Source organism: Primulina eburnea, chromosome 2 (genome assembly GCF_022965805.1).
Source record: "Primulina eburnea isolate SZY01 chromosome 2, ASM2296580v1, whole genome shotgun sequence".
Taxonomy (NCBI): Eukaryota; Viridiplantae; Streptophyta; class Magnoliopsida; order Lamiales; family Gesneriaceae; genus Primulina; species Primulina eburnea.
This window is the reverse complement of record NC_133102.1, coordinates 10405041-10549219: the sequence shown is the minus strand read 5'-3', so window position 1 is coordinate 10549219 and position 144179 is coordinate 10405041. Positions and strand designations below refer to the sequence as shown.

At 36.7% G+C, this 144179-nt stretch overlaps 6 protein-coding genes and 4 non-coding genes across 20 annotated transcripts; 5 read left to right on the top strand and 5 right to left on the bottom strand.

Annotated features, from left to right (window-relative positions):
* The first annotated feature begins 43922 nt into the window (after nt 1–43922).
* On the top strand, nt 43923–45360 carry LOC140824105 (uncharacterized). The gene is made up of 4 exons (XM_073185704.1): nt 43923–44285; nt 44437–44559; nt 44788–44883; nt 44995–45360. The coding sequence occupies exons 1-4, from the start codon at nt 43923–43925 to the stop codon at nt 45358–45360; spliced, it is 948 nt and encodes a 315-aa protein (XP_073041805.1).
* Nucleotides 45361–46056: 696 nt separating this feature from the next.
* LOC140824104 (uncharacterized) lies at nt 46057–46581 on the top strand. The gene is made up of 2 exons (XM_073185703.1): nt 46057–46236; nt 46288–46581. The coding sequence occupies exons 1-2, from the start codon at nt 46057–46059 to the stop codon at nt 46579–46581; spliced, it is 474 nt and encodes a 157-aa protein (XP_073041804.1).
* Nucleotides 46582–47270: 689 nt separating this feature from the next.
* LOC140822953 (uncharacterized) lies at nt 47271–56855 on the bottom strand. 5 transcript variants are annotated; one of them, XR_012116076.1, is made up of 3 exons: nt 56538–56812; nt 48128–48192; nt 47271–47556 (listed from the first exon to the last, which is right to left on the bottom strand). XR_012116076.1 is itself a non-coding variant. In XM_073183979.1 (3 exons), the coding sequence occupies exons 1-2, from the start codon at nt 54058–54060 to the stop codon at nt 48158–48160; spliced, it is 1041 nt and encodes a 346-aa protein (XP_073040080.1). In that variant the 5' UTR covers nt 54061–54075; the 3' UTR covers nt 47271–47556; nt 48128–48157. The 5 variants fall into 5 exon arrangements, 2 of the variants coding, with proteins under 2 accessions (XP_073040080.1, XP_073040079.1); XM_073183979.1 differs by lacking the exon at nt 56538–56812 and adding an exon at nt 53055–54075; XR_012116078.1 differs by lacking the exons at nt 47271–47556; nt 48128–48192 and adding exons at nt 54749–55014; nt 55586–55650 and having other exon boundaries at nt 56538–56848.
* An 8495-nt stretch (nt 56856–65350) lies between these two features.
* LOC140824933 (small nucleolar RNA U31b) lies at nt 65351–65438 on the top strand. Its single transcript, XR_012116546.1, has one exon. It is a non-coding gene; the product is annotated as a small nucleolar RNA U31b (small nucleolar RNA).
* An 80-nt stretch (nt 65439–65518) lies between these two features.
* Nucleotides 65519–65597, top strand: LOC140824922 (small nucleolar RNA Z195/SNORD33/SNORD32 family). Its single transcript, XR_012116536.1, has one exon. It is a non-coding gene; the product is annotated as a small nucleolar RNA Z195/SNORD33/SNORD32 family (small nucleolar RNA).
* Nucleotides 65598–75183: 9586 nt separating this feature from the next.
* Nucleotides 75184–75262, bottom strand: LOC140824921 (small nucleolar RNA Z195/SNORD33/SNORD32 family). Its single transcript, XR_012116535.1, has one exon. It is a non-coding gene; the product is annotated as a small nucleolar RNA Z195/SNORD33/SNORD32 family (small nucleolar RNA).
* Nucleotides 75263–75352: 90 nt separating this feature from the next.
* Nucleotides 75353–75440, bottom strand: LOC140824932 (small nucleolar RNA U31b). Its single transcript, XR_012116545.1, has one exon. It is a non-coding gene; the product is annotated as a small nucleolar RNA U31b (small nucleolar RNA).
* Nucleotides 75441–79943: 4503 nt separating this feature from the next.
* LOC140822952 (3-isopropylmalate dehydrogenase, chloroplastic) lies at nt 79944–92833 on the bottom strand. 7 transcript variants are annotated; one of them, XM_073183972.1, is made up of 5 exons: nt 92630–92833; nt 89730–89766; nt 89242–89371; nt 89038–89149; nt 79944–80239 (listed from the first exon to the last, which is right to left on the bottom strand). In XM_073183972.1, exons 3-5 carry the CDS (start codon nt 89346–89348, stop codon nt 80219–80221), a joined length of 240 nt encoding a protein of 79 aa, XP_073040073.1. In that variant the 5' UTR covers nt 89349–89371; nt 89730–89766; nt 92630–92833; the 3' UTR covers nt 79944–80218. The 7 variants fall into 7 exon arrangements, with proteins under 7 accessions (XP_073040073.1, XP_073040077.1, XP_073040075.1 ...); XM_073183976.1 differs by having other exon boundaries at nt 89702–89775; nt 92639–92833; XM_073183974.1 differs by having other exon boundaries at nt 89715–89775; nt 92639–92833.
* On the bottom strand, nt 90426–92316 carry LOC140824103 (uncharacterized). The gene is made up of 2 exons (XM_073185702.1): nt 90700–92316; nt 90426–90554 (listed from the first exon to the last, which is right to left on the bottom strand). The coding sequence occupies exons 1-2, from the start codon at nt 92314–92316 to the stop codon at nt 90426–90428; spliced, it is 1746 nt and encodes a 581-aa protein (XP_073041803.1).
* A 771-nt stretch (nt 92834–93604) lies between the features above and the next one.
* On the top strand, nt 93605–111175 carry LOC140822951 (snRNA-activating protein complex subunit-like). Its single transcript, XM_073183969.1, has 12 exons — nt 93605–93642; nt 104639–104797; nt 104921–104973; nt 106121–106187; nt 106282–106337; nt 106478–106670; nt 106743–106831; nt 106935–107022; nt 108604–108699; nt 110229–110354; nt 110448–110714; nt 110830–111175. Exons 2-12 carry the CDS (start codon nt 104660–104662, stop codon nt 111109–111111), a joined length of 1455 nt encoding a protein of 484 aa, XP_073040070.1. The 5' UTR covers nt 93605–93642; nt 104639–104659; the 3' UTR covers nt 111112–111175.
* Nucleotides 111176–144179: the final 33004 nt, after the last annotated feature.

Here is a 144179-nt window from a genome sequence, read left to right as displayed (position 1 = left end):
AACGTGGGAGTTGGAAAGCAAAATGCGAGATACATATCCGCATTTATTTGATATTGATCCATCTGTTCCATTGTACTCTATGTATTCGGATCCCTATTATGATTTTAGTTTTGATATGTACTATAACTGGTGACATATATATGTTTACCTATGTTATGTATATAGAGATGTTTAAGATTTCGAGGACGAAATCTTTTAAGGGGAGGAGAAATGTAAGGACCGTGTATTGTATTATCGTAAATCTCATATGATTATCGATAATTAATAAAATTGTCATGGATTATGTATTTGATGTATATCGTGACAATGATTTGAGAAATGAATATGATATATGAATTGAGGTTGTACGAATTGATTTGAGAGGCCGGACGCCAATTTGGTACAAACATGAATATTTGTACAGAACGTGTGGCGTCCGGGCGGGAGAAAATGACCGCCCGAGCGCCAAGGAATGAAAACTTGACATTCGGGCAGAACACCCCGCGCCCGAGCGGTAATTTTTGACCGCTCGAGCGCGGTGTAAGTTGAAGCCGGGGGCAGAATGTCTCGCGCTCGGGCGCGAGACATTCTACCGCCCGAGCGCGAGAGCGGTGGAGTGATAAGAATGAGCTTTCTTTCTCATTTTCTTTATTTCCTTCGCTACACTTCGAGAATAACCGAGAGAAATCGATTTTCTTTCTTACAAATCGACTTTGAAACGCTGTCCAAACGCGAAACAAATTATATATTTGTGATCGTCGCGTCGAGAGCTTCTGACTGAGGTAATTTTCTTCTGGTTTCAGCAGCTTTAAATATCAAAGTGCTGGAATAGCATGTATTTGAAGTTGAATTTCTGATATGTAGTAGAATAACCGACAATAAACTCGTATTCGAAGTCGGAATTGAATTATGATATGATTATGATTTGATATGAATTTTTGAAGTTTCAAATGATATTGGAAACTCATATTTGTGATTTTGGAATATGTTATTAATTGGAATGAGTATGCTATTGATGTAGATAAAGTGTTATATCAATATCTTCAGGCTACATCAATTGGAACGAAGAACTGAGGTATGTTGCGACCGGGTAACATACGACAGGTATCTGTATTATATGATATATGATTGGATTGATTTGATTGGATTGGATTGGAATACGTGTCTATGTGCCTATTTGATGATTTGATGTGGCATACATGACATTGAGATTTGAGTATCGATGTACCAATAAATGTTTTGTTAACACACATCATTTTATGCATACATCGATACATGACATGCACGTTGAGCTATGATCCTTGGATACCCTGATATGATTTGATTGGATTCCGGGGTTTGTGAACACAATCGCTATGCCGGTATTATATGACCCGTAAAGCATAGACAATTGTGGCCCCATATGATTGGATATGAGATGTGGGATTGATGGCGCTTCGTCGACGCTATCATACGTGTATTCCCATATCGGCCGGTGTGCCAGCTCGAGCATTGATTTGATTTGATAGCGATTCGATTGATTCTGACATGTGCTCAGTGGATGGGCATTTGACCTGATACCTCCACGACATACATGCATTGCATACCATATATCATTGTTTAGATATCTGTGGTATATATGATTGGTTGTTCCATACGGAGCTTTGCTCACCCCCAAGGGGGGCTGTTGTTGTCTTTGTGTGTGGACAATGGCAGGTACTCCAGGACATCAGGAGACCAGAGAGGGTACTTCTGGAGGGAGCCACAGCTTGGGCTGAGGTTTTATGTATATGTCTTGTTCCCAATATATATGTATATGTATCTATATACCGGGCATGTCCCGAGGATATGAGTTGTTTGTATATGATTGGTTTTGATTTCAGTGTGGGCATGTTTTATGATTTGAGATTAAATACTATTTTTAGTATTATAAATCTAGAAGAGATGTTTTGGGCTCGTCGTAAAAGAAATTTTAAACCCGTTTTCCGCTGTGATTACTTAACCCTAATCAAATTGTGTTATAATAACGATTAGGAGCTAAGGGCCCCACAGATATTCACGATATGTATTAAAATACTGGATATTCGAATAAGCAACGTAAATTCTCCAAGTGTTGATATTTCTATGGAATATGCATTTGGATGAGAAGTACCTAATTTGAGTTTGCAAATACTTGTTTTGGTACAGGAGATACATAATATGTAATAGAATACTGGATATTCGAATATGCAACGTAAGTTTACCAAATGTTGGCTTTCAATGGAAGATTCGTTTGGACGACATATTTATCTCATTTAATATATTTTTTGTAAAAAAAAAAAAACAAATTCTCAAATAAGCATGAAAATTTTAAAGTACTTAGTTTTACTTGAGAAGTATATAATTTCATATTACAAATACTTGATTTGGTACATTAAATACTCATAATATGTAATAGAATATTAGATATTCGAATATACAACGTAAGTTCACTAAGTGTTGGTGTTTTTTATGGAAGATGCATTTGGATGACATATTCATCTTATTTAATATTTTTTTTAAAAAACAAATTTCCAAATAAGCATGAATATTTAGAAGTACTTAATTTTATTTGAGAAGTACCTAATTTGATATTGCAAATACTTGATTTGGTACACGAGATACTCATAATATGTAATAGATTACTGGATATTTGAATATGCAACGTAAGTTCATCAAGTATTGATATTTCCAGTGAAGATGTATTTGGATTACATATTCATCTTATTTAATATTTTTTTGGTAAAAAAAAATCTCAAATGACTATGAAAATTTTAAAGTACTTAGTTTTACTTGAGAAGTACCTAATTTGAGTTTGCAAATACTTGATTTCATAAATGAGATACTCACAATATACATTAAAATACTGGATATTCAAGTAGACAATCTTTCCATGGAAAATTAATTAGGATACTTATTCATGTCATTTAAATAAATAAATGTAGTTCATTATTCACCATGAACTAATTTGGAGATGCATTATGAACATAGTTCGTAAATGAGCTTGAAGTTTGCACTTGAAGCATATCTATCGATTATTGGATTAATGATTTATAAAATACTCATCAATATTAATTTACAATATTTTTTTATATTTATTGAATGATTTATTTGATAATTATACTTATTTGACATAATTCTTATTGCTAATTATTCATTATACTTATTAGTATTTTTTTTCTTTATACTTATGAGTATTATTTATAATATCATTAATATTCATTCACAATGCTTGTTGGTATTCATTAAATGACAAGGCAATACTTCATTTTAAATCATCCTCATTAGTATTCATTCATAATATTTATTGGTAATTATTCATTATAAGTATCAATATTCTTTCATTATACTTATTATCAAATTTGAGTTTTTAAAGGGAAAAATCAATTATCAGTGGAATCTAATTATGTAATATTTGTAACAATTTTAGTATCACATGTTTGTTTTACGGATCTCATCATCAAAAGTCGCTCAATATTGACTTCAAATTATATATTTTGACATCATCAAATAATCAAATTTGAGTGTTTAAATGGTAAAATCAAGTATTTGTGGACTCGTATTATATATTATTTGTAATAATTTAGGTATCACATTTTTACTTCACGAATGACATCATCAAAGATCACTCAATATTAGCTTCAAACTATATAATTTGACATCCTCAAATAGTTGGATATAAATATTTAGGGATTAAAATCAAGTATTTGGGAACTCACATTAGATACTCTTTGTACCAATTTAGCTATCATATTTTAACTTCACCAATTTAGATAATCTTCATACAAATGCATCTTTCATGGAAAAGATCAACACTTGGTGAGTTTACGTTACCTATTCGAATATCCGGTATTTTAATACATATTGTGAGTATCTCATTTAAGATATCAAGTATTTGCAAAATCAAATTAGATACTTCTCAAATAAAACTAAGTATTTTAAAATTTCAATATTTAGTTAGGAATTTGTTTTGTTTTGTTTTTTTGTTTTTTTTTACAAACAAAATAATAAATGAGATAAATATATCATCCAAATACATTTTTCATAGAAAGATAAATACTTGGTGAGCTTACGTTGCATATTCGAATATTCAGTATTCTATTACATATTATGAGCATCTCATGTACCAAATCAAATATTTGCAATATCAAATTAGGTACTTCTAAAAAAAAAATAAGTACTTTAAAATTTCCATGCTAAGTTGGAAATTTTTTATTTTTTTTACAAAAAAATTATTAAATGAGATGAGTATGTCATCCACATGCTTATTCCATGGAAATACCAATACTTGGTGAACTTACGTTGCCTATTCAAATATCCAGTATTTTAATGCATATTGTGAGTATCTTATTTACGAAATCAAGGATTTGCAAACTCAAATTAGATACTTCTCAAGGAAAACTAAGTACTTAAAATTTTCATGTTTAGTTGAGAATTTGTTTTTTTTAAAAAAAATCATATTAAATGAGATGAATATGTCATCTAAATATATCTTCCATAAAAATACCAACACTTTGTGAATTTACGTTGCTTATTCGAATATCCAGTTGTTTGGGCTAAAAATAATTAATTATGAAAGCCCAATTTAATCACAAGTCCAATTAAATTATATAGGCTCGTTAAATGTGGAGGATTGATTTTTGTCGATTCAAAACCGGTCACTGAGCGCGGAGAAGGAAGAAGAACGTGGGAGGATAAGTAGAAATCGTGGCATGAGTGGGAAAGATCATGGGCTCATGGGGGAGTGGAAAGAAACGGCACAACACTGGGAAGAAAAAGAGATCGGCAAACAACTCTACACACAACTCTTCTACACAGACAAATCTGCAAAAAGCTCTCTGCTAAAAATTCAATCTTCAAGCGATATTTTTTAAGCGTTCTAGCATATTTCTAGCATTCTCTTGTTTTAGATTTCAACAACTTTATATTTGCATTTTTATGTCTTGTAAATTCCTACGGTTTATTGAAAATATAAACAATGTCAGGCGTTTATTCCTCAAATTCCAATAGTTTTCTTCATTTTGGCGTTATAGTTGTTTTAGGAAATTAGAACCGACGGTCAAATTTAGAATACACTTTCGTTTGTTTTTAGAAGTTAGATTTTTATCATTTTCACACAAATCGGTGCATTTTCGCACCTGTCACGCCCACATAATCAAATATTGTGCAAACACCAGTATTTTAATATATATTGTGAGTATCTCATTTACGAAATCAAGTGTTTGTAAACTCAAATTAGTCTCATTTATGGAGTAAAATTAAGTATTGGTAGACTCAAATTAGATATTTTTTGTACTAATTTAGGTATCACATTTTAACTTCACAAATAACACATAAAAAATCACTCAATATTACTTGAAACTACATTTTTTTTATATCCCAAAATAATCAAAATATAGTCTTAAAAGGGTAAAATCAAGTATATGTGAAATCAAATTAGGTACTATTTGTACCAATTTAGATAACATGTTTTTTATTCACAAATCTCATCATCAAAGAACGCTCAATATTATCTTCAAACTATATATTTCGACATACTCAATCAAATTTGAGTATTTAAAAGTTAAAATCAAGTATTTGTGGACTCGAATTATGTATTATTTGTATTAAATTAGGTATCACATTTTTTACTTCACGAATATCATCATCGGTGTCACTTAATATTAGCTTCAAATTATATTTTGACATCCTCAAATAATTGGAGATGAGTATTTAAGGGATAAAATCATATATTTATAAACTCTAATTAGATAGTCTTTGTACCAATTTAAGTATCACATTTTAACTTCACAAATGACACTATCTAAAGTCACTTAATATTACTTGAAACTCAAGTATTTTCTTACACATTTGAAGTATTCAAATAGCAAATCAAATATTTGGAACCCCAAAATAGGTATGTTATCGATCAAAATAAGTACTTTTTCTAATTCAACAATGAGTGAGAAACTGCGTTTTTTCAAAAATTAGATGACATGAATTAGTCATCTTAATTCATTTTCAATGAAAAGACTAACAATTATTGAATTTACTGTAATAGCTCGAAGATCCAATATTTTCTTACACATTTGGAGTATTCAAAGAGTCAAATCAAGTATTTGGAACTCCAAAATAGGTATTTTGTAGGTCAAAATAAATACCTTAATCTTATTTCATGATTCAATGACCTATGTTTTTTTTTAAATGACATGAATAAGTTACCTAATTCTTGTGATAGCTCGAAGATCCAATATTTTTTTACACATTTGGAGTATTCAAAGAGTCAAATCAAGTATTTGGAACTCCAAAATAGGTATTTTGTAGGTCAAAATAATACCTTAATCTTATTTCATGATGAGTGATGACCTATGTTTTTTTTAAAATGACATGAATAAGTTACCTTAATTCATTTTTCATGAAAGGACCAACACTGAATTTATGGTGAATGCTCGAAAATATAATATTTTCTTATATATTTGGAGTATTCAAAAAGCGAAATCAAGTATTTGAAAGCCCATAATAGATAGTTTGTATGTCAAAATAAGTATTTACTTTTATTCTATGATAATTGAGAAACAATATTTTTCTAAAATTATATTTTAAATGGAGAAGACACATGCAATTTTTATGGATAAAATAATATATTTATTTAAATAATAAAGGGTAAAAATGTAAATTTTGGTTTGTAAGGAATTAAAACTAAAAGTATAGTATTGTCAGGTACTGATTCCTAAAAAATTGTGGCTATGTACTGAATCTTAATTGAAACGTTCACAGATGCATTTTTCTGAAATTTATCGTTAATATATTGTTCACATATCGTGTTTATCTTCAAATTCAATGATGTGTTTATGTTGAGGATCGAAGTTGAGTTTAGAGGGGGGGGGGGGGGGTGAATAAACTCTACTCGTTTTTCGTTCTGATGAGGTACTAAAATCCTGTTAAGGATAGTAGTTGATCTTGTGCGAATACTTTCACCTGATTACAGTAGAACATGCGGAAACAATCTGATGAAGTAGTTGAAACAACAATAAAGCAGTAAACAACAGTTGTTTATGGAAGTTCGAAGATAAACTCTTTTACGTCTCCCCTTCTTCTGTTTCCAGAAGGTATAACTAAAAGACTTTGGATATTACAGTACAACACTTGTACACACCCACTTCAGAAGGACTTACACCTCAGCCTACTGAAACTCTTAGTTTCTCAACTCACAAAAAATGCGAAACACAAAGTTCTGAAAAGACTCTTTTCAGATTACAGACTCTTCTGATAAAATATTAATGCAGTAAAGATCGTGAAGAGTATAAGAATTAGTAGCACAAGATGATCTACAAAAGATCAGATATAAGCTATGAAGCGTGTGCTACTTTTCTTTGTGTTGAACTTTTTAAAATGCTCAAGGAAAACTGATATTCGTCTGATAAGAAAAGCTTTGTTCCTTGAAGAATGATAATGAGTGAAGTGTGTTGTCGAATAAGGATTTGATCCAAGTATATATAGTCGACTGAGTTCAACGTTCACAATCAGAGAAGTCTTCAGATAACTGATACAGTCAGCTTTATTACCGAAATAGGTTCCTGCAGAAAAGTTATAAAACAATCAGTCTTGTTTTATACTTAATTGGGTAATATGCATTAAATGACTCCGTATAGTATTTAATGCTGCAATTAATACTAGTACTAGGAACTCTTTAACGGTAACAATTAAGATAGCAACGTTAGAAAACATTCTCTACTGGTTTGTATTGTTATCCCTTTTCTACTGGTTTAGTTTTACTAGAGCAGCAGCTACTGATAAGCTATTCTGTTGTTCTGGTCTGCTGGTCTACTGGTTTTAGTTATCATCGCCACAATAAAATTCATATCTAACAATTTCCCCCTTTGTGGTGATGCCAAAACCTAAACAGTAGAAAGGCGTTAAGTAAAACAGATAATCATTTAAACAGAAGGATAATGTCAATAAAGTATATAACAAAAAATTTCAATCGGTTCCAATATCCCTGTAAATGATTTCTTCATTCTGAGGTTCTTGATCTCTTCTGTTCGAAGGTTCAGCCTCATCTTCTGTTTGCCTAGCTCCTGCTTGATCTCCTCTATCTTCCCCTCTTTTTGGCATCAGTGGCAACCACATAGGTAAAGAGATCATTCAGTCTGCCGGAAATATTTTGAATGCCATCTGTTAACATCTCCAGATACGGGGTCTGAGAAGAGATGCGATTATCTAAGGCAGTGATAGATTGTTTTTGAGAGTCAATCTTGGCATCCAAGAGTTCCACAGAAGTAGACAATGATCGAAAAAGATCATCATGACCAGTGAGGCGATCGAGTATATCGTTTTGAGCAAGAATCATGTTGTTGTGGTTTCGCGCTATAGCTTGTCTGAAAACGGAGGCTTCAGCATACATCTTGTCTGATGTCTCCTTAGTGAGATAGATGTATTTCCCCATTCGCTCTCGGAAAGATTGAGCGCCAGCGAATTCTGAGATGTTTTCATAGGACATTCGTTTTACTAAAGCAGATATGTTGTTGAGGTCGTTTTGTACACACTGAATCTGATGTTCGAGGTTGAATGCATCTGATTCCGTGGAAGGAGTTCGTTCAAGAATACGTTGTTTGATCTCAGAAAGACGAGAAGTCGTCTCAGTCAAAACAGGGAGGGAGACAGGCAACACAGTAGAAACAATAGCAGCATCAACCAAGGCAGTAGAAGGAGCCGGGTCTGCTGTGCTTTCTGCTGGAAGTGCAGAAGCAGTAGGTTCATCAGCAACCAGAGGAAGAGTAGTATCTTCAGTAGGAATAGCCAAGTCAGAGGCCAAAACTTCTTCCAAAGGTACAGTAGCAGCCTGTGAATCTGATGGTTCTTCAGCAGAAGGTGCAGAAGGCTGATCCAGAAAAGTGTTCATTTCTGCTTGATGGGCAGCAGAAAACATTTCTAAATTCGGCAGTAAGGAAGTAGCATCTGGTTCTGCTACTGGTTGCCCTTGGTTAGGAGAGACAGAGGGTGGCAATGAAGTATCCGGTGCTGCTTCCAGAGAAGCAGAGACTGAAGGGACAATCGATTCAATGACTTCCTCAACTGAAGCCAATTCATGCACAGACAATAGTGATGAGGACTGAATGGGCCTAGTCGGAGATGCAGGAGTACTAAGAACAGCAGCCTTTGGGGAGGCGGTAGTCCTTTCCTCAACTGTCTGATTCTGCTGAAAGATCGGGACAAGGCCAACATGATAAACAGTAGGCTCTCCAAAACCTTGTTCTTGAACAAGAAGTTGCTCATTCATCTGCTTTAATCTGTCAGATAGAATTAAAATAACATTTTGATCCTGAACAGCAGTAGGAACGGCAGGATCAAAATTCGATTGAAGGACTTTCAAAACTGACTCTAATTTCTGACATTTTAGCTGATCGAGGATGAAGTTCCTTCTGCGCAAGGCCTCGATGACATTCTCTGTTTTTGCCAGCTGAAAAATCTTCTTTTCTGCATTCATCATTTTGGCATAACTCCCTTTTGTTTTGAAGTAAGCAAAAGAGTGGAATAGTCGGGCAGTATGCCATTCATCAAAGAATTTTATGTCATCGTTTGCAGAGGTCTCAATCTCGGCTAGATGAAGATCAACGCCGGTGGTGACAATGGTCTTGTGACCAAAAGTAGGTGGTTCTTCAACCATTTCCCTTTGCCTTTGTCAGTAGATGAAATGGGCGCAATAGGTCGGAAAGCAGAAGACCCGCTTGCTGGTTCCCGAATAACGATTCCAGATGATGGCTTAAAAACAGTAGCAGAAGAAGGTGCTGAGATGGACGCAGTAGCGAGTGCAGTCGAAGAAACAGTCGATCGAGCAGAATGAACCGCTTCTGGAAAGACCTGTCGAATAGGTACTTTCTCAATCTCAGACAGTGCTGCTGTCTTTTTCATCTTGAGAATGGAGCGCGGTTTCCTCTGGACTGGGGTGGATACTGTTGGTCGAACAGCAGCAGCAGATTCTTCTGATGCTGTTTTATCGGAATCCGTCGAAATAATCAATCGTTTCTTTGAAATTTTCTTCTGAGGTTTGGGAGCCTCAGAAGCAATGTCCCCAATTTCCTTTTTCATCGCAACAAACTCCTGCCACTGTTGGCTTAGGCCTTAGAGCCAATACATTTGCTGTTAGAGTAGGTGCCCGTCGAGCCAAGTGTTGGCCGAGTGTTCACAATGAAACTCTATGTATAAGCAATCTTTATTTTAATAATATTTGAATTTATTATTTTGGCAAATCTTTATCTGTATACCCATGCTAGTTACATAGATAAAGCCCTTGAATATACAAATAGTAGAAAGAATATGAGATGCTCATATGATGAGTATCATGAAACTCATATTTGTAATACTGTATATTCTAAAAGGTTCCTAGTCGATTCAGCCGCCACTAAGAAGGATATAGGCCGCTCGAGTTAGAGACTAGTATCTGCGATGTGAGTACCATGTTTCATTGGTAGGGGACATTGTGATGTCCGAACATGCAGATAGGTGCTCCTTGTAGAGTGCACTGAACAACCCTCCATAAAAGGACTTTCCAAGTGGTTCTCACTTATCGAGTGGAAAAGTCCTGGTTTATGGTTGTACAGAATTAGTCCTTATGACCCGGGACAACATTGAGACTCTATGTGCTAGAATTACACTTTGACTTGTTTACCGACTCTCATGGGGTCATCAGGTGGCAAGGTTGGGTGTTCTGTCGAAACACATAGGAGTCGATGCATTGTAGTCGGGGATTCACCGCTTACCTTCGGGTATGGATATCCTATGTGTTATCATGTGTATGTAGGTTGAAATCTCTGATCAGAGTATGGTTGTAATTATGAAAGGGGTTTCATAGATTACACCATTGATGCAACTACAACATGACACATAGTATCGATTCATTGACAACTCTCGATAAACCAATAGTTGTCGAATCGGTCGGGATATATGAGTTGAAGGGACCGTACTGTACGCTAACCATAATTGAATGGTTCTTGCAGGCACTATCATTTGATACCTAGGGAATCATGTAAGCGATGCTGCTAGGCGTTTAACATGATTGGTTGGGTACTATCAGACTTGAGTTCTGACGTTCTTATTATCAAGGTGTTGATAAGTAAGAATGGAGTGATTGGGGTATGCTCGTATAAGGACATGTTTAGTCCGAATCACTTGGAGATGTGAACCCACGGCTAGTCGTATCAATGAACCATTGAGGGCCACACAAGTGCTAGCTTTCTAGATCCCGTTGAGAAGTAAAAATAGTTCAATGTGTTGAACGACTTATAAATGAGTTTATAAGTGTAAAGAAAAATAGAAGTATGACTTCTATGAGAGAAATATAAATTTTAATTTATGGAAGTGTTCCTAAGATTAAAATTTGGCCAAGTGAATAATCTATTTGAAAATTGTGATTTTCATAAACATTATTATGGACTAAATTAAATTAATTCAAGTGTTGAACTAATTAGACACTAGTGGACCTAGTAGAGTCCAGATAATTAAATTAATTCAAGTGTTGAATTAATTAAATAATATTGAAACTTGTAGAGCTCAATTAAAATAATTATTTAACTAGTGGGACTTGGGTAAATTCAAGTAATGTTTAATTAGTCTCAAATATGTTTGAGATAATTAAATTTAGTCCAAAGTTTTTAATTTGATTAAAAACTATATTATATACATGCTAGGGTTTGCATGCTTGGGAGGTGAAAGGGCGTGGATTACTTTTGATTAAAATATTGCATGGCATGCAACTTTTCTCCCAACTTTTCCCACACCCAAGACTAGACTTCACTCTCTCATTCCTCACCTCTCACTTTCACCTCTCACTTGGCCGAAACTACACAAGATATTCTCTCAAATTTTTCTTCTTATTTTGTTCTTCAATTGTTGGAGAATAAAACTCACTTCTCAAAGAAAAATCCTTATATTTTTCTAGTGCAAAATATGAGGGGATCTACCTAGTTGGTGGTGGGCCTAATTTGAAGGAAAGATTCAAGGACTTGGAGGAGGAGCTTGTAGATCTTCATGCCTTGAAGAGCTTTGTTGTTTGACAACAAAGTTGGAGCCACAATCAATCTTTTAAAGATTGATAGGTAAATCTCTTAAACATCCTATGTATGGTGTTGTTTGTAAATATTGCACAAAAGCAAGGGGTGGCCGAAATTTATGCTTGAAAATAAAAATTTTTGACTTCCGTTGCGCTTCCGGCCACCGTAACCGGTCCGCTTTCAAGTGGTATCCGAGCTAAGGTTACGGTTTTTGTGTAATATTTACGTAATATTATGTTGAGATCAATTTATAACCGCTTGAGAAATATTTTTGCAAGGAAAAATCATGGAGGCCGAATATTTGAAAAACAAAAAAAAAAACATTTTTCGGGCAGCATGTTGCTGCCCGAGGGCTGCCCGAGCTGCCCTTGTTTTTTCGGGCAGCAAAGGGCAGCCCGAGGGGCTGCCCGAAAATTGTAGGTTTTTAAATAAAAAATTTTTTTTTTTGTGTTGCCGGAATCGGGCGACGGAGCTCCGGCGACGGCGATGACGGCTAGGGTTTCCAAAAGTGTTTTGGACAATCTTAGTGTCATGGGCCTTGAGATGTTGGGCCATTGGATGGCCAACATAATTTGTGAAATTTAAATGGGCCAAAATATTTTTGGTGAAAAATGGTTTTTGGGCCCTTAAGTTTAAATTTACAATTGTTGCATATATTTTCTCATAAAATAAATAATTGAAGTTGGACTTTAATTATTTATAGTAAATTGTGATTTACAAGAAATTGGATTATAAATAAATTAATTTGACAGTAGAGACAAAGGTGTTTGTATACTTTGTTAATTTAATTTATAATTGTGGCGGTTAGTGATTGGATCAAGATATATAATATTGGATCAATTAATTATAGTGATAATTAATTGATGGTGTATGATATATGATATTGTGCATGAAGGATGATCAAAAGCCCAAGCCCAATTTGCTAGGTGTATGCTAGGATATTTGTGTTGTATGATTGTAATAATTATCAATTTAAAGTGGGCTTGGTTTATGGCCCGTTCCCACCCCATGAGATGTATCCCTATGTGCCATGGATATTTAATTGTAAATATTAGAATAGTGGAAGATCAAGATTGGAAGATGGTGGCCTTGGTGATTATGAAGATCGAAGACATGTAATATTGGAAGCAAATGTAATAGTTGCATTGCATCCCGTGCATTTACCCTAGGATTGGACCTAGGCCCGTGTTTAGCTCACACGGGCCATTAGAACTTGGGGCGATTGATCATCCTTGTATTGTTTTCTATTTATAATATATGCATGATATGTTATAAATAATGAGTATGTGCGTTATTATTATTATAATAACAAAGTTGCATGAATTCGGACAAACATACGATCAAACATGGCGAGCTTTTAAAATAAAATTAATGATGAGACCTTTCAAAATTAAAAAACCCTCATTTTGAATAAGATTCAAAATTAATATCAAGCCCGAAAAGGGGAATTATAAATTTGTTTATAATTTCCTTGTCTTCCATCGACAATGGATGCATGATGAACGCTACCCGTACTCGGGGCTCGGCTCATATTATTGGGGGAGCTCTGGGTGCCGGAAAGCTGTGACATCCATTGACATAGTGATGTGAACTACGTGGAACTCCCATGATTTCGGCTCATACTATTGGGGGAACTCATGGCGACCGTCCATTAAGGTTCAACATCGATGGGTAAGGCTTGACACGTAAAGATGAACGACGTCATATTATTGGGTCCTAATCAAACGTGAGACAAAAGTTTACGAAGAGGGCTGCATTGTGATGCAATTGGAAACTAGCTTTTAGGAATTGTGATTGGCTTATATTATTCGGGATCATAATTTGCTAATTGGACCTTACGTACCTACTGAGGAAAGGAGTTTCCCGTTTTCACTAGAGGGTAGTGAAAATGTCAAAACAGTGGGAGCAAATATTTATGAAGTAAAAGTCCAAACTTCATATCTTACTAAATATTTAAAATAGTCATCAACATTTATTTGTTTTTACTTTTCAGTACAAATCGACAATGTCTTCGATGCGCAATTCGATATCTGTAATACTCGACAAACACATATTAACTGGACCTAATTACCTCACTTGGCTAAGAAATTTGAAAATAGTCTTGAATTCGGAAAGGGTAACATATACACTAACTCAGTCGCCCCCTGTTGAGGCTCCGACTGACTGCACTCCTGAGGAATTGCAGGCTTACAAGGAATGGTGTGACCATGACTTGATAGCCAGGTGTTATATGCTGACTTCTATGAATGATGAGCTGCAGAGGCGTTTTGAGGGTGCAAAGAATGCTGCTGACATTCATTTACGCCTCAAGGAGCTCTTTGGAGAGCAAACACGTCCTCTTAGGCATGCTACCGTCAAGGAGCTGATCACTTTGCGCATGCGAGATGGGGCCTCGGTCCATGAGCATGGCCTAAAGGTGATCGGGCTCGTGGACAAGCTCGTTGGCATGGATATGATATTGCCTTCGGAGTTGACCACCGACGTGTTGCTCTTATCGCTGCCTAGCTCATTTGATCCTTTTGTGGTGAACTTCAACATGAACAAGATGGAACCGACCCTTGAGGAGTTGGTGAACATGCTTGTTACGTTTGAATCCACCATCAAGAAAGAGAAGTTGGTTCTTTATGTGGGTTCTTCATCTGGTACGAAGATTGATCCACATGGGAATGGAAAGAAGCGTTCTTTCCAACGTCCCAAGAAGAACGTGCCCTTGTTGAGGCAATCTCCGAATCCCGATGTGGCAGCCACACCAGTTAGGGCTGACAAGACTAGTGATGTATGTCATCACTACAAGAAGCCTGGACATTGGAAGCGTAATTGCAAGGAATATCTGGCCCAGAAGTGTTCTGGAAACGGTATGTTCTAAATTTAAGTAAACATTTCAATTAACTCTACTTCTTGGGTATTAGATACCGGTTGTGACTCACATCTCTGTAATGAGTTACAGGTGATGGGAAGAAGTAGGAAGCTTAAGGAAGGTGTGACCTTCTTGAGGATAGGGCAATGGAGCAAGAGTTGCTGCCAAGGCTATTGAGGATGTTTACTTATTATTGAACAATAGTTTAAGTTAATTTTATAAGATGTTTTGTTTGTACCTAATTTTGTAAAAAAAACATTGTTTCCATTTCTATTGTGATAAAAATGGATATTCTTGTTTATTTAGCAAAGGTGTTTGCAACATTTACAAGAATGAATGTTTAATTGGTACTTGAGAACTTGAAAACGATCTCTATAACTTAAAATTAAAAGATATTCCATTAAATGTCCATTCAAAGGCAGACACCATATGAGATGTGGATGGGTAAGCCTCCCAAAATATTCTTATCTTAGAATATGGGGAGCCCTGCTTATGTGAAGCAGGTAGTAGGAGATAAATTGGATTGTTGATCCATTTTATGTTACTTTGTGGGATATCCAAGGAATTAAGTTGGATATTATTTCTATCATCCCCAAGAAACAAATGTGTTTGTTTCTAGGAATGCAACCTTTTTGGCAAAAGGATTTTCTATTGGATAGAAAAGGGGAGATGATAGAACTCGAAGAGGTTCGAGAGACACCCACAATTGAAGAACCCACACCCGAAGAGCCAAGAGAGGAGATACAAGCTCCTAGCAGATACGAGAAAGTCTCGAGACCACCTATGAGGTATGGTCAGCTTCTTGAAGAGGGCCATGATGAGCCTAACCATGGATGTGATCCAAGGACCTTCAAGGAAGCGTTATCTGATGCCGATTCATCCAAGTGGCTTGAAGCAATGGAATCTGAGTTGAATTCCATGCATTCGAACCAAGTGTAGGATCTTGTGGATCCACCTGAGAGAACTGTTCCCACAGGGACTTGGGGCGGATGGGAAGGTATTGACCTTCAAGACGCGATTGGTGGCAAAAGGATATACTCAAAGACAAGGAGTTGACTTTGAGGAAACCTTTTCCCAGTCGCAATGTTCAAGTCCATAAGGATTTTGCTAGCCATAGCTGCATGGTATGACTATGAGATATGGCAGATGGATGTTAAGACAGTCTTTCTTAATGGGGATTTTAAGAAAGTGATTTACATGTCTCAACCTGAAGGGTTTACATCTGTCGGAAGTGATCATATGGTATGCAAACTTCAGAGATTTATTTATGGTCTAAAGAAGGCATCAAGGAGTTGGAACCTTAGATTCGATAGTACAATCAAAGAGTTTGATTTACTAGGAATCTTGAGGAACCGTGTATGTATAAGAAGGTCAGTGGGAGTGTTGTGACATTCCTGGTGCTTTGTCTTGATGACATTCTACTCATTGGGAATGATGTAGGAATGTTGCAATCAACTAAGATATGGTTAGCGAGTAAGTTCTCGATGAAGGACTTGGGTGAAGCATCTTTTGTATTGGGAATACAGATCTATTGAGATAGATCGAAAAGATGGCTTGGTCTCACCCAGTCCACATACATTGATACCATCGTGAAGCGGTTCTCGATGGATGAGTCCATGAGAGGACATCTACCAATGTGTCATGGCATGTCCCTATCCAAGTCTGTCTCCCAAGACTGATGCAGAGATAGTGGCGATGACACGCATTCCGTATGCTTCGGCAATTGGTAACATCATGTATGAAATGATATCTACACGTCCTGACGTGGCGTTTGCACTATGTGTAGTGAAAGGATATCAATTGAACCCTGGTCTTCCACACTGGAAAGCTGTGAAAGACATCCTCAAGTAGTTGAGAAGGACCAATAAATTGTTCTTGGTCTATGGGGTGGAGAACTGAAATTGGAAGGCTATACCGACTCTAGCTTCCAAAGCGATATTGATGACTCGAAGTCAACCTCTAGGTTTGTATTCATGCTCAATGGTGCTGCTGTCTCTTGGAAGAGTTCCAAGCAAGACAATACTGCGGATTCCAGCACAGAGGCCGAATACATTGCTGCATCGGATGCAGCAAGGGAGGCTGTTTGGATAAGGAATTTCGTCCAAGAGTTGGGCGTCATTCCTAATGGAGTTGCTCCTGTCCCGGTGTTGTGTGACAACACGGGAGCTTTAGCTCAAGCAAAGGAGCCAAGGTCTCATCAGAAATCCAAACTAGTATTGAGAAAGTACCACATCCTCGGAGAGATTGTGGAAAGAAGAGAAGTGTCTATTGACAAAGTCGGCTCCGCAGATTATGTTGTTGATCCACTAATTAGGCCTTTACCTGGACCATTATTCGACAAGCATCGCGAATCAATGGGTTTTAAGCATATGGGTAGTTGGCTCTAGTGCAAGTGGGAGATTGTTAGAGTAGGTGCCCGTCGAGCCAAGTGTTGGCCGAGTGTTCACAATGAAACTCTATGTATAAGCAATCTTTATTTTAATAATATTTGAATTTATTATTTTGGCAAATCTTTATCTGTATACCCATGCTAGTTGCATAGATAAAGCCCTTGAATATACAAATAGTAGAAAGAATATGAGATGCTCATATGATGAGTATCATGAAACTCATATTTGTAATACTGTATATTCTAAAAGGTTCCTAGTCGATTCAGCCGCCACTAAGAAGGATATAGGCCGCTCGAGTTAGAGACTAGTATCTGCGATGTGAGTACCATGTTTTATTGGTAGGGGACATTGTGATGTCCGAACATGCAGATAGGTGCTCCTTGTAGAGTGCACTGAACAACCCTCCATAAAAGAACTTTCCAAGTGGTTCTCACTTATCGAGTGGAAAAGTCCTGGTTTATGGTTGTACAGAATTAGTCCTTATGACCCGGGACAACATTGAGACTTTATGTGCTAGAATTACACTTTGACTTGTTTACCGACTCTCATGGGGTCATCAGGTGGCAAGGTTGGGTGTTCTGTCGAAACACATAGGAGTCGATGCATTGTAGTCGGGGATTCACCGCTTACCTTCGGGTATGGATATCCTATGTGTTATCATGTGTATGTAGGTTGAAATCTCTGATCAGAGTATGGTTGTAATTATGAAAGGGGTTTCATAGATTACACCATTGATGCAACTACAACATGACACATAGTATCGATTCATTGACAACTCTCGATAAACCAATAGTTGTCGAATCGGTCGGGATATATGAGTTGAAGGGACCGTACTGTACGCTAACCATAATTGAATGGTTCTTGCAGGCACTATCATTTGATACCTAGGAATCATGTAAGCGATGCTGCTAGGCGTTTAACATGATTGGTTGGGTACTATCAGACTTGAGTTCTGACGTTCTTGTTATCAAGGTGTTGATAAGTAAGAATGGAGCGATTGGGGTATGCTCGTATAAGGACATGTTTAGTCCGAATCACATGGAGATGTGAACCCACGGCTAGTCGTATCAATGAACCATTGAGGGCCACACAAGTGCTAGCTTTCTAGATCCCGTTGAGAAGGAAAAATAGTTCAATGTGTTGAACGACTTATAAATGAGTTTATAAGTGTAAAGAAAAATAGAAGTATGACTTCTATGAGAGAAATATAAATTTTAATTTATGGAAGTGTTCGTAAGATTAAAATTTGGCCAAGTGAATAATGTATTTGAAAATTGTGATTTTCATAAACATTATTATGGACTAAATTAAATTAATTCAAGTGTTGAATTAATTAGACACTAGTGGACCTAGTAGAGTCCAGATAATTAAATTAATTCAAGTGTTGAATTAATTAAATAATATTGAGTCTTGTAGAGCTCAATTAAAATAATTATTTAACTAGTGGGACTTGGGTAAATTCAAGTAATGTTTAATTAGTCTCAAATATGTTTGAGATAATTAAATTTAGTCCAAAGTTTTAAATTTGATTAAAAACTATATTATATACATGATAGGGTTTGCATGCTTGGGAGGTGAAAGGGCGTGGATTACTTTTGATTAAAATATTGCATGGCATGCAACTTTTCTCCCAACTTTTCCCACACCCAAGACTAGACTTCACTCCCTCATTCCTCAACTCTCACTTGGCCGAAACTACACAAGATATTCTCTCAAATTTTTCTTCTTATTTTGTTCTTCAATTGTTGGAGAATAAAACTCACTTCTCAAAGAAAAATCCTTATATTTTTCTAGTGCAAAATATGAGGGGATCTACCTAGTTGGTGGTGGGCCTAATTTGAAGGAAAGATTCAAGGACTTGGAGGAGGAGCTTGTAGATCTTCATGCCTTGAAGAGCTTTGTTGTTTGACAACAAAGTTGGAGCCACAATCAATCTTTTAAAGATTGATAGGTAAATATCTTAAACATCCTATGTATGGTGTTGTTTGTAAATATTGCACAAAAGCAAGGGGTGGCCAAAATTTATGCTTGAAAATAAAAATTTTTGACTTCCGTTGCGCTTCCGGCCACCGTAACCGGTCCGCTTTCATTTGCTGCATCAATCATGGTAACAGAAGTAGCATCGAGATCACTGGTAGATGCGAAACCAGCATCCTTGAGCAAAACACTGATCTGAACCGCGAAACCAGAACTCTTCCGAATAACCATATCCTTCATAATTCTGAAAATAAAATGACTCCACTCCACCTTAATCCCCTTGGTGATGGCAGTCATGACCTGAACTTTCTCCTTCGTCAACTTGTCGAAGGTGCCAGCCTTGATTAAAATAGCTTTAGCCACAATATCGGCCATAATCTGATATTCTATTTTGAGCAATTTCTTGTGGCAGGAAGGAGACACTTCTTCTCCAGATGCGGAGAATGAGCTGAGAGCAACAGACATATCTGTCTTGGAAATATCAGAGAGTTCAGAAATACCCGAAAGTAGGAAGGAGGAAGGTTGCTCCTAGGTGAGGCGGCATCAATGGAGATAGAAGCATCTCCTTGGGTATGAACAATCCTTCCTTCATGCACTGTTGCTTTGGCGTAAAATTACAGGAGAGCATTTTTGTAGATAACTGCTGGTGCTTCCAGGAATTTCCGGAGTCCTGAATTCTCAATATCCTGAAACATTTTCAAGAGATTCTCATCCTTGATGGTGAGAACGGAAGCAAAGTTAACCTGATAAGCGTTGAGAGTATATGCTCCAGCCATTTCTGTATGCAGATGAGATCAGAAAAATTTGCAGTAGTTAGTTATGATATAGAGAAAGCAGTAGCTGAATAACGATAGTTATGAAACAGTAAAGGTTAAAATGTGAAATATGAAATAGATATACAGCCGTCAAATAAACATAAAGACACGTGTCAGTATGTTCTTGGTTGAGTGTTTGAAAAGTTTTGCAGAAACTGTCAGAAAGACGAATGATTTTTGAAAATTTTGAAAAAGAGCGGGCTGTCCAGACGGTTACTAAAAGAAATCAGAAAAGGATTTGTCATTTTATGATAACTTCTGCTGGAAGTTTCAGAGTGCTGAAATATGCGAGCACTTTGTCAAAATCAGCAGACTTGTAGTTTTATCGAAAAGACAAATATCCTATCTGTTTTCTGAAAATGTGTCAAACTCTTAGTCTGACTAAGATACTGTTCCCCCTCGGTAAATGCAATTAATAAGTAATCATAATTGCGACAAGTGACTCTTGGCCATCTCTCAATCTGAGCCGTTGAAAATGAACAGTCGCAATCGTGTGATTCACAAGAGTTTTTGTTCCCTCTATAAATACCTGCAAAGCTTGAACGAAGGTAAGCAAGAAAAATGAAAACTCAAGTAAAAAAAGAGTTAGAGTTAGATTTAGGAGTCGAAGCAAAACTGTTCAAAAAGAAGTTTGAGGGTATCATAAATGTCGTAATGATCCTTGAAATACACTCCTTGAGTTGTAGTTTCCACAGTCAAGCAGATCTGTTGCTTCGATTGAGTTTGAAATATAGCATCAATTTCTTCCAGACGCATGCTAATTCAATAAAAGAGTACTGGTGGATTGATGATGCTGAAATTCCCTATGATGCCCTGCAAGGCATCTAAAAAATACATTAGTGCTGACAAGACCTAAGCTTGCTAGATTCCTTCTAGGCCTTTCTCTTTCGAAGAAGACCATCTTTTTCCTGTTGAAGTACTTCGCAAGCAAATGTCAGAAAGCTCCTATTTCAGAAGACAAGCACTACATGTAACGCTACTGGTTAAATAGCAAAGAAGATCTACTGGTTTTCATTATGCATTGTGTAATGTACTGAAATGATTTCTAATAAAATTCCAGTTTTGCTTATCTGACTTTTCTTCTGCTGTTCTGCACATAACTTACTGTTAGTTCAATGCGATAACAAACAAGTAATAATAGAAATTTAACTAAGAAACTAGAAAATAGTCAAGATAAATCTATTAAACCAAGAGAATTACGAAAGTAATAAAACTTATTTTCTGGTAAGGGTTTTCGTGAAGATATCTGCTGTTTGTTGATCAGTAGAAACATATTCCAGACGAATATTCTTCTTCTGCACATGATCTCTAATAAAGTGATGACTGATGTCTACGTGCTTCGTTCTGGAATGAAGTACTAGAGTTTGTGTGATTGCAATTGCACTGGTATTGTCACAGAATATAGGTGATTCGGAGGCTTGAATCCCATAGTCTCTTAACTGTTGTTGAATCCACAGTATCTGAGAGCAGCAGCTTCCAGCAGCCAGATATTCTGCTTCTGCAGTAGATGTGGCTATGGAAGTTTGTTTCTTGCTAAACCAGGATATCAGCCTATCACAAAGAAATTGACAAAAACCACTTGTGATTTTTCGGTCTAGTTTGCAACCTGCATAATCAGCATCTGAATATCCAATAAGATTTAACGATGAATCATTGGGATACCATAAGCCGACGTTTTGAGTTCCTTTCAAATACTTCAAAATACGCTTAGCAGCAATATAATGAGATTGTTTGGGGTTAGATTGAAATCGAGCACAAATGCAAACAGCAAACATGATATCTGGTCTACTGACAGTTAAATATAATAAAGAACCAATAAGACCTCGATACTGAGTTACCTCTACTGAAATACCACTTTCATCTTTATCAAGCTTAATAGATGAGCTCATTGGAGTAGAAGCAGCAGAGCATGCTTCCATTCCAAACTTTTTCAGAAGCTCCTTGTTGTACTTGGCTTGATTTATAAAGATTCCAGTATCTGATTGCTTAATCTGTAATCCTGGAGGTTGTTCGACGTATACTTCTTCTTGTAAAAGACCATTTAGAAAAGCACTTTTCACATCCATTTGATATACTAAGAATATTCTGATTGCTTCGAGCCTTGCTACTGGTGCATAAGTCTCATCAAAGTCTATGCCTTCTTCTTGTCTGAAGCCTTGAGCTACCAATCTAGCTTTATTTCTCACCACTGTGCCTTCTTCATTGAGTTTGTTTCTGAATACCCACCGAGTTCCAATGACAGCTTGATGAGATGGTCTAGGTACTAGAAACCAAACTTTATTACGTTTGAATTGATTCAGCTCCTCTTGCATGGCTTCAATCCAACTAGGATCCAGAAGAGCTTCTTCAATCTTCTTTGGTTCATCCTGGGATATAAAAGCAGCATGCATGTATTCATTAAGCATTTGCCTTCTGGTTCTCAACGGCGCTGCTGGATTACCAATAACCAATGATGGAGGATGAGATTTTGTAATAGCCGAGCCTGTTGTACGGTACGGTTTAATATTTCATAAGTTTATTGACTACTTGGTTAAGTTTAAGTATAGTTTGGATGTTAAGAGTTTCGATTTATGATTTTAGTATAGTTGGTTATAGATGATGTGCAATGTTATTGTAGCGGCGTTACGATTAAATTCATGATAAATGGTATATTGATCCAAATGAGGTGAGGCCAATTGGAGTGGTTAGATAAGACATAAGGCTATAACTTTCTTATTTTGAGTTTTGTTCAAATCATTGTGGAAGGTAAGCCAAAAGTGTCCCGAAGTGTGTCGTGTGATTCGACGTTCTTCCAGTGACACAGGTTGGGAGATTTAGCATAACCTTTTACTCAGACCTCCAAATGATCTGAAATTTTGAGGGAGTCAAGATAAGACATAGAGCTACAACTTTGTAGTTTACCACTTTTTCTAATTCGGACGGGAAGAGGCGTTTCTGAGGTGATCTTTGAAGAAGCTGTGCGCAGAGTACGCGGTGGCAGGACCGAAGCAGGAGCGCACCCGCGGTCTCAGCCTTCTGATTTTTGGTTGTTTTCCCGTAGCACGAGCGCACCCGCGGTGCTTGGTAGAGCGCACCTGCGGTGATGAACAGTAGAGGTATGGTCGAGATTTAAAGTGCTTTTTGGATGAGTTGACTTCACTTTTCCCTTTTTCTTTCCTCTCCATTCTCGTTTTCTCTCTTGAAGACAAGGGTTTTCCCTCATTTCTTTTGCTTCCTATCTTCGATCCAAGCGTTTAGTTGGCGATTCGACTTGAGATTGAGATTATCCTTGGTGCTAGGAAGCTAAGGTAAGCTTTTTTTGCTTTTATTTCATGGTTTTGGAGGAGAGATCATTTGGGTTTGTTGTTTATGTTGGATTGATGGATTAATTGACATGGGTTCTTGATTATTGAGTTGATGTTTGTGTTATTTATGGACTATTGTTGTAGGTGGTGAACCAAGAGCTTAGATTGTGGTGTTCTATTGGGTTGTAAGTGGAATTTCATCCCTTGTGCTCACATGATGTTATATGTATTGTGTTTCAAAGGGTTTAATGTTTTATTCCCTTCAATTGATTCATTGTTATGTATTAATTCCATTGCTATGAATATTGGAGGCTTTTATGTCTCATTATTGTTCAAAAGGGAATACAAGAGAAAAGATAGAGTTTCAAAGTGATTGTTAAAGCCAGAGAGAGTTTAAATGTTTCTATTGGATTGATAAATATATAGCTAGAGAATTGCATGCAATTAGTTGATCAACGACTATAGGCTTATATCCCTCAGAGTTATCGGTTTATATCGATTTGGGATATGAGCACCCCAGAGCAGAGTTACTATTGATATCAATCCAACCAGAGTAAAGAGAAATACCATCTCATTTCTATGCTATTGCTATGATATTCATGTTCAGAGTTTATGTTTCAGAGTTGATGGTATTTATGATTTCAAAGCTATGTTTTCAGAGTATATTGTCATTGCTATGTAAGAGTTCCACTTGCTGAGATTTATTCTCATTTCAGTTATTTCATGTGATGCAGATCAGAGTGGAGGCCCGGGACGTTGATTGTGGACAGGGGGTCATATGCATACACCGTTGGAAGGATGATTTTGATGGCATGATCATAGGAATGATGTTTTGTATTTTAGTTATATCATTTGAATGATCATGTATTGATATTTTGTAAAAAAAAATGTTTAAAGAATGTATTGTGAAACTCCTTCCATATTTTAAAGAAAATTATTTTATTTCCGCTGCGTATTTTAATGTATTGGGTCAGAGGTGTCACATTTAGTGGTATCAGAGCCCCATTCTTCGGACCAATGCATATGATTTCGTCTACTTTCAACTGTCCGGGTATGTTTTCTTGCATCTATCCATTGTTATCTATTGATATGTCTTTTGTGAGCACATTGTAGAGTAGAGGATGCCACCTAAGAGGAAAGCAGTAGAGGGTGAGGATAGTTCTTCCTCGAGAGTTGTCGACGAGTTCGGCAAGTTACTGAGAGAGCAGGCCAAGGTCCATAGTGAGCAGATCCAGCAGTTGCTCCGATTGCAAGGAGCAGGTCAGGGCAGAGATCAAGGTAGAGGGCAGGTTGCTCAGGTTGTTGGCACCGATGCCATATTTTTTGCTTTTAAGAGGATGGATCCACCGGAATTTTCAGGGAGCACCGATCCTTTAGTTGCAGTTGAGTGGGTCAAGGCTCTAGAGGCGATCTTCGATCATCTCCACTACGAGGATAGAGACCGTATCAGCTGTGCTGTATTCATGTTGGTTAAAGCTGCTCGCATCTGGTGGAATGCGACCAAAGTTGGAGTTGATGCCTCGACATTGAAGTGGTCAGAGTTTACAGAGTTGTTCTATGACAAGTATTTCCCCGACGCACTTCGAGCGAGGAAGGTGACAGAGTTCTTGGAGCTTCGACAGGGGAGCATGGATGTTGGTGGGTATATCCTGAAGTTTGAGGAGGGTTGCCTATTTGCTCCTTACATTGCATCCAATGACAGAGATAAAGGCGCTCATTTCATTCGAGGCCTTAAAGCAGAGATTCGTAGAGATATCAACATGTCTAAGGCTGTGACTTTCAAGGAAATCGTGTCCAAGGCTTTGTTGGCCGAGCAGGACGAGAAGGATATTGCCCGGGAGAGGCAAGCGAGACATCAGGCTAGTGCTCAGAGGAGCCAGAGTTCGAGTCAGCAAGGTGGAGATCGATTCAAAGGGAAAGACAAGATGGATCTGAGTCCTAGACCACCGACAGTCCCATCTGATTCTGAGAAGCCATTGTGTCCCAAGTGCGGCAGACACCATTGGGGAGAGTGCAGATATGGCACTTATTCTTGTTATCGTTGTGGCACGGCAGGCCACGTTGCCAGAGATTGTCCTCGAGGAGCTAGCCAGGAGAAAGTGCAGGGTCGTATCTTTTCGATGACCAAGGAAGATGATGACGATAGGGGAGGTATGCTCGCCAGTGCAGGTACTTCGCTGGTCCTTCCTTTTATTTCATGTTTTGAGGCTGAGAGATTGCTGTGTAGAGGTTGTGATGGGTTTTTGGCTTCTATTGTTGATGTGGATAGTATGGTTAAGTTGAATATTGATGATATTGATGTGGTGAGAGAGTTTGTTGATGTGTTTGAGAATGATGTGCCGGGTTTGCCTCCGGACAGAGATGGGGAGTTTGTGATTGCTTTGATGGTTCCGAGGACCATTGCTCGTTTATCAGCGTTGGTTATTAGGGCTACATTGATGGACAGGATCCGTAGAGAGCAGACTGACGAGGTTCAGTTGTTAGAGATGAGAGCTAGAGCAGAGGAGAGATGTACCTTAGAGTTTAGAGTGTATGGTGATGGTTTGGTGACCTTCAGAAGTTGTATTTGTGTTCCTGTGTCGATCGTGATTGGTCGTGACCCTAGATTTACTTCAGAGTTTTGGAAGAGTTTGCACAGAGCTATGGGTTCGCGGTTAGCGTTTAATACAGCTTATCACCCTCAGAGTGACGGTCAGTCAGAGTATTGAGGAACAAAGAGATCGGAATTGTTAAAATCCTTTGGAGGAATCATTTGATTGAAGAAGCCACGTGGGAACCAGAGGATGTGATGAAGGAGAAGTATCCTGAGTTGTTCGTGTAGTGACGTCAATTTTGGGGACGAAATTCCTCTAAGGAGGGGAGATTGTAATAGCCGAGCCTGGTGTACGGTACGGTTTAATATTTCATAAGTTTATTGACTACTTGGTTAAGTTTAAGTATAGTTTGGATGTTAAGAGTTTCGATTTATGATTTTAGTATAGTTGGTTATAGATGATGTGCAGTGTTATTGTAGCGGCGTTACGATTAAATTCATGATAAATGGTATATTGATCCAAATGAGGTGAGGCCAATTGGAGTGGTTAGATAAGACATAAGGCTATAACTTTCTTATTTTGAGTTTTGTTCAAATCATTGTGGAAGGTAAGCCAAAAGTGTCCCGAAGTGTGTCGTGTGATTCGACGTTCCTCCAGTGACACAGGTTGGGAGATTTAGCATAACGTTTAACTCATACATCCACATGATCTGAAATTTTGAGGGAGTCAAGATAAGACATAGAGCTACAACTTTGTAGTTTACCACTTTTTCTAATTCGGACGGGAAGAGGCGTTTCTGAGGCGATCTTTGAAGAAGCTGTGCGCAGAGTACGCGGTGGCAGGACCGAAGCAGGAGCGCACCCGCGGTCCTTAATGGAGCGCACCCGCGGTCTCAGCCTTCAGATTTTTAGGTTGTTTTCCCGTAGCACGAGCGCACCCGCGGTGCTTGGTAGAGCGCACCTGCGGTGATGAACAGTAGAGGTATGGTCGAGATTTCAAGTGCTTTTTGGATGAGTTGACTTCACTTTTCCCCTTTTCTTTCCTCTCCATTCTCGTTTTCTCTCTTGAAGACAAGGGTTTTCCCTCATTTCTTTTGCTTCCTATATTCGATCCAAGCGTTTAGTTGGCGATTCGACTTGAGATTGAGATTCTCCTTGGTGCTAGGAAGCTAAGGTAAGCTTTTGTTGCTTTTATTTCATGGTTTTGGAGGAGAGATCATTTGGGTTTGTTGTTTATGTTGGATTGATGGATTAATTGACATGGGTTCTTGATTATTGAGTTGATGTTTGTGTTATTTATGGACTATTGTTGTAGGTGGTGAACCAAGAGCTTAGATTGTGGTGTTCTATTGGGTTGTAAGTGGAATTTCATCCCTTGTGCTCACATGATGTTATATGTATTGTGTTTCAAAGGTTTTAATGTGTTATTCCCTTCAATTGATTCATTGTTATGTATTAATTCCATTGCTATGCATATTGGAGGCTTTTATGTCTCATTATTGTTCAAAAGGGAATACAAGAGAAAATATAGAGTTTCAAAGTGATTGTTAAAGCCAGAGAGAGTTTAAATGTTTCTATTGGATTGATAAATATATAGCTAGAGAATTGCATGCAATTAGTTGATCAACGACCATAGGCTTATATCCCTCAGAGTTATCGGTTTATATCGATTTGGGATATGAGCACCCCAGAGCAGAGTTACTATTGATATCAATCCAACCAGAGTAAAGAGAAATACCATCTCATTTCTATGCTATTGCTATGATATTCATGTTCAGAAGTTTATGTTTCAGAGTTGATGGTATTTATGATTTCAAAGCTATGTTTTCAGAGTATATTGTCATTGCTATGTAAGAGTTCCACTTGCTGAGATTTATTCTCATTTCAGTTATTTCATGTGATGCAGATCAGAGTGGAGGCCCGGGACGTTGACTGTGGGCAGGGGGTCATATGCATACACCGTTGGAAGGATGATTTTGATGGCATGATCATAGGAATGATGTTTTGTATTTTTGTTATATCATTTGAATGATCATGTATTGCTAATTTGTAAAAAAAAATGTTTAAAGAATGTATTTTGAAACTCCTTCCATATTTTAAAGAAAATTATTTTATTTCCGCTGCGTATTTTAATGTATTGGGTCAGAGGTGTCACAGATTTTCTCCAGATAAATGGATTTGAATGGACATCTTCCTGATTTGATATGTTAAGATTGTCTTCTACAGAACCAGTAGTAGGTTCTTGAGCATCTTCTTCTGGTATTGGTAGATCCAGAGTCTGTACTTCTGGTTCCACTATTGGAATGTCTGGTTCTGGATTTTGAAGATCCTTGGTATTTACTTCTACATCATCTTCACTGTCAATTTCCAAGTGAATCCTGTCCAACCTGTTACTTAAATCAGATATGTTATAAATTTCAGCACTTCTGTCTTCATCGAAGACAACATGAATTGATTCTTCAACATTAAGAGTTCTATTGTTGAAGATTCTAAAGGCTCTGCTTACAGCAGAGTAACCAAGTAATATTCCAGCATCTGATTTTGAGTCAAATGCCGTCAAATGATTTTTGCCATTGTTTAGTACAAAACATTTGCAACCAAACACATGAAAATAAGATACATTGGGCTTCTTCCCTTTCCATATTTCATACGGAGTCTGGTTGTGTTTTTTGTTGACCATAGTTCTGTTTTGCGTGTAACAAGCAGTATTGATTGCTTCAGCCCAGAAGCGCTGAGAAATGTCTGCATCTGCTAGCATTGTTCTAGCTGCTTCTTTTAGAGTTCTATTTCTTCTCTCAGCCACTCCGTTTTGTTGAGGAGTTCTGGCAGCTGAATATTCATGATGAATTCCTTGCTCATTCAAATATAACTCAAGATACTTGTTAGTGAACTCAGTGCCCCGATCACTTCTGATTTTAATGATGGTAGAAGATTTTTCATTTTGAATCCTTTTCAGAAGCTTGATCAAGAGACTACTGGTTTGATCTTTTCCTGCGAGAAAGATTACCCAAGTGAATCTAGAAAAGTCATCAATAACAACAAGAGTATATTTCATTCCCCCTAAGCTCATGATGGGGATAGGACCAAATAGATCCATATGCAGTAGTTCCAGACATCTTGAAGTTGATTTGCTATCTTTGGTCTTGAAGCTGGATCTTATCTGTTTCCCAAGCTGACAAGCAGAACAAACGTGATTTTTAACGAAATTAATGTCAGGTAATCCATCGACTATATTCTGCTTCTTGAGATAATTGATTGACTTGAAATTCAGATGATTCAATTTCTTGTGCCATAGCCAGTGTTTATTGCTAAGAGAAGCAACTAAGCCTACAGGAGTATTGACATGATTTGAGTTCCAAGAGACTCTGTAAGTATTGCCTTCTCTTTTTCCTGTTAACACAGTAGTTTCAGTAGAATCTTTAATTATACATGAATGCTTTTGAAAAGCCACAGAATACCCATTATCACATAGTTGGCTAATGCTGATAAGATTGTAACAAAGATTGTCAACTAATAACACATCATTAATAGTTATATTACCATGGATAATCTTACCCTTACCCATGGTTTTACCTTTTGAGTTGTCTCCAAAAGTTATCTTTGGTCCAGTACAGCTCACTATCTCGGAAAGTAGGTTTCTTTGTCCAGTCATGTGTCTTGAACAACCACTGTCCAGATACCATGTAGAATTACTGATTTCTGCTTTCTTCTGCTGTTCCTGCAAACACAAATTTTAGTAACTGGTACCCAAATCTATTTGGGTCCAAGCCTTATCAGTCCTTTGGGAACCCACATTTGTACAATTCTTGATGACTTTGTACTTTGGGTATCCAAAGATGTGTGTGCAACAGAAGGTCTGTTATTTCTAACAGTATGCATACCAAAATGTTGTTCTTCCCTTCTGTTTCTGTTTTCCATTCTGTATCTCTTCTGAACAGGTTTAGAGTTGTAGTACTGGTAGTTTTTAACCTTCATAGGATGTTGTCTTCCAGAGTTGAATTCTTTTCTGAATCTAGAACTCTGGTCAACTTTTTCCTTAGGTTTAACGTAACCCAGACCATAGTTCATTCTTCTGTTCGTCGGATTTACATTCCTTTCAACTGAAGCAGTAGGTACTTCTGGTTCCTGTACCACACTGGATTTCACAAAGTGAATGTATTTCCCTTTGCACATATCCAGTGTTGGCTTAGTATTCGTTTCAGAAGTGCCTTCATTATTACAAAAACCGAGACCACTCCTATCTCCTGACTGTTTTTGTAATTCTTGCATCTTTTCCAATGAAACAGAAGACTTGTTCCAAGCATTTACCAGTAGCAACAACTTCTGGTTTTCAGAAAGCACTTTCTGGTAATCTGCTTGGGCTCTTTCATTCTCAGTTATTAATTTACTCATCTTAACTTGTAAATCATTGCAGCTGTCTACTTGCAAGCAAGTTAACTTACTGTTCTGATTTTTTAAGTTCTGATTTTCAATCTTAACTTCTTCAAATGATTGAGAAAGTCTGGAATACTCTTTTACCATTTCATGCAGTGCATCAATCAAGTCATTTCGTGTAAATTCACTAGAGTCAAAATCAAATACCTCTCCAGATGTCCAGGTTGAGTCATTGTCTGCCATTATACATTTGATTTCTTCTGCATCACTGTCACTAGAATGACTTTCTGAGTCAGATGACTCAGAACTAGAGTCCGCCCACTTAGATTTGCTTTCTTCGGCAATCATCGCTTTTCGATCTCTTCTGGACTTTTTGTCATTCCTCTTGTAATCCTTTCTCTTTTGATCATCCTTCTTCGGTTTGGGACAATCAGCAATGAAGTGACCTATCTTTCCACAGTTGAAGCATCCCATATCACCAGATGGTGAATCTTTCTTGAAGTTGCGATTGGGACCTTGATAGGTTCGATGGTTTTTCTTCATGAACCTGGAGAATTTCTTTACAAATAAGGACATAGCATCACTACTGATTTGTTCAGCAATCTTCTCCATTGTATTGTCAATGATCATGGCAGGTGATGCCTGAGGTACAACTGCAGCAGCAGTAGAAGAGGTAGAGGCAGTAGCAGTAAAAGCAGTAGCAGTAGCAGCAAGAGCCTTGGTGGGTATGCTTGAAGGCTCTTCTCCACTTCTTACTTCCAATTCGAACTCGTAGGCCTTTAGATCTGCAAATAAGTCGTGCAGTTCCAATTTGTTCAAATCTTTGGATACTCTCATAGCCATTGTTTTAACATCCCATTCTCTGGGTAAAGCTCTCATCACCTTGAGGGCTATTTCTCTGTTGCTATGCTCTTTACACAGAGCAGCTAGCTCATTGACCAAGCTACTGAATCTTTCATCAAACTCATTTAGAGTTTCACCAGCTCTCATTTTCAGATTTTCAAACTTCTGCATTGCTACAGACAGTTTATTTTCTTTCGTTTGCTCATTTCCTTCACACATCTGGATGAGCTTTTCCCAATTATCCTTTGCAGTAGAACACATTTTTATCTTGCTGAAAGTGTTCTTGTCGAGAGTTTTATACAATATATCCTTCGCCACATTATCAAGATTGGCCTTTTTCTTATCTTCACTGGTCCATTCACTTCTTGATTTTTCGACCATCTGTGGTGCACCGTCAGTAACAGCAACAGCTGTGTTGGGCTTTAAGATTTTCAGTGGACCATCTGTGATGACATACCACATGTCATCATCCTGTGCTGCAAGATGAGCTTGCATTCTAATCTTCCAGTCATCAAAATCTTCCTTAGAGAACATAGGAATCTTGCTGAAGTGTGCCATTTATTGTAGTTTTTCACAAACAAGAATAACCTGCTCTGATACCAATTGTTGAGGATCGAAGTTGAGTTTAGAGGGGGGGTGAATAAACTCTACTCGTTTTTCGTTCTGATGAGGTACTAAAATCCTGTTAAGGATAGTAGTTGATCTTGTGCGAATACTTTCACCTGATTACAGTAGAACGTGCGGAAACAATCTGATGAAGTAGTTGAAACAACAATAAAGCAGTAAACATCAATTGTTTATGGAAGTTCGAAGATAAACTCTTCTACGTCTCCCCTTCTTCTGTTTCCAGAAGGTATAACTAAAAGACTTTGGATATTACAGTACAACACTTGTACACACCCACTTCAGAAGGACTTACACCTCAGCCTACTGAAACTCTTAGTTTCTCAACTCACAAAAAATGCGAAACATAAAGTTCTGAAAAGACTCTTTTCAGATTACAGACTCTTCTGATAAAATATTAGTGCAGTAAAGATCGTGAAGAGTATAAGAATTAGTAGCACAAGATGATCTACAAAAGATCAGATATAAGCTATGAAGCGTGTGCTACTTTTCTTTGTGTTGAACTTTTTAAAATGCTCAAGGAAAACTGATATTCGTCTGATAAGAAAAGCTTTGTTCCTTGAAGAATGATAATGAGTGAAGTGTGTTGTCGAATAAGGATTTGATCCAAGTATATATAGTCTGAGTTCAACGTTCACAATCAGAGAAGTCTTCAGATAACTGATACAGTCAGCTTTATTACCGAAATAGGTTCCTGCAGAAAAGCTATAAAACAATCAGTCTTGTTTTATACTTAATTGGGTAATATGCATTAAATGACTCCGTATAGTATTTAATGCTGCAATTAATACTAGTACTAGGAACTCTTTAACGGTAACAATTAAGATAGTAACGTTAGAAAACATTCTCTACTGGTTTGTATTGTTATCCCTTTTCTACTGGTTTAGTTTTACTAGAGCAGCAGCTACTGATAAGCTATTCTGTTGTTCTGGTCTGCTGGTCTACTGGTTTTAGTTATCATCGCCACAATAAAATTCATATCTAACAGTTTATCGGTTGATAGACAATATATATCTGTGTGTATTTTTTATTTTGAAAGTTTTGAATTATTTATGATATTTTATAAAATTATCTTACTAAATCTAATTTAATATTTAATTTTATTATAATAAAATACGAAAATTTAAGCATATTCTAGAACATTTAAATATGTATTAGAGTTAAATGCGTGAAAAACAGTTTTGAAATTTAGAAAAATGTTTTATCAAATATGGTTAGCATTCAACCTTCTTGCTCACTGTTTATTTATTTAACTAGAACATTTTATAATACACAAAGCTCTCATGATATTGGGTTACGGGCCAACTTTATGAGATAATTTCTAACCCGACCTTTGAAACATTGTATTTTTGACAAAAATTTATGTGAGGCGGTCTCACGAGTCGTATTTTATGAGACGTATATCTTAATTTGGTTATCCATGAAAAAGTACTATTTTTTATGCTAAGAGTATTACTTTTTTATTGTGAATATCGGTAGGGTTGACCCGTCTCACAGATAAAGATTCATGAGACTGCCTCACAAGAGACCTACTCTGTATTTTTTTAAGTCCAAATTATTATTTTTATTATAAAATATCATTTTTTTGTTAATTATATTATGAATAAATATTATGTAATATATGCTGGTTTGAGTGACAAATATTACTTTCTGTGTCAAAGCATATCGAATAATAATATATATTGATGTAAGTGAAAAATATTATTATTTATATCAAAAAATTTTAATTTTCATTGCAAGTATGCTCCGGTTGACCTCTTTCACACACATATATTCATGAGACCGTAACACATTAGACATACACTTTATAATAATATTAGCGAATAGTGAAATATGTGATGCTTGTGGTCTGTTAAAAAAAATATAGAAAATAATAATGAAAAAAATAAAAAGAAAGTCATCCAATTTTGAAATTGAAGAAAATAACATGAAAACAGAAATTTGGAAAATGAATTTAAAATAGTTTTTTTGTAATATTTTTTATTATTTGTGATGTGATAATATTAAAATTAAAAAATATAGATAAAAATAAATGAATATTTTATGAGAAGTAGATATCTTGTGAGACGGTCTCACGAATCTTTATATGTAAGACATGTAAGTTCTACCAATATTCACAATAAAAGTAATACTATTAGCATAAAAAGTATTATTTTTCATGGATGATCCAAATAAGATATTTGTCTAACAAAATATGACCCATAAGATCGTCCCACACAAGTTTTTGTCTTTTATGAGTTATAAGATTTTATAATATTTTTTATTAAATGAGTATGAAATATTTTTTAATTACGTAGTGATATTTCTGGTTTATCTCTTTTTATAGGACTAATTTTCTCTTTTTAATTATGGCGGATAGACTTTTATTTAATTTCTGTTTTCTGTTTCCATCATCATTCAAATTCATTAAATATAGGCTCTTGGTTGATCATTAATCCCGACTTTCGGTTAATATTTCTATGTATATTGACTCACAATTAATAACTAATAAATATTCACACGCGATATCATATAAAAATTTTAAAAATAAAATGACAATGAGATATTTTCATATTAATATGGTTTTTTATTTTTAAAGATGGATTTTTTCGAGAATATGTCAGTGCAGATATTTTATCTCGTTTGAACAAGTCCAAAAGAGGCATCAACCCAACACTGAGGTACGTCCGTACATAGCAAACTAAATCAACCCAAAATCTCCAAATATGTCAAGCAATTTACCACTCGTGGATCCCACCGGTCACATTCTAGACGAAGGAGAATGATATTCTTTTATCATGGGTCCCACCTGTCACATGCATGTCAGAACATCATAATCGGACATTGATGGACACGATTCTATTTATGATGAGGTTACTGAATCGTCGCCATCCTTTTGAGGATTTGCACTTGAAACTGCGACAATATTATTGAACCAAGTTCATACAAAGTCAGTAGATAACATTTCATATGAGATATGGATGGTAAGCCACCAAATATTCTTTCTTAAAAATATGAAGATGTCCTGCTTATGTGGAGTGGACAGTAGATGACAAATTGGATAGTATAACCATTTTGTCCTGCTTTATAGGATATTCAAAGAAATAGTATCCAGCATAGAAATAGTCATGAAGTTTCTATTTGATATAAAAGTCAATATGTCATTCTTTCTTAGAGAATGAGTTTTTATTTTATAAAAAATGAGGAATGATAGAACTCGAAAAGATTCGTGAACCACCCACTTATGAATAGTAGAATCCACACCCCAACAGCCAGTTGAAAAAACACAAACTCCTAGAATATCTGAAAGGGTCTCAAGGCCACCTAAAAATATGAGCCTATTTCTTTAAGATGGTCAAGATGAGCCAATTTATGGATGTGATCAAAGAAACTTCAAAGAAGTGTTATCAGGTGCCGATTCATCAAAATAACTTGAAGCCATGTAGTCCGAGATGGACTCCATGTATTCGAACCAATTATGGTCCTTATTAGATCAACCCGAGGGAATTGTTCTCATATGATGTAAATGGATTTACAAAAGGAAGTTTGTGGAGGATGGGAAGGAAGTGGCTTTCAAAGTAAGATTGGTAGCAAAAAGATATACTCGGCTTTCAAGTTTATTAGGACATTGCTAGTCATAACAGCATGGTATGACTATGAAATATGACAGATGAATGTGAAGACAATGTTCCTTAAAGCTGACATCAAGGAAGAGATTTGTATGTCTCAACCTAAAGGATTCTGTAGAACCCATAACTTAGACTACGTATAAGCCGTGCATAATTCTAGTATTTAAATTTAAAATTATTTTTATTGCATAAGTATTTAAATTTAATCATTTTATGCAGTATTTTGATTTTTATCATTTCAGTTAATTCAGTGAGGCCAGACTGGAGTTGGAGTTTAGAGATAAAATTTAAGATTTCAGAAAACATTTCTAGAATTTATAGTAGCTAGCAAGTAAGTTGATTTAAGTTAAAAAGGAGGTTTGAGGATTTAATTTAATTATTTGAAGTGAGTAGGAAATAGTTCATTTAAGTTCTAATAATTAAGGGATTAATTCACTAAATTAATTAAAAGATTAGTGAGGCTTTTAAGGGTTATTAATTTACTAGATAATCAACATTTCCCCTCCATTTATTAGTGAATTTTCGGCCCCCTTAGTATCTAGACTATTCCTTCCCAACTCATCACCCTTTGACCCATTCTTTGTGGTGTTAACATGCTAATCTTTCTTTTTATTATTAGTCAACCTTCATTAATTAATTAATGAGCATTATCCTAGTCTAATTATCATAGATAATCGGCCATGCTCCCCCCCCCCTCCCCCAAAAAAAAAGACTTGATCAAACCAATTCAAAATTTGAATGAGAGGGAGACTTGGTCTTGATTCTTTCCCTATATTTTGCACCCATCTCCCTCACTCCCTTAACCAACATTCTCCTCCCCTCTCCACCGAATTCAGAGTCCTTTCAGAGCCTTAAAATCGTGAGTTTCATAGCTAGAATTAAGAAGAAAAAATTCAGTAGCAAGCTTGGTAGCATAGTGCTCCACCTCCTCCGTGCCGGATCGTCTCGTTCTTTCGTTTTTCATTCAATCGAAACCAAGCATGCATATATTCCTCCTTGACTCTTCAATCAAGTCCTATTATCATTTATTTTCATTACATGATCATGTTTTGGATAGCCAAAAACCGAAATGTTTCAAGAATTTTTCTGAAAACAACACATGCAGATTTTCGATTTTCTTGATGCTCTTCACGGGTTGCTTTGCTGTGTTGGTTTCAGGTATTGGTTCGATTCCAGGCTCCCAAAGCGACGTCTATACATGTAATAGGATGCATTAGGACCCCATTTGTCCATTGGTTTAACCCCATGCTCGCTGGAAAAGCAAGAAAATGACAGCAACTCCTCATTTGGTCCATTTGTGTTTTTCAAAAATGCAGTTTTGCTGTCATGAAGGAAATGATTCCAATCATGGCTGCCACAAGGCCTATATCCATGGTTAGATAACTTCCCTAGCACGTCTAAGACTTGAATAAGTCGCCCTTTTGGTGGCTTGGTCCATGGTGAATCGGTTTTTAATTAAAACACTAGAACAGCCCAGCACACCCTTCGGCTTCTTCCTTTGTACAGCATGTGTGTTTCGAAAATGGTGGAATGGTGTGGATCTTGGTTGGCCTATGACCCTTAGCCACGGTTCATACCATGCCCCTAGATGTCTAGATCGTGCCATGGTCAATAAAATGGCCACTGGAACGACACGAGACAACAATCGAAGCAAGACACCGCACACGCATGTATGAGTGTTCTCGATTGAACTTTTCTGATGTTGTTGGAATATTTCGAATTGTGGCTGGCCTAGGGCCCTTAGCCATGGTTCAAATCATTCCTTGAGATGTTGGTAAGAGGTTTTTGTAAGTGGTTCTAGCCCAAATGGCCATTAGCCTCGCAAACGACACAAGCAACCCAAGCGCAGCTGCTGGAATTTCTGGACAGCAGCTTGCTGCGTCGATTCGGTGGCTCGTTCGAGTTCTCGGTTGGATCTTAGCCCATGGCCTTGGACTGGACAGTGCCTCGTCGAGTTAGGAAGGTCATGTTTTTTGCCGTTCGTGATTCGGATCATTTTTGAGGTCGTACGAGAATTTACGGTGCGATGTGCCAAATTGACTCTCGAAAGAGCGTTTCATGTTTTGGCCTCCATTCACCTAGATTTCGGCCCTCATCATTTTAGGAGCATTAATTCATCATTTTAAGCGTATTTTAATCATGACTATACGATGTTTCAGTGTTGGTTCGGGTTGGTTCGAAGTCATGATTAAATACGAAGTCATTAGGCGCACTTGTCTCAGTTTTTGGATTTAGTTGCATAGTTGGTCAAGTACAAGTTATCATATTTTTCATGGCATATTTAGGTTGCAACGAGCCTGGGAGCGATCCAATCCAATCAGTAAAATGGGTACAGGATATTTAATTCAGTTATTTAATTATATTACGTGCAAAAATACAAATTTTGAGATTTACGCGATATTGCTTGTGGTCACTTTACTATCAGTATTAAATCCGGTCCCCAGTATCGGTCCGGTCACCAGTTACCGGTTAGTTCAGTTGTTTCACCCAGTACTGTGGCAGTAGTCTGATCAGACGTAATTCCGATCCCCAGTATCGGTCAGCTCAGTTCAAATCAGTTCAGGGACCACTTGCGTAGAACATAATCTCACCAGAAAATTATTACAAGCTATTTCAGTACAGGGCTCTAAGGAGCAAACAGTTTCACTATGATTTTCAGTTCAGCTATGCACGTATTATAATTAAACTTGACACGATATTTTACATTATGCCTCATGACATGATATTTTTACTCCTATGCAAAACTTTATTATTTATTTACTCGTTATTTACGGTATATGCATGTTGAGTCTTTAGACTCACTAGACTTTATTGTTGTAGGTGCTGATGATGTCGGGATCGAGGGCGGGGACCAGTGAGCTAGCTTGGGTCGGCAGTAGTGGCACCCGAGGACCTCAGTTTCAGCACTTGCCATTTTTTTTATGCTCAAATATGTTATCAGTTGTTGGATACTTTAACTTGTTATTTTGGCGAGTAATAATTTCTTCCGCTGCCATTTTGGAACATTAAACTTTATTTACGCTGTGCTATTTTGAACGTTAAACATTTTTATCCGTTTTTGGTATGAATGAGGCACTCCATTTATTTTAAAAAAAAATTTTAAATTTCCCGCAAATTTTTAAGTAAGGATTTTTAGGCCTTTATAGGTTCACATTAGCAGAAAGTGAACATAAGGTATGCAAACTTCATATATCTATTTATGGACTTAAACATGTATCGAGGAGTTGGAACCTCATATTTGACAACACTATCAAAGAGTTTGATTTTGTCAAGAATCCTTAGGAACTTTGTGTATACAAGAAGGTTAGTGGGAGTACATCGACATTTCTGATGCTTTATGTTGATGACACACTACTCATTGAGAATGATGTAGGGATGTCGCAATCAATTAAAATATGGTTAACTTAAATTATTCGGATATGGGTGAAATATTCTACCTATTAAGAATACAGATCTATAGGGATAGATCCAAGAGAATGCTAGGGCTCACCCAATCCACTTATATAGATAACATAATGAGAAGATTCTATATGGGTCCAAGAGAGGATATCTTCTAATGTATCATGGTATGATTCTATCTAAGTCTATGTGCCCTAAAACCGACGATGAGATAGAAACCATGAGCCTCATCCCATATACGTCTGTTATAAGCAATATAATGTATGATATGATATCTACTTGACCTAATATTATCTTTGCATTGAGTGTTACAAGCAGATATCAGATGAATATCGGCTCATTACATTGAAAAGTCGTGAATGATATTTTTAAGTATTTAAAAAGAACCAAGAATTTGTTAAAAATTTACGGGAGTGGAGAATTAAAATTGGAAGACTATACTGATTTTAGCTTCTAATCAGATGTTCAACATCTAGTTTTGTATTCAAGCTCAATGGTGGTGTTGTCTCTTGGAAGAGTTCCAAGTAAGATACCATAGCGAATTAAACCACTGAGGCCGAATACAAAGTTGCATCAGCTGCGACAAAGAAGACTACTTGGATGATGAATTTCGTTCGAGTTGATCCATTTCTAGTCTACTGTTACAATACCAGTGTAGTTGCACAAGCAAAGGAACCGAGCTCTCAACAGCAATCCAAACATATATTGAGGAAGTTCAACATAATCCGGAATATTGTGGGAAGATGAGACATATCAGTAGAAAAGTCGTCTCTGCAGGTAATGTTATTGATCCACTGACGAAGCCCATTTCAGTACCATTTCTTGAGAAATGAAATCATAGAATCACACCCCAACAACCATTTGAGGAAACACAAACTTCTAGAAGATTTGAAAAGGTCTTAAGGACACCTAAAAAGGTGAGCCAACTTCTTGAATAGGGACAAGATGAGCTCATTCCTAGGTGTGATATAAGAAACTTCAAAAAAGTATTATCAGATGTCGATTATCCAAATGGCTGGAAGCATGTATTCCGAGATGGAGTCTATGTATTCGAATCAAGTATAGTCTCTAGTAGATCAACCCAAGAGAATTGTTCACATATGATGCAGATGAATTTATGAAAGGAAGCTTGGGTGAATGAGAAGGTAGTGACGTTCAAAGCAAGATTGGTAGCAAAAGGATACTCAAAGACAATGTATTGACTATAAGGAAACATTTTCTACAGTTGTAATGTTCAATTCCAATAGGATATTTCTAGCCATAGCAGCATGATATGACTATGAAATATGAAAAATGGATGTGAAGACAGTGTTCCTTAATTGTGACATTAAGGAAGAGATTTCATGTCTCAATCTGAAGGATTCACATTAGGAAGCGAGCATAAAGTAATCAAATTTTATAGATCTATTTATGGACTTAAAAACATCGAGAAGTTGGAACATCAAATTTGAAAATACTATCAAAGAGTTTGATTTGTCAAGAATCTTGAGGAACCTTGTGTATACTAGAAGATTAGTGGGAGTGCAATGACATTCCTGGTGGTTTATGTTGATGACATACGACTAATTGAGAATGATGTAGAGATGCCGCAGTCAACTAAACTAAGCTTAGCTAGTAAATTCTACATGAAAGATATGATTGAAACATCATATGTATTAGGAATATAGATATATAAGGATAGATCAAAGAGGATGCTAGGGATCACCTAATCCATATATATTGATACCATATTGAGGAGATTCTCTATGGAGGAGAAGAGACGATATCTCCCAATGTGTCATGGTCTGGCTCTATCTAGGTCTATGTGACCTAAAGACTGACGATGAGATAGAAACCATGAGCCGCATATCATATGCATATGCTATAGGCAGTATAATGTATTGTATGATATCTATTCGACCTGATATTGTCTTTGCATTGAATGTCACAAGCAAATATCAGTTGAATCCTGGTCCATTGCAAAGTTGTGAAGGATATTCTTTAGTACTTAAGAAGAAAAAAGAATTTGTTAATGAGTTACATGAGTAGAGAATTAAAATTGGAAGGGTATACTGATTCTAACGTCCAATCAGATGGGGATAACTCAAAACCAACCTCTGGTTTTGTATTCAGGCTCAATGATGGTGCTCTCTCGGAAGAGTTCCAAACAAGAAACCATAGTGAATTCAACCACTGAAGGAGAATATATAGATGCATCAGCTGCAGCAAAGGAGCCTATTCGGATGAGGAATTTCATTCAAGAGTGGGGTGTCATTCATCAAAGAGTTGATCCAGTCCCAGTCAACTGTGACAACACTGAAGTTGTTGCGCAAGCAAAGAAAGCGAGGTCTCATCAGCGATCTAAACATATAATGAGGAAGTTCCACATAATCGGAGAGATTGTGGGAAGATGAGACATATCAGTAGAGAAAGTTAATTCTGCAGATAATGTTATTGATCTACTGACGAAGCCCTTATCAGGACCATTGTTTGAGAAGCAATGAGTTTGAGATTTATGGATAGTTGGCTATAGGGAAAGTGTAAAATTGTTAGAGTAGGTGCCCAACAAGCCAACTTATGGCTTGAGCTTTATTGACTCTTAAGTAAAAACATTATTTAGTTTAATAATATTTTATGTTTTATCCAATTATGATATTTACTTTATCCGTATACTTATGCAAGTTGCATAAATAAAGTAAATGTCATAATTGGATAATATCGTAAAATATTATTAAAATAAAGATTGTTTACTTAAGAGTCAATAAAGTTCAAGCCACAAGTTGACTTGCTGGATACCTACTCTAAAAAAGTTACAAAATCCAACGTATAAAATTAATTAGACCATTGGAATGAAAATGAAATAACTGATGGTTGCATAGGAGTCTCTCTGCAGTTCCTGCTTGCCTGTGTTGTTTCCACAACCTCTCTTCTGGTTCCCAAGTGGAAGGTTTACTAAGATCTCGACCGGTTCGGCTCCCTCCTCTATGAGATGATGCTTGTCGCTTGATATGAAATATCTATTTATGTTTTCATTGTTCGTTGCATGACCCATTTATGCATGGCATCTCGATATATTATTGTATCACCAGACAAGAAACTCGACCCCTTTCGAAATACTAGCCTCCATTGATTGAGCATGTAATGAACATAGTTGTCTAAATGAGGCAGTGCTATGATGAATTTGTTTGAGGTAACTCCTAGATTTTGATCTTCTCAGTGAATATACTGGAGTGAAACACCGTACAAGTATTATCACATTCTGGGTTAGATTATTTGGCGGATTAGGCAATATAATTGGAAGAACTTGAGTGAAACCCCGGGGATGGATCCATAAAGATCAGGCCCAAACTCCCGGCCCATCTCTAGGGCCAACAAGTAGAGGGCCCATGATAGGACCATGTATTCTCCTATAAATACCAGGCTTGAGCGTCGGAGGGGCTACGCCGGGACACCTTCTCCGCCCCTTTCTAACGGTCTTATTCGTGATTTCAGGCTCAAGACAATTTCAAAACCTGCGTCTGGACTAGTGACACTTGCTGGAATCGGACCCTAAATTTTCCGTGAGTATCACTTGGCGCCGTCAGTGAGAAATTTTGAGTTGAGACGTAGAGATTGTAGGTAGGAGAGGGAGCAGAAGAACTAACTCAGCATCCTCGCGTCCTCAGATGGGACCCGAACAATCTTATGTTGAGATGAGGCGGAACAACCTTTCCTTGAGACGAGGCAGCAATAACCTCGACAGGAGACACGAGATGAACAACCCCATCAGGAGACGAGAGCCGAACAAACCCGTCATGGGGAGCTTGACCCTGGAACAATTGGTCCGATTTACTACCCAGACAGTAGATGAGGCCATGAAAAAGAACCAAGAGTCTATTTTTGCTGAAGAGAAGGCCACTCGCCAGGAGCAAGAGGAAAATACCGAGGGCCACCAGAGCAGGGTTGAAGAGACACAACCCCTCCAAAGTAGGGAGATTAGTGAGATGGGAGAGATGTGGAAGGAAATACGGATGTTGAGGCAGCAGTTGGGAAGCAGAGCTCCGGAACCCAAGAGAGGAAGTTTTTTTTCACTTGCCATTTTAGAAGAAGAGCTTCCTCCAAATTTTCGACGGTCAAACGTGGGAGAATATGACAGACATTATGACCCCGAAGAACACTTGGGGAGATTTGAGAATGCGGCTCTGTTGCATCAATATTCGGATGGAGCCAAGTGCAAGGTGTTTCTGGGTACGCTGATGAGATCAGCCCAACAATGGTTTAATACCCTGCAGCCGAACTCCATACAGTCTTTCGAGGATTTTTCTACAGCTTTCTTGCACCGATTTGCTAGCAGCAAAAGGTATCATAAAAATTATCTGAGCCTGTTCGTGATGAGACAACAAGAGGATGAAACTTTGCGATAATTTGTCTAGCGTTTCAACAGTGCAGCGCTGGAAATACCAGCGGCTACCCCTGGCATCACGATAAGTGCTTTCACACAAGAACTGAGTGGAGGAGAGTTCTTCAAATCGCTGGTCAAGAAACCTCCGTCGAGCTATGATGATCTGTTAGCTCGGGTGGAAAAATATGTGAATCTAGAGGATGCCCAGCGGCACAAGAGGTTGGAGCAGCGGCCTGGGGGAGAAAGAGTTGAGGGAGTGGAGAGAGGAGGAAGAAAGATGGGTTCAGGTGAAAGGGAGGATGACAAGAGTAGAGGTAGAGGACAATTCTCATCACATGTTTCTGAATAGAAATCGGGATAAAGTGATGGAGAAGAGGGAGTCGGGGGAGAGGGTGGAGAAGTCGCAGAGGATGGAGAGCAATGCTAGGTTTCTTCCGCTTGGCACGCAAGAAGGATCCTCATCCAGGAGTGAGCCGAGATCTCGCCCGTCTCCTAGGCGGGGTTGAGGCCTTCCATGGATAGGGTTGGGGAGCTGAGAAGAGAAGGTCGAGGTCAATATGTCCCTCGGGAGCCCGTCGAACCAAGGAGAGGAACAAATGAGGATAACCACCCTATGAGAGTAATTATTCATATGATCTCGGGGGGTGCTACTGATGGAGATTTCGGGCGAGTTCGGAAAGCGCATGGGAGAAGGTTGGAGAAATTTGAAATATCTAGGGTTACGGACCTACCCCATGATCGTATAATCAGTTTTGGGCCAGAAGACCTCCGAGGTGTTGTGGCTCCAATAACGATGCCTTGGTGGTGATAGCCATCGTTTACAACTACGATGTGGCACGAATCTTTATTGATAATGGCTCTAGACCAGATGAAGGTGGAAGGGTTTGAGTTTGAGCCGATCTCTACTCCTCTTTATGAGTTTGCAGGACATGCCATTCCACCATTGGGTCAGATTTTCCTCCCTCTATCTTTGGGGCATGAGCCATGGCGTGTAACAAAGATGACAACATTTACTGTGGTGGACACCCCATCAGTATATAATGGAATTATGGGAAGGCCAGCCTTAAAGGATTTTAGAAATGTAACTTCCACATATCATCAGAAGCTGAAATTTCCGGTGGGAAAGGGGGTTGGAGTCTTGTGTGGGGACAAGAAAGTCGTGCGTTGGTGTTATGAAGGAATAGTGAAGGAAGAGGGAAAGAGGGCACAAGTGGAGGTAAATATGATTAGAAAGGGGAGAAGCAGGTTTCCCGTGGTAAAGGAAGGAGGTTCAAAATGTGATGGACGAAGAACCAGAGGTCATAGCGCTGGGACACAAAGAAGACGCTCAGCATAGCCCTTGACCTTGACCTTGACCCAAGGGTTAGGGAGGAACTCATTACTTGCTTACAGGCCAATCTCACCGTATTCGCTTGGTCAGCTCCAAAGATCACCGGGACACCCTGGATGTGGCGGAGCATCGGTTGAATATCTTGCCGAATGCCCGCCTGGTAAAACAGAAGAAAAGACACTTCGGACCTAAGAAAAATAATGTTATACGAAAAGAAGTGGGGGAGTTACTCAAGGCGGGGCACCTTCGAGAAGTGCAATTTCCTACCTGGTTATCGAATGTCGTCCTAGTTCCGAAGAGTTCAGGGAAGTGGAGGTTGTGTGTGGACTTCAGAGATCTTAATAAAACATGCCCTAAAGATTGTTATCATTTTCCCCGAATACATCAGTTAGTGGGCTCCACAACTGGACATCAATATCTGTGCATGTTGGATGCTTATCAATGGTACCACCAAATCCCATTGGCTGTGGAGGACCAAGATAAAGTGAGTTTTATCACCACTTAAGGGACTTTTTGTTATGTGGTCATGCCCTTCGTACTCAAAAATACCGGAGCCACTTATCAACGATTGATGGATAAAGTCTTTTCTGAGCAGGTTGGAAGGAATGTCGAAGTGTACGTGGACGACATCATGGTAAAGTCAAAGGACTCAACCCAGCTCATACCTGATTTGGTGGAGGCATTTTCCACCCTCAGGTCCTATGGACTGAAGTTGAAACCTCAGAAGTGTATCTCCGGGGTGAGGGACGAGAATTTTTTGGGTTACATGGTAACAGAGAGGGGGATTGAGGCTAACCCCGAGAAAGTTCGAGCTATTCAAGACACGGTTCCTCCTCGAGGACCCAATGATGGGCAAAAGTTAACATGGAGGATTGCTGCGCTGGCAAGGTTTATCTTGAGATTTGCTCACAGAAGCTTAGCGTTCTTCCGGAATTTGCGAACGGCGAAAAATTTTGAATGAGATCCAGATTGCAAAAAACCTTTTGGAGAATTGAAGAAGTACGTTGCTGAGCTGCATGTCCTGGCCAAACCGACATCAGGTGAAACTTTGTTGGTATATTTATCTTCCACCATGGTAGCTGTGAGTTCGGTCCTTGTCAAGCTAGAGGGATCAACTCAACAGCCAGTCTATTATGTTTCACATGCACTTTAAGGGGCAGAGATAAGATACTCAGGGTTGGAAAAATTGGCTTTGGCCTTAGTGATGACAGCGAGACATCTGAGACCCTACTTCCTATCTCATCCAATTGTGGTGCTCACCAATAGTCCATTGGGTAGGATCTTAACTCATTCAGATATGTCTGGATGTTTGGTTAAGTGGACTACTAAGCTGGGAGAGTATGACATCAAGTGTGAGCCGAGAACAGCTATTAAAGCGCAAGCCTTAGCTGATTTTCTGGCTGAGACCGTGTATCAGGAGAATGAAAACCCTTGGAACGTGTATGTGGATGGTTTCTCGTCAAAGAATGGAAGTGGAGTGGGGGTAGTACTGATTTCGCCAGCTGGGGAGGAGGTGAAGTTAGCTGTAAGATTGGACTTTCGAGCATCCAACAATGAGGCAGAGTATGAGGCTGTGTTGGCAGGACTTCGAGCAGCCAGAAACGTGGGAGCTACCCGGGTACTTATTTTTTCTGACTCACAGCTGGTAGCATAGCAGATGAAGGGAATATATGATGTGAAAGATGAAAAACTTATTGAGTATGCGCAAAAAGTAGACATAGTTAGAGAGAAATTCACAGAGATTACGTTCGAACAGATTCCCAGGAAAGAAAATGAAAAGACAGACACTCTAGCCAAAATGGCTGGAACAATAGGAAGTTGTAAGACTAGGAATGTGGTATTCCAAGTCGAACTCACACCTCACACGAGTTAGCTTGCAGTTGAACAGGAGGAGGAGGAATGGAGGACTGTCATAACTGATTACTTGAAAGAGGGAAAGCTTCCTGATAACCCTCGGGTAGCTCGTAAGTTGAGGATAAAGTGTTCGTGCTATGTGATAGTCGAAGAAGTGTTGTATCAAAGGTATTTTGCAGGGCCTCTTCTTCGGTGCTTGAGTTATCAAGAGGCCGATTATGTGCTCCAGGAAGTTCATGAGGGGTGTTGTGGAAATCACCTGGGAGCTTATGCTTTGGCCAAGGAAAGTATTGCTCGCAGGTTATTTCTGGATCTCAGTGTTGCATGATGCCCAAGAACTAGTAATGTCCTGTGATAGTTGTCAACGTCATGCTCGATTGCATCACCAGCTGGCTGCACTGACGAAGAGTATTCTAGCTGCTTGTCCCTTTGAGCAGTGGGGAATCGATATTGTGAAGACCCGAAATCTTGCAACGAGAAAATCTATATATGTCATAGGAAATTTCAGCTCCTTTTTGGCACAACATTTTTTTAGTTCCATACAATCATAATCATGAATATTTGAATAATCACTGTCCCTTCATTATTGACCATTTATCACCATATGGAAGTGAACCAATTTTGGAAGAGATTCATGCAGCCAAAATCACTCTCTATTTGCACTTAAGGAAAACCAAAATCACTCATGAATCTCGGATGTGTATCTTGAATCAAGAAGAGGCCACGTTCGTTTGAGAGAGAAGAGTGTAGTCACCCCCTTTGACTAAGCATTTAGCAACATTAAGGGAGTGATAAAAGCTTACCTTTGTAGCTGACTATCCAAGCCTATATAAGAAGAACCTAGGTGGTAATAAATCAACCTCGCATACTGTGTGATGGCCTTGTTCCTCATTAATATTTTATTAACACACAATCAGGATTAATTAGTATAAACAGCGAAAACGAGTTAAAATTTTGCTTTTTGGCCTAATAGAAATTTCGGCATGACCTCCCCGTAAATAGGACATACCGGAAAAATATAAAATAACCAAAACGACTAAATCAAAACCCTCAACAAACATCCAATACGAAACAATGCCAACCATGCACAATCACAACAACGATCCTCCACAAACACATTATACAACTACTCTGGGCATACCCCGGTAATACATAGACTCCATAATACATAAATATAATATCTGGGAACTCGATGACTGAACTCACAGAGAAAAACAATAAAGGCTTGAGCTCAAAACTCAAAGAGCTCTAGCGCCCCTCGGTGCTTCATCCTGAGCAGCCGAAGACGAACCACCTGCATGACCTGTTATGGAAACACAGAACAAACCACAGCAGTCCCAAAGGACAGGGGTCAATCCCCAGTACGAAGATCAAATAAATTACATCATATATAAATGACATGTAATGAAATCAATGCAATGCATGTACGGGTGCAAGATGTCTGGATATCAGGAGTCAAAGGATCGATATCAACAATCATAATATGCTCGAGCTGGTCCACGACTCAGCGGACAGTGTCTGAGGATATGGCTTCACACTTGATGCCAGCAACTACCTAAGCCGGACCGAGTCAAGTTGCCCAAAATCCACAAGACACAATATAATATCATATACAGATCTCAATCGAATATCAATGAGTACCAATAACTGAAGGGCTCAAGATGAATGTGTGCTCAACAATGTATATCAATCCATAGATTATTCCAATATATTTGAAAATCATGTTTTGTTTTAAGAAAATGAGGAATAATCTTAAATTTGCATCCAAATTCCACAAAGAGCACATAATCACATAATTCACATAAAATCAATTAACTCACATCAATTACATTACACGTCGACATAGACGCTGTAAGAAATTGATCAATCCGTACCTTAACCTTCAAATTAAATTACCACAATAATTACGAAGACCTCGGCGCTTCCTGGTTATCAAAACCTGTGTCAATTAATTTATTTTCATCAATTAAATACTCAACTCTTATCCAATTACAATTTACAAATTCCAGCTTGTACCTAGGATCGATTTTAAGGTCATAACTCAATCAAAACCTAACCGAATTACACTTATCATATATGGCTGAAATCCTAACTCAAAATACCATATTTCATCAGAAGATACCGACACAAATATCGGTCATCTAGATGCTGATAAACACCAAAAACAAGAAACTTTGAAAACAATAAATCTGTACAGATTCTGGTTCGAAACCTTGTAGCATAAAATTCATATCTAATTCATTATTGACCCAATTCAAAATCCGCCAATTTTAAATGAAAAAAAACTCAAATATTTAAGTTTTCTTAGAAGAATTATTCCCAAAATCTTAGTAGATAATTCCAGAATTAAGCAAGAACATGCTGTTACTCACACACTCGCGGACTGAATTCCCATATTGAGCAATTTTGGTACAATGAGCATAACTCCCTCAATTCTTAATGGATTTTAACGGATCTTATATCAATACGAAGACAACGCATAGCTCTACAACTCTTATTTGAATCCCAAGTCCAAAACACGAGAGCATAAATGTCAAAAACTCGAATTACAGTAGCTACTCTGCACAGCTCCAACACAGAATTCAATTTTGACACATTTTTGTAGAAAAATCATATCAAATCCGTTTTTAATTGGAATTCCATTTCGTTAGCGGCTACAGAAAGCTTAGACATAGAGCTATAAGTGCTTTTTGAACCACAAGTCAAGATTCTTAGTGCAATACACACAGAAACCCGAAAATCAGAAGCCAACAAATCTGCAACTCGGAAAACAGAAACCAATTTCTTCCATGGACAAAATTTGAAAACCTAAGCTTAGGGATTACCTTCAAAAGCTTCCTTAGAATTGAAATAAAGCTAGAATCAACCTCTTTACACTTTGGGTGAGCTATGGAGATCCACTTCCTAGCAGCAAGAGGCGACGAGTAACTGCTCACGATGGAGAAAAAAAAATGGATGGAAGAGAAGAGACAAGAAGAAACGAGAAGCTTGAGGAGAAACTAAATTGAGCTTAGGGAAATGGGCTTCCTAAGAACCCATCTCCAAATACACAATATACATGTATCCAATTATTTAGCCCAAAAACTAGAATGTGACCCTGTCCAAATATTTACAACTCCCATGTGCTATTAAACATCGATATGTATTTTAATATCGTCTATAATTCTGATATTTTCTAATACATATTTTTAACACACAAATATAATTATTTGGCTTAATTATTTTAATTTCGCACTTTAAAATAATTAATATCAATTCTTGCCAAATAATTGAGTAATTAATATCGGGTCATCACATTCTCCCCCTCTAACAAAGATTTCGCCCTCGAAATCAGAACATTAAATACAAATGAGATAAAAGGAATTCAAATTTACATTACTGCTAGTACATAGGAAACTCGGGGTACATGGAGTAATTTGTTACATTCTCAAACAAATGAGGCCATTCTTGACGCATTCTAGCCTCGAGCTCCCATGTTGCCTCTTCTGTCCCATGTTTACTCCACTGCACCATGACTAGAGGAATCGTCTTATTACGAAGCTGCTTTTCTTTGCGATCAAGAATTTGCAAAGGATACTCAACATAGCTAAGAGAAATATCTAGCTCCACATTCTCGTGTCTCAGAACATGAGATGGATCTGGCTCATACTTCCGCAACATAGATACATGAAACACATCATGTATAGCAGACAAGCTCTGCGGCAAGTTCAATCTATAAGCCAAATAAACCGATCCTCTCAACAATAGTATACGGTCCAATATAACGTGGAGCTAACTTTCCCTTTTTCCCAAATCTCATTGTGCCGCGAAATGGTGACACCTTTAGAAAAACTTGATCACCGACTTGAAATTCCAAAGGTCTACGCCTTTTATTTGCATAGCTAGCTTGACGATCCTGAGATGCTTTCATTCTTTTTCTGATCAAATCAATCTTTTCATTCATCTCTTCAACAAATTCAGGTTGTGCCAATGGTTTTTCTCCAATCTCATTCCAACATATCGGCGATCGACACCTTCTACCATACAAAGCTTCAAATGGTGCCATTCCAATAGTCGTTTGGAAACTGTTGTTGTATGAGAATTCTACCAATGATAGAGATTCTTGCCAATTACCTCCGAAATCCATAACTACTGACCGAAGCATATCTTCCAAAGTCTTAATGGTTCTTTCTGTCTGACCATCATTTTTGGGATGATAAGCTGTGCTCATAGCCAACTTAGTTCCCAAAGCATTCTGAAGACTGCTCCAAAACTTAGATGCAAATCTTGGATCTCTATCAGACACAATAGACACTGGAACTCCATGCAACCTAACCACATTATCCAAATATAACCTTGCCATTTTCTTGTAAGGATAGGTACGATCATATGGAATGAAATTTGCTGACTTGGACAATCTATCAACTATAACCCAGATAGCATCACAACCTCTGATAAACCTGGGTAAGTGAGTTACAAAGTCCATTGCAATATGTTCCCAGTTCCATTGCGGTATTTCTAAACTCTGTAACATACCTCCAGGTTTCATTCTCTCAGCTTTCACCTGTTGGCATGTCAAACATCTTGCTACAAATTCAGAAATGTCTTTCTTCATCGCATACCACCAGAAATAAGGTCTCAATATCTGGTAAATCCTACGATTACCAGGATGAACACTATGGCGACTACAATGCGCCTCTTGAAGCAATGCTTCTCTCAATTCTGCAACATTTGGTACCACTAATCTGTTATTCATTCGCAAACAACCATCTGATGAGACATTATACTTATCTGGATTACCAGACAAAACCAACTCTTTTGATTTCTGAACTTTTGGATCTGTCTTTTGAGCCTTTTTAATTTCAGCAATAATCTGTGGCTCAAACTGCAATGCAGAAACAATAAAATAATTATCTTGTGGCTGAAAATTCCATCCAGAAGTACACAATTCATCATGATTCTGCCAAATATGAATGGATGCTAACATGCCATCCTGATACTTCCGGCTTAATGCATCTGCAACCTGATTCATCTTCCCTGGTTGATACTGTATTTCACAGTCAAAATCCTTCAATAGGTCTAACCAACGTCTCTGCCTCATATTCAGCTCTGACTGAGTAAACAGATATTTCAAACTCTTATGATCTGAGTAAATAATAAACTGTTCACCATATAGATAGTATCGCCAAATTTTCAAGGCAAAAACAATGGCTGCAAGTTCAAGATCATGAACTGGATATCGGGATTCATGTATCTTTAGTTGCCTCGAAGCATAGGCAATATCCTTTCCATGTTGCATCAATACACATCTTAATCCTTTAGCTGATGCATCTGTACAAACCACAAATCCACCTGATCCAGACGGCAATGCCAACACTGATGTTGTCGTCAATTTCTCTTTCAGTTTCAGAAAACTCTGCTCACACTCTTCTAACCAAATAAATCTTGCATCCTTCTTGGTCAGTTGGGTGATAGGTCGGGAAATCTGAGAAAACCCTTAAATGAATCGTCTGTAATACCCGGCCAATCCCATAAAACTTCGAACCTCTGGTACATTGGTTGGTCTAGTCCAATTCAAGACCGCTTCAATTTTACTTGGATCGACGGATATTTCTTTGGGTGATATCACATGACTCAAAAATATGATTTGATCCAACCAGAATTCACACTTTGACAATTTAGCATACAACTGAGCATCACGAAGTGTTTTAAGAACTAATCTCAAATGCTCTCTATGTTCCTTTCTTGACTTCGAATACACCAGTATATCATCAATAAAAACAATAACAAACTTGTCCAGAAAATTCCTGAACACTCGGTTCATTAAATCCATAAATACTGCTGGTGCATTAGTCAACCCAAATGGCATCACCAAAAATTCATAATGCCCGTATCTGGTTCTAAAAGCTGTCTTAGGAACATCTTCTTCTCTAACTCGAAGTTGATGGTATCCTGATCGAAGATCAATTTTCGAATATACTGAAGTTCCCTGTAGTTGATCAAACAAATCATTGATTCTAGGCAAAGGGTATTTATTCTTGACGGTGACCCGATTCAATTGCCTATAATCAATGCACATTCTCATGGAACCATATTTCTTTTTAACAAACAAAACAGGGGCTCCCCAAGGTGACATACTAGGTCGTATGTACCCTTTTTCCAGTAAATCCTGCAATTGCTCTTTCAACTCTTTAAGTTCTGCAGGTGCCATCCTATACAGAGCTTTTGAAATTGGAGCAGTTCCTGGCATCAATTCAATGCTAAAATCAAGCTCTCTCTGCGGTGGAAAACATGGTATCTCCTCCAGAAAGACATCAGAAAATTCTTTTACCATTGGTATATCAGACAATATCGGCTCTTCCTTTAAAGCATCCACATCATAAATCATATATCCCTCATTTCCTAAGGATAATAGCTTAAACATTTCCATCGCTGAAACTAAAGGTATTTTAGCTTGCGATCCTCGACCATAAAAATTCCATTTGTCACCAAAATGAGGTCGAAAACGTACTACACCATGAAAACAGTCTACAGTAGCTCGATAATTTGTCAAGGTATCCATACCAATGATACAATCAAAGTCATACATCGGTAACACAATCAAATTAGTAATCATAATACTGTCACCGAAATGAAATACACAATTCAACACAATCTGCCCTGATAAAATCAATTTTCCGGCTGGAGTGGACACAGATGCAAACTCATGCAATGACGTAGTCACAAAGTCATATTCATCAACAAAATTGGATGCGAGGAAAGAGTGAGATGCTCCTGTATCAAATAAAACTCGTGTTGTGTAACCATTAATTAAACAAGTACCTGCGATTACACCACCTGGAGCCTCTCTGGCTTGATCCTCTGTCAAAGCATACACTCTAGCCTGTTGTGGACCTGGAAATGATTGAGGTGCATTACCCCGAACTTGTGGATAATTGGACTGCTGAAAAGACTGCACAGGAGTAAAGGGTCTCTGAGACGAACCACCCGAAAAATCACCTCTGTTCTGAGGAAACTGTTGTGGTCTCATCTGCCCTTGAGTACGGTTTGGACAAGATCTAGCAAAGTGTCCTTTCTGACCGCAATTATGACATGTCCCACGTACACCACCACACTGAGATGTATGATGTCTACCTCCACAACGCTCACAATACACCACTGAATACTGATTCCCTGAAAAAGGCGTCCCCGATACACTTTTAGATCCACTTGAGCTAGATGAACTCGACTGACCTTTCTTCTTGAAGTTCTTTCCTCTGGGCTTAAACCTTTGAGGTTTTTGGTGTTGGAAGAACTGCTGCTGCTGGAAAGGCTGCTGAGATACATAAGATGATGTACCCATTGGTAATTGCATACCTCCACTGGGTATCTGTAAAGTCTGCTGCTGATTATCTCTTTGAAATCCTGCTTCTAATCTTATTGCCTTGTTGACTGCATCGGCATAGCTAACAGGATTACTAGCCAGAACCAAGGAATATAAATGAGAACCCAATCCTTCCAGAAATTTCTCCATTTTTGCCCCATCATTACCAGCGATATGCGGCACGTAAATCAATAAAGATGATAATTTTCGAGCATATTCCGAAACTGGTAAATTACCCTGAACCAATTTATGAAATGCAGATGATTTGGCAGCATAATAAGAAGGTGGAGAATACTCTTGTCTGAACTGAGTACTGAAAACATCCCAAGTAATAACTGTGCCAGCATCACGCAAAGCCCTGGCAGTAGCCTCCCACCAACGTTCAGCATTGTCCCTCAGCTGAAGAACTACTAATTTTACTCTTCGGTTAGAATCATATTCCACCAAATCAAACAAATTATTCATGGCCCTTAACCAACTTTCAGCTTTTTCATTACCTTCGGAGCCATCAAAGATAGGAGGATTCAGATTCTAAAATCTCGATACCACCGACTCCATATCATTCACTCTTCAGGTGATCTGTTCAACTTCCACATTATCATTTTGTACTACTTCACCAGTAGGTCGACCATGTCTACCTCGAGCATTCAAATCAATATCATCCATATTCTGAGCACCAGACTCTTGAACCACTTCTTTACCTTTCCTACCTCTCGGTGTCATTCTACAAAACCAAAGTTAATTCCCAAAATATTCATTAACTTCAAAATAATTCAAAGCACCGAAAAGGAAATGCCAAAATGCTCAAGAACCCATTACCTACTAATGCCAAAACATGTTCATCTCTAAAATACTAACATGCAATTCAAACCAGGCAAAAGCAAGTAATTCCAAATAATCAATCACATGCACACAATTTATTTGTGCCTAGACTCGAGTGTACTAACTCTATATGAGCGTATCCCAGTCTACGCTCTGATACCAAACTGTGAGGGCCTTGTTCCTGATTAATATTTTATTAATACACAATCATGATTAATTAGTATAAACAGCGAAAACGAGTTAAAATTTTGCTTTTTTGCCCAATAGAAATTAAGGCATGACCTCCCCGTAAATAGGACATACCGGAAAAATATAAAATAACCAAAACGACTAAATCAAAACCCTCAACAAACATCCAATACGAAACAATGCCAACCAGGCACAATCACAACAACGATCCTCCACAAACACATTATACAACTACTCTTGGCATACCCCGGTAATACATAGACTCCATAATACATAAATATAATATTTGGGAACTCGATGACTGAACACACAAAGAAAAACAATAAAGGCTTGAGCTCAAAACCCAAATAGCTCTAGCGCCCCTCGGTGCTTCATCCTGAGCAGCCGAAGACGAACCACCTGCATGACCTGCTATGGAAACACAGAACAAACCACAGCAGTCCCAAAGGACAGGGGTCAAACACCAGTACGAAGATCAAATAAATTACAGCATATATAAATGACATGTAATGAAATCAATGCAATGCATGTACGGGTGCAAGATGTCTGGATATCAGGAGTCAAAGGATCGATATCAACAATCATAATATGCTCGAGCTGGTCCACGACTCAGCGGACAGTGTCTGAGGATATGGCTTCACACTTGATGCCAGCAACTACCTAAGCCGGACCGAGTCAAGTTGCCCAAAATCCACAAGACACAATATAATATCATATACAGATCTCAATCGAATATCAATGAGTACCAATAACTGAAGGGCTCAAGATGAATGTGTGCTCAACAATGTATATCAATCCATAGATTATTCCAATATATTTGAAAATCATGTTTTGTTTTAAGAAAATGAGGAATAATCTTAAATTTGCATCCAAATTCCACAAAGAGCACATAATCACATACTTCACATAAAATCAATTAACTCACATCAATTACATTACACGTCGACATAGACGCTATAAGAAATCGATCAATCCGTACCTTAACTTTCAAATTAAATTACCACAATAATTACGAAGACCTCGGCGCTTCCTGGTTATCAAAACCTGTGGCAATTAATTTATTTTCATCAATTAAATACTCAACTCTTATCCAATTACAATTTACAAATTCCAGCTTGTACCTAGGATCGATTTTAAGGTCATAACTCAATCAAAACCTAACCGAATTACACTTATCATATATGGCTGAAATCCTAACTCAAAATCCCATATTTCATCAGAAGATACCGACACAAAAATCGGTCATCTAGATGTTGATAAACACCAAAAACAAGAAACTTTGAAAACAATAAATCTGTACAGATTCTGGTTCGACACCTTGTAGCATAAAATTCATATCTAATTCATTATTGACCCAATTCAAAATCCGCTAATTGTAAATGAAAGAAAACTCAAATATTTAAGTTTTCTTAGAAGAAATCATTCCCAAAATCTGAGTAGATAATTCCAGAATTAAGCAAGAACATGCTATTACTCACAAACTCGCGGACTGAATTCCCAGACTGAGCAATTTTGGTAAAATGAGCATAACTCCCTCAATTATTAATGGATTTTAACGGATCTTATATCAATACGAAGACAACGCATAGCTCTACAACTCTTATTTGAATCACAAGTCCAAAATCCGAGAGCATAAATGTCAAAAACTCGAATTACAGTAGCTACTCTGCACAGCTCCAACACAGAATTCAATTTTGACACATTTTGGTAGAAAAATCATATCAAATCCGTTTTTAATTGGAATTCCATTTCGTCAGCGGATACAGAAAGCTTAGACATAGAGCTATAAGTGCTTTTTGAACCACAAGTCAAGATTCTTAGTGCAATACACACAAAAACCCGAAAATCAGAAGCCAACAAATCTGCAACTTGAAAAACAGAAACCAATTTCTTCCATGGACAAAATTTGAAAACCTAGGCTTAGGGATGACCTTCAAAAGCTTCCTTTGAACTGAAATAAAGCTAGAATCAACCTCTTTACACTTTGGGAGAGCTATGGAGATCCACTTCCTAGCAGCAAGAGGCGACGAGTAGCTGCTCACGATGGAGAAAAAAAATGGATGGAAGAGAAGAGACAAGAAGAAACGAGAAGCTTGAGGAGAAACTAAATTGGGCTTAGGGAATGGGCTTCCTAATAACCCATCTCCAAATACACAATATACATGTATCCAATTATTTAGCCCAAAAACTAGAATGTGACCCTGTCCAAATATTTACAACTCCCGTGTGCTATTAAACATCGATATGTATTTTAATATCGTCTATAATTCCGATATTTTCTAATACATATTTTTAACACACAAATACAATTATTTGGCTTAATTATTTTAATTTCGCACTTTAAAATAATTAATATCAATTCTTGCCAAATAATTGAGTAATTAATATCGGGTCATCACATACTGCAAAATCCTTCCCCATAGCTACAGAAATTCGTGATATAGGTGCTGGAAAACAGGCCAAATTCGAAGCATTACGACAGCCGAGTTCGAAGCTTTGCCGCGACCTTGTTCGAATGAGGTTCTTTTAGCACGTCCTTCTAGCGCCTTACTCCAAACGAAATCAGGTAAGTGGGCTTTTGTTATGTATTTCTTTGTAACTTAAACTTTGCATAATTATTTCATGACATGCGTCTATGTGCGGAAAATTCTATTATATATTTTATAAAATCTCGATCGATGTACGATATGTTCTTCTATTTCCGATGTTCTTTGATTATGCTGAGTTCATTCAAAAATTCCGATAAGTGTTGTTTGATACATCTGATTCTGTGGTACACTGTTATGATTTGAGTGGGATATGGAACGATGATTGTAAATTATATATGGCCTCCATCAGTGGGTATAAAACTGAGTTCTGGCCCCCATCAGTAGGTATAAAACTGTGTTCCGGCCCTCATCAGTGGGTATAAAACCGTGCTTTTTCTGGCCCCCATCAGTGGGTATAAAACTGTGTTTTGGCCTCACCCCTTAGAGGACTAACATATGGAGGACAATTTGACCATGGAAAACGAGATGAATAACAGTGTTTTCGTTTGTTCTAACTTGTTTTGTTCTGAATTTCCTGATAATCTTTGTTTCGCATTTCGATTCCGATTCTGATCTGATATGAGATACTACGTTTTGAAAATCAGTTTGCAATATGGGTTTTAAATTATATTTATATGTATTTGTGGTAATCGATCGGCCCCCACTTACTGAATATTTCCCAAACACTCACCCTACATCTCTCCCCAGATAAGAATGAAGATCAAGTAGACGACGATGAATAAGATATGCATTGGAGTTGGTGATGAAGTTTCGAGATATGAAGATTTCTCGCTTATGTTCTTCCTAAGTTTCAATTCAAGTTGTACAATGCTTCTGCACATTTTATTTCGTTTTGGATTTTATCGATGTAAGACAAGATTATTTTGATTTGATTAGGAAATAGACCGGTTTTGGTTTATACTGAACTATGAGGCTTGTTATTTGGCGATTATATGATTGTTGAACCATGCCGATGTCGACTAGCCCCCGTCTCGGGGCGTGACATTTAAGTGGTATCAGAGCCGCCAGGTTCATAATCCGGCTGGGGATTTTGATAGACAAAATTTGACGAAGTTAGGTTTTGGCAAAAAAACTTAGTTATACATATCCATCCTAATCTTTGATTTGAAAATTGTGACTACCCATAGGAAACACAAGAATTCGATTTCATTAATTATTCTGAATTGCTCTCAACGTATAATCTTGAAACAATACGTCAATTCTCGAATTTTCCATCTTTGAACTCTTTTTGAATAAAATCTCGAATAAGATGACTCTGAAATTTACCATTTGATGTTTGTTCACAACCTTGTCATTTTGTAAGCCTTCCCTTAAATTTTTTAGGAAATGGCTTCATACTCCCTCGTAACCACGCTCAGTTTTTGCCATTTTGGGAAATTCTCGTAGAACTTATAACTCCGCATAGGAAAAATCGAAATCCAATTCTGCCAATTGTTCTTTGATCCTCATGAATTATTTTTAATTCATTTGAAAATATTCTGAATTTTCTTTTTGAATATTCCATTGATTCTGCACCGAAATTTCTATCCATATGCATAGCATGTTAAAAAAAGAAAAATTTGGGAAATAGTGTTTATGTGAATCGAACGATTGGAATTTCAACCTTCTAGGATATTATTATTGAGATTTAAGTTAATTTGACAGTATTTGGTCATAGTTTGACTTTTAAGAATTTTATATTAGTGCAAGTGTCTGAATACAAAATAATAATGATTGACAACTAGTGTTTACATCACATGGTCGGAAAAAAATTAGATGCGCTTTTTAGAATTCATATGAAATCGATTTTGAGACTAGTCTTTATATTAAATTGTCAATAGAAAATTTGAGATTTTAATTTTTGGAGTTAAGTTAGATTAATTTTGGGACTAGTATCTATGTTAAATCATCGATAGAAAGTTTTAAGTCCTGATTTTTCGGGTTTAAGTTAGATTGACATTTAAGTGTGGAGGTGATACTCATGGCTAAATTTTTAATAAAGTTAACAGATTATATTTAAGTTTTAAGCAAATATATGTGAACATATAAATTTATGTTCATGACTTGAAAATATATGTTCTTGATTTGAAACATCATTCCCAATTCTAATTTTAATGTCAAATAAAAAATTTTCATTTGTTTAAAAATGGTCTTAAACTATTATTAAATTCTTGTTTGATAAAATTAATAACAACATAAATATTAATGTCATTGATTGGATCGTTTCATCTTTGTGTCTTCAATCTCTAATTTAATTCTCCTTGAACAAAGGAACAATTCACATCTCAATTTTTTATGTCCTCATTTGTAAAGTGCCAATTATCTACTAAGAACTAAATATATAATATATTTCTTGGATGAATTATATATTGTGCCTCTTTTCTAAAATTGTAATTGTTCCTATATAATTCTACCCATATTTTAGGATTTTCATTAAATGATGCCTCTTTTAATCAAGCCTCATCATTTACTTACCTTCAATTTTTGTAACGTCATTATCGATCTCTAAATTTTGAAAGCTACCTTAAACACTAGAATTTAGCCATCACATTCACCTATATATTTTTTTTGAAATTTTGAATTCTTCTTAGCTCAAATTTCGAAAATTTCATCCCATTATCAATGTCATGCAATTAAATGCTTCTTATTTTAGAAATGTAAAGACAATCATTGACCTAAAATTTAGCACTCAATTAAGTACTTATTAAAATGAATTAATGGCCTAAAAAAATGTTACCTTTCGTCTTCTCCAAAGTAGCTATATAAATGTCTCCTCATAGATGAAGAAAGCCATTCACGAAAAAAAAGGGGAAAAAAAAATTCACAATCCTCTCATATTCTCGTGGCACCATTCAAACAAGTCTTGAACAAACCAAAAACTTCTCAATTTCTTGTTCGCAAATGACGACGCAAGCCAAGACCGTTAGGGAACTCGAGCTCGAAATCGAGCATCTTAGGGGTACCATTACAAGTTTACTTTATGACAAAGAGGAGTTGAAGAAAGCTAGGGATTTCCTTCAAGTAGAAGTGGGACAACTCACTTTCGACAAGAGATTTGCGGAAAAACAACTCAAAGATTACAAAGAAGAGTTGCAAGAGTCGCAAAAGTATGGTCAACAAATTTTTGCCACCTCCGAAGCTTGGTGCAACCACTATCAAGCTAAGAAATGATTTTGTGACCAACTTGAACATGAGTTCAATGCCTATCGTCATGAAATGGAAAACTATGTGCAACAACTTGAACTCAACAACCAAAACTTGAATGCAGAAATCGCCAACCAACAAATTGCACTCGAGCATGAGCAACAACCACTAAATGCACAAGGAGAAGACGCTAACGTGGAGTTAGGAGGCGGAAACGTTACTGATTAGATTAAGCTCCCATAAGTCTTTTGGAATAAGGACACTCTTGTCCATATTATTTCTTTTTACATCTCACTACTTGTTTTTTGAAGCCTATCGTATTCCTATTATAGGATTCAAGTTTAAATTTTTCCTTGAATCAATTGAACTCGAACCATAGATTATTCAACATGGATTTAAATTTCGAATTTATCAATCATTTCATATCTACATCGAGTTAAATAAAGTTTTGAGGACGAAACTTCTAATAAGGAGGGAGGGATGTGAAGACCCGAAATCTTGCAATGAGAAAATCTATATATGTCATAGGAAATTTCAGCTCGTTTTTTGCACAACATTTTTTTAGTTCCATACAATCATAATCATGAAAATTTGAATAATCACCGTCCCTTCATTATTGACCATTTATCACCATATGGAAGTGCACCAATCTTGGAAGAGATTCATGCAGCCAGAATCACTCTCCATTTGCACTAAAGGAAAACCAAAATCACTCATGAATCACGGATGTGTATCTTGAATCAAGAAGAGGCCACGTTCGTTTGAGAGAGAAGAGTGTAGTCACCCCCTTTGACTAAGCATTTATCAACATTAAGGGAGTGATAAAAGATTACCTTTGTAGCTGACTATCCAAGCCTATATAAGAAGAACCTAGGTGGTAATAAATCAACCTCTCATACTGCAAAATCCTTCCCCGTAGCTACAGAAATTCGTGATATAGCTGCTGGAAAACAGGCCAAATTTGAAGCATTATGACAGCCGAGTTCGAAGCTTTGCCGCGACCTTGTTCGAACGAGGTTCTTTTAGCACGTCCTTCTAGCGCCTTACTCCAAACAAAATCAGGTAGGTGGGATTTTGCTATGTATTTCTTTGTAACTTAAACTTTGTATAATTATTTCATGACATGCGTCTATGTGTGTCAAATCATTTTCGGAAAATGCTATTATATATTTTATAAAATCTCGATCGATGTACGATATGTTCTTCTATTTCCGATGTTCTTTGATTCTGCTGAGTTCATTCAAAAATTCCGATAAGTGTTGTTTGATAAATCTGATTTTGTGGTGCACTGTTATGATTCGAGTGGGATATGGAACGATGATTCTAAATTATATATGGCCCCCATCAGTGGGTATAAAATTGAGTTCTGGCCCACATCAGTGAGTATAAAAATGTGTTCCGGCCCCCATCAGTGTGTATAAAACTGTGTTTTGGATTCACCCCTTAGAGGACTAACATATGGAGGACAATTTGACCATGGAAAACGAGATGAATAACAGTGTTTTCGTTTGTTCTGACTCGTTCTGTTCTGAATTGCCTGATAATCTCTGTTTCGCATTTCGATTCCGATTCTGATCTGATATCAGATACTACGTTTTGAAAATGAGTTTGCAATATGGGTTTTAAATTATATTTTTATGTATTTGTGGTAATCGATCGGCCCCACTTGCTGAGTGTTTCCCAAAACACTCATCCCTTACATCTCTCCCCATATAAGAATGAAGATCAAGTAGACGACGATGAATAAGACATGCATTGGAGTTGGTGATGAAGTTTCGAGATATGAAGATTTCTCGCTTATGTTCTTCCTAAGTTTCGATTCAAGTTGTATAATGCTTCCGCACATTTTATTTCGTTTTGGATTTTATCGATGTAAGACAAGATTATTTTGATTTGATTATGAAATAGACCGGTTTTGGTTTATACTGAACTAAAAGGCTTGTTGTCTGGCGATATATGATTGTTGAACAACGCCGATTTCGAATAGCCCCGGTCTCGGGGCGTGATAGATATTGTGGGGCATTTCCCTATAGCTCCTACTCAGAATAAGTTCCTATTGGTAGCATTTGACTATTTTTCGAAATGGGTGGAAGCAGAGCCTTTGGCTAGAATCGCTAAGAATGACGTCCTGAAGTTCTTGTGGAAGAATATAGTGTGCAGAGATAGGGTGCCTATAAGACTGATATCTGATAATGGAAGACAGTTCCAAGGAGCTAGGATCCAAGCGTGGTGTAAAGAGATGAAAATCCAACAAGTCTTTACATCTGTAGCTTACCCGCAGAGTAATGGGCATGTGGAGGTGACTAATCGGACGCTGGTGTAGGGTCAGAAGGTTCGACTTGTCAATGCTAAGAGAAATTGGGTGGATGAGCTACCAAGTGTCTTATGGGCTTACAGAAGCACTCCGAAAGAAAGAACCAAATAAACTCCTTTCAGTTTGGTCTATGGTAATGAGCTAGTGCTCCCAGCTGAGATTGGATTGGAATCGGCAAGGGTAATGTTTTATGATGAAGATAATGTTGCGAGACTGGCCATTGACCTTGATCTTTTGGAAGAAAAGAGAGAGGCTGCAAGCATTCAAATGGAAGCTTGTAAGAACCGCATTGTAGAGTTTTATAATCGGATGGTCATTCAGAGAAGCTTCCAGGTAGGCGACTTGGTCCTGAGGAAGGTGCAATAAGAGCAGAGATGAAATTTGGACCCAAAGTGGGAAGGTCACTTCAAAGTGATCGAGAGGCTGAGCTCTGGAGCCTATTACTTGGAGAATGCGCAAGACAAGGCTTTGAAGAGGCCCTGGAATGCTTATCACCTTAGGAAGTATCATTCTTGATTCTATCGTTGATGTATTTCATTTTCTGAATTTTCCTATGTAATAGGTTAGAACTCAATAAAATCAAGTTTTTCTTTTCAGTTCATGAATGTTGTTGTATTGTGAGGGTGATAAAAATTAAATTTTCCTGCTAAGGCATCGCCTAGTAGAGGAGCAGAGTGCATGAAAAAAATTAAATTTTCCTACTAGGCGATGCCTAGTAGAGCAGCAGAGTGTAGCAGAAAAATTAAATTTTCCTAATAAGGCATCGCCTAGTAGAGGAACAGAGGGCAGGAGAAAAATTAAATTTTCATACTAAGGCACCGCCTAGTAGAGGAACAGAGTGCAGGAGAAAAATTAAATTTTCCCTTTAAAATTTCGCCTAGCAAATGAGTTAGAAGTGGAGGTATGGAGTTCTTATAGCCTTTTTGCAAAGAGTCGTGGGGTGGCGATGTGGAGTTTTATTATCGGAGCTGCAACTAATAATGGAGAAGTGGTGAATAGATCGAAAATCATATATTTCCTGCTTAAGATATGTCTAGCAGAAAAGAAGGAGGGATGAAGATTTTATTTGCCAAGTGGTTTAATAATATCAGAGATATACTCGGAGGAAGCAATAAATTCAAATACAAAATACTCAATGTTGCATAAAGCGAGTTTCATACATGCCAAAAGTGCGCAAAAGAAGATAACCAAGTATAAGCGTCACATAATCCACAGTCGCATAATTGTATGGAAAGTAAAGCAGTGCAGTGCGTGACAAATATGGCCCTAAGGTATACACCGTCTGCATATATGAGAAAATAGCATAAGTAAAAGAGCATGGTCTAAAGATCAGGAGGGAGACTCGCTACAAAGTCCTCAAGGCTGATGAAGTCAGTGGGAGCACCTGCCGGAGGGTAACTGTGAGCCTTGAAGAGGCCGACTGCACCCTCAAAACCCACCTCCAAGTAGTGAAAAGCTCTCGGGCCACAGATCTCGACAAATTCTTCATATTTGATAAATTCTTCCTTGAATGAAGATGCTTCTTTCGCATGCTGCACTTTGGTATCTTCAAGCTCATAGCGCACTTGCGCTACTTCAGCTTGGGAAATCTTCAACTCCTTCTTCAGTTTCTTGAGTTCCTTCGTCTGGTCACCTATCACTTGCTGGAGCTCCCCCCTTCTCCTCCTCTACTTCTTTGTTCTTCTTTAGGAGCTCGTCGTATCGGGCCTGTAACTCTGAAAGCTCCCTAGCATGTGTCGCTTTCGCCTCGTCTAGGGTCGCCTGGAGTTGCTCGCGAAGAACCTAACCTTCACGTAAATCACGACGAGCGCTGGACCTGATAAGGTTGGCGCGCTCAGCCAACTCCCCGAGATACAGGATGCCCTGAATCAAGAAGACAAAAGTAAGAGAACAAGAGAAATATCAATCGTACATTGAATATCAAGTTAAAGTTGAAAGGAGAAATATACCTCAGTAAGACTGCTGTATGTCCGGCGAGGATAAATCAGACCATCCCAATGAACCCAAGAAATTCACGTCTGTGGAGGAGGGGAGCTGAAAGAACAGATTCTGAGCTATGTGAGTAGGGCCTCGACCTACGATTGCTGACTCTGGGGTATACAAAGGTTGTATCGTCGGCCCAGAAGGATGCTCATCGTCTGATCCAGACGCCTCTGGGGACGAGGTGATTGAGATCTTGGAGATCTTGCGCTTCCGTGCCTGTTGGACTGATGGGCCGGGATCAGTAGATGTCTTCTCTTTGCCAGATGGAGGATGGGATTCAGCCTGAGGAGGTGGGAAGAGGCTCGCTTTGGGGCGGAGGAGGATAAGCATGCCTTATTTTTCGCAGCAGTAGGCAAACCGACAGGTTTCTTTGTGGCAGTAGAGCAGATTTCCTTTCACGAAATTCCCGACCCTACCCGATTCTCATCCCATTCCCTTCCCGCAAAATTCCTGACTCGCTTATTTCCCGACCCGCAGGTTCGGGATTTTTCCCATCCCGATTTATTTCGGAAGAAGGGTAGGGTATATAATCTCCTCCTGACGGGATTCCCGTCCCGACCCGAGAAAATAATATTAAATTTTATTACTAATATAATTATAATTAACATTTTCATTTCCCCCCTTTCATTTCAATTTCCCGATTTCTCCTTCGCCTAGGGAGTCAAGAAATTCAAGAGGTCACAAAGCGACCGATTCGTTCCTTTCAAGGTTTCAATTTTTTATCTTTGTTTTTTTGTTTGGAAATCGTTTAATTCTCCTGATTGTGTCCCCCGAGGAAGGTGATGAAAGTGCATTTGTCCCCTCAGGCTTAAGTTGCATCGAATCATAGATGTAATGTGGTGATTGACATTTTTATCTGATTCATCTTTGTTAGATTTGTTTACATATCTCGTTTCTACTGTTTTTTGGTTCATTACCGAAGGGTCTAGGTCTTGATTGCAGGAAGAGGCGTGATGATACTTATCCACCTATTCTGTAATTGAATGATGATCTACAAAACATGCACTACCATCTGATCTCGCTTGCTCATCTCAAGATTCGATATCATGCATTTTCTTGAATTGAAATTTCGTGTTTTTTTATTTATCATTCGTGAACTCTGTTCATGTAGTCAATGATGACATTAACATTAGTTTCTGATTTTTATAATGAGATTATTATTATTTGGTAATTATATTTCTTATTATTGGAATATAATGTACTGTGATTACTAATATTTGTCATTTGTTATTAATTAGGTGCACATGAATGAATCAAGTGGAAGTGGCAGTGTTCCTTCCACCACTCAACCTCAAACACTATCTCCATCCAAAACACCAATCATTCATGAGGAAGTAGTAGATATTGGAGCCAAAATAAAAAAAGTAGCAGATGTGTGGTCACTCGCCAATAAAATTATAAGGATAAATGACAAAAATGAGGTCATTGCTATTGTTGCCGTTTGTAATTATTGCAAAACTAAGGTTCCTGCCCATATCAAAACACATTGGAATAATAGCATTGATGGGCATGTGAAGAAATGCAAAAATAATCCTCATAACGCGGTGAAGTCAGGTTCTTCTCAACCGACCTTAACACAGTTGTCCATGAATAATATTTTGAAACCACACATCTTTAGCCAAAAAAAACTTGAAGATAAGGTTGTCACATTTGTTGTTAATGATGAAATGCCGTTTAGGGTTGTGGAAGGGGCGGGGTTTGTAGAGATAATGAAGGAAGCTCAACCTCGATTCAAGATTCCCAACCGAAAGAAAATTGCAGCTCTTGTATGGGATTTATATTCAGCGGAGATGGCTAAGATAAAGAGTGTAATTGGTGATCAAAGGGTAAGTATAACTACTGATACTTGGACCTCGGTTCAGAATATCAACTATATGGTAATTACTTGCTCATTTCTTGGACAATGATTGGAAGATGCATAACCTCAAACACTTTCTGTTGCATACAAGTTTAAGAAAGTTTTTGATAGGATGACAGAGAATGCACAATTTGTTGAATACTTCGAAGAGGTAGAAGGTTCAGAGAAAAAAAAAGAGTGGGACCTCCTACGAAAAAAGATTGGGAGAAGGTACAAGTCTTTGTGAATTTTCTCAAGAGGTTTCATGATAATACATTGCAACTTAGCGCTCTCAAGAAAACCACATCACCCTTGATTTGGGAAGAAATAGTTGCAATGAGGACAATCATTGATGAGACAATACTCGACACTACAGATTTTTCATTGCAAGAAGTTGCTAAGAGAATGGAGAGTAAGTTCAAGAAGTATTGGGGTGATCTTGAGAAGGTGAACAACCTTGTTTTCCTAGGTCACATTCTAGATCCTCGTTATAAACTTCAAATGATTGGGATCCATTTGGGAGATATGAAATTGAATGCTACTAAAATACAATCCTTTGTCGATGGTTTAAAGAATTGTCTAGTGGAGTTGTCTAATGCATACAAAGGTAATTCTCCTTTAGATCATATTAACGGGATTGATGATGGTGATGTCGACAAAGATTTAATGGAAATGTATCAGAATGATCCTGTTAAATTGAAATATCATCTGAAAATGGCTCAAGTAAGAAAAACTCAAAAGCAAACAGAAATAAGCAACGAAGTGGACAAGTACTTATCGGATCCTTTTGTGAAATGGAGCTCAAGCTTCGATATTTTGGAGTGGTGGAAAGAGAATACAACAGCATTTCCAATCTTTTCTAAGATTGCCAAGGATATTTTTTCGACCCCTTCATCTACTGTTGCTAGAGATAATGTTTTTAGCCTTGGGAGGAGGGTTGTGGATCCATTTAGGGCATCGTTGCATCCCAAAATGGTGGAGGCACTAGTGTGTGTGCTAGTGATAGGCTTAGAGGTGAAGAAATTAACTTATACAAGGAGCCAACATAAGATGAATTCAACTTTTATAAGGATTGTGAAGAGGTTGTCACAATTAAGTCAATATTTAACTTGTTTAGTAATTTTTATGAGTACTTTGATTCTTTGTCTATCATTATTTTATGCATCAAAAGATAAATTGACTTTTACAAAATAAGTTGTTTTTAACATATGTGCATCTATTTATTTTAGTCATTGACATTCATGGAGAGGAATGTGGCTCAGTAAGTTGAAGTTGGGTAAGTTGGTGCTTGGTATCTATTTATAGTTTTATGTAATTGTTGTATTTCTAGCTATCCCTTAGTTGGTTCATCTTACATTATTTTTTTAATTGTAAATTTTAATCTTGTTATATATTGTGATTATAGTATATTTGTTGTTTTTGTAGGCACGCTCATGCCCACAGCAAACTACTGCATCTTCTTCAAGTGTAAACTCCAAAGACCCCTTGGTAGAAAAATAAATGGTTGACGTGGTGATTTAATGTGACATTGGCTTGATATGTGAACTTTTTATTTTGGATTTGTTTTGATTAACCAAGAATTTATTTAAGCTCCTATGTGAATGTCAACTTCTTTGTCTTTTTGTTTCAATTTAATATCTAATGTCTATTCTGAAATTTCAATTTCAGTGTCATTTTCTCTATTTAAACCGATTTTTCCACCGATGACTATGAAACAAACTTTCTTTCTTTTTATTTGATTCATTTTGGTTTGATTAGATACATGTGCAGTAATTGCAACGTTCTGTTGAATATATTATTGTTCACAATATAATTGTACTCAAGGTTCCCACTAGCAACTATTTGCTAGTACAAGGGAACGTGACAGGGAAACCATTCATGAAGCTATGGAGCAACAAACAATAAGTGTAGCCAAGGTAGTTTTTTAAGCAACCATTCAGTAATGACTTTGAAGTCATTATCCCTTAACTATTCATTTCAGCTCTTGATTGATGAAATAAATATGTTGCATTGATCAACACAAGTGTATTTGCTATTTTGTTGTGTTGCGGCATTGATTTTCCTATATTTGAGTATTTGACCACTAAATTATAAGTCTCGAGAGATTTCAAAAAAAAAATTCGGGATATCACATCCCTACCCGACGGGATCCCGAACATTCTGGTCCCTACACTTTTCGGGTACGGGATCGGGGAAAAAAAGATTCCCAATTTTTATCTGGACGGGGATTGGGTATGATAGTTACGGGACAGGTCTCTACCCGATCCCACCCCTAAAAACAACATAAAGATGGTGATATAATCAGGAAGATTTGATACCATATTTTTATCCAAGATATTTTCTAGCTCCATTAAAGGGTTTTGATTGTGTTCAGAATTGAGACATATTGGTGAGAGAACGCACTGTTTGGTGATGGAAGCCAAAAATTCGAGATAATCATTCCATAATTCGAGATATCCTTTGCATACTTAAAATCGAGCCATAATTAATAAGATTTCGTGAGATTTCGTGTCTCTCATGTATAAATTTCGAAATTCACTCCTGGTTGAATGTAGACTGCTTTGTCGTACAGATTCATGATGTATCTAGACTGTATTGCAAATTTTCTAGCTTCCTTGTTGGGAATATTGTCTTGTATGCAATATTTTTTTTCCAATTATGTTGATATCTATCCTTAAATTCGAAATTAAGGTGTATCTCTTGCATTGGATTTCGAATTTCATGTACTTATTAGCTTGGAATCTCAAATACCATGTATTATTTAATAATTTTCGAATTTATTATAACTCAAAAATAAATTCTAATACATGTCTGTATTTAATTAATTACATTCCCAAATTTGGGTTCTCACATACCTCCCTCCTTATTGGATGTTTCGTCCTCGAAACTTGAGTTGACTTGATCTTTGAATAGATAAAAGTATTTTTCTCGCATTCTTACTCTCAGCTCCCACGTGGCTTCTTTTCTACATGATTATGTTGTTGTACCTTGACGTAGGAGATGAAGCGTCGTCTTAGTTCTACAATCTCTATGAATATCAAATAGTTTTACTTGCAGAAGTTGTTATTCTAAAAGGCTCAACTAATTTATCCGGCTCATGTTCTAATTTATTAACAATTTCTTAAATATAAAAGAGTGTGTAGCACCACAGTCAAACAATATGTAAGCAGGCACTTTCTGAATTTGGATGGTGCCTGACATTACATCATTGGCGTCGTCTGCCTCTTCCTGGGTTATCACAATCACCCTTGCGTTAGGTTTGTTCTCCATCATATTGTTGGGGTTTGCTCCTTCATTTGGTCTGGTTCCCTTGTTGGGTCCAGTTGCCCTATTGGCTGTATCGGGGTAGTTGGCTACACGGTGCCCTGGCTTCCCACAGCCAAAACAGGCGCCAATGGATTTACGACACTCTTCGGTCTATCGGAAATGACAGGTTGGACATGGCTTGATCTCCTGGTAGCAAGAAGCGCTCGGAGGCTTCTGGATGGTACAATTCTGGGAAGACTGGCCAGAGAAGGGTAGCTTGTTGTTGGATTCTCATTCTCTATGTCGGATATCTGTCTCTGCTCGAGCCGTCTCTGCTCGGATGGCTGCCCCCATCAAGTCCGCAAAGTCGGCTGTTTGATAAACTGCCAATGCCGACTGAATCTTGTTGTTCAATCCTTTCTTAAAAGTTAAATCAGTGCATCTTCAGTACTTCATCTGCCATAATCGTCCGGGCATACGTTCCTAGCGTATTGAAGTAAGAGGTGTATTCTATCACCGACATCTCCGGAGTCTGGACAAAATTCTCAAATTCACTGAGCTTCTGCAGCCTAGCTTCTACTAGGTAGTATTGCTTAAAGAATGCATCCTTAAACTGTTGCCATTTTATTGTTCCTGCACCAGTCAAGGCGGCTGAAACTGCATCCCACTACTTACTCGCCTTGTCATCCGGAAAAGGTACGACCACGTCCACTTTGAGTATCTCAGGAATTTCGAGGAGTCGTAGTTGCGTCTCCACATTCTTATCCAACTCTGGGCTGCTTCATGATCTGAATCATCCACAAATAATGGGCATCTATTCTTTCGTAGGGATTCATAGTGGAATTGGATCTCATTCTGACGAGGTGGAGGAGGTGGTTGGTTGGGATTCTGATTTTCTAATCCCTGGAGGGTAATTGCTACGATCGTGGCAATAGCCATTAGGTCCGCGTGGCTTAGATTGAATCCGGGTGGATGTGGATTCTCATTCCCAGTCCTACTATTAGTGTTGGTGTTTTGTTTGCAGTTGCGGTTATTGCGATTGTTTGATATGTTGCCTATAAAAGCACAACAGTTTTAAGATTGTTGCAACAATAAGGACAGTGCGATAACTCAATTACGAGATGTTCCAAGGAATAAATCAAATAACTTTGTATTGATTTCAGTTGAAGGAAAATATGGATCAAAGTTTTCGAAATGCAAAGGAAAGCAAGAGAAGCAATTACATTACAAATCCTTATTACAACTAGGGACTCTAACACTCAATCGTCTACAATCTTGTCGTTTCCCAATGCATCATCCTCCATTGGGTCTTCCATTGGTTCTATTTCGAGTTTCATTTTGAGAAAGACTTCTCCTCGATGATGGACTTCATTGAAGAGTTGTTCATTGTGCAGGGTTAAGTTCTGCACGGACATTTGCGGTTCCTGGATAGTCGCTGCATCTTGGTTATGCCGTTGTGCCACCATGAAGCAGATCTGTTCTCTTTGGGCCTTAAGCTCCGCTATCTCGGCCTGAGCAGCTGCTGGGAGTTCTTTGGTCCCAGCAAGCTCCTGTTCTGCCTTATAATGGTAGTGAGCGAACCTCTGGACGTCTGCTTGGAGGTGTTTTCTCTGCTCCTCTAAGTCGTGTTTTGTGGCTAGAATCTTATTCATATCTCCTACCAACTCCGCATTGTCTTCTCTCTCTTGAGTTAAGGATTCCTGAAGGTTCTCGATAATCTCATCCTTGACTAAGACAGGGGTGATGACACTCTCGGATAGCACGCCCAAGGCCTGCTATACTTTCTTTCATCACCATTTCGATGCAGGTCTTCGCTTTCCCTTATGTGACTTCCTTCAGGAGTTGGGCACTTATTATCAGTTACACCTAGGTCTGCTAACTTACAATACTCTCCGCTCGATATGCTGTTTCATCATGTTATTTAGGGACTTAGACCTTCTCTTGAGCTGCACTACTTTTTCTTACTTCCTGGTCTTAGCCAAGTCGAAAGAAGGATCTTTCTATGTGACCTCTCGGCCTAGCCATAAGATTTCTGACGGGCCTCCCAATCATGTGAAGGACTAGAAAAAATATTTCTTCTTCATTCAGCCTCCCAAGGAATTGAATTGCTCCACGGATTGGTAACCTACTTTCACTAAGCCTAAGCTTTCCAAGTGTTATAAGAAAGATAAGGAATATCTGCACACAATGAGAGTACTAGGAGATCGATACTTTAGTATCCCCCAACTCTTGTCTGACGATCTCTTGTGCCATGCGGGCTTGAGTCCCGCAAAGATTAAGCTGCAGGAGGATGCTGGTAGATATTCTCTCCTTTTCATATATCTTCTTTTTCTTTTGCTTATGGTGTTCTTTGATAATATCCTCATCTGACTCATTGTTTTTGTTTGCAGGTACTAGAGTTATGAATGCCCTATTTCTCCGTGAGATTGCGAAGAAGAAGATTGAGGGTTCATCATCAGTACCCAAGAAGCCCATTACATCCGCAGTTACGACAGGTAGGGGTGGGATCGGGTAGGGACCCGTTCCGTAACTATCATACCCAATCCCCGTCCCAATAAAAATTGGGAATCTTTTTTTCCCCGATCCCGTATCCGACAAGTGTAGGGACCCGAATGTTCGGGATCCCGTCGGGTAGAGATGTGATATCCCGAATTTTTTTTTTTTGAAATCTCTCGAGACCTATAATTTAGTGGTCAAATACTCAAATATAGGAAAATCAATGCCGCAACACAACAAAATAGCAAGTACACTTGTGTTGATCAAGGCAACATATTTATTTCATCAATCAAGAGCTGAAATGAATAGCTAAGGGATAATGACTTCAAAGTCATTACTGAATGGTTGCTTAAAAAATTATCTTGGCTACACTTATTGTTTGTTGCTCCATAGCTTCATGAATGGTTTCCCTGTCATGTTCCCTCGTACGTACTAGCAAATAGTTGCTAGTGGGAACCTTGAGTACAATTATATTGTGAACAATAATATATTCAACAGAACGTTGCAATTACTGCACATGTATCTAATCAAACCAAAATGAATCAAATAAAAAGAAAGAAAGTTTGTTTCATAGTCATCGGTGAAAAAATCGGTTTAAATGGAGAAAATGACACTGAAATTGAAATTTCAGAATAGACATTGGATATTAAATTGAAACAAAAAGACAAAGAAGTTGACATTCACATAGGAGCTTAAATAAATTCTTGGTTAATCAAAACAAATCCAAAATAAAAAGTTCACATATCAAGCCAATGTCACATTAAATCACCACGTCAAACATTTATTTTTCTACCATGGGGTCTTTGGAGTTTACACTTGAAGAAGATGCAGTACTTTGCTATGGGCATGAGCGTGCCTACAAAAACAACAAATATACTATAATCACAATATATAACAAGATTAAAATTTACAATTAAAAAACTAAAGTAAGATGAACCAACTAAGGGATAGCTAGAAATACAACAATTACATAAAACTATAAATAGATACCAAGCACCAATTTACCCAACTCCAACTTACTGAGCCACATTCCTCTCCATGAATGTCAATGACTAAAATAAATAGATGCACATATGTTAAAAATAACTTATTTTGTAAAAGTCAATTTATCTTTTGATGCATAAAATAATGATAGACAAAGGATCAAAGTACTCGTAAAAATTACTAAACAAGTTAAATATTGACTTACTTGTGACAGCCTCTTCACAATCCTTATAAAAGTTAAATTCCTCTTCTGTTGGCTCCTTGTATAAGTTAATTTCTTCACCTCTAAGCCTATCACTAGTACACACTAGTGCCTCCACCATTTTGGGATGCAACGATGCCCTAAATGGATCCACAACCCTCCTCCCAAGGCTAAAAGCATTATCGCTAGCAACAGTAGACGAAGGGATTGAAAAAATATCCTTGGCAATCTTAGAAAAGATTGGAAATGCTGTTGTATTCCCTTTCCACCACTCCAAAATATCGAAGCTTGAGCTCCATTTCACAAAAGGATCCGATAAGTACTTGTCCACTTCGTTGCTTATTTCTGTTTGCTTTTGAGTTTTTCTTACTTGAGCCATTTTCAGATGATAGTTCAATTTAACAGGATCATTCTTATACATTTCCATAATCAATCCCGTTAATATGATCTAAAGGAGAATTACCTTTGTATGCATTAGACAACTCGACTAGACAATTCTTTAAACCATCGACAAAGGATTGTATTTTAGTAGCATTCAATTTCATTTCTCCCAAATGGATCCCAATCATTTGAAGTTTATAACGAGGATCTAGAATATGACCTAGGAAAACAAGCTTGTTCACCTTCTCAAGATCACCCCAATACTTCTTGAACTTACTCTCCATCCTCTTAGCAACTTCTTGCAATGAAGGATCTGTAGTGTCGAGTATTGTCTCATCAATGATTGTCCTCATTGCAACTATTTCTTCCCAAATCAAGGGTGATGTAGTTTTCTTGAGAGCGCTAAGTTGCAATTTAGTATCATGAAACCTCTTGAGAAAATTCACAAAGACTTGTACCTTCTCCCAATCTTTATTCGTAGGAGGTCCCACTCTTTTTTTTTTTCTCTGAACCTTCTACCTCTTCAAAGTATTCAACAAATTGTGCATTCTCTGTCATCCTATCAAAAACTTTCTTAAACTTGTATGCAACAGAAAGTGTTTGAGGTTATGCAACTTCCAATCATTGTCCAAGAAATGAGTAGTAATTACCATATAGTTGATATTCTGAACCGAGGTCCAAGTATCAGTAGTCTTTATCTTAGCCATCTCCGCTGAATATAAATCCCATACAAGAGCTGTAATTTTCTTTCGGTTGGGAATCTTGAATCGAGGTTGAGCTTCCTTCATCATCTCTACAAACCCCGCCCTTTCCACAACCCTAAACGGCATTTCATCTTTAACAACAAATGTGACAACCTTATCTTCAAGTTTTTTTTGGCTAAATATGTGAGGTGTCAAAACATTATTCATGGACAACTGTGTTAAGATCGGTTGAGAAGAACCTGACTTCACCGCGTTATGAGAATTATTTTTGCATTTCTACACATGCCCATCAATGCCATTATTCCAATGTGTTTTGTTATGGGCAGGAACCTCAGTTTTGCAATAATTACAAACGGAAACAACAACAATGACCTCATTTTTGTCATTTCTCCTTATAATTTTATTGGCGTGTGACCACACATCCGCTACTTTTTTTCTTTTGGCTCCAATATTTACTACTTCCTCATGAATGATTGAAGTTTTGGATGGAGATAGTCTTTGAGGTTGAGTGGTGGAAGGAACGCTGCCACTTCCACTTGATTCATTCATGTGCACCTAATTAATAACAAATGACAAATATTAGTAATCATAGTACATTATATTCCAATAATAAGAAATATAACTACCAAATAATAGTAAAATCAGAAACTACTGTTAATGTCATCATTGACTACATGAACAGATTTCACGAATGATAAATTAAAAAACACGAAATTTCATTCAAGAAAATGCATGATATCGAATCTTGACATGAGCAAGCGAGATCAGATGGTAGTGCATGTTTTGTAGATCATCATTCAATTACAGAATAGGTGGATAAGTATCATCACGCCTCTTCCTGCTCATCTGAATAATCAAGACCCAGACCCTTCGGTAATGAACCAAAAAATAGTAGAAACGAGATATGTAAACAAATCTAACAAAGATGAATCAGATAAAAATGTCAATCACCACATTACATCTATGATTCGATGCAACTTAAGCCTGGGGCGACAACTGCACTATCATCACCTTACTCGGGGGACACAATCAGGAGAATTAAACGATTTCCAAACAAAAAAACGAAGATAAAAAATTGAAACCTTGAAAGGAACGAATTGGTCGCTCTGTGGCCTCTTGAATTTCTTGACACCCTAGGCGAAGTAGAAATCGGGAAACTGAAATGAAAGGGGGGAAATGAAAATGTTAATTATAATCATATTAATAATATAAAATTTAATAATATTTTCTCGGGTCGGGACAGGAATCCCGTCGGGAGGAGATTATATACCCTACCTTTCTCCCGAAATAAATCGGGACGGGAAAAATCCCGAACCTACGGGTCGAGAAATAAGCGGGTCGGGAATTTTGCGGGAAGGGAATGAGATGGGAATCGGGTAGGGTCGGGAATTTCGGGTTTTTTGCCAGCCATAGTTGTTTTCTCTTTTCACTCTCTTCTAAGTATTTCAAAATTCAATATGGCGTCTGAGCAGGAAACCTATAAAGTAAGGTACTCTATTTTGTGTACTGCTAAAAAAGAAAGGGAAATCATCCAGGTTACTGTCAACCACTCTTCAGGTTATCTACTGTCTGCCTAGTTAAAGCAGTCACATGGTAGATTACATGTAATCACACTCTGTTTATATGTCTGATATATGTTTATCTTTCCACTTATGAGCACAATTATGATGACTGTTTCTTGATGTTCAACAGAAGATTATCAAATCTTTGACCATCAGCCAAAGATTGCTTTGAGATTAATACAACGTAGTGCAAGAGTTTTTTCAGGACATTTCTGTTTTAAGTTAGAATAATTCGATTTTTTAATATTTTTCATTTCAACTTGAGGGGAATATCAGGAATAAAAAAAATGATATATTAGTATGTTATCAAAATTATTGTATAGCTGCTTCCAAAAAAAATCATATATCACATAATTTTCATATTCAGTATTACCCCTTAAAGACCCATGATGCAGTATAAGTGTGCCTTAAAGGAAAGAATTGTCTAATTCAAGTGAAATCAATCATGATGTAATTATTTGTATTTCCTTGTACTCACGAAAGATTTATTTTATTGTTGTTCAAAGACTTGTAAAAAACATATTATTCTACGTGATATAATTATTTCACAATCTAAATTCATACTACTATTATTAATTGTGCTTTACTTTGATAAAACACGCGTTTTGACCTGCATCCTGATTAGACCCTGGGCACTTGTAAATCTTAGTATGCTTTGCTTTTTTTAATAATCATAGGTCCATTTAAAGCTTTTATTGTATTCTCTCTCCTAACTTATTCATTCAATTTAAAAATTCAACACAAACAAAATTCTAATCACCAGTGGCAAAAGCATTTCTAGAGCAATATGCATGCATATCCATAACAAGCCTCGTGCAATCAAACTTAGGATCCCAATACTCTTTTAACAAAAATCACATTTGAATCGATTCCTCGGGCCACATAAGATGGTATACCGTTGGTTTCACAGTAGAACTCGCCGATCATCATTTTTAGTTAGATAATTCATTGACTCGTTGGATGGTGAACCCATCGGCGCTCACTGATAAATCTGCCAAGCTAGTAATCTCAAGTAAAAGCATCCAGAGCCAACATATAAAAGTTTGCCAAGTTGAGTACGTGAAGACAAGTTCCAATAGATGCCTTATTCTGGTAATGACTAAAACATTAGCATTCATAATCTTGCATGGTATTCCCGTGAATCATCAAATATTATGGCTTGTCATATCTATAAGATGTAGATTCATAATTTCCTATTAATTTACTATTTTATTAGCATCTTAACACTCCTGATTCCATACATGTAAGTTACATAAAACTGTTTTGTACATTGAAGGGCAGAGACAACTAAACGACATGCATCTCCCAAATATTATCTACCTAAAATGCGAAGGATGACTGGGAGGAAACTTTTATACCTCCAACACATTTGCCTTATCAACAGAAAAGAGCTTCACACGACGTTTACGAGTAGTTTCAAATGCAACCCGAGCAATACGATCAATCTGAGAAGGGAATAATAGCATGTCAAGATTCAAGAATCATAGATATCAAGCTGATTGCTAAAAGCAGCAAGCTTTAATGAAGTGGGCATTGACAAGTGTATTCTTTTTTTAGTAATGATTAAATCAAGATTCAAGGCCTAGAAAAAGTTACAAAAGTACATATTTCCGGGCATAGTTGTCAAAAGATAAATGCTTTAAGTGCAAGGTGCCGCGAAGGATAAAGATCCTCTACTGTGGCCTCCCCCACAGTAGAGGGTGATGTGCAATGAATTTTAATCCATAATATTATTAAAAAAATTTTTTTTTTAAAAATTGATATTTTTATATTTTAAAATCAAAATTATATATTTTATATTAAAATATATGATTAATAATCTAATTTAAAATTATAATTTTATTTTTGGTTATAAATATATATTGTGGAGGTAAAATGACGTCACTCTTATTACTGTATATTTTATAATTTTTTCAACTTTTTTTTAAAAAATGTTAATAAAAATTTAATTTTTTTGTTACAAATATGTGATTCCTAACGAACAAGAAAAAAACGACGGTACATTCAATTTTTTTTTAAATATTATAGTTCTTTAAAAAAAAATTATTTTCTCCTTTTTTATCTTGTTAATTTTTTATTTAGAAGTTAAAATTTTATTAATCACATATTTATAACAAAAATAATAATCTTGTAAGCTTTTTATATTCTAATTCTTTTTTTTTGTATTTTTCATTTTTCTCATTCTTTTTTAAAGTTTTATATACAAATTTTTCCCTTTATTTAGAGATTTAAGAAATAATCAAATTTTAAAAAAAAAACGTAAAAAATTTAAAAAAAAACTAAGCGTTCGAATAGGAGAAGGTATTATTTTTAATTGTTCAATAGGATCAACCTTTTTAAATTTTTTGTACATTTTTTAATTGAATTGTTTCTTTTATATATATATATATATATATATATATATATATATATATATATATATATATATTTATATATATATATATATATATATATATATATAAATATATTTCCTGTATTTAGACGTTAATTTTATTTTTGTTACAAATATGTGATTAATAAAATTTTAACTTCTAAATAAAAAATTAACAAGACAAAAAAGAAGAAAATAATTTTTTTAAAGAACTATAATATTAAAAAAATTTGAATGTACCGTCGTTTTTTATTGTTAGTTCGAAATCACATATTTGTAACAAAAAAATTAAATTTTTATTAACATTTTTTTTTAAAAAGAGTTGAAAAAATTATAAAAGAAAAATTAATAAGAGAGAGTCATTTTACCCCCACAATATATATTTGTAACCAAAAATAAAATTATAACTTTAAATTGAATTATTAATCACATATTTTAATATAAAAAATATAATTTTGATTTTGAAATAATTAAAATATAAAAGGCAAAAACTTGTGTGAGACGGTCTCACGGGTCAAATTTGTGAGACGGATCTCTCATTTGGGTCATCCATGAAAAAGTATTATTTTTTAAGCTAAGAGTATTACTTTTTATTGTGAATATGGGTAGGGTTGACCCGTCTCACAGATTAATATCCGTGAGATGGTCTCATATGAGACACACTCAATATAAAAATAAGTTTTTTTAATACTATTGTGTACTAAATTTCATAGCACATCACCCTCTACTGTGGGCTCCCCCACAGTAGAGGATCTTGATCCTGCAGCGAAGCCACTTCAAAGTGCTTCGCTTTGGAAAAAACAGATTTTTTTATAAAAATAAATCTGATAGATGTGAAATTGCCTTTTAAAGTGCGATTTGTCCTTTTTTTACCATAAAAAAAGAGCATAGAAAACCCCAACATCGCGTTGCCTTCCCCCCATCGCATTTGCCCTTGTGTCACCTCATTTTTTGCCCTTCTAAATATTGATTTTAAAAGATGAAGATTATGATGATCTCGATATTTGATATATGTTTCATATTTTTTAAAAAGTTGAATCTATTTTCATTTTTTTAGAACATTTTATTTATTGCGCTCTACGGAAGTAAAGTGTGAGCTTTGCGCTTAAGCCCGAGAATACTTGAGGCCTTTAATGTGTCTTGCGCTTTTCACAACTATGTTTCCAGGCAAATTAAGAATGACTCAAGCAGCCAACGTATGGGAGTCAGTAGAGAAATGAATAAACAAACAAATATTACTTAGAAGACTACCTCATGAGCTGCATACACCTCAGTGTTGAACCCACATTCCTCCCGATTCTCATTCGTGCTTATACCCCTTGGTTTGCCAAAATAAATACCTAAATTGAAGAGATAAGAACAATTCTAAGATAGCAAAACATTATGGAAGGAAAAAAATAACACACACAATGGACAAAAATAAATGATTTCTCGGATGGTGCATTCTAACCTCCTGTAAGTTCTCTTACAACCATCAGATCCACACCCTCAGCGACTTCTTTCTTTAAGGTTGAGGCATGAATATAGTATTTATTCAAATGTGGATTAATATAGCATTAACTGAACAAGAAAAAAAGACTTTGTTTTATCCTTTCTCAATAAATTAGATGCCTCGTTACATATTTGTCACCAAACTTAAATTGCCAACTACCAAGTAGAAGTTAAAAATAACAACTTAATTTTCAATAGTAATAAATGGTAAAGAATTCTCACAAATACATAGGTCATTAGTGGCTGCATGCATTGAGAAGAACATGAAATTGAGATACTATATTCTCCACGTTTTTTTATACAGTTCTCAACATACAGGCAAAAGAGAAAAATAAATGAATGTGTACCAGAAACTTGGATGAGAAGAGCTCATCCAGTAAACAAATTTTGCTGTCATGGAGAAAATGACCAAACATCTTAATTAAATTGCAATTATAAGACTACACCACAGTACTTATATTACTCGAGAACAGCTCATTTAGTAAGGCTGAAAGGCAAAATTTGCAAAGGGGAAATAACAAATTAATATCTTGATTAACTTGAACTTTATAAGAAAATATATATATTTTTTTTTTTGATAGAAAACTATTTTGTTAGATTAATATGCCTTTTGTTACAATAGAACGAGGATAAGCAATCCTCTAATAAAAGCTGCATAACTAACTTAAACTACATTAAATGACACCACATTACTGGCCTGGCAATACAAATTTCCAATCTCGAACCAAATCATTAATACACAGATGACTGAATTCTCTCAATCTTGTCGTCCAGCTTGCCAATCTGAATTTGACTTTTTCCCATACTTGCTCTGCCGAATCTGTTTGTTCTTCAAAAATTCTCCTATTCCTCTCGAGCCATAATGACCAAAAAACGCAATGAACAATCATTAACCAGAAAACATTTAGTGAAGATGTCATTGGGCATTCAAAGTCATCTTGTAACAGCTCTTTAGCAGAGTTTGGAATTGCCCACTGGATGCCCATCTCCCTCTGAACTTTCATCCAAATGCCTCGTGCAAATGAGCAGTGTAGGAGTATATGATCTTGGCTTTCTGCATCTTGCCGACATAGGCAGCACCAATGAGGTAAAAGGGCACAATTCTTCCATCTTCTCTGCACACTGTCACAAGTCGGCAACTTCTCCAAAGCGATGATCCACGAAAAAATCTTAATCTTCTGTGGTACATTTACTTTCCAAATGTTTTTGAAACAACCGAATGTTCGAAAATGAGAGTCTGGGAAGAAAGAATTATAGAAAGATTTGACAGAGAACAACCCCGAGGAATCCCCCAACCATACTCTACTATCTCCCGACCCCAACCTCAACCTGACCCCCTCTAAGACACCTAACATAAAGGTGAACTCTTGAACCTCATCGTCATACAAATCTCTCCTAAATCTCACATCCCAAGTATAAGAAGACACCACCCCATTGTTCACGGTTTGAATGTAATGGCTGATAGGCTTATTAACTGAGACCGAAATACGAAACAATGATGGAAATCTGTTTTTGAAAGTGTCCCCTCCCTCCCAAACATCCTCCCAGAATCTAATTAAGTTACCCTGATTTGGCACTAATCTAGTAAGTTGATGAAAAGCCTGGTAAGACCTAGAAATAAATTTCCAAGGACTTTTGAACGATGTTCTCTCCGCCAATCCCAAGTCCCACCCATTATCTTGTAAACCTATTTGCTTTTGATAACCATTTTCCACAACGCCTCCTTCTCTGACGATCCTCTCCACCACCATTTCCCAAGTAGAGCCTTGTTTCGAAGACCGATATTCCCCAATCCCAAACCTCCTTTATCTTTTGGTTTGCACACCTGCTTCCAACCTATCACATGACAATGTCTATCTCCTTCATCCCCATCCCAAAGAAAGTTCCTCATTAACCTTTCCATTTTGGCCGAGACATGATTTGGAACTTTGAAGAGGGACATGAAATAAGATGGCATTGCACAAAGGACCGAGTGAAACAAAATAAGGCGGCCACCTCTGGATAGAAAGGCTTTTTTCCAGCTTACTAATTTCTTAGCCATCTTTGAAATGACAGGCTCCCAAAACTCCAGCTTGTTGGGATTACCCCCCAACGGCAATCCTAAGTACTTAATGGGCCATGATCCTTTAACTCCTCCGAATGTTGCTGCCATTTCCTCCACTTCTTCATCCTCAAAATTCAGACCTAGCACGACACTCTTCCCCACATTTATTTTGAGCCCTGATTTACTTGAAAAAAAACTTAGAATGCCTAATATCTTCATCACATCATTAGTAGAGTCCAAGAAAAACAAAGTGTCGTCTGCAAACTGTAAGTGGGAAATTTCCAGCTTGTCTTTTCCAATTATGAATCCTTTTACCTCTTTATCTTCCCTAGCCTTATCCACCATTCTTTCCAACACATCGGCCACAATATTGAATAAAAAAGGTGATAATGGATCACCTTGTCTAAGCCCTTTTTGGCCCCTGATTTTTCCGCAAGTTCTTCCATTCACAAAAATTGAGAAAAAGACAGTAGAAATACACCCTTGAATCCACCTCCTCCATCTCTCACCAAAACCCTTTCGAAACAGTGCATAGTCCAAGAAATTCCAATCCACATTATCATAAGCTTTTTCTAAATCAACTTTTAACACCCAGCCCCTTTTCTTCTTTTTACGGTATTCGTCCACCATCTCATTTGCAATTAGACAACAGTCTAGTATCTGCCGTCCTTTTATAAAAGCACACTGGTTATCCGCTATAGTGTTAGCCACAACCTTTTTCAATCTTTGAACCAAAACTTTTGCCATGATTTTGTACAAACTTGTCACCAAACTAATTGGCCGGAAGTCCTTAATACTTGTAGCATCATTTTTCTTCGGGATGAGACAGATGTAAGTCTCATTTGTAATTCCATTCACAACCTCTGTTTCGAAAAATTCCGCAAAAACTTTTAACACATCCATTCGTATCGTGTCCCAATTTTTCTGAAAAAATTCCAATGTGAATCCATCTGACCCTGGCGCTTTTGATCCATCACAACTGAATACTGCCTCTCTAATTTCTTTCTCCTCGAAACTTTTTTCCAGCCCATCTGCCTCTGCTCTCGTAATCGGTTTCCAATCCAGACCCTCCATACCCAGCCCCAAATCAAATGACAACCCCGCTGCCCCTTCCACTTTTGTGAATAATTTCTTGTAAAAGCCAACAATTTCATTCTCGATTTGTTTTTCATCCGTAATAATGCTGCCGTTTTCCAATTCCACTCTGTCGATCATGGCTCTACTCCTTCTGTTGCTCAGCAAGGCATGGAAGAACTTAGTATTTTGGTCCCCTTGTTGTAGCCATTTAAGTCTTAGTTTTTGGTTTTGAATTTGACAATATGTAACCGATGCCTTTTCCAGCTCGCATTTCACCCGCTTCCTCTCATCTTTCAACTCTTCTGTCCAGTTTCCAGTTTGCTCAATCCCATCCAATTGACTAATCTTGTAGGTCAACTCTTGTATTCTTACTCGGGCATCTCCAAACACTGTCTTATTCCATTCGGTGATATCTTTTTTCATCAATTTCAGCTTTTGCATGAATTTGTATCCTTCCCATCCCTGAACATCCTCTTTATTCCACCATAACTTAACTAATTGATTGAATTGTCGATGAGACAACCAAGCATTTTCGAATCTGAATGGTGCTGGTCCCCATCGACGTATAGTTGTGTCCAGCAAGATAGGACAGTGGTCAGATGTGAGTCGTGGAAGCACTGTGTGTCTGATGTTTGGAAAAAGCTGCCTCCAACCATCGGAAAATAGAAATCTGTCCAACCTACTACAAATTGGTGTAGACCTGAAGTTGGACCATGTGAATCTGGCATTGAGAAGCGGTGGATCAACAAGCTCCAACTCCTCTAACAAAGTATTGATACAGGACATGCTTGTAGTTGAAGAATTGCTATTCATTTTTTCTCCCAAATTCCTCACCACATTGAAGTCACCTCCGAGGCACCAGAGATCGCCGCATATTGCTTTCAACCCCGTTAATTCGTCCCAGAAAAGTTCTCGTAACCTGGGATTTACCGGCCCATAAATGGCCGAAAACCACCAACTCATCTCGTTTGTCTTTGAAATCTCAATTGAAACCGAGTAATCCCCAATCAGATTATTTAGGACCTTAACTATTCTAGGATCCCACATAACAAGAATTCCTCCCGACCTTCCCGCCGAAGGCATGCAAACCCAGTCTACAAATCTCGATCTCCAAACACTGGCTACGAATTTTTTGTCTATTTTTTCACGTTTTGTCTCCACAAGAACCATAATATCTGGCCTTTCCTTTTGAATTATTGAACGAACAAGTTGTCTTCTCCTCCAGCCCCCCCTCCCCTAATATTCCACGCACAAATCTTCATCTAAAACATTTTGTGCCCCTCGAAGTGGTTCCTCTTTCATAACTTATTCCGCATTGAAGTCTAAGCAACTCCCTTTTCAATCGACATTTCTGCGGTTTGACTTGGTTACCTCCTATATCAATAAAACCCTCCCCCACTTCTTGTTCCGCTGTCACTTTTATGTCTTCCCCTACTATCGGTACTGGTAATTCTGAGATGTTACAGGGCATTTCATCAACTTTGCCTACCCCACTCCCTACTAGACCCCTATTCTCACCCAAGACGCTGAAGGGGGATGATAAAATTGAATTTAACGAAATGTAATGATATAGAATAGGAGAATGCTCACCGTTTAGTACCTGTCCCACAGAATGTTTGTCAATGCCTCGTGGAGCCTCGTTTGAGTTAGTATTTGACTTATTTGGACTTGTGTGCAATGATTCCAACTTTCCATCATAGTCTTGAACCTGTACTTCATTCTTTTTGATCCTTGTGGACTTCGGAGTTGAGAACAATTCATCCAAATCTGCCGCAGCGTCTTCAAAAGAGTCATACTTGTCAGAACTTGTATACCCAACACTTTGTGAATCGCTGGATTCAAGCTCCTCTTCTAACAATTCATCTTGAGAATCTTCAAACTCCATGTCATCACAATCATCCCTCTCCGCTCCTTCGTCATTGCTGCACAAATCCCTGCCATGAATTTGCTGAGTTAGGCTTTTAGGAACAACATGTGATTCAGTACCCGCAAAGTCATTTGAATGACTTTTGCGTCGGTGTTTTTTCCAGAACTGATTTGGTGTGTTATTAAGCAACTCCACTCCGGGCTGTTTATCAACGTCCTCAGGATATTGGTTGTTTGTGGATCCGAAGGAGGATGTCGAAAACTTTGAAACATCTTTAGGTACGATATTCTTTAGTATTTTCATCACCTTTCCTTCACACTTTCGATCAGATAATTTGGATTCCTTCTCTGAAATATTTCCTAATACATTCTCAAGCAATTGACCCTGAGATCCATATAAAATATCTTTCCAATTTCTTTGACCCAATCTCTTACTTGATTCCGCACCGTTCTTGTCTTGCATCTGTGGTTCCCTCATAGTTAGCTTTCCTTTGCCTTGATTTTTGTCTCCATCTTCAGTCCTTGCGAGAGTGTTGTAAATATTATTATTTCCCCAACCCGCCAATATCTTCTTTCCATTCACCACTACTTGAGCGTACGTTTGTTTTTCATAAGCTTCGTAGCCCTTTGAGTCAAATTTTCGACCATAATTCTGATCTCTGTAGGTCCTCCTGCCAGTGGAATGACCATCTTGGTCGGAATGAAGCCACCTTCAGTTCCCTTCACCTTGATCTTCGCTGCTCCAATCTTTCGAAAGTGTAATGTGTCAGGGCTAATGGCCAACAGTCCCCCGCAACAATCCCCAATAATTTTGAAATTATATGGCGACCATAGATCCCAAGGTAAACCTCTTATCCAAATCCAGCTGTTGCAGCAACTCTCCACCGAATCCAATGTGTTGATATCTTTGGACCACTGTTGAAATTCCAAACACAAACCAGAGTCGAAATATCCTTTCTTCAAATTGATGTAGTACTTGTATTCTGCCGCATTATATGGCCACCAAAGCGCTTTATTTGCTTGAAAAGGATATAGCTTAATGTTCCTGTTCGTAGCCCTCCGAAGAGCCTCTTCAACAAGACTCCACTTAGATGTTGCTTTGTGTCTGGTAATGAGGATGGCTTCATTCCAGTTCTTGTTCTTGTTTCCTTTCTGCAATCCACTTTTATCCACATCTACCCGAAGTTGTTCCTTGCCAAACCTCTCCCCCGCCCCCAGATTCTGAGAAGAATTGCATGTCTTGTTTTGGAAATTATCTTGAACAGGTGAATGCCGATTAGCCTGCCTCTGGATCTCACCCATTAGCAGCTTATCCAAAACCTTCGACACTTTAATCCACCCACTTGTGTTGGCGCCACATGGTACAATAGTGGTGAACTTTCTCCCTTGCGAGTTGAACTTAGACATTTCAATGAATTTTCCGCGCTTGTTTTCAAACCTCTGTAATATGAACACCGAGTTCCTGCCTCTGAGGCGGCGAAAAGACGAGACTGGATGCTGTGAGTAAATAAATTCTCTGAAAACCAGGTTAATCCACCGTGCCTCTTCTCGTTGAAAGTCCAGCATATAGCAAGCATTCCTAGTTTTTTCTGCCCACCAAATGGATCTACCGTCCGAGCTCAATCGCAAGGTAAATATTTTAAAATCAATCTTAATCATCTCATCCCTGATATTCGAACGTGGTGTGGTAATTCCAGTTCGGAAATTCCTGAACATGTTTTCCGACATCACGACACGAAGCTTGTAGCGCGATTTTAAACTGAAGAACCGAAAAGAGACTGAGGCGGAAGGGCAAAGAAAAAAGGGGTGGAAAAGCCGGCGACGGCCGACGGCCGTCGACGAAGATGAAAGGGAAGATGGCGACAAGATTTAAAAAGGGTAACGACGGAAACGGTTAGGAATGTCTCCGGTCGAAGGATTCAAAAACGAAGAGGGAGAGAGCATTTTTCAAAAAATTCTCTCACTGGATCAATAGGATTTGTTTAAAGGCCTGAAGCTTATAAGAAAATATATTACTTAGTTTAATTGATCATTACTTTCCATGAAAAGCAAAGGTTTATGCATATTGTTTATATTATCAAAGAAGTGTCTGATATGCTGAGGCAGCCCTTCAGCCCAGAACTTAGTTCTTGCTCTCCATGAAAAAACCATTGTTGAACAGTTGAACTTGAACTGGTTTGATTTTCACTCCTCAAATATTCTCAGAAATTCATAGAGAGAACATAACACATTTACGACCCCATAGTTTACATTTGGATGGAAGGACTTGAGCTGATTTTGCAATTCCATTATATCCATTTGGCTCAAGATTAGAATGAAGGGTTTGAAATCCCTTTTGTTATTCAAGTATATTTTTTTGTTTCAATTTCAAATATACTATCTCCGACCTATTCATGCGTTTTGATTTAAAATCCTCCCACAAATTCAAATTCTTCAATCCAAACACAGCCACAGGTTCTTCATATTTGGAAACTAATGCGATTTCTTTTTGAGAAGAGAATAAAACAACTCTAAATTAATCTCATAAATCAAAATTGTGCAGTGTAACAGGAGTTGATTTCTTCAACAATATATCTTAAAACTGAGCGTTAATGTGGCCAGCAGCACTAGCTCTTAGGCTTAGCATGTTTGAGTTCTATACATCTATAAATAACGCGACCTCTATTTATGAAAATAGAATAAATGCAGCCTAATTACCTAAATTAATTTCGATATTAAACTTGCGAACTGTCACAGAAGATAGAATCTTCACAACATGACCTTTAACATGGTCACAGCACTATTCAAATTCCCAATAACAAGTTATGAATGCAGCTATGAAAAGGTGAGTCACAATGGCACACCTACAGTCCAGGCATGGCGATGCCTAGACCTTCAACCCGAAGACAGGTCAAAGCAAACGACTTCAGTAAAGGACATGCTTTGATCGCGAAACAATTCCTTTCTGCACCTATAGGTCGAGATATGCGTAAAGCTCACCTTAGATGAATGGATGGTGAATCCAAGGTCAAATGTGGTGTACTGGTAATTTATAAGTCTTTTCTTTTTCTCTGATTGGAATTTATTTTATTAATGTTCAATGGTTAGCTAAAAACCAGAAGTTGAAGGATAAACAGGAAACTAGAAACAATATAGATGACTGCAGGTAACACCAAAATGGTTCATGTTATTCAATTCCATGACCTGCTGTGGTAAATATCAAAACCAAATGGAGAAAATATGCCAACAAAAAAATCATAAACTTACAGTATACAAAGAAAAGCCCATCGTAGCATTCCAAACCCACATAAATTCACAGGTATCAGATAGCAAGCAAGGTTCTCGCCAAACCAATTGGAGATTATGGAAAATTCAAACTTGAATTTTTATTTCTCTTGCTTGAGTTTAAAGTTTCCACTAAATATATCATCATCAACATCATGACACATTCTCTCTAGTTGCAGGGTCAACTACATGGATATTATTTCTCCAAACTAAACGATTTTCCCACGTGTAATATTTTAAATCTTAAATCAAGATCTAAGATATCTTCCTTAACCATATTTATCCAAGTTTTCAATGGTCTACCCCACCTTCTACTCCTTCTATTAACATGTCAATCTAAGATATGTCGGATTGGAGACGTGAGGTCTCATCTTCACATGACAAACCATGCAAAACGTCTCTTCTTAATTTTATCATCAATGAAGGCTATACCTAAATAGATCATAATTATTTCATTCTTAATTTTATCCTTGCATGTTTTGCCACATATTCATAAGACCTATGCATCTCTGATGTTGTCATCTTATACATGAGTCCTGTAGTGACCCAACATTCCGAGCCATAAAGCATAGCTGGTCAAACAATAGTATTATAACATTTTCTATCAATCTCGCAGGCATCCTTCTATAATATAAAACTCCTGATGTCATCATTCATTTCATCCACCATGCTTTAATTTATGGTTTATATCCTCTCTAATGTCTCAAATCTTTTGGATAATAGATCATAAATAGCGAAATCTTCATACTCTAGAACTTTTTGACCTTCAATCTCAATCGGGCTACCTATTCGTCTAGCTAAATTTTCCGTTTATTGGCGACTAATTTCCACTAAAAATATACTCTAAATAATCCAAATAGCACACTCAACTTTAAATCAGTAGAAAATTTAGAAACGGAAACGAAAATCAGATCATCTTGAGCACACATCTTTTCACCTGGGGTAAAACAGTAGCAGGCCTCAAGTTTGCAAACACTTTAAGACCCTCTCGAAGCTGAAGCAGCCCTGTCTCAGGCTTTAGGTGTTTCTCATTATTATCCCATTTATACCTTCACATCAAATTGAAAGGCAAGAAAAAAGTCAACACAAAAAATGCAAAACAAAAGTATAATCCAATTGACCTTTATATAGCCATACTAACCCTCCAATGGCTCCTAGAAGAACAGCATCAGACTCCTTTGCAGCAGATAGGCTCTCCTCCGGTAAGGGAACTCCAGTCAAATCCAAGGTTGCTCCACCCATTGGCATTTCCTTGAACTTCAACTCAAACCCTGCAATAGTCATCATTTTTTACCTGGTTCAGTTTCAATCTCTATGGTTCCAACTTTTTTATAAATGTTATAATGAGATCGCATGTCAATTGGTACTGGCCAATCAATTCTTCAACCAAGGATTCATGCCATCAAGGCACAAGCGGAAGATCAAGCCAAGCCGGTGAAAAGAATAATAAAATTTCTACTGCAATCGAACATACATTAACTAGGAAGGGGGCGGAAAAATCAAATAGATGAAATTTTAATTTACTATTTTTATTTCATTTCTGTGAGGTTGGTAAGTACAAACTGTATCCGATTTCCTGAGTGACAAAAAAAGGTTCACACTTTATCCTCATACTTCACTTCTTTGTACCTTCGAGGGACGAGACGCACAGGAGGGCATTCTTAGCAATGGAGACCAGGGACGGATCCAGGAATAAAAGTTGAGGGGGGCTTGAACTCAATATGATAAGTTATATATTATTAAAAAAAATACATTATATCGTTCAACAAAGTTGTGCCCTACGAGATTTTAAAACATAAAATTCATCAATAATAGAATTTACATCAATATGTTTAGCTAAATCTCGTTCAATATAGAGTGTCAAACAATCGGCAAGAAAGTCATCCTCCATTTTATTGCGAAGTGCCGTCTTCACATGCTTCATTGCTGAAAAAGCTCGCTCAGTAGTGGCAGTAGACACAGGTAATGTCAAAACAAGATGAATCAATCTAGTCAACATAACATAAACACTTGACCGTCCACTCTCGGTCAATTGCTGACACAACTCAACAAGTGTAGAAACCTTTAAATTCTGCATCACATCAAGTTTATAATGTATCAATTCATACTCCAAAGTAACAATTTCTTGATCTGTGAAATCTCCAGGATAAAACTTCTTCGCAAGCTTGCAAATATCATCACTGTTAAATGAGTCAAATGAATTTTTAGGATCTAAAGCTGTACTAAGAGAAAGAAGTTCCACCGATGACTCATTGAACCGAGTATTTAACTCCATCAAAATGAAATCTATTGCTGCATTAAAAACATCAAAGTGGTAATGATGTTCTATTGTAGTTTGCCGACAGGAACGTCCAATATTATATAGACAATCAAGATCAGGCACATCAATTTCATTTCTTGAGCAAAAAACTTTAATTTCCTGAAGAAATTCATTCCACCCACATTCTCTAAATTCTTGAAGGCAAGTTTTGGTAGTAGTGACAAATGTGATAGCAGTCAAAATGTCTTGAGATTTTTTTTGAAGAATTTGACAAAGAGTATCTGTTGTTCTCATAATTTTATGCATTAAGTGCAAAATAAACACAAATTCAAAGCTTGCCATGTTTCTGTAAATCCCCCGAACTTCAGCCTTAGCTCTTCCATTTGGAGAATGATCACTGAGAACTTCAAAAACTTTGCAAGTTGCAGTGTACATACCTATCAAGCTTTTTACCGAATCATAGTGAGAACTCCAACGAGTAGCTCCTGCTCGTTGCAAATTACCAATCTGGTTTGCACCACTTCCAGAATCACGTTCTCCAATTGACAACATATACTCAATTTCATTTCTTTGTGCAGTATGTAATTCAGCAATGCGCTTAGTAGAAGAAGTGACAATATTAACAATATTGTCCAAATGAGAAAAGAATTCCCAAATAACACTAACATCCTTAGCTGCAGAAACCAATGTCAGTTGTAAACGATGTGCAAAACAGTGGACATAGTATGCATAGGGACAATCTTTGAGAAATAATGCTTGAAGTCCATTCCAGGCTCCACGCATATTGCTAGCACCATCATATCCTTGGCCTCTGATTTTCTTAACATGGAGATCATGATGAACAAGAACATTTGATATCTCATTTTTCAAATTCATTGAGGTAGTGTCACTAACACTTTTGATGGCAAAAAATCTTTCTGTCAAAATCCCATGATTGTTCACAAACCTCAATATAATGGCCATTTGCTCTCGTTTAGATATATCTCGGGCTTCATCAACAAGAATACAAAAGTATTTATCTCCAACTTCTTCACGAACCATCTTTCGTACTCTATTGGCCATAATATGTAAAATCTCTTTCTGAATTTCTGGAGCGATATATTGGGCATTTTTTGGAGCATTCTCAAGCACAACTTCATCAATTTCTATATTCATTTTTGCAAAAGCCTTCACCAATTCAAGAAAATTTCCACGATTAGATGAAGATAGAGATTCATCGTTACCTCTAAAAGCACAACCTTGAAGTGCTAGCCAACGAACAGCTACAATTGAGGTGCTCAAACGCAGACGATTTTTCTCTTTTTTCTCTTTAGATTGTGCATGCATCACTTTATCAATATGTTGTGAGGGCCTCATCAAATTTTCAGCCCTTCTCTCACACATAGTATGAGGTGAAGAAGCTGCAGAACCAATATGGGAAAGAAAAGCACATGTTTTTCCTTGGTTTACCCTTTTCCAATTGTCAAATCCTTCATTGACCAATGCCGAGATATTAGATGAATTAACATCATTCAGGAAAAGAAAGCAATAGAAACAATATGCCTTATTTGTTGAAGGCGAATACTCCAACCAATAAAATTTCTGAAACCATTTTTTCTGAAAACGACGATTCTGGCTTCCAAATTTCGTACCTGGATACTCCAACATATCTGGTTGATAAGGCCCCATATTTAGATATGAACGTCTTATCTCATCTCGTACATTAACATGATATTCACATATCTGTTTTCTTTTTCCCGGATCTCGTTCAATAAAAGTAGACGAAGACTGATGATCGTCTCTAGGAGAGGAACATGAAGGAATTTGGATATTGGGAAATAGAAGACTTTCACTGGATTGATGTTGCATTGTAAGGACCGTAGGAATTGAAGTATCTTCACTAGCTTGACGATCTCTCTTCTTAAAGAAAGAAGATATCAATGTTTTTCCTTTCTTTGCAGCAGATTGATGTTCCATTTTCAAATAGTTCAAGTTATAATCTTAAACAAGAATAAAATGTATTTGGTCTCATCCTTATAAATGGTTTGGACTTGATTGGACGGATGTACGACGGTTTTTGGAACAACCGTCGCCATTAGCGACTGTTTTTTGAAAAACCGTCGCTAATAGCGACTGTTTTTATTCACATTTGAATAAACCGTCGCTAGTGGCGACGGTATAATTAAAACAGTCGCCGATCCCCATCGGCGACGGTTGTACAAACCGTCGCTAAATTTTTGAAAATGGGGTGGGCTACAGCCCAGTACAGCCCTTATATCAATCCGTCTCTGATGGAGACGACTTCGGGCCAATACCATCACCGGGGAGGAGAGTATTGTGTAACTTTTGACAGGTGCGGCGGTGGCTAGGCAGCGGATTCCAGAGAATTTAGGGCCGCGTGTGGAGGAGGGTTTGGAGTGAGGTAATTGAAATTTTTAGGGTTTGCAGTTGAGATTTAGCGCGGCCGCCATCGTCAGTTTTTACCCCACCGGTGACATTATACAAAAAAACGGAAGGCTTAGCGACGGTTTATAAGGAAACCGTCGCACAGTTTGCGACGGTGTTTTAAAACCGTCGCCCTATAGCGACTGTTTTATAATAACCCGTCGCTAACTTAAATAAGCGACGCATTAATAAACACCGTCGCATTTTTCGTCACGGTTTAATAAAACCTGTCGCTTTTGTAGCCACGGTTTACTATAAACCGTCGCTTTTCTAGCCACGATTTAATAAACCGTCGTAATATATAGCGACTGTTTCCATGAATCGGCGTAAAATATTGCGACGGTTTTCAAAAACCGTCGCTAATAAAAAGACGACGGTATACACGAAACCGTCGTTTTGTAGCCACGATTTTCTAAAAATCCGTCGCGATTTTAGACACGATTTAATAAACTGTCGTAATATATTGCGACGCGTTACAAACCGTCTTAATATATATAGCGACGGTTTAGTATAAACTGTCGCCGATGTGCATCGGCGACTAATTTGTATAAACCGTCGCCGATCTACATGGGCGACGGTTTTTAAAAAGCTGTCGCTACGGGCGACGGTTATAGTGTTGTCCGTCGCAACGAGCGACGGTTTATCTTAGACCGTCGCTAAGATTCTATTTATACCGAAGCTCTCGAACAATTTTATTGAGCGATTTTCACCTATCTCTGGTAGTAACCAAACTCTATAATTTTTCGAAGTTTCGGTTTTTATTTTGTACTAACTATTTCGTATTTTTTTTTGTAGATTTGCTACTCATGCGATTTTCCAGCGTCACGTGGAAGCAGCTATATCTTCGCGCAACATCAGGTTTTAAAGTTTTTTTATCTACAGAAAATTTAATACATGATTTAATTTTTACGTATTAGTTTATTAGTGTAAATTTAATACATTAATTTTTGCTTAAATTTATTATCGTCGCTGTGCATCAGTTGTACTCTTGTACTCTTGATCTCATCAATAAGTATTCACTGTGTGTGATTGGTATAAGGGCTCTGAAAATACATTTACCACAAAGCTCAACAAGGTTGGTTTTGCTTATCCCAATGAATTTGATCAAATAATTACCAGGATGTCCCTTTTCTCACATATCCAGCCCGTACAACTAACTCGACTGTTAGTATTCCGGAGGACATCCATTTCTAATTTCCTTATGGTTGCATCTGTCTTGAAGGATTTGTTTTCAGCAAGTATTTGATGGAAAGATTCGAAATCATTACAAATGGCTCAAACAACCATTAGTTGAGGATTTGAAATCCATTGTCAAATAAATTTATCGAAACAAATCAATGAATTTAACGTTATGAATCTTTAATACTTATCTTCAAATTCATCGATCCAAATGCAACATCAAATACTGATATACCATTTTACATATTGCGACACAAAGCTAAGCTTGTGAAGGAATGTCAATGACCTAGGTCAAGAATGATCCCAGTAAAGAAGCAAAATTCCTGCAATACAGTTATGGATGAGCTGAGGTGGACAAGACGGGATTGAGTTGAACGAAAAGAAGTCCAAACTTTATGAAGGTTGACCCCAAAATAAAGCCTTCTCCACTCATCCAAACTCCCATCTGCTCATTTTTTTCCCGATTTATATGATTACATTTAATCATTTTGCATAAATACAAACTCAGGCATTCCACTGACATGGTAACTTAGAGCTGACATCAAGATAAAATCTTTTTTATGCGAAAGGAATTCACGTACTCAAGACCATAGCAACGAACGCGGGATAACAAGATCCATCAAGCACACCCACCAATATTTCAACATATTAAATGAATCAATATGCTGCAAAAGCTAAGAACACAAAATATGAGAGATAAAACTGACTGCTGGGGCCACCAAGCTGCGCAACGGCCTCAACGAAGCGTTCGTGTAGGTCAGCAGTCCATCGAAGGCGTGGTTTCTGGTCGGAAGTGAGGACCACACACGGATCCCCCCCGACCCTTTGACCATATTCCATAATGTTTGAATCCTGGATATTTTCTTGGCTTAAAATGGATTCATGTACTTGAATCAGTCTCGGAAACATGAGGGATACAGAAGAGGGAAGCGTCTCAGTCCACCAAGTGCGGAGATCGATCTTCGATCTCCTTAGCTTCTTCGGCTACTTGTGAAATGCGAGAAATTAGTTAACAGTTGTTTTCACTATGGATTTTTTACTTTGATGATGCCATTGTTTTGTTGTTTTTTGGGGGAAGTGACGCCATTGTTTTTCAGTCTGTTTTATTCGGAGATTTCATTTACTGTAAATAACAAATTTTTTTTGGATAAATAGATCATGTGTTACAACTGGTTTCAGAATCGAGAAAATGGTCATACAGCAAAAAATGAATGAAAACGTCATTACATATACATTTTCAATAATAACATATTACAAGTATATGAGAATTGTACGAGTTGATAAAGTAAGTAAAAGTTTGACTAATAATTAGAAGTTTAGTTTTTTCATATCAACGATTTCTCAGGCGACCAAGTCGCTCATAGTTTGTCTTGTGCAGTTTGCCTAATTTCATGATGGGTAAGCTATTATGTTATCTTTAGAGTTTACTCAGTGTCCAACGAATAATAATGACCGTAGATTCTATCGTCACAAAAAAAAAAACACTGCAAAATTTAGTTTGCATCATATCGTGTCACTCAATTTTCAATATAAAAAAGATATAATTTGTGAGGCCCGGGGCCGAAGAGGGCGGGGGGTGATCGCCGGTGCCATCAGTTGCACGGACAATGAGCGGCTCCTGGCAGGCTTCTAGGTGAAGGGAACATGAATGAACCGACCCACAAGGGAATGAGAGGGATTCCGAGACTGTTCAATGTAATGGACTGTACAGTTGAAGAGGGCTTAAAAGATTTGATTTGTACTACTCATATCACGAAGGTGCATCTTCTTTTCGGTAGCTCATCACATAAGAACTCCAAAGTTAAGCGTGCTTGACTTGGGGAAATTTTGGGATGGGTGACCTCCTGGGAAGTTTCCCAGGGTGCGTGTGAGTGAGGACATAAGCACGCTGAAAAGACTCGTCTTGGTACAATGAGGACAGTCGTCGAATCTGGGGCGTTACAGCTGGTATCAGAGCCGACCTCTCTTAGTACGGTGTGGTTCGGGGACGAACCAAGCGGAAGCTGGTGGGCATGTGAGGCCCGGGGCCGAAGAGGTCGGGGGGTGATCGCCGGTGCCATTAGTTGCACGAACAATGAGCGGCTCCTGGCAGGCTTCTAGGTGAAGGGAACATGAATGAACCGACCCACACGGGAATGAGAGGGATTCCGAGACTGTTCAATGTAATGGACTGTACAGTTGAAGAGGGCTTAAAAGATTTGATTTGTACTACTCATATCACGAAGGTGCATCTTTTTTTCGGTAGCTCATCACATAAGAACTCCAAAGTTAAGCGTGCTTGACTTGGGGCAATTTTGGGATGAGTGACCTCCTGGGAAGTTTCCCAGGGTGCGTGTGAGTGAGGACATAAGCACGCTGAAAAGACTCGTCTTGGTACAATGAGGACAGTCGTCGAATCTGGGGCGTTACATAATTGATGTGACGAAGATTCGTATATAATTTGGGCTATAAAAAATATTATTACATGATATGAATCTCACGTGATAGAGTGAGGTATAAGATATGACTATAAGAAGAGGAAGAAGGCGAGCTAAGATAAAAATACCCGATCTTATCATAATAGCAACATGTATGAGAGGTGAAATACGAGTAGGTACATTGCATCAGGTAACCATCAATGAGAATGAAATTGTGCAAATTTAGCAACTACATCGACAAATAATAGAAACGCACACAACATAACAAATGGAAAGTTGATTTTATTATTATAAATCAAGTTATTGAATATTTCTAATAAAACCGCGAAATTCAAAACTACTTGTTATCTAATAAAAACATGAAATTCCTAGTAATAAACCAAAATCTCCTACACAATTAGTTACAACCGTTTTTTGACAAGCATTTACCGTAAGAGATCATGTAAATCAAGAGTGAGTCTCATGTGAGACCGTCTCACGGATCATAATATGTGAGACGGGTCAACAATACCCATATTCACAATAAAAAATAGTACTCTTAGCATAAAAAGTAATACTCTTTTATGGGTGACCCAAATAAGAGATTCATCTCACAAATAATACCCCTGAGACCGTCTCACATAAATTTTTGCCGTAAATCAAAACCATGTATAACTAGACTACAAATAATCTTGTTTTTTTTTTAAAAAAAAAATCACCAATGGATCACCTCATCTTATGTACCAACCGAGTCAGATATCTTTTGAGAAAATATGAATCCTAAATAAAATTTTGGGATTTAGATTCATGAAAATATCGAGAAATTTAAGAACCAAAATTTTAAAGTTTTATATATTATATTTCTCTTAAGTTTCTGGGGCATTGGATTGTGACAAGAGTGAGTCTCATGTGAGACCGTTTCACGGATCATAATCTGTGAGACGGGTCAACAATACCCATATTTACAATAAAAAATAGTACTCTTAGCATAAAAAGTAATACTCTTTTATGGTGACTCAAATAAGAGATCCGTCTCACAAATAATACCTGTGAGACCGTCTCACATAAGTTTTTGCCTTGTGACAATTATTTGAGTCACTCAAGTCGACATTCTGCGTTTCGTCCGTATATAAAATATACTGGTACATAAGATGAATGTCACAGGAAGAGGAGACGTGTATAATTGGATCATAAATAATCTTATTTTATAACACATACCCGATCAAATATATTTTGAGGAAATAGGAATCCTAAAATAAAATTTTGGGATTTTAGATTGATGAAAAATGGGAAATTTAAGAATCAGATTTTAAAAAATTTATATATTATAATGGGACTGGATTTAAATTAAAGCATGGTTTTCAGAAAAACTAAGAAATTATAAATAAAGATAAGACTTTAAATATCAATTGCAGAAATTTTATTTGTCAATTTGGGTTTGGGAAATTATGCTCATAGATAAAGTAAAAACTTGTGTGAGACGGTCTCACGGGTCGTATTTTGTGAGATAAATGTGAATATCGGTAGGGTTGATCTGTTTCACAAATAAAGATTTATGAGACCATCTCATAGATAAACATGGTTGAGCTTTTTGGACTTTATTCAAGGATTATAACAAAGTTTGAATAAAAAAATAAAGTATGATCTAATTTATCATATTAACGAGGCTAATACCAATATTTTACATATCAAAACAAGTTTGTGGCGCCCTAAACATCGCCACGTACTCATACAATATGTGATGTCAAATGCATAAAAATTTCTTTTCAATGACATACTAATATAATGCATATATGACAAAATAATGCAATCATCACACTATCTACATCAATGTAGCAGAAACAATTATAATAAATACACGCATAACTCAAAATAGACAAATAAGCTATATTGTCTCTATATATACACTATCAACTACATGACTGTTTGATTAGACACACCTAGCCCTTCACCTCTATCATGTCTCGCGACAAAGTCCTGTAATCTGTCCAACAAAAACAGCCTCTGAAGAGGGAGCATACACAATAATCATCATTTGTAATGCATGACATATATATTAACCACAACATAAAATTCAACTGAACTGAAATCATAACAGAAATATTCAATTTGTTGTTTCTGGACAATCAAACCACCAACGATATCAACAATATCACTCTCATACTAATGCAACAACAACATCAACGATACGTCGCACCTCAACTCCGGCAACAGCAATATCGTCGAACGAACAACATAATGATGTGTCGTACCCCTACTCCGACGACAACAATATCGTCGAACGAACAACATCAACAAGACGTCTCCCAACAACTACAACCAACAACATCAACAATAATAAACAACAACAAATATAATATCAAATCAGCCAATTTCGATAATTTATCATCAATCTTTATACAACATTCGTTAAACTACGAAAACTTATATCACCATGTAGTCTATTTTTCGTAGATGCCGAATATAAATCAGAATTAATGACAACTGACAAACAACTCTCCACAATTCAACGATTAAAATCCCTAATTATAATAAATGGAGAATAATTCAAAATAACACCACTATAATCTTATCTTTTACATTAAATCATACACTATTCAACAATCTTCAATTTCTGTATGATTCAACGATTTATCAGATTTATTTTAGAAATCGACGAATTTCAAATATCACCAAAACTATAAAATTTATATCTCAAATCGAAGATCTCGTGTTGACGATTCCAAAACTGAAATCGGTTCGTCAATTGGATAAATAAATAAATCGCACGATCGAAAAAAATCAAAAATCTTATCATCTTTTCTTCTCTCTTCTGTGCTACGCTTTGAAAACTGGAGGTGTTCAATTCCACCGACTAGCTTTAGATTTTCAATTTTTTTAATATTATAATAATATAATAATAACTTTAGATTTTCAGTTTTTTTAATATTATATTAAATATAATTATATAATATAAAATAATATTTAACATTTTTAAATCGATATATTCATTTGGACCAGTCAAACGATCAAATTTATCAAAACTCAAAACATAGAACTTCTATCATTTTCAATTGCATAGTTATATAACAAATTTCAAATCATTTGGACTTCATATGACCAAAATATGTCATATTTCATTCTCTAAAATTCATTAATTTATTTAGTAATATCACGTTACTAAATCAACAAATTATGATATTTACTTCAGACATTACAAAGTTATTTCCCCCTCCCAAAAAGTGTATAGGTTGGTGAAATAAATGAATGTTTGATTAATGATGAACGAGTTCGTTATATAAGACTTGTTCAGCGTGATTTACTTGACTAACGTGATACACGAGAGGGATGACAATTTTCTCCAAACTAGGTAGAGAATATGATACCTGACCTGAATGAACAAGGGTATGGAGAATATTTTTTACCCGATTAAATAAATGAATTATCGAGTATGATGTTAATTCTGATATGTTTTTGTTGAATGACATTAATTGGGTAGAATGAAGAAAATTATACCATAAAGTCAAATGTAATTTTTGTATGAAAAAGATATTAGTAAAAATTGTTTATAATATTTTATTATATTTTTTTATAATATTTAATTTGTTAATTTTATATTTAAATTTTTTATTTGTAATCAAAGTTTAGTAATCTGATAAAATGTAATTATAGATAGTAATAAGATATCTGGGTATAATATGAATATTCAATCATCCGATGAATATGAAGATGATATAGAATTGAATACCCAATAGAGATGAAAACGAAGACGAGAGTAAGTATAATTAATGGGGATCTTTAATATTGGAATTTGGACCTAACTCAACCCCAAAAGCTAGCTCAAGGAGGAGGATTGTACAAGGCCATATATACAACTCCATGTATTTTATCCAACAGATGTAGGACAACTAACACGCTCGCTCACGCAAAGGAATGAACATCTGGAACGTGAAGTTTATAAATGATCCAATTATGGGCAGAACATATGACCCAACTATGGGTAGTCCAACACATAACGGTGGAACCTGAGCTCTGATACCATGTGAAGATTGGAAATTTTACCTAACTCAACCCCAAAAGCTAGCTCAAGAGGGGAGGATTGCCCAAGAGCATATATACAACTCCCATATATTTTATCCAACCGATGTGATACAACTAACATGGATGCGATATATGATATGAATTTTTACTCAAACTCGACAGTAAGTTATTGTCATCCTTAGTAAATAAGACTAATTCAATACGAGTTATCTGACTAACGTGATTTGCAAACTAGTAAATGGAGTTTTGATGTTATAAAAAAACAAGTATTTCACCGTATATTAATCTATTTTTAATATCAGATCTCTTAATTTATTTTTAATATCTTATTTTAATACGACCAAATTTTGTTTATAAAATGGTCTGTTTTTTGTTTTTTCAATTTTTCCCTCATTTGTTATCAAAATTATATTTTGTTTTTTTTTAAATTTCAAAAAACATTTTTTTTAAAAATTATAACGATTCAAATAGCACTTTAATCTTTTGATAATTTATCGTAGATAATTATAAAAAAACTGTGGTGCGTGGGGAAGTAGCTGGTAAGCATAAAAAATATGTAAAGAAAAATTACACCGCCTCTGCAGCCAGTCCCGAGCCCTGATACCACCTTAACCCCCACGGCGTACCCACGGACTCCTCATCTATCCCAGCTTCGACCACCACCAGCAACCGCGGCAGGGGCCGGAAATCGCTAAATAATCATAATAAAACTACTAAAATCTGTTCTTGATCGGAACTTGTTATTGTAAAGGCCCGTATTTTGTATTCATAATTTTGCGGAATTATTAAAAATTTTCTAAATAAATAATTATCTTATATCATTTAATTAAAATAAACATGTAAATAATTTTCAACTTTAAAATAACAGCAGAAGCGAATAATGTTTTCAACCAACAATTTAAAAATAATCCAACATAAACATCAATTTAAAATAATCCAACGTATTAAAACTGTGTTCGAATAATAAATAGTGCATAAACTAAATCATGAGGTCCTCGGGTTTACTACTGCTGTCCCAAGATCGCTCACTGGTCTCCGTCTGCGGTCTCGACCTCATCAATACCTACAACAATCAAGTCTAGTGAGTCTAAAGGTTCAACATGTATATATCATAAATAACAAGTAAATATATCATAAAATCACATGCAACGTAAAAATAACGTATCGTAAAGCGCATGGTGAAAAGCGTATCATTAATAATTATATCTACGTGCATATCTGAAAATCATACGTAAAAGCTTTGCTCAATAGAGCTCTGTCATAACATATCATAATTTTCTGGTAGAGATAATGTTTCTAAGCAAGTGGCCCATAACATAGCGTAAGCGCCTGATCAGACTAAACCACAGTATACTAGGCTGTAGAGATCAATCACAGCCCTTGGACTGGATGTCTGTACCCATACATAATCATAAACCGGTCGTAAGTCTCCTGGGCGGAGAGGTCCTCGGTTGCGCCTACCGACTTCCAAACCCATACATAATCATAAACCGGTCGTAAGTCACCGGACGAAGAGGTCCTCGGTTGCGCCTACCGACTTCCAAACCCATAAGCGTAAGGTGGCCACAAGACATATAGCATATATTTCAAAAATAAACATTTTATATTTTTATGCACGTAATATAATTATAATCTTATTTTTACCGGATGAGTTGGATCGTTCCCAGGCTTGCTGCGACTTACTTCTAATATGTGACACATGAAATAAATCTTAACTTGACAAAAACTCAACAATATAACCAAAAATGAGACTATTAGGACCAACAACTTGATTTCTAATCATGGTATCGTACCAACCCGAACCAACATTAAATCGACGTTTAACCATGATTAAAATACTCCAAACATACTGAAAAATATGCATAATAACTGTAAAACACGAGAATAGGTGAAGGAATCCAAAAACATAAAACACTCTTTCGAGAGTCATTTTGGCACCTTTCACCGTAAATTCTCGTACGACCTCTAAACTTGACCAAATCACGAACGGACAAAAACATGACTTTCCTAACTCATTGAGGTACTGTCCAGTCCAAGGCCATGGGCTAAAAGCCAACCAAGAACTCAAACAAGCACCAAAACCGAAGGTGAAGGTTGCTGTCAAAAAAATCCAGTAGTGGCAACTTGTGTGTTTGTAATGTAAACTCGGAAATTTAATTACCAATGGCTTGAACCACCATCTAAGGACTCTTACCAACATTCTAAGGCATGGCTTGGACCATGGCTAAGGGCTAAAAGCCAACCACAACCCAAGCAACCACCTAGGACAATCACAGCATCCCAACCGTGAGCACCACTTGCTGTGTAATGTTTTGTATTGAACTAATTTACTGTCTTGTTTCGTTCCAAGGGCCATTTTATCGACCATGGCTCGATTTAGACATGATGGAGTGTTGTATGAACCATGGCTATGGGCTAGAAGCCAACCATAATCCAATCAACACACCAAAACCGAAAGTGTACCCATGCAGAATTATGTAGGAACCGAATTGCACTTGTTTTGTTTTGATGAACTTATGATGGATCCGTGAACCAATCCTTGAAGGGATGATTTGGTCACGTCCTTGAAACGTTAAGATAGAGTTCTAACCATGGCTACAGCCCCTAGGACAGCCAAGATTCGAACACCCCTTTAAACAATCCAATGACAGAAACTGTGACCCAAAATTTTGTACTCATAAAAATGTTGCTGTCATATCTTTTATTCCTGAGTGTATGGATGTAAACCAATGGACCAATAACACCCTAACTCACTCTAAATCATGCCTAGTAGCAGCCATGTGTGCCTGGAACCGAGCAACTCCCTGTAAGCAACCAAAAACACACCAAACCGTGAAGTGGAAAACAAGAGAGCCAGTAAATTCTGTGCAGATTTTTTTTCTTGAAATGTTGCTGTCCATTTCGTGATGTTGCATGAATCATGGTTATATATTAGTTTAAAAATATCTATAGGACTTGATTGAAGAGAAAAGAAACAATATATACATGCCTGAAATTTGTTTTGAAGAAAACAAGTCAATACGACAAATACGAGCGGCGGAACCGAGTTGGATCTCTTCTCTTATTTCTGCTGCTTTTCACGATTACACCTGTTGTTCTCTTCTGATATATTTCGAAATTATGGATGAAGGGCTGCTAGGTAATGAGGATGAAGGTTACAAGGGGTGATAAAGGAGTCTTGATGTGCATTTAGTTGAGAGGTACAAGTGAGAATTTGAATGGGTTTTGAAATGCATTTCCTTCTCTTGGCCGATAGTTTTTTCCTCATTTTTGCTGCATTATCAACGATTTCAGTAGCCTATTTCTGATATTTTTTTTCAAAGGTGAGAGTGTGGGTTTGCTAGACAATAAAGGTGAGTGTTTAAGGTGCTATAACATACATTAAAATGGGAGTTACAAGTGAAGGAGTTGCATGGTTTTTGAATTGCTTTTCTCCCCTAGCTGTCCGATTCTTTTGCTCTTATTCTTGCTGTGATTCACGTTATTTGCTTGCCTAAAGGAGTTGAGTAGTAATGAGGTGTATTATAATATTTTGAATTTACTAATTAGTGAATTAAAATTATCAAAGGAATGAATACACCATGAAGTCTCATTATAGGTGCTTTGAAAGGAAAAGTTACTACACCTTTGAATTGTATTGACCAAATTCCAACTTATTTTGAATGGTATTTTATGGTTTACATTTGCATTTTAATTGTTTAGGATTTTAATCCTCTATTATATATATTTTAATGCATTAACCAATTAATTTAATTTAGAATCTTGCTTAGAATCTTGCATGGCATTGCATGGTTTAAAATTTAAATATTTAAATGCTATATTTAATTTCTTGACTATATTATACTTAGATTAATTTATCCCCACTTGTTTACATATTTTAATTTAAGCTTTAATTAAATATTGAACCTAATAGGATTTATTTACTAACTTGACTCCAATTAATTTAATAAATCCTAAAACATTCTTTTTCTTTAAATTAAATTATTCCTTGACTTAGATTAAATTTTGGAATATTTTTCTTATTATTAATCTTATTTCTAATTTCCAAACTCCGGTCCGTCCTCGCGTATTTAACTGAAAAGATAAACTAAACTTTTGCATTTAAAATAAATAGTTATGACTTGTTAAATATCAAAATGAATTAGACCCTTCATATATATATATATATATATATATATATATATATAAAATCATTTTTAAATTTAAATAGTAATAATTATGCATGACTTATACGTAGTCTGATTTTCGGGTCGTTACAGTTATACTGGCCCTAGGAGTAAATGTTACCTGGAGATGACGATGGAGGAGAAGACCTGCATGTTTCTATTCCACGTGGTGGTCCAATATATGTTCCCAACATGGTTAGTCCAATCACGAAAGTACCAGTCTTCGAGACTTCTGTATCTCTTGAACTTCAGGTATCAGCTCCAACTTTGTTACAATGTAATTGCAATTCCGTGTCTGATTTTTTTTTATTTTTTTTCTATTTAAACAAGTTTTTCATTATTCGTATGATGCTATAATTTTTTACCTAATTGTAGAGTTTGAAAGAAGAGCTAGCTGATGACACGCTGGAGGAGTGTGAAGAAATTATGTAAGCATTGGACACCATTCGTTTGTTGAAATCTTTCCTCATTATTTTGCTAATCCATTTCTATTATCAGTGTTAAAAGCTTTGGCACGATTTGTATATAGTGTTTTCCTGTTGCAGCACCAGTTCTTGTCTTCTCTGTCCCCATCGAATAATCCTGTTGTTATGAAAGATATATTACTTATTATCTTGAGCAGTTCTTGTCCTTGTCTATATCGATTCGTTTTGTTGTTTTGCACTGCATAAATTATGACACCAAGAACCTGATAGGGGTGATGGATCCCATTCTTTTGTTACTAGACATGACTTTGTATTAGTAGCTGTGAATTTTAAGGTTGTGCTTGTAAAAAATTCTACCCGTGACAATCATGTAGTTGGATGTTTGTATTACCTTAAAAAGTATTACATACATGGATATTTAGCTGGTTGTCAAAAGATTTTGTTATTTGATCTTTAGGCTGTTAAATGTAGCATTTACGCTGCTCAATATATAACCATACGTTATCCGCTTTTGTTGATGAAGTCCCTTGAAGGGGCCCAAGGATTTTAGTTTTTGGGGACCAGTAAAGCTCTTGTTGTTTCTTAATTCTTATGTTATCATATTTTATTTTCCCACATTCTTTGTGCTATGCTTCCATGGTTTTCTTTATTTTCATGCATGTTCTGTTATTTTCTATCTAGGCTTGCTTCTTTTGTCATTTTCCATTGTCTTGTTTAGTTTACAAACACATGGAGCATGTGAGTTGTGCAAACATCCATCATCAATCTTTATTTGAAGAACTAATTTAGAAACTTTAGTTGGCAAGATAACTATTTAACATTGTTGGAGGAAAATTGTGTAAACATTCTTTGTGCTGTGTTTCTATGGTCTCTTTATTTTTCATGCATGTTTTGTTATTTTCTCTGTGGGCTTATTTCTTTGTCATTTTCCATTGTTTTTTTAATTTACAAACACGTGGAGGAAAACTGGAGTTGTGTTAACATCGAGCTTTTTTCTTTATTTGAAGAACTAATTAAGAAACTGTAGTTTGCAAGATAACTAGCTAGTTAACATTGTCCTTGCACTAATGCACATGTGCTTGTTTCTCGTGAATATTTCATTACTACTCTGAGTTAAGCAACTGATGTCTGAAATCTGTGCCTTTAAAAGGGTTGATGAACTCAAAATAATAAGTGAGGATGAGTTAGTCAATATGGCATTTGAAGAAGCTTTCAAGGTAAACTGCTCTGAAGTTCTCTGAAGTTTTTTATTTGTTTTACTGTTTGGCCTACCTGTTCAGTGCCTGACATTCTTATGCGTGATGACCATAGGGTGGTGAGTTGACCATATACACGTCACAAGATACGGACGAGAAATCGAGTCTGAGGTCATTTGAACAAACTTATATTGATCTTATGATTGACAGCATGCCATATTTTTCAGATTTAGCATCTCCATTACTTGCTTCATTATCAAATAGTGATTTGGTACCTTAGATATATCTGGTTATTACTATGATTTTTTCAGGATAACAGATGATAATGGTGTATCCAGCCTTGAGCATGCTTGTCCTCAAAGATTAGAGACAGATATGCTGGCAGTTGTTCCAGTTGAATCTTCAGTTGTTCCTCATAGAGATTCTGACTGCATCAAATCAAATGAAAAACCTACAGGAAAGATAAAGAAGAGGAGACGTGGCGATAATAGCAACTCTCTTAATGTACAAATTCATGGTTTAGTGTTCAGCTAATATTTTTCTTCTTAAGCTCAATCTTTATGCATTTCCTATCAGGAGAGCTGCATTGCAAAGGTGGAGCAGCTCGCTAGAATTAAACAGAAACAAGAAGAAGATAAAGCATCCGTGAGACTACATTCATTCAAGTATACCCATCGGGAAATCTTTACAAGTATTCCATGCTAGTTTAGATATATCATCGTTTCCTGCATTTTAGGCTGAAGCTGTTTCTCTTTTATATTTATTCAGTGGTAGTTCCAAGGCCCCTGACTGTGGAACACTCACAAAGAAAGTTGAGATGATAAGATCGTTGAAATCTGCAAGTGTTTCAGCTAAGGTTTGCTGCACACAGATATCATTTTTTACACTCTCAGTCCTGCAACATCTAGATATAGTTGTTGGAAACTTGATGATCACAAGACATAAATTAATTAAAACATAATGTCAATAGTCACCTTTTTTTTGCGATTAAAGAAGGATCTAGGCAAAATGATTTTCATATATTGTTGTTTTTGTGCTTAAAATTCTGTATTTTCTTGAAATTAATTTCCCCCTCTTAGTTTTTTTTTTATAGGAAACTTTAATTTTATATTATAAATAATTCGTGTTACATAAGTAGCGGATGAGTAATCCGCGAAATAAAATAAACTAATACATTGTCGTCAAGACATTACAAACTTCCAATCCCTAACAACGTCTGATATTGAGAGATGTTTGAACTCTTTGATCTTTGATGTAGATGCCGCAACTCTGAATTTGATAATCTCCCAAACTTCATTGACATTGGCGGACTTGTCGTTGAAAATTCTGTTATTTCTCTCGAGCCAGATTGTCCAAAAAGTGAAATGAACGATCACATACCAGAATCTCTTTACTTTTATCCCCGATGAAATACCAAGCTCAATAATGAACATATCTCGTGCCCTGTGCGGAAATACCCAATAACATCTGAGCTCTTGCATCACCATAGTCCATAATCCTCGGGAAAAAGAGCAGTGTAGCAGCAAATGATCCCGAGTCTCCTCGTGGTCCTGACTTAATGTACACCATTGCGGACTTAATGTACACCATTGCGGACTTAGAGCACAACTTGGCCATCTTCTTTGCACCGAGTCTGATGTAGGAAGTTTTCCCAAAGCCACAATCCATGAGAAAATTTGAACCTTTGGTGGGATAGGTACTTTCCAAATTTATAATTGCTCCGTTAATCCAAGAAAACCTAATCTGGAAATCTTCTTAATGATTGTTTTTTGTTTCTCAAATTCATTTCCTTTTCTCCAAACAACCCCCTTCGATTCGTTTTGCATCCCCAAACCCATTCCTATATACCCCTCTTAATTCTATCTCCAAATTTATGCAGAGTAAAGGTTGTCTCCTTGTAAAGCAACGGCAAATATACTTTCATCTTCCAAAACCATTCCCGAAAAATTGAAATTCAAACATAACATTGCGGTCAGTGCCCTTTTTGATTTGTCCTCATTTCTCACAAAAGAAGTTCTCATTCTTTAGGTATTAATTAATGTTGCACCTGCCAAAGCTGTGAAAGCTAATCAAAGACAGTGAGGGTCACTGTCTTTGATGCCTATGTTGTTGGTCAATATTTTAACTGTGCTCGTTAATATGTATATTTTGGTTCAGAAGGTATTCAGCACATAATTTTTTCTGAATCTCCTTTTGTTGTGAAAATTAAGAGAAGTGCTTAATTATTGCATTTTCCACAAAAGCTTCAAGATCAACCTCATCATCTTTCAGCGTCTGTAAACTTTTCCATTTGCTGTTTGTTGTATTATGTTTTACTTGATTCCTTAATTGAAAACCAGTCAATGATTATGATCATCCGAGTGATATTTCCATCCTTTAATTGCAAAATCAGCTGTTCTTTTTTTTTTTTTTTATGGATGTTTGAAACGCTTGGCAGGTTAGGCCGTCAGATACCCGTTGTAATAAACCAGTGGATTTTCCTGAGGTCGTGCTGTGTTTGGAGGTTTACCATAACAAACGAACTACATTGAAGGTAAGTTACTGTTTCCTTCTTCGTGTCTGAAGTAGGATGAAGTTAAATGCATAGAGGTCGATACTCTATTATATTACCTTCATACATTCTTAACATCGTTGAACTCTGTATCATGTATTTATCTTAACATAATATCAACAGGCAAATCATTAATAATATTTGCGAGAATGATCTACTAGGCATTCTCTCATGTTGTGATGCTGTCTGTCGACTTTACACTTTTGCTCCTTTTAATGAATCTCCATTGCCTATAACCTGAATGTCGGTTGCATAGGTAATGATTCCTTTTGTTTTATCTCCTACATTTCCCTTTGGTTATACAGGAAGCACCGCAGAGGAATTGATTGTGTTTATTGTGATTAATTTGATTTTTTTTGGATCTTGATTATTGGTGGTACTCAGATGAGATTATGAGCGAGCCAAATTGCAAAATGTATGATTAATTATATAATTTAGTAAATTTTTGGGTATTTCTACAATCAGGGACAGATTAAAATTTGCAGCATTATGTGCGGAAGAGTGACAATTTGCACTATTATGACCTGCATAAAGTTTATAGTTTGCTAAAGTACTATGCGAATTGCGATGATTCACAGCATTATTTTATCTGATAAAATCTTGTATGATAAAGATAATATATAGTAGCACTTTGCTAGCTTGTATCTTTAAAAGAATGCTTGAGCATGATTGCCAAATTATTGCACAACTGACCATTATTCATCGATCATTTTATGTTTAACAAAAATGATCATATCCACGTGAAGCCTGAAAATTATCGTATTGAATATTTTCTCATCACATCATATGCATTAATGACATTTTTCCCTTTCTTTAAAGTTTTAGATGGCAGTATTTGATTGTCGTAACCTTTTATGAATACGATAGAGTTATATCATGTAATCCAAATTCAAAATTGTTTAATTAAAATTAATTGAGTACAGAAATTTGAAATGGAAAATGGTCGAATGTAAGGTAGGTCAGCTGTTAAAAATGAAAAAAAGTAGTGACTGTAAATTGAAGTGCCAAAAGAAGCCAACTAAGAAGATTTTGCTCATATTATTTAAAGAAACTGAGCCTCATTTTCTCCCTCAATTTCAACAACTCAACAGTATAGAGTTAAGCTACAGTTGTGTGACCAGTTGTGGAACTAGGAGTTGAATGCTCCAAGATTTTTAATTTATAGAGATAAGAATGTCTTCAAAGGCACGAATTCAAGTTTTTATTGCTGCTGAATAATGATATTTCCCATCTTTGAACTATTCTGCTATTGGCTGAGAGCAGTAGTTGTACTGTTTGTACTCTCCAGACTACTTGATTGTTATGTTGATTTGGGTCCTATGTTTTTAGAGCAGTTTTTCAATTGTCCTTAAAGTTTGTTTCTCTGTGATATGTTAAGGTACTATAGACTTAAAAACAAGTATACGCTTATGAAGCTTGTAATATTTGATTACTCGTTCTGTTTTAGTTTCATATTTTATGACTGATATTACTCGCTGGTAGCAACTAATGGCTTTTTGTAACAATATCAGACTCAAGAGTTTCTGGTTCTAGGACGGCAATTGTTGACAGATGTAAAAGATAAAATCTACTGTTTGACAGATGAGATAATGGATAAGGCGGGACGGTACAATCCTTCAGGATACTTCTTTATAGAAGTAAATTCATTAATCTAATGGAAATGCCTTTGCCTTTGCTTTGTTTCTCAATGAGCATATCTGGTTATTAATTTCAATATTACATGTTTGTAGGATGTATTTTACAATGACATGAGGGGGCCCTCGGCCATAGACTACAGTATGCCCATACTTGATTGGCTTCAAAACTCAAAGAATGAGGCCCTTGATAAATGGGAATCCATTTTTTCTGGTGAACTACAACAGAAGCAAAAGGCCCTCTTGGGCGATGAAAACAAACGGCGGTTGCCTCTGCCACAGTTGAGGGCTTGTCACATGCAAAATATTAGATTCTTTGACTTGATATTTCAAATTGGGGCTGGATATCTCTACTGCCATCAGGTACATTTATCTTTCATTATTAACTTTCATATTTTCTATTTGCGAGGGATAACATAGCATAGTGGCTTAGTTTAAGCATCGTAATGACATGACGATTGAATTTTGGTGCCCTCAGGGCGATTGCAAGCACGTGTTTGTTATACGGGATATGAGGTTGATACATTCTGAGGATGTACAAAATCAAGCAGCTTATCCACTCATGACATTTCAAACCAAGTTCCGTTGCAGGAAATGCTCTGTTTGCAAAATTTACCAGGCGCAGAAGGTGACTGTGGATGACAAATGGGCACCATTGAATCCATGCTATTTTTGTGATGTTTGTTATTACATGCTTCACTATGAAAATGGAACTCTGCTCTATACCGATTTCTCTGTTTATGATTATTATCACGAATAGCCTGTAATTGAAACATGAATTTTATACCAGAGTTCAACAGCTCGCCGAGAATTTTCCATTTGTTTTGAATTTTATGACTTCTCCAACAGTAACCAAACCCCCTTGCTCCTCATATTGGTGGGTCATCCACCTGAGCTTCAGTAACGCTAGGCATGTCAAAATGGGCTGGGACGGCCACCTACCACCAACCGCAACCTGCCGTTAGCCAGCCATTTTGGCGAGCTTCTAAATGTCCAACTCAGTCCAACCTTTCTTGGTTGGCGGGTTAGACGGGCGATCTGCTTATTTTTTAAAAAACAAAATTCTTAACAGTATTAGTAGATAAATATATTTTAGTCAAATAATTTCATAAAATAATTACAAATATTGAAATAAGATATTTAGAAAGCATATAACATAATCCATAAAAAGTGAAGTGCTTAAACCAAACATGAAGAAATTAAACAAATACTATAAAGTCTATTCTCATTAAATTTCATTCTATCTTGATCTTCTACAATAGCTCTCTCCACTGCTTCTTCATAAAAAATTTCAACAACATTGGATCTTTCTGGAATTATGTTGTTTTAATATTTGCACATTCATCGTCGTCTGCATCTAAAAGACATGAAGTAAGCCAATATATCAATTTAAAAATATATTATATATATATATATATATATATATATATATATATATATATATATATATATAAGTGAAATTACCATAAACATAACCACGCAACCAGTTAAGCTTGCAAATATTTGCTTGCACTTTTTCAGAAAGGATACGACTTCTATAATTGGTGAGCACGTGAGCATCAATGGAAAAAGTTACTCTGATGTAACTGTAGTTATGAGGATTGATGAAACATCTCATGCCATCAATGAAAGATGCATTAAAAACAATTAACTATTTGATTGACTAGATTAATTCGAGTTAAATATTACAAAAAAGAGAGGAGAACATAACATCTTCAAAAAAAAGCACAAAGATTCAAATTTTACCAGAGTGATGGAAGCGAGAAGCAGGAGAAAAATAAGAAAGAAATAAGATAAAAGAGTGACAGAGGCGCATGAGACTTATTCCAATTTTTATATAAAATATAAAAATATAAAATTATACCCTAATTTGACGGACCCAAACGGGCTCAACCCTTTTGACTTGTCTCCAAACGAGCTGCTATTTTATCAACCCAACCCGCTCAATTTTTATAGCGGGACGGGCTTGACCCAATTTGACAAGTCTAAGTTAGGGGTGGGTGTGGTACGGTATACCGTACCGAACTACGGTACCGTATACCGTGCCGAAAATATCGGTATGAAATTTTTCCATATCGATACCGATGCGGTATACCGAATTTTCGGTATGAAAAAAGTTCATACCGTCTGTATACCGAAAAATTGTCGGTATACCGAAAATATACCGAATAAATGCCGGTATACCGAAAACATTTTCGGTATACCGACAATTTTTCGGTATACCGAACTTAAATTTAAAAAATAATAATAATAATAAATTATTTTCGGAGTAAAAAAAAATATTTCGTATCGATACTGAAAATTTCGGTACGGTATCGAAATTTTCGGTATACCGATTTTTCGGTAAGTTCAGTATTTTTTTCGACACGATTTTTCGGTATTTCGGTATTTCGGTATTTTTTCTCACCCCTAGTGTAAGTAATGCTAGCTTGGTATTTTCTATTTAAATTAAATAATATGTTAAATTATTTGTGCTAAATCATAATCTTATTATGATATGGTATATATTTGTTTGTAATCTGAAATTAATATGAGATAATAAAAAATTTATTTAATTTTTGGAATTTTACGAAATAATATAAGGTTTTTGATTTAAAAAAAAGTTAAGAGATTAACCAGGATTTAAATTTCTTCTTTTATCAACTCATAAGTTTCAAGCCTAAGATGGTATCAGAGCTATGCTAATAGTTTTGGTTTATGATTTTGCACTTTTCATTTTAATGAATATATTTGAAACAAAAGAAACTATTTATAACAGTTTACATGAAAAATATTATTTACTAGATAATTTAGATTTATTAAATAAATAGATTATTCCTAAAATAGAACCTAAAATGGTCTATAAATTAGGAATCTTTGAAAAGATCAGTTTTAAACAAATTGTTAAGATTACATAATCATCGGTACCTCTTCATAACGAAGAAATGACTTTAAGATTATTAAATAATAAATATATTTTACCTCATACGAAAACTCATAAATTCCTACATATTGGATTAATTCAAATTGCTTTTAGACATTTAACTTTAGAAAGGTTATCAAAATTTTTTATAGAAGTTTTAAGAGATGACATAAATTTGAATTGAAAACAATCCTTAATGAGAATAATTCAATCTAGTCTGGCTCATGGTCCAGTATATTTGATGTTTATCTCATTTTATCTATATCCTTGACTGACATAAATATATAAGATTCTTCAACATTAAATGTTAAAACACATGGTTATAATTATTGTTGAAACTTTTCAAGTTCGCAATCTTGATTTTGATATTAGCAAAACTTGTTATTGTGTTTATAATATATTTACTCAAGTGTGAAGTTGTTAACACAAGAGGCAATCCGAAACTGAATTCTGCACAAACTGAATTTCTGGCGAGCTTCGGTGTTTTGATGATATCTCTCAACTGGAATATCCAAATGACAATCCGCCAACTGTAACGATCAGAAAACGCAATTTGGAACAAGTCGTATTTCACGTCAGTTGGGCGAAATCGGAAGTTATCAAGGTCTAACTGATCGATGAATCTCCGAACTGATTGCACGAAAACAACAATCAGTTGGGTACGAGCAGTTGCGGTATTTTGGTCATATCTCTCTGCTCGGTTATCAAAATGAAGCGATTTAGTATGCGTTGGAAAGATAAGACGATGATCTACAAATCATCTTCAGAAGTAAAAGTCTGAATCTGTAACGTCCCGAAAATTTAGAAGTCCACGTAAACCACATGCATGCAATTATTAAATTCCTTTGTATTTTAATTAAATGTTTTAATTGCTTGAATTAATTATATTGTGCATATTTGCATGTTTAAAATATAATTTTCTACATGATTGCATTAAAATATATTTTTAAATGTTATTCGAGTTGCGATCGAGGAACGGAGACCGAGAGCTGAAAATAGAAAATAATTTTATTAAATAATTGCCTTTAAAATATGGGTGATGCCTTTTATTATTTTTGAAAAAAAAGAAGTTTTGATGTGATTTTATACGCTGGGACGTAATTTTTATCGGTGTTGGATTTTTAACAAAAAATGCGAAATTTTTGGCAACCCGGCTATTAAATTCACAACCTTAATTAGGCAAAATTATTTTTAATATTTTAATTAATTCTAATTAAGCACTAATGGACCTAATTTGTATGCTTAATGGGCCTAAACTTAATTAAAGATTAATTAACTATATAATATGCAATTAACCTACCCCAAACCCCCACTTTTACACGCCTACTTTCAGATTCTACACACCTAATTCCCTCCCCTCAAACTACACGGTGCACACACAATATTTTGAAGGAGAAAAGTTCAAAAGTTTGCAAGGGTTCAAGCCGTCGTCTCCTCGTCGTCGTTCTTCGATTCGTCAACGTAAAACCGTGCGTTAATAACGCAAAGGCACGCCATATTCTCATTTTACTCATCATCACACCATATTACATAATTGTTTATGAAATTACATGAAAATAAGTCACACAATTCACAATTTTCGCAACTATTCATATGCATGTGTTTAACTCTTGTTTGTGGATTCAAAATCATGATTATACGATGTTTAAGGGGCTGCCATGAATTAGGATATGAATAAGCATGTATTTCAACAAGTTTAAAGGTCTCGAATAGCACACAAAAGCAACAAATCGCTGCACAAAAACAGAAACATTAAGCTGGAAACACTTCTCACGATTTGGGGTGTCATGGATTGGTTTATGGGTTAGGTGTTGCATGGCCTAGCTTGGGGCACACCTGGGTCTAGGTTTGGGTCAGGGGAAGAGTCCTAGCCACGCTAGGACTCGAGACCATGGGTTGCGGAGGAGTCCTTATCAAGAAGGACTCCACCCGAGAGTTTTTATGAGGTAGCGCAGGGTTCCAGCTTGTGCAGGGAAGAAGAGGCTCGGCCAGGGGGCTATAGTCTGGGCTAGGTCGACTCTTTAGAGTCCTAGGAGGGTGCTTAAGGGCCTGGGCAGGGGTTGTGGCGGCTTGGTTTGCTGCTTGGTTCAAGAAAACGTGAGGGAAGCACTTAGGAGGCAGCATGTGCGCAGCTGGGTTTTCTGATTCAGGTGCTTCGCTGCTGGGTGTTGGAGCTTGGGGTTGGTCTGGATATGGTCTGGGCATGGTCCAGGGTCAGTTAGGGTCAGGGTGGCTTGATGGTTAAGGGTTGGGAGGAGTCCTAGATTGGTTAGGAGTCCTAATACAACTAGAACACCTCACACACATATATACAGATTTTGGGTCAAGTTCCAGGAGGTTTTTGAGAGGGCCATGGCTGGTGCTTCGGGCTGGGCTTGGTCAGGAGGGTCCCTAGATGGGTTGGCTAGGTTTTGGCTCAAGGTGGCTCGGGCGTGGCTCGAGTAAATTAGGAGATGGCTCAGGTGGTTCGATAAGGTGTCTATTTCGAAAATTTAAGAAGTTAAAAATTGAATCCATGGGTCCACGGGTGTGGCTCATAACTTGGAAGGGTAGAATAAATATTTAAAAAGTTATGTTTTAATTTCGGATCAAAATAATGAGTTTTGGATTTATTCGGGATTTAATCGCCGCACGAAACGCTAATTAACGAGTTAATTGAAACGCCTAGTTTTATGCTTTATAAAATTATGAAAAATTATATTTAAGCTTAAATAATTATTATAAGTCTAGGTTTTCAATTTGGAAATTTTATATTAAGGTTTGATTTAATTTGGGATTAAAACACATTAATATGTTATATTTAAATAATAAATTAAAAGTCATCGATTCAGGCCAAATAAAAATATGAGAATATGTAAGCTTAAATAATTATTTGGGACATGTTAGAGTCAATGGAATTAAGAAAAAGTCAAAAACGTAAAATTTTACGTCTAGGGGTAAAACAGTCTTTTTACAGCTAAAAATTAGTAAACGTTATGTCAATACCCGTAATGCTGTTTTATATGCTAATATAATTATTTTCAATGATTATGGATGTTTATATGATAATATGTCAATTGTATATGTTATGGATTTTTAAGACGTTAATATGTTTAATGTTTTATGATATAATATGTTAAAATATTTATTTTAAATGTTTATGTTTATTTTAAACATTTATGATGTAAAAATGTTTATTTTAAAATGTTCATGGATGTTTATGATTTTTAATATGTTAAGTTATGATTTTTAAATGTCTATGATTTTTTATAATTTAAATTGGACATTTAAAAGATATGTTGCATGCTTGGTTTCAAAATAAAATGATATTATATGCATGTTTTTATTAAGTGATGGAAATACGACATGTTGAAGGATGTGAAGGGATTGTGAGTACTACATGTTGGAAATATCGTGAGGGTTATGGTCCAAGTGGGAGCCCGACGATCGTGTTTCATTGGATACAGATACGAATACGAATATGTTAATACGTAGGCCAAGGCCCAGTTGACCGGTGAGAGTGTTGCTGGTGTCCCCGCAGCCCAGTACTGTGGTTTTTTTTAGATGGATCCATCGCCCAATACGTTTAAGAATACGAGTCACAATCACGATCTGAATTCAACAAACATGAACATGAATATGATGACATGAATATGTTTATATGAATATGGATACTAATATGAATATGTTATGTTTATATGAAAATGTTTATGCATAAGATTATGAAAATGTTTTTATTTAAGGTTTTATGCATCATGAAAATGTTTACGAAAATGTTTATATTTTGAAGTTTATGCATCTTCATGAAAATGTTATTTTAAGTACAAGTATTTTTCACTGTTGTTTGTTATCTGTATATGTAGTATTTGTTATCAAGGATATGACGTGTTGAGTCTTTAGACTCACTAGGTGTGATTGATGCAGGTGATTATGATGATTATATTTTTGGAGGTCTTGATGGTTGATCTGACTGGACTGAAGGTGCACATAACCCGAGGACCGACGCTAGTTTTCGCACTAGTTATGATTTATGATTTTAAATTATGTTAAGAATATTTTTATGATTTTTATTTATTTATGAGTGATTTTTGAGAGGTTATAATATGGGCTATACTTTTCAAATGTTATTTTTAGATTTAGTAAAATGTTAGTTAGTTGTTTTATTTTAAAATGATGTCAAAAATATTTTAAGTAATTTTGTACGTGGTTCGGTCGATACTATGTAAGGTTTTTTTAAAAAAAATTCTAGTACTTTTTAAGCAAAACGAATAAGCAGACGTTTCAGAATCGAAGCTTAAGATGATTATAAATGACGAAAAAGTTACTGGTTCTGCATAGACTGAAATCAACTAGGCTGATTCAACACACTAACTAAAACTGAACTGAACCAGTTGAACTGAACCAGAACAGCTGAAGACCAGTTGAACCAGTCCAGTTGAACTGAACCAACTGAACTGGTCCATCTGAAGACCAGTTGAACCAGACCAGCTGAACTGAACCGAAACAGTTGAACTGAACCAGTTGAACTGAACAAAACCAGCAGTTGACCAACTGAACTGAACCAGCTGCTGACCAGTTGAACTGAACGACCAGTTGAGTTGACCAGAGTTGACTAGTCGGGAAAATGCCCAGCAAGCTGAATTTGACCGTTGCAATTTCAGAAACAATACAGAAACTTTCCAAACGGTTATATTCTTGTGTCTAACGTATATATCATTTTTGAGGCTTATAAATACAAGATCGTGAAGATCAAACAAGAGCTTTTGAAGAGGATTCAAAGCATGGGCAGTTAGCATGAAAAAATCAGCTAGTTGAGAGCACAAGCCCTTGTGTGAGGATACATTTGAGATGTACACTGTAAAGGATAAATTCCTCACACACATAATCACTCACACATATACAAGAGAGTTGAACTTCAAAGATTAGTTGAGTGAGTCTTGCACAAAGACAATAAACTTGTGTATGTAGTCTTTGCATATGAGACATTAAACAATATGCTGATTGTGAGGTGCTGCCTACAATCTTGAGTGTTAGGAGTTCAGTTTAGGCAGTGGGTAAGTCCTAGCTGAATGGGTTTGTACAAAGTGTTGTATAAATCAAAGTCTTCTAGTGAATCCTTCCCAAGGAGAAGAAGGGGTGACGTAAGAGCATTTGAAGTCTCCGAACATCCATAAACAAATTCGTGTCTATTTGTTTATTACATTTAATTATAATTTTCATAGTTTTAAAGATGCATTGTTGAAGTATTTTATGTGTTCTTCAAATATCAAAATATTGTATACCAAGTGTTTGATAAAATACTTCAATTAAAATATTTTTAATCATTCAAATTGCATATATTTTAAATGGTTTACAAAATATTTAATCGGTTTCTACGAAGGATTATTTCGAGTATTTTCCGCTTTGTTTGATACCAAACTCGATTTAATTCATCTGTGTTCAATATTTCAAGAACCGAGCTATTGTAACTCAACGGTGATCCCCCTAACCGATCCTATCAATTATATTTCTGAAACATAAGTTATATGTATTTGTTATTGTATCTATTATAAACCATTATTTACTTTAAATCATATATGTAAAAAAATTGATAAACAATTAAATGAAACTATTCTTATAGAAACCAATTTTAATAGATCTAAATATTACAACTCGTAAATCTATTAAATGGGAAAAAACTGAATTTCCAGATAACTGGTTAACTGAACAAGCTGTTAACAGAAATCTTATTATAAATAGAAATTTACATCAAGTTATACAAACCAATGAAGAATCTGTCCAAATACAATTTAATAATGAACAAAGAAGATTATTACAATCATCTTTATATACTAGAACAAGATCTAGTCATTCTTAAATTTCACCAATAGATTATTTGATACTCCACAAACTTCTAGAGCTTCCAATTCTCAAATAAGAGAAGAAATGAAATCTTCTATAAAAGATACAGTAGAAGAATTGATCATTAATCAAAATAATATAGTTCATAAAAGTAATTTTCAAAAAATTAGGGAAACTATACAGTTTTAGAAATGAATTATACTATGTACTTGATAATAAATAAAAAAATTGATTTTACAAAAGGATCTCGTGCAAGAGCGATGTCAATCATGAATTTTATAATTCTAAATGAGAACCTTTCAGAGATTGTTATTTTAAAATTTTATCTGAAAAAGAATTTGATTATATTATTACAGAATTTTATAAGTTCTGTGAAAATAAAAATAAATTAATATATTTTCCTTGGTTTTTTAAAATATTTATTATAGATTATATTTTTGTTCTTGAAAGAAATTATAAAATTTCTTCTAGGCAAATTCAAAAATCTTTTTATCCTCCTCAGCAATCTTTCATAATAGAAAAAAAAATTTAATTTTAAATTTTTTTTAAATTTATTTGATAACGATATGTTACAGATAACTGTTAAACATATAAATCAGATATTTGAAAAACAAAATTATACAAATCTGTATTTTACGGTAATAGGAGGAGAGATTATTTTTCTAAAAGATCGTATAGATAAAATTATTTTGGCCATTAATCAGATCAAACCTGATGTTCTTATACAAGCTAAAGAAGAAATTAATATTATTTCTATTGCATCTTCCTCTAATCAATCCCCCCAAAAATAAAATATTTTAAATTTAAGTCTTCTTTTTCTCATTTAGAAAAAAAATTAGAATAAAAATTTAAATATATTATTTTAAATACTCTTAATAATGAGTTTGAAAATATTAAAAATTCTTCTAATGAAGAAATTAATAAAATAAAATGGACAGATAAACCTACTCAAACTAAATACTATTATTATATGTCTACCTCTATTGATGTTCTTTTTGAAGAACATGAATGCATTTTTTCTGATATTTATAATAAGAAAATTACTTATGAATGAAATATTGATGGTTTTAGTGAGAAGGAAATTTATAATATTGTTCATCACATGCTTATGTATAGTACTGTATAAAACTTCAGGTAATAATGATAAGAATTTTGCTAAAATGATTACAGTATGTTTTACTTGTCAACTTAAAGGATGGTGAAATAATTATTTAAATCAATCCCATAAAGATGATATTTTAAATTCAATTAAAATTGAGAGTAATGTACAAATATAAAATGTATTTTATTCTATCATAATGACAATGATTAAATATTTTATTAGTATATTAACTGATAATGGTGAACAAATTCGTATTTTATTAAGTAATTCGAAATGTAAAACTCTTACTGATTTCATATGGTATAAAGATACTTTTTTTTATCTCGTATTTATGAAATACCAAACTGTAATAATAGTCTTTGGAAAGTTAAATTTATAGATGGATTACCTTTTCTTTACTGAAAGAATTAGAAAAATATTAAGAAAAGATGATATATATGTTCCTTATGATAGTTATACTTATGACAAGTTATTAAGTACTTGTATATAAGAAGATTTAGCTCTTTGTAATGAATTAAAATTAAATAATCAAATTAAAAGACATAATTTAATTGAAGGAAACAACTTCGTAAATTTTGTTATCAATTTGGTATGAAATTACCTAATAAAGGTAAAAAGAATATTAAAGATAAATCTTATAGAAAGAACAGTTGTCTGAAAGACAAAAAGACAGAAAAAAGAAAATAAAAAAACCGTGAAAACTAGAAATTAATAGATTAGATATAGATGTCATACTCAAATAAACATTATTTAAAATAATAATAGATTCAAATAAGAATTTTGATTACAGTAGTTTATATGATAATTCTTCAGAATGATATGATTCAGACGAATTTACCGATAATAAGTCAATTATCTCATAACAAGAAGATTGTGATTAATATCTCAATTTAAGGATCTTAATATTAATGTTTTAACTAATAATAATATTCTAGAATTCTTTAAAATGATTAAGGATCCAACTTTAAAATCTAAAATTATAGATCAAATGGAGAATATATAATGGTTCAACCAGTAGCAATAATAAACATGAACAAGCTTATTATATGAAAAAAGTTAAAAAATATTTTACAGAAAAAATATAGTAACCACAATATAGTAAATATACATGATTTGGTTAAAGAAATTAATAATATCAAAGAACAAATAAAATTTTTACAAAAAAAATTTAAATTATCATATCTGATATTGAAAATTACAAAGAAGATTTGGTATTTAATTTTGAAGGTTTTGATAATTGTCAAGATATATAATTTCTTGATCCAAATAAAAAACATTTATGTGTTTTTAGTATTATTATATCGCAAAAATAGTATACTAATATACTTTATTAATTGATAATTCTTATAAAAAATTTTATTGCTATGATTGACAGTTGTAACGATCATGAGCCATTAGACTGAACCAACATAGACATCGGCCCATAATCATACACCGCTACTGATCATGGGTCGTTAGGATGGTCCAGCATGGGCCTCGGCTCATGCCCATGCACCGTCACTCATAGAATATCCCACTCTTGGAAAGTGGTTTCTTTCGCCTCCCCAACATTTGAACCCAATACCTCCAGACATAAGTACCTAGATTCTTAAAGTGTGGGTACAAGTTGGGTGTGCATGGACATGAGCCGAGGCCCATGCTGGATCATCCTAACGACCCATGATCAGTAGTGGTGCATGGGTATGGGCCGAGGCCCATGTTGGTTCAGTCTAGTGGCCCATGATCGTTACAAAAAAAGCGCATTTTTTTGTAACGACCACGGGCTATCCCGATCTTGGGCTCCCTCAGGGGCTTTGTCCCATCTTGGGTTCCCACTGAGACCTTTTCCCTTACGTTCTTTCCTATACGTCATTATTCATAGAACTTCTCCAGCCCAGGCACTGGAGCTTTTACCTTTCCAGGATTTGAACCCAAGACCTCCTGGACATATAGGTCATGGCAAAGCAATCCTGGTACCAGTTGAGCTAAGTTGTAAGGTCCAAGAATTTAATTCACTTAACACGAATGCATGTAATCTAGGATTTTTATTTAAATTATGTGTTTAATTATTTTTATGCATTTTATGCTTAATTATTGCATGATAGAAATTTATTTCATGAAATTTTTAAAAGTTCATGCATTAGAGTTTCCCGATGCATTTCGCACCCGAACGAGGAACGGAGACCGAAGATTTTTCAGGAAAATTATTTTTATTCCATGATTAATTTTTATTAATTATTATAAGATGTTTTAAAGGTATTTTCCAAGAAATGGGTTTTGTTGGGTACTTTTACCCACCAGAGCATATTTTTCAGCGGTACACAAATTTTATCAAATCGGGAGACTTTTTTATGGTTTGGCTAATATTTTCAAGAACTTACCAAAATGAAATATTTTTCGAGGATATGTTTGGACTTAATAGACCTAATTTTAAGCTTGTTGGGCTTAAAACCCTTTTTAAACTTTTAATTAGCAATTTAGGGCCCATTAGTTTATTTGTTAACTATTTAAATAGTACCTAAATAACCCTAAACCTAATTATTTTTACACCAGCCCTTCCTCAATCAAATCCTATAGGTTTTCAGCCCCATTCCTCAGCCAAGCTTCGGTGATCACTTTTTTCAAAGAAGAAAATTCTCAGGCTTAATTCCCGACGCTCGTTCTTCGGTTTTCTTGTGAAACAACATCTACTAGGCACACATTGTACTTTCGTTTTTGCATCTCATACACCATATACATGATGTTGTGTGTTTAATCCTTTGCAAAAATCTCAATCCAACACCTTGCATGGAGATCGAACGATTTTGGTTGCATTTCTTTCATTGTCTTATCAACAACTGGCGTTTTGTTTTATGTTGTGCAAGGTGCTTTGTTTTTGGTTTTTTAAGGGCTGAACATGGTGTCAAGGTGTTGTCTTGTGGTTTAGAACTGTCGCTGGTCGCTGCTGGTCGAAGGGCCGAGAGAATCGTTTCAATGGGGTGCTCGGTTCTTGGGATAAATAGAGTGCATGGGGGTCATCTAGCAGGGTCCTGGACGAGCCTTAGACCAGACCCTGGTGGGTCTGGGACAAGTCTTGGAGGGGCTCGGCACGTGCTGGAACCACATGTTTTAGCAGATCGCACGCAGGAAGAGAGGGGCTCGGGTGTGGGGACTTCGGGTTCTAGTGATCGTTTCCGACGTATAGGCTGCATGGGGCTGGTTGCGTGGGTTCAGTAGGTCCCTTAGGGTCTGGTCTAGGTCCTAGAGGGCTTGGTTCATGGCTGGTGCGAGCTGAGGGGTGCTAGAGTGCGAGTGGTGCCTTGCGGGTTTGAAAAGGGAAATAGCAGATTTTTCCAGCAACTGTGGGGGTTTTTGTTCATGAGTTTAGAGGTCTGAATTGTTGGGTTTTAGGACCTTAAGGGTGAGAAAAATTTGGTTATGTTTCGGGTCGATTCGGGTTAAAACGGGGACCACAGTCCAAGTTTTAAAACGAATCGGTTAAGTTGTGTAATGGGCTCGAGTTTACATCTTGGAATGCTTATAAATATGTTTTGGGACATTTTAAGGAGTTTGGTAAGCTTCAAGACAATTTTAAAGGTCTAGGGGTAAAACGATAATTTTTGAGTTTCCAGGGGCAAAATGGTCATTTTACACCCGTGGTGAGATTTTGGTGGCAGCGCCCTGAGCACAAATTTATCATGCTTTAAATTTTTATGCATAATTTTAATGATTTTTATGGAATTACGATAAATATGTTGCATGCTTGATTTAAAGGAAAAATTATGTATATGCATGCTTTTATTTAAGTGGTGAATATGATGACATGTTTTGAAGGATGTGAGTTGGTTTTGACTAATACGATGACACGAAAGGTTGGGGCTCAGTGGAGGGGTAATGCTGTTGATGATGCCTCTGCCGCTGGGTACCTCGGTTACACGTAGATGGATCCATCGAATGACATGATAATATGAAAGTCACAACTGACGAGTGGAATTAAAATTAAAAAAATGAACATGTTTATGTTGATACGATTATACATACTATGATTATTATCATGTTTTGTCAGGTCACAATTATGCATATGATTTTACTGCAGACATGAAATCTATGTTGGTTACGATATTTTTCACTGCTGTTTGTTACCTATATGTATTTGTTATCATTTTACAGGTGTGTTGAGTCTTTAGACTCATTAGGCATGTGTGATGCAGGTGATCATGATTTTGAGGGGACTGGATGTGCTGAACTCTGAGCCGACAGACCTGGTGGACGACACGACCCGAGGACCTCATGATTTTCCGCACATTTACAATTTTATGTTATTGAGAGGATATGAGCATTTATACGCTGTTTTATTTTACTATTTGATGTTAGTATTTTTACTCGCTTTTACTCCGCTATATTTTTATTGGTAATTACTTATGTTTATTTTGAAATGATATTTTTTTAGTAGGTCTGCATGCATGCAATTTATTTAAATTCTTATTTTCAAAATGTGAGCTTTATTTATATATATATATAAATATTTCTGCACTTTAAAAACGGTATACGCTACATTTGGTATCAGAGGAAGGGTCATGTATAGGGTTGTGCCACCGCCAGCTTAGTCTTCAAACCTCAAGTCTATAAGCTTTTATGTTTTAAATGTTTAAAATGATTTACTGTTATCACCTGCATGTTTTCATGATTTACGCTTTATGATGATCTACGATACATGTTTAATTGTTTTTATGATTTAATGATTTATTATTTTAAAAACTAGATTAATTGCATGATGGGCTACGTTTGTAAATTGGACTGTATTCAGTTATGCCTCCCAGACGTTCTTCTAGTACCGAGAGACAGGATGAGATTCCTGGAGGTGGTAGAGGACCACCACCACCACCCGGATACCCAGCTACCCGAGTACTAGAGGGGATAGCTAGATTGATGGAGCAGGTCCAGCAGGCGCCCCAACCACAGACTGATATCTATGAGCAATTTAGACGGCTCGACCTGAAGGAGTTCGGGGGTACCACTGACCCTTTCTTGGAAGAGGGATGGGATAGATCGCCGGAGCTGCACTTTGACTACCTACAGATGAGAGATGGCGACAGGGTCAGGTGCGTCGTTTTTATGCTGAGGGATGATGCGTTCCTATGGTGGGAGGGAGCCGCCCATGCAGTCGACTTGACTACCCTCACTTGGGACAGGTTCAAGGAGATGTTTTATGGCAAGTTCTTCCCAGCTGATGTCAGGGGCCGCCTGACGAGAAAGTCTATGAATCTCCGCCAGGGGGGACTCGTCTGTGGCGGAATATATCTGCAAGTTTGATTGGGGCTGTCACTTCGTCCCTCTTATTGCTAAGGATGCCGGGCAGAAGCTGCGACAGCACTTTATGGATGGACTGAGACCTACCCTTCGTCGGGACGTGATGCTGATGAGGCCGGCGGGATATGAGGAGGCCATCGCCTACGCTTTTCAGGCGGAGCAAGCTCTGCGGGACATAGACTTCGAGATGTAGAGGAAGCCAAATCAGGCCCAGTCCAGTTCTCAGCCGCAGAAAAAGCAGTATACGGGGCCACCGAGATAGTCGGGGCAACAGAAGCCCCAGGGACAGTATAGGGGGCCAGGACAGCAGCAACCATCTTAGGCACCAGGGTCTCCTAGGCCGGAGGAAAAGACCACCATGCAAGCAGTGCAACAAATATTACTATGGAAAATGCATGTGGGGCACCTACAGATGCTTGACATGCAAACAAGAGGGGCACAAGTCTACACATTGCCCTCAAAACAAGGGTCCCACTACCGGAAGGGCATATGTGATGCATGCCGAGGAGGCTGAGGCGGAGCCAGATTCTACTTTGATCACCGGTAACCTTTACACTTAAGTTTTTATATGTTTACCGCTTTGATTGCACTGGATGATTTGATTATTATGAGAACTGAATTATGGGATTGAAAACATAGAAAAGTTAGGATGCATGCTCTAGCTAGTTGGAATTAAGGATTTAAATTGCATGAATTGAGAATTATAGAGGCTAAATTCGAAATTTTGAAGGGCCAAAGTGTGATTTTCGAAATTTTAGGGGCTAAAATGCAAAATTTTAGGGATAATTTTGAAATTTTCGAGGAATACATGGATTTAATTCGGTTAATTTGATGATTTTGGGTTAATTATCGATAATAAGATTTTTGTAAGTTTCAACACGATTAGATTTGATGGTATGTTCTGGCGCATGGAGGATATATATTTCAGGTGTAGCTACGCATGCATTGCTAGATTCAGGGGCTACACATTCGTTTATAGCCGAATATTTTGTAAAGCAACTAGGAATCATACCAGTTGCGATTGATTCAGGATTCAGAGTATCAATTCCGTCCGGGGATCAGATGTTTACTTCCACAATAGTGAGGAAATTGGAGCTTCGACTACAAAAGCATGCAGTTCAGGCAGACTTGATAGTGCTACTGTTGCCAGAGTTCGACATCATACTGGGTATGGACTGGCATTTTTTGAACGAAGCTATCATAGACTTTCGATAGAGCTCCGTATCTGTCCGACCGCCCGGTGGTAAGCCATTTTTATTCGAGGCAGCCAGACATCAGCAGATGCCTCACATCAGCTGAGGTTCAGGCGAGCTTTGACAGACTGAAGCTAGCATTGACCACTGCACCAGTACTAGCTATGCCATCAGGGCAGAGAGAGTTTGTGGTCTATATGGATGCATCAAAGCTTGGTTTGGGCACGGTTCTGATGCAACAGGACAGAGTGATAGCCTACACGTCCAGAAAGCTGAAGGTCCATGAGAAGAATTATCCGATTAATGACCTCGAGCTAGCAGCAGTGGTATTCGACCTGAAGATCTGGAGACACTGTCTATATGGGGAGAAGTGCATGATTTTTACAGATCATAAGAGCCTGAAGTACTTCTTCACACAGAAGGAGCTGAATATGAGACAGAGGAGGTGGCTTGAGCTGGTGAAGGATTATGATTGCCACATTAGCTACCATCCGGGTAAGGCTAATGTGGTTGCAGACGCTCTGAGCAGGAAGCACGCAATGATTGCTCATCTGTCAGTGCAGAGACCATTACAGGCTGAGATCCAGAGATTTGAGCTTGCAGTTTATGCCTGGAGCGAGGCCCCGAATCTTGCTACTCTGACAGTACAGCCGACTCTGAGAGACAGAATCTGGATAGGGCAGAATTATGACAAGCAGTTACAGTAGTGGAGATAGAGGGACGAGGCTAAGGGCCAGACTGTATATAGTTGTGGACGGCATAGTCAGATATAGAGACCGCCTACGGGTTCCTGATAGTGATTCCCTTCGAGCGAATATCTTGAACGAGGCCCACAGCACCCCGTACTCCATCCATCCAGGGAGTACGAAAATGTATAATGATCTACAGACTCTGTATTGGTGGCCGGCCATGAAGCGAGATATTCTGCGTTTCGTCTCCGAGTGTTTGACTTGTCAGCAGGTCAAAGCAGAGCATCAGAGACCTGCACGAAAGCTGAGACCACTCCATATTCCCGAGTGAAAATGGGAGAACATTACTATGGATTTTGTGTCAGGGCTTCCGAGGACTACTGGAGGATTCAATGCCATCTGGGTGATTATTGATCGGCTCACTAAATCAGCTCATTTCTTACCGATCAGGAAGACATTCATCATGACTCAGTACACAGAGTTATACATCATAGAGATAGTCAGACTAGATGGGATTCTAGTGTCCATCGTGTCAGAAAAGGATCCGAGGTTCAAGTATACATTCTGGAAGAGTCTCCATCAGGCGTTAGCTACGAAGCTATTGTTCACTACCGCTTTTCACCCTCAAACTGAAGAACAGTCGAAGAGGGTGATTCAGATTCTGGAGGACCTACTCCGAGCATGAATGATCGACTTCCAGGGTAGCTGGGAGCCGAAGTTATCTCTTGTGGAGTTCACATATAACCACAGTTATCATACATCGATAAGTATGGCTCCATACGAGGAACTGTACGGGAGGAAGTGTAGGCCGCCAGTTTATTAGGATGAGGTGGGAGAGCGAGCAGAGTTGGGTCCGGATATTGTCAGACAGACATCAGAGTTAGTGGCCATGATTCAGGACAGGCTGAAGACTGCACAAAGATGTCAGAAGAGTTATGCTGATTAGAGGCGGTGGGATCTTGAGTTCACAGTAGGGGATCATGTGTTCGTGAAGGTCGCACCAATGAAGGGTCTGATGCGGTTCGAGAAGAAGGGCAAGCTCAGCCCTAGATTCATCAGACCCTTTGAGATCCTAGAGAGAGTTGGGACACTCGCATACATAGTTGCTTTACCACCAAATCTGGCGGGAGTTCATAACGTGTTCCACGTCTCTATGTTGTGGAAGTACATGTATAATTCTTCGCATGTGCGCTTAAATATGAGCCACTTCAGCTGACACCGCACCTATCATTCGAGGAAAAACCCACTCAGATATTGGATAGGCAGGAGAAGAGGCTCCGGAACAAAGTGATCCAGATGGTCAAGGTCAAGTGGCTTAATCATTCCGAGGAGGAGTCTACTTGGGAGACCGAGACCAAGATGAGGAGTCGCTACCCGGAGTTATTCGGTACGTTCTAAATTTTGAGGACGAAAATTTTTTTTAGGGGGGGAGAGTTGTAATGTCCAGGAATTTAATTCGCATAACCTGAATGCATGCAATCTAGGATTTTTATTTAAATTATGTGTTTAATTATTTTTATGTATTTTATGCATAATTATTGCACGATAAGAATTTATTTAATGAAATTTTTTAAAAGTTCATGTATGGTACCAGGACTCTTGATATCTATGTACTTATCCTATAGGTCATGGGATCGAGTCCTGGGGAGGCGAAAGAAACCCCTTGGTAGGGAGGGGGAGATCCTATGAGTAACCCGTACGACGCCTATGGAAAGCCCGTGAGGGAAAAGACCCCATAGAGGGAGCCCAAGATCGGGATAGCCTTGGGTCGATCGGGGCAGTGGGCCGTATGGGTGGTCCACTGGGCCTGTAATGGATCGTTACAAATGTACTCGGCCTCGGGGGTGGAATTCACAGTACTATCTTGCTTGGAACTCTTCCAACAGACAGCAGCACCATTGAGCATGAATATGAAACCAGAGGTTGACTTTGAGTCATCGATATCGCTTTGGAAGCTAGAGTCGGTATAGCCTTCCAATTTCAGTTCTCCACCCCCATAGACCAAGAACAACTTATTGGTCCTTCTCAAATATTTGAGGATGTCTTTCACAGCTTTCTAGTGTGGAATACCAGGGTTCGATTGATATCTACTCAATACACTTAGTGCATAAGCCACGTCAGGACGTGTAGATATCATCTCATACATGATACTACCAATTGCATATGTATATGGAATGCGTGTCATCACCGCTATCTCTGCATCAGTCTTGGGAGACAGACTTGGATAGGGACACGCCATGAAACATTGGTAGATGCCATCTCTTGGACTCATCCATCGAGAACCGTTTAACGATGGTATCAATGTATGTGGACTGGGTGAGACCAAGAAATCTTCTCGATCTATCTCTATAGATCTATATTCTCAATACAAAATATGCTTCACCCAAGTATTGCATCGAGAACTTACTCGTTAACCATATTTTAGTTGATTGCAACATCCCTACATCATTCCCAATGAGTAGAATGTCATCAACAAAAAGCACCAGGATTGTCACAACAGTCCCACTGACCTTTTTATATACACAGGGTTCCTCAAGATTCTTAGTAAAACCAAACTCTTTGATTGTACTATCAAATATGAGGTTCCAACTCCTAGATGTCTGCTTTGGACCATAAATAGATATATGAAGTTTGCATACCATATGCTCACTTCCGACATATGTAAACCCTTCAGGTTGAGACATGTTAATCTCTTCCTTAACATCCCCATTAAGAAAGGCTGTCTTGACACCCATCTGCCATATCTCATAGTCATACCATGCAGCTATGGCCAACAATATCCTTATAGACTTGAACATTGCAACTGGAGAAAATGTTTTCTCAAAGTCAACTCTTAGTCTTTGAGTATATCCTTTTGCAACCAATCGCGTCTTGAAGGTCAATACCTTCCCATCCGCCCCAAGTTTTCTCTTGTAAATCCATTTACACCCTATGGGAATAGTTCCCTCAGGTGGATCCACAAGATTCCACACTTGGTTCGAATGCATGGAATTTATCTCAGATTTCATTGCTTCAAGCCACTTGGATGAATCAGCATCAGATAACGCTTCTTCAAAGCTTAATGGATCACATCCATGCTTAGGATCATCATGGCCCTCTTCAAGAAGCAGATCATACCTCATAGGTGGTCTCGAGAATCTCTTGGATCTTCTAGGAGCTTGTATCTCATCTCTTGGCTCTTCGGGTGTGGGTTCTTCAATTGTGGGTGTCTCTCGAACTTCTTTGAGTTCTATCATCTCCCCTTTTCTATCCAATAGAAATTCTTTTTCCAAAAAGGTTGCATTCCTAGAAACAAACACCTTTGTTTCTTGGGGATGATAGAAATAGTATCCAACTGAATTCCTTGGATATCCCACAAAGTAACATAAAATGGATCGACTATCCAATTTATCTCTCACTGCTTGCTTCACATAAGCAGGGCATCCCCATATTCTAAAATAATAATTTTTTGGAGGCTTACCCATCCATATCTCATATGGTGTCTTATCAACTGCCTTTTAATGGACATTGTTCAACAACAGTGCCGCTGTCTCAAGCGCATATCCCCAAAAAGATGGCGGCAACTCCATGAATCCCATCATAGACCGAACCATGTCCATCAAAGTCCGGTTACGACGCTCCGAAACACTATTCAACTGCTGTGTAGCAGGCGGAGTCCACTGCAAGAGAATCTCATTCTCCCTAAGATGCTCTTGGAACTCGGCACTCAAGTATCCACCACCTCGATCCGATCGAAGTGACTTGATGCTTCATCCCAAATGTTTCTCTACTTCACTTCTGAATTCTTTGCACCTTTCAAAGGCTTCAGATTTGTATTTAATCAAATACACATACCCATACCTCGAAAAGTCATCGGTAAAGGTGATGAAGTAGGCATGTCCATGCTTAGTGTTGATGCTAAGCAGACCGCACACGTTGGTATGGATCAAATCCAATAACCCTTTGGCTCGTTCCACATGGCCCTTAAAGGGAATTTTGGTCATCTTTCCTTTCAGACAGGATTCACAAGTCGTGAGAGAATTAATATCAGACATATCAAACATGTCTATTGTTCATCCTTCTTAGGGAAATATGTACTAATCGAGCATGCCATAATTGTGCCGAATTTACCGTATCTTGTTTTCGCTTGTTTGTTGTTGTTATTGCTTGGACATTGTTTAGTGGAATATTTTTCAATTTTAAGTTATTGAGATCGTTTTCAAGTTCTCCAATACCAATAAAACATTCATTCTTGTAAATGTTGCAAACACCTTTAATAAATAAACAAGAATATCCATCTTTATCAAGCATAAAAATGGAAACAATGTTTTTCAACAAATCAGGTACAAACAAAACATCTCTTAAAATCAACTTAAAATCATTGTTCAAAAGCAAGTAAACATCTCCAATAGCCTTGGCAGCAACTCTTGCCCCATTTTCCATCCTCAAGAAGGTCTCACATTCCCTTAATCTCCTACTTCTTCCCATCACCTGCAAATCATTACAGAGATGTGAGCCACAGCCGGTATCCAATACTCAAGAAGTAGAGTTAATTGAAATATTTACTTCAATATAGAACATACCGTTTCCATAACCCTTCTGGGTAAGATATTCTCTGCAGTTACGCCTCCAATGTCCAGGCTTCTTGCACTGATGACATACATCAGCAGTCTTGTCAGCCTTAAGTGGTGTAGCTGCAACAACGGGATTCGGAGCTTGCCTCATCAAGGGCACATTCTTCTTGGGACGTTGGAAAGAACGCTTATTTCCATTCTCAGGTGGACCAGTCTTCATACCAGATGAAGAACCCACATAAAGAATCGGTTTCTCTTTCTTGATGGTGGACTCAAACGTAACAAGCATGTTCACTAACTCCTCAAGGGTAGGCTCTAGCTTGTTCATGTTGAAATTCACCAAAAAAGGATCAAATGAGCTAGGCATTGACAAGAGCGACACTTCGGTGGTCAACTCCGAAGGCAACATAAGATCCATGCCAAAGAGCTTGTCCACAAGCCTAATCATCTTTAGGCAATGCTCATGGACCGAAGCCCCATCTCGCATGCGTAGAGTAATTAGCTCCTTGACGGTAGCATGCCTAAGAGGTCGTGTTTGCTAACCAAAGAGCTCCTTCAGATGCAAATGAATTTCAGCAGCACTCTTTGCATCCTCAAAACGCCTCTGCAGCTCATCATTCATAGAAGCTTGCATATAACACTTGTCTTTCAAGTCATGGTCACACAATTCCTTGTAAGTCTACAATTCCTCAGGAGTGCAGCCAGTCGGAGCCTCAAAAGGGGGCGACTCAGTCAATGTATATGCTATCCTTTCTGAATTCAAGACGATTTTTAGGTTTTTTAGCCAATTGAGGTAATTAGGTCCAGTTAAAATATGTTTGTCGAGTATTGTAGATAACAGGTTGCGAATCGAAGACATTGTCAAATTTGTACTGAAAAGTCTAAACAGATAAATGTTAATGACTATTTAAAATATTTAGTAAGATATAAAGTATGGACTTTTACTTCATAAATTTTCCCTCCCACTGTTTTTGACATTTTTCACTACCCTCTAGTGAAAACCGGAAACTCCTTTTCCTCAGTAGGTACGTAAAGTTCAATTAGTAAATTATGATCCCGAATAATATTAGTCAATCATAATTTCTAAAAGGTAGTTTCCAATTGCATCTTCATGCAACCCTTTACGTAAACGTTCTTCTCACGTTTGATTAGGACCCAATGATATGACGTTGTTCGTCTTTACGTGTCAAGCCTCACCTATCGATATTGGACTTTAATGGACGGTCGCCATGAATTCCCTCAATAATATGAGCCGAAATCATGACAGTTCCACGTAGTTCACATCACCATGTTAATGGATGTCACAGCTTTCAGGTGTCTTGGGCTCCCCAATAATATGAGCCGAGCCTCGAGCACGGGTAGCGTTCATCATGCACCCATTTTCGGGCTTGATATTAATTTTTAATCTTATTCAAAATGAGGATTTTTAATATTTAAAGGTCTCATCATTAATTTGGTTTAAAAGCTCGCCATATTTGATCGTATGTTTGCCGGATTCATGCAACTTTGTTATTATAATAATAATAATGCACATACTCATTATTTAAAATATATCATGCATATATTATAAATAGTAAACTAACAAGGATAATCAATCGTCCCAATAGTAATGGTCTGTGTGAGCCAAACACGGGCCTAGGTCCAATCCTAGAGAATACATGGGATGAAAATGAACAATTATATAAGCCTCCAATATTTATATGTATTCGATCTTTATAATCATCATGGCCCACCATCTTCCAATCTTGATCTTCCACTAAACTAATATTTACAAATAAATATCCATGGCAAATAGGGATACATCTCATAGGGTGGGAACGGGCCATAAACCAAGCTCACTTATAAATTGATAATTATTATAATCATTTAACAAAAAATATCCTGGTATACACATATCAAATTGGGCTAGGGCTTTTGATCATCATTCATGCATAATATCACTATCATACACCATCAATTAATTATCATAATAATCAATTGATCCAATATTATATATCTTGATCCAATCACTAACCACCACGATTATAAATTAAATCAACAAAATAAACAAACTCGTTTGTTTACTTTCTAATTAATTTATTTATAACCGAATTTCTTGTAAATCACAATTTACTATAAATAATTAAAGATCAACTTCAATTATTTATTTTATGAGAAAATATATACAAATTTTGTGGATTTAAACTTAAGGGCCCAATAAGACACTTTTCACCAAAAAACATTTTAGCTCATTTAAATTCACAAATTGTGTTAGCCAGCTAATGACCCGCAACTTAAAGCCCATGACACTTTGATATTCCAAAATATTTTTGGAAACTCTAGTCGTCATCGCCATTGCCGAGCTCCGTCGCCGGATTCCGGCCAACATGCACACAATTTTTTTTTAAAATGGGGGGGGGGGGGGTACGTTTCGGGCGGCCCATGGGGCTGCCCTTGCTGCTCGAAACGGGCAGCAACATGGGGCCCAAAATTGCGGTTACAAATTGACATCAATATCATATCATGTATTTGCTACACAAAATAGTAACCTTAGCTCATGATACCACTTGAAAGTGGATCGGTTACGGTGCCCGGATACGCAATGAAAGTTTCAAAACAAAAATTTTACAAGAAAAAACTGATCACCTCACAATGATGTGTAGCAAATAACATAAAACACAAAATGTCATACATATGATGTTTTTAAAAATTTACCTATCAATCTCAAAATATTGATGATGGCTCCAACTAAAGCTCTTGAATGGTTGACCCAATCTACAAGCTTCCTTTGAGCACTCCTTGCTCAAAAATTAAGCCCACCACCAACTAGGAAGATCTTCTATAATTTTGCACTAGAAAAATTAGAGGATTTTTCTTTAAGAAGGTTGTGTTATCCTCAACAATTGAAGAAGAAAAATTGGGAGAAAACTTTTTTTGGAAAATTTTCGGCCAACATAGGTTTTTGGAGAGAAGGGGGAGAAATTTTCTTGGTTGTGAAAATAGTTGAAGTGTAAAGTTGCATGTGAATGCCATGCCATTAACTCAAAAGTTGCCTCCAACCCTGCACCTTCCAAGTATGCAATTTGTTTGGGCTTGTAAAAATTACAAGACCCGTGGACTTTTATTTAAATATCTCAAACACATTTGATGCCATTTAAACTTACTTGATTTTACTCAAGCCCACTAGTTGAATAATTATTTCTAATTGGGCTCTACAAGGCCCAATGTTATTTAATTAATTCAACACTTGAATTAATTTAATTATTTGGACTCTACTAGGTCCAATATTATTTAAAATTAATTCAACACTTGAATTAATTTAATTTAGTCCATAATAGTGTTTATGAAAATTAAAATTTTCAAATACATTATTTATTTATCCAACTTTTAATTTAGGTACACTTCTACAAATTAAAAGTTACATTCACCATAATCCTCTTATAGAAGTCATACTTCTATTTTTGTTAGCGCTGATAAACTACTTTATAAGTCGTTCAACACATTGAACTATTTTTCTTCTCAACGGGATATAGAAAGCTAGTACTTGTGTGGCCATCAATGGTTCAATGATACAACTAGTCGTGGGTTCACATCTCAATGAGATTCGGGACTAAACATGTCCTTATATGAGCATACCCCAAATGCTCAATTCTTACTTATCAACTCCTTGATAATAAGAATGTCAGAACTCAAGTCTGATAGTACCCAACCAATAATGTTAAACGCCTAGCAACATCGCTTACATGATTCCCTAGATATCAAATGATAGTGCCAATAAGAACCAATCTATTATGGTTAGCGTACAGTACGGTCCCTTCATCTCATATATCCCGACCGATTCGACAACTATTTTGTATATCAAGAGCTGTCAAAGAATCGATACTATGTGTAATGTCGTAGTTCCATCGATGATGTAATCTATGAAACCCCTTTCATAATTACCACCAACACTCTGATCAGAGATTTCAAACTACATACACATAAGATCACATAGGATATTCATACCCGAAGGTAAGTGGTGAATCCCCGACTACAATGTATCGACTCCTATATGTTTCGACAAAACACCCAAACTTGCCACCTGATGACCCCATGAGAGTCGGTAAACAAGTCCAAGTGCAATGTTAGCATATAGAGTCTCAATGTTATCCCAGGTCATAAGGACTAATGGTGTACACCATAAACTAGGACGTTTCCACTAGATAAGTGAGAACCACTTGGAAAGTCCTTAATGGAGGGTTGCTCAGTGCATTCTACAAGGAGCACCTATCTGCATGCTTGGACATCATAATGTTCCCTAACAATGAAACATGGTACTCACATCACAGATACTAGTCTCAAACTCAAGCAGCCTTTTATCCTTCTTAATAGCGGCTGAATCGACTAGGAACTGTTTAGAATATACAGTATTCTAAATATGAGTTTCGTGATACTCATCATATGAGCATATCAGATTTTTTCTACTATTTGTATATTCAAGGACTTTATCTATGCAACAAGCATGTGTATGCAGATAAAGATGTGCCATAAATATAATTTCAAATATTATTAAAATAAATATTGTTTATACATAGAGTTTCAACATGATCCCTCGGCCAACACTTGTCTCGACGGATACCTACTCTAACATTAATTGGGTCATATGGGGTTTGGTTAGGAGTCTCTGAACGTTACGTGAAGAAACGTCTGCTTAATCATTTTCTTAAATGTGAGAGAATTTTTTTTCCTCTTATATATATATATATATATATATATGTATAAATACTTTGAAAATACCTTGCACCATTTTTTAAAAAATAAACAATTAACTAACATATAAAAATCAAAAAAAATATTTTAGCATAAAATTGTCAAATGTTTAACGAACCTAAACACAATAAATTTGAAAAGTATCATCCTTTCAAAAACCACTCAAAAGTCTAAATAAAAAGTCGTAAAAGCCTTTTAGCATAATCGTAAACTTAAATGCGGAAAATAGAAGCGATGGTCCTCGGGTTATGTGTACCTTCAGTCCAGTCAAGTCAACGGTCAACCATCAAGACCTGCATCAAACACACCTAGTGAGTATAAAGACTCAACACATCATATCCTTGATAACAAGTAATAAGTAATACAGTTCACATACAACAGTGAAAAATACTAGTACTTAAAATATCATTTTCATAATAATGCATAAACTTTAAACTTAAACATTTTCATAAACATAATCATATCAACATAAACATATTCATTTTTCGTATTCATATTCATGTTAGTGTTTGTTGAATTCAGATCGTGATTGTGACTCGTATTATTAATCGTATTGGGCGATGTATCCATCTAGAGAAAACCACAGTAATGGGCGGCGGGGACACCAGCGACACTCTCACCGGTCAACTGGGCCTTGGCCAACGTATTAACATATTCGTATTCGTATTCGTATCTGTATCCAAGGAAACACGATCGCCGGGCTTTCACTGTGACCATAACCCTCACGACATTTCCAACATATTTAGTTACATTCCCTTCATGTCCTTCAACATTGCGTATTTCCATCACTTAATAAAAACATGCATAGAAATATTGTTTTATTTTGAAACCAAGCATGCAACATGTCTTTTAAATGCTCATTTTTTTAAATCATAAAAATCATAGACATTTAAAAATCGTACTTTAACATATAAAATTTCATAAACATCCATAACCATTGAAAATAATCATATTAGCATATAAAACAGCATTTAGGACACTGCCATGACGTTTACTAATTTTTTAGGTATAAGATGACCGTTTTACCCCTAGACATAAAATTCCACGTTTTTGACTTTTTCTTAATTCCATTGACTATAACATGTCCCAAATAATTATTTAAGCCTAAATTAAATTTCTCATAATTTTATTTAGCTTAAATACTAGGATTTTTAATTAATTCGTTATTAGACATTTTGACGGCGATTTAATCCCGAAAAATCCCAAACTTTACTATAAAATTCTTAAATTCAAAACTTAGACTTTTTATATTATTTTAGCCCTTGTGAACCACAACTCAACCCCCGTGAGCCGTGTTTCGATTTGTTTTATCAATTAAAATCCTAACTCGACCCTTAATGGTTCCACCCGAGCCATGTCTCGAATTCCTCGAGCCACCCTCGAGCCATGTTGAACCAAACCCTGAACAACACCCTTAGAAACCCTACTGAACCCTTGGAAACCTTAAGAACCATCCCCAAACAAAAGCCGAAGCCCCAGCCCCAGCCCCTATGCATGGCCGAGAACTTCACTTAGGTGTAGGACTCTTCTTGATTCTTTAGGATTTAGCCAACCGACCTAGCCCCTGAACCAACATATTGTGCACTTAACTATGACCCTAAGGACGCACCCTAGCCCAGCCTAATCCCCCTTGGCCGAACCCACAACTCCTGCGCAAGCACTGAACCCTGCGCTACTTCCCCAGCAACTCTCAGATAGGAGTCCTTGTTGGCAAGGGCTCCTCCCAAGCCCCTTAACTCGAGTCATAGCATGGCTAGGACTCTTCTCTTGACCATTACCAGACCCTGGCTAAGCCCTGACCCAAGCCAAGCCCAAGCCGAGCCCTTAAGGAACAAAAAAAACCGAACCCTTGACTACATGACGACAACCTGTGTGCAACAACTCGTGTCTATCAGTTGTGTGCAGTGTTTGTGGCTATATTCAGGGACTATAAAATCATGTAAAACCTTATTGATCATACCCTATATCATGGCAGCCTCCTTACCACAATTAACACATGAATTTGGAAACAAAAAGTCAAGTTTGGAACACATGTACATGCAAATTCGAAAATAAATCTTATGCTACTTTTTCTTCATACAAAACATGCATAAAATCTTAATATGGTGTGATGATGTTTGAAGGGAAGGATTATGCGTGCTTTGCATTTTAAACGCACGATTATTCGTTGACGATTTGCGAAGAACAGGGCAAGAACCTATGCTTGATTTTTCCTTGCAATACTCGATTTTTTCCTCTTCAAATTGTGTGTGCCATGTAATTTTCTAGTGGAGAGAATTTTTTAAGATTTTTTTGGGGTGTGGGGCGGTACAATCAAAGGTTAAGGGTAGGTTTTGTAGTTTAAATAATAATAAAATCCTAACTAAACTCTAATTACTAGCTTAGGCCATTAGCCATGTTAATTAAGTCCAATTAGTCCATGAATGTTTAATTAAAATATTAAAAATAATTTGTTTTAAATAAGTTTGTGAATTTATTAGCCGAGTTGTCAAAACGTTCGAATTTTTGTGGAAAAACCAACACTGATAAAAATTATGTCACAGCGTATAAAATCACCTAAAAACCCCTTATTTTTCAAAAATAAGAAAAAGTATCACCCATATTTTAAATGATTAAAAAAATTATTTAATAAAAACATTTTCTATTTTTCAGCCATCGGTCTTCGTTCATTGATCGCAACTTGAATAACCTTTAAAAATACATTTTAATGCAATCATGTAGAAAAATATATTTTAAACATGTAAATATGCACAACATAATTAATTAAAGAAATTAAAAAAATTAATTGAGTTACATAAGGAATTTAATAATTTCATGCATTTGGTTCGCGTGGACCTTTAAATTTTTGGGGCGTTACATTACGTCTCCCCTTCTTATGTTTTCAGAAGGTATCACTAAAAGACTTTGGATATTATAGTACAACACTTGTACACACCCACTTCAGTAGGGCTTACCCTTAGCCTACTGAAACTTTTAATACACGACTCAGTAAAACGAATACAAGAAAGTTCTGGAAAAGACTCTTTCCCAGATTACAAACTCTTCTCAATAAGATATAGTAAAATGTTTAGCTTGAAGAGATCTACTAAATAGCAGCACAATATGATCTCAGAAGATCAGATATAGATAATAAAGTGTGTGCTGCTTTTCTGTATGTTGAGCTTGAAGATAAGTACTTGATGAAAGCTCAAAACTCACGTTGGAATAATTGTTGCTTGGATAATGATAATAACTCTATATAGGGTTTAACCTAATATATATAGAAGACTTTGAGTCCAACGTTTATAATCAAAAACATCTTCTGAGGCTCCTGAGTAAAGTCAGCTTTAATACCTAAAAAAGGTCCTGAAGAAAGCTTCTGAGTAATCAATCTTGTTACATACCAAAACTAGTAAGGAGCGTTAAATGTCTTTGTACAGAATTAATGGTGCAATAAATACTAGTACTAAGCAAAGTAACGGTAACATTTAAGACTGTAACGATTCAAACAAAAGACGTTAAGTTACTTCTGTTTCTGGTTTTCTAAGCAGTTTAAGTACTCGAAGAGTACTGCTTTTGTTAATGCGATACGACAGCTTCTGCTTTTATACTGTCTTCTGATGATAGCTATTGTGACCTACTGGTTTTGACTATCATCACCACAATTAAATTAAGTTTAACAAACAATTTAAGATAACTGGTTTTTCTTGTAGTGTGGGATATTGTTTTTTTTTAACAACGGTTTTTTAAACACTGTTGTTAAAGGATTTAGATGGTTGCTTTGAAAGCTATTTTTTTTATTAATACGGCAACGGTTTTTTTTTTAAAACATTGTCTTAGGCCCTAAAAATGTACATAGACAAAGATTTTATAAACCGTTGTCATAGCTATTAAAAAAACTGTTGTCTTTCACTGACGTTAATAGACAATGATTTTTAAAATCGTTGTCTTAGCTATATAAAAACGCGCTCATAGACAACGGTATTAATAACCGTTGTCATAGCTACTAAGAAACCCCGCTCATAGACAACGATATAAAAACCGTTGTTATACCGTTGTCATAACCCATAAATGACAACGGTTTTGTTAAAACCGTTGTCTTAGCTAAATAAAAAACAGCACAAAGACAACAATTTAGCAACCAAAAAGCACACCCATAGACAACGGTTCGTTGACCCATAAAAGACAACGGTTTTTAAAAAAGTGTTGTCTTTGACAAGGAAAAAATACAAAAAGACAACGGTTTTCGTTAAAACCGTCGTTAAAAAAAAAAAGACAATGGTTTCTGATAAAACCATTGTCTTTTGAGTGTGGTTGAATGTGGAATTTCTTGTAGTGATTCTCAAACATCATATGCCAATATTGTCAAAGATGATGAAAGTGATTTAGCTCTATATATAGAGACTAAATATCGTGATCTTATTCTTTTTATAGAAGAAAAATATATTCAATTGGAAAAAACTCAATGTACTATCATGGAAAAATATTTGACCAATACATCATTGGTAAATAGTTCTTATAAACAAAGAAGATTTTTATAAAAATCTTCTATAATCTACTAACAATGTTGAAATAACTTACTTTTTCAGTAATATTCAACAAAAAAAATTTATAACTTTTCCAAATTTATCATAAAAAAATTTTATATCTATTGAAGAATTGGGTATATATCCATGGGTCGAAAAAGAATTTTATTCATAAAATCATCAAATGAATTTTAAATTCAATTTCTGAGATTAATTGAGAGTTTTAATAAAATGTATTTTAGGAAAATGAAAAAATAAAACATACTTGATTCTTAAAAATTTGTGAAAATATTTTTCATTATCCAGTTCCAAATTAGTTTTTGATATGATGGAAAATATTATGTCATCAGCAAAAATTTTGCCAGATGTTTTTATAAAACCAATGAATACATCGTTGAATATTTCCCCAAGTATTAAAAACTTATTTTCAGAACATTGGATGGATGAAAAAACTTTATGTCTATTCTTTATGGAATTTGGTGTTCAATGGATATGGAAATGTGTTAGGATCGAGAAAGAGTTTAGAGGGAAGGGGGTGAATGAACTCTTTCAGATTTTCTCGTGTAAAGTGTTGGTTTCAACCTTTTTAGGTGGTTAGAAAAATTCTTCTCAAACTGTTGGAAAAGTGAACTACTATTAAGTTCGGAAACCGGTTCACAATATCCAATAGAAACTTAAACACGTTAACAGCCTTAATCAACAGTTAGATACTTGAAAATCAATTGCTTACGATAAGTAAAGTGACACAATATTTTTATGGATGTTCGGAGAATGAATACTCCTACGTCACCCCTTCTTCCTTCTTAGGAAGGATTCCACTAAAATACTTTGGCTTTACAAACGTCTTGCAATAGCCCACTCCAATCATGACTTATCACACTGCCTGTTTTAGAACTCTTAGTGATCACTTTACACTTCTGAGTTTTAAGAACACTTAGTTCACCAGATACCAAGACTAAATCAAATAACCAAAAGGTTACTGATATGAACAATTAGTTTGGTTTGAGTAGCACGAAATTGATCCTTCAAAGATCGAATGTAATGATGTTCAAAGTGTGTTGAAAGAACGATGAAGTATGTAGGCTTTTGATAGCGCTCTGAGATCTTTGTGTATGCTAGCAATGAGAGTTTTAGCTGTGAAATCAAGAGTTATTTTAGCTAGCAAACTCCTCCGTTAATATACACGATCTTCTTAATGGTCGGGAAGAACACAACAACGTTAACCTGATCCTCTGAACAGATTGTCACTGTCGTCTTTAAGAGCATTAAGTGTTCTTCAATAATCGCATTTAATGTTCCTTTTTCTCAGCATAGTTCTGAAGCGCTTTTCTTGAGGAGTTCCTTTTATGGTAACTGTTTTTTATCATCAGAATTTGAAGTCTATATTTGGTCTTCCTTTTCTGGGATATAGATATAAATGCGGATCATTCTTGGAACTGATGTACACTTACGTTGACTTCAAGGCGGTGTAATACTTTGAATGTATTAAACCGATTAGAGAATGTCTTTGAGCAATAAATGGTCATCTCTAAAGATCCGGTTCTGAGGAAGATCGGCGGTCTGAAATAAGCGGTTGAGACTCCTTTGAGCTTTAGCCGGTTAGAAAGATAATCTAACTATTGAGCTAGGCGGTTTGAACTGATATGTGTCACACATATGAACCACAACGGTTTTCGTGTTGTCTTGTTTTTGTCATACATCAAAATTCTTGGGAATAATATTTCTTAACAATTTCCCTCTTTTTGGTGATGACAAAACCTGGCTGTAAGGCTATGTAACATAATAATTTTGAAGAAGATATATAAAAGCAAAAGTATTGTATTTCATTAAATAAATGAAATTACAATATTCAAAATGACCAACTGTTGTAAGAAAATAGGCAACTAGTGTTTCTTTGGATCTTTACTTTGTTCCACTGATTTGGCCTTGTCTTCTTTTTCTTTCAACTCATGCAATTCCTTCATAACAGATATTTCTGCTTCTTGAATTGCCCTTTGTCGCTCTCTTTCCCCTTATATGACATCACCATCAACAAGGAACTCCATGATTTCTGCAAACTGAGCACCTTGGGCATCGAGGCGTCGTTATAGATTTGTCTGAAGACGAGTCATTTGCTCCAATAGGCCAAGACAGATGTTAAGATGTGCAGAGTTATGTTTTGCTTGCGTGAGAGAAAAACTTGTTTCCATGGTGGAAAGATCGTTGCGGAAAGTAGTCTTCACTGATTGAAAGTCCTCCTTTAGATCAAATTGTTTGTTGAGAGACAGAATGGATTGATCCATGGTGATGAGTCTGGTCAGAATCTGCTGTTGGCAACTCTCTTCTAGAACCTCTTGTTCTTCAGGTAAATTGTATTCAGATAATAACATGTTCTTGAAAGAGACCAGTTGAGAGGAGGATAGCTTACCAGCATATTTTGATGGTTCAGGGTCATGGAGTTCATCCGTAATACTCTGAATAATTTGATCAATGTCTTCAGTGGAAGCAGATGGTTTAGATCCGGTGACATCTGGTTCCTCTGGTTTGGCTGGTGGAGAACTTGGTGGAGGAGAGTTTGCATACATCGAAGGATTGATCAGCTCGGTTTCCTGCAATTCCTTGGGAGAAGTCAGCAGCTGTTCTGAAAGAGCTTTTTGATCATCATTAGTGGGAGAGCCTGTTGGAGAATCTGGGTTTGCTTGAAATGTGACAGCTTTACCAAAATCAGATAAAAACTTCACTGCCTCATCAACAGAAAGAGTTTGAACTTCTGAAAAATGAAGTGGAGGCAGTTGTGCAGACGAATCGATGTCAGAGATCGTTGGAAACACAGATGGGATGTCAGAAGCAATCTGATGGCATTGTTTTTCAGCACTTGGAATTTCTTCTGGCGTGATTTTTTCAGAAGGAGGCTGAGTATTCTCTTCATCAGCCGGTTGAGCTGTTACGGTAAGTACTGGTGATGAAGTGTTAGTGCTTGTACCGGGTGAAGTAGATGAGAAATCTTTGTTTGTGGGGATGGCTTGAAACCGTTTAGAGCACGGATCTTCATGCATTTCCATCAGAGAGTTGATCTTAACCTGTTCTGT

What these genes read in the sequence shown, in the direction of transcription:
- LOC140824105 (XM_073185704.1), top strand. Translation starts at nt 43,923, where the DNA reads ATGGCTCTAGACCAGATGAAGGTGGAAGGGTTTGAGTTTGAGCCGATC. An exon ending in GAAAGAGGGCACAAGTGGAG is followed by an intron (nt 44,286 to 44,436) that starts GTAAATATGATT and finishes CCCAAGGGTTAG; the next exon opens with GGAGGAACTCATTACTTGCT. An exon ending in CTGTGGAGGACCAAGATAAA is followed by an intron (nt 44,884 to 44,994) that starts GTGAGTTTTATC and finishes TTTTCTGAGCAG; the next exon opens with GTTGGAAGGAATGTCGAAGT.
- LOC140824104 (XM_073185703.1), top strand. Translation starts at nt 46,057, where the DNA reads ATGAAGGGAATATATGATGTGAAAGATGAAAAACTTATTGAGTATGCG. An exon ending in GTTGTAAGACTAGGAATGTG is followed by an intron (nt 46,237 to 46,287) that starts GTATTCCAAGTC and finishes GCAGTTGAACAG; the next exon opens with GAGGAGGAGGAATGGAGGAC.
- LOC140822953 (XM_073183978.1), bottom strand. Translation starts at nt 54,060, where the DNA reads ATGAATAATTTGTTTGATTTGGTGGAATATGATTCTAACCGAAGAGTA. An exon ending in TCCAGGTGGTGTAATCGCAG is followed by an intron (nt 47,557 to 53,054) that starts GTACTTGTTTAA and finishes TTTCCATAACAG; the next exon opens with GTCATGCAGGTGGTTCGTCT.
- LOC140822952 (XM_073183970.1), bottom strand. Translation starts at nt 89,712, where the DNA reads ATGAGGATAAAGTGTGAACCTTTTTTTGTCACTCAGGAAATCGGATAC. An exon ending in CTTCTAGGAGCCATTGGAGG is followed by an intron (nt 89,150 to 89,241) that starts GTTAGTATGGCT and finishes TTTGATGTGAAG; the next exon opens with GTATAAATGGGATAATAATG. An exon ending in CTGCTACTGTTTTACCCCAG is followed by an intron (nt 80,240 to 89,037) that starts GTGAAAAGATGT and finishes TCTCCATGACAG; the next exon opens with CAAAATTTGTTTACTGGATG.
- LOC140824103 (XM_073185702.1), bottom strand. Translation starts at nt 92,316, where the DNA reads ATGGAACATCAATCTGCTGCAAAGAAAGGAAAAACATTGATATCTTCT. An exon ending in GGGGGATTTACAGAAACATG is followed by an intron (nt 90,555 to 90,699) that starts GCAAGCTTTGAA and finishes CTTGCCTTCAAG; the next exon opens with AATTTAGAGAATGTGGGTGG.
- LOC140822951 (XM_073183969.1), top strand. Translation starts at nt 104,660, where the DNA reads ATGTTACCTGGAGATGACGATGGAGGAGAAGACCTGCATGTTTCTATT. An exon ending in CATTTGAAGAAGCTTTCAAG is followed by an intron (nt 106,188 to 106,281) that starts GTAAACTGCTCT and finishes TGATGACCATAG; the next exon opens with GGTGGTGAGTTGACCATATA. An exon ending in CAGGATACTTCTTTATAGAA is followed by an intron (nt 110,355 to 110,447) that starts GTAAATTCATTA and finishes ACATGTTTGTAG; the next exon opens with GATGTATTTTACAATGACAT.